This window comes from Cygnus atratus, chromosome 9, assembly GCF_013377495.2.
Source record: "Cygnus atratus isolate AKBS03 ecotype Queensland, Australia chromosome 9, CAtr_DNAZoo_HiC_assembly, whole genome shotgun sequence".
Classification (NCBI taxonomy): Eukaryota; Metazoa; Chordata; class Aves; order Anseriformes; family Anatidae; genus Cygnus; species Cygnus atratus.
Genome location: NC_066370.1, coordinates 22,260,401 through 22,404,579, shown reverse-complemented (window position 1 = coordinate 22,404,579; position 144,179 = coordinate 22,260,401). Strand labels below are relative to the sequence as shown.

The window sequence follows — 144,179 nt, the reverse complement described above, 5'->3', positions numbered from 1 at the left end:
TAAGAAACCACGCGCGCACAACAAAGAGATGGAGTAAGGTTTGCCGCGCATCGGGTACGCAGTATAGTCAGTGAAAAGAAAATTCGTATTCTGAGCGTGTTCTTATTGCATTCTTCAAAGTAACCCAAGCAGTTTGTGTGTGTCAAGTGGTTACGTTTCAATGCAATTGGTTATCTTCCATTTCAGGTGCATAAACACCTCTTTGAGCCAAGTTTGCAGGAAACACAATTCAACACGTAGTTGAGCCGCAGACGTAATTTTTCACCAAATAATGCTTGAAATTATATTGACTGTATGAAGCTATTCTTCCTCATACAAATGGGCGCACAGAATGAGGTACCGAAAGTAATAAAAAGAATAGCTTTGCCCCAAGAAAACACATGCTCTGTAGCTTCTTGTTCAGTCTTTGCATCAGGGCGTGTGACGGCCACGTCAGTGCTTGCCCTTCAGTGCCAGCTGCCTGGTGCTGAGCCGCAGGTGACACCAAAGGAACTGCACCCAGGGTTAGCCTGAGAGCGGCCGAGATTATAGAGCTGTGAGACTATAAGATACAAGTCAGATTCCTAACCCTAAAAACCCTTACAACCCTAACCCTAAAAACCCTAAAGCCCTAACCCTAAAAATTTTGTGTATTTGTATGTTAAATAAAAACAACCACAGACGAAGAACAACAAAATCCTTCCCCACATACCCACCCGAGGACTACCAGCTCCATTTCCAACAAAGCCTGGATGTGTTCTGAGGAGAAACACATGTGAAAGGGTAGACAGACCAAAAAGTTGAACAAAATCTTTGTCACCCTCAGGACCTTCTGCTCATGCCAATGCCTTGTGGCATGGCACAGGAGGGCTTTAGGTGGGTTGCAGAATTGCTGCTGTTCCCCCTGCAGTGCAGCTGTCTGCAGGGCTGCCTCTCCCCCACTTACAATCCTAAAAAAGTTCTCTGTGTGTACTTTCATGCCAGCTCAGTAGTCTAAGAGCAGCAGTTAGGAGACTTCAGTGCCTGTGCAGCTGCATCAGATGTAAAATTCGAGCCCTGGGGAGCAAACAGATCAACCCGAACGGTGATGCTGGTGTAAATGCCTTGTGTAATGCCGTGCCCTTGTGTGTCCCATTGCTGTGTGGTGCTGGGAAGATGCTCAGCTTGGGCTCGTCCTCCTGGCTGCCTCTGGGTAGATTCACTCATTGTTCACATCACCAGAGGCCATGTCCCTGTTGAGGCCACTGCTGAGACCGTGACGGTACGGCTGTGCCCGAGCGTGTCCCGTAGTTCAAAGGCAGCTTCTGCTCTAAACCCCTCACGTCCATAGAAAATCTGCCTCGTTTTTAATGGGAATTACAGGAGCTGACGAGTTCGCAGTTCTCAGAAACACTGCTGGTAGAAATGGTGATTTTCAGGATATTCTGGGTCCTGTTAAAGATGTGTCTGTGTCTGTGTATGCGAGGGTGAGGGAGCCTCGGTGGCAGCAGCAGCGCACCGCGGTAACGGGCGGTGGGAGAGGTCAGGGCTCCTGGTGCTCGCCTATGGAAGCGCCTCACAAATAAAAACAAATCTTTATTGGAGTCCTCCTGCACAGCGGTAGAAAAAAAGGGTATTTGTACCTAATCTGGGCATTTCTTTGACCTTACTGGTGTCAGGCTGAAAGCAGTGCCGGGTGCCTCACCGGCGGTGTCCCCACGCCAGGGCTCCGTCGTTAGGAGGGGAGATCAATCTGAGCCACCACCTGAAGGGAAAGATTTATGTGTCACTGCTGGCTTAAATTGTCAAGCAGGTAATATTTCTTTTTTCTAAAAAAGTAATTACTAGTGAAGTAAAGGATGGGTTTAGGCATCCAGAGGTTTAAAATGACATGAAGTATTTGGTGCTACTATTATAAGAGGTGATTTATCCCAGCGGATCCAGAAGGCTGGTGCAATGAAAATATTTCTGGATACTGTTACTGCTTACCATGCATAAAATCCCTCAAAGAGAAATATCTGAACCATCCTGAAGAGTAATGCTGGAAAGTACCCCAGTACAGGTGGTTTCTTGCAGCGTACGTGTTCTTCATTTCATTCTCATTCTTTTTTTTTTTTTCTTGAAGACTCCAGTAAACCACAATTAATATTTACTGTTGAAAAAATACAGGTTCGCTCAGTTTTTAGAACCGTAAGCTGCAAACCTGTAATTGAAGCGTGTGCAAGATTATTTGGTTGATTACCCATTTTCACAATGATAGGTTTCTTGTTGTGTGTGAAAACTAAATGATAATGTTTAAGTCACGACTGCACCTTGCCAGCCTCTGAACGGCGATATACAGAGCTTTCCGTAAGGTAATATCAGAGTCTCGTAGCATAAAGCAATAATTGATGTGACTGATCTGCGAGTGAACTCTGCAAGGTGTAAGATGAATAGCAATGAAACTGCAAAAGCTCCAGTAATGAGGCAGGCTGTATTTTAGTCTGTTTTACTAGAGGTGTGCTGCTACAGATTGCGCTGCTTTATGGTAGGCTACATAGTAAAGGGCGTCTGAGCATAAACTCAAAATTTTAGTTTTAGGTTGTTTCAAGTAGAATTCCAAACTGTTAAGTATTTTGACGCAGAGGTTTTATCATAAGTAGAAATTCTCTTGTATATACATTGTGCGAAGAGAGGGATATATATATATATCACATATGTATAATTATTTTTCTCAAAAAAACTTGCTTCTAAACCAAACCCTGGTGTTATTTGTCAGACATCTTCACTTGAAGAGTGCCCGTCCTTGGCGGTAAGTGCTGAAACACTTCCTAGGTCGTGCCACAGGAGGTGTCTTCCACTGGTTCCTCTCTGGCAGCATTTGGCACTAAGCGGGCAGTTCCTCCTTTGGTCTGGTAATTGGGGCACCACGGAGAACCACTGCAGAAACCCACCAAGTCACACAGGCCGAGTGAAACGGGACTTGCTCCTCTGGCTTTGTCAATCCTTACCAGAGAAATTGTATGTGAAGACATGATGTGAAAGCAGAAAAATGAGAACGATTGGTAAATCGGTAGCGGTTAAACAGATTGCAGAAGGCCACCTCCGCATGCACGCCGTGTTTCCCCCAAATGATGGTTTGGGCAGAGCTTTGTCAACACAAATAAAATCCTTATTTAATCCTTAATTCCATTTGCTTCTCCAGTTTTATCCCTGGCAGCACACTCACTGGGCCTGAATTTCTTTACTTGCCAAAATTTTGGCTGGTTTCTGTGGCTGAAGATCCCTGACAGCACTGCCACCGGCTCCGTGGGGGTGAGAAATCAGCACGCGGCAATCACGGGCAGGGGGAAGGAGCGATGGATGGGCTGTAACGGGTGGGATCTGAGGGGCGGCTGGAGTTAAAAGGGTCGTGAAGTTTATGCATTATTGACAGAATATCCATAATGACTCCTTAGGAGCTATTACACAGTGATATGTGAAGGCCTTAGTTGGGGATGATTTAATTTATGAATCATTGCTGTGATGGATTGCCTGTTATGTCAGACTGGCTGCTGCTCTGACTCTGTGTTCTTAACTCATTATGAAAGATTTTATGCAAAGTAATTGCTGTACAACAGCCACTCTTCAGAATGAAATAATGTACATGCTTTTTCCCCCCTCCTAACAGCGCAGGCTTTTGTTCACATTATGAGCAATGTTCACTTTGTGAAGTATCATCTGGAAAAGCTTTGCTAGGAGGCAGCGCTGCTGAAGAACAGAGCTTCTGAAATGGCAAATATTTCGGAGGTCTAATCTTTTGGGTTTCAGGTTTCCTTCCGTTTAATGAAGTCTCACGTTAATTCACACATAGGCCGTGTATTGAGATTCTTCATTCACAAATCCTCCAGAGGAATTTAGGGGTTGGTTCTAAAATGTCTGAAGTGGAATTGAAAAGTAATGTCTTTTTATTATTTTGATAGTCTTCCTGTACAGTCTTCAATGAGGCTCGTAATCTTTCCCTGCCTTTCTCTCCTTTCTGCAAAATAAAGGTAGCAATGCTTCCTCTTCAGAGAAAATGAAAAAGTTCTTTTTTTTTTAAGCAATGCAAAACGATGGGACTGGGGCATGGAGAAGTTTGTCCTTGTGCAGTGCAGGGGCTGGCAGGAATCTTTGTCAGCCCCCAGTAAGGAGCTGTGTTAATACGGTACACACTTAATTTGTTCTGCTCCTCAGGCGCTGAGTTGCTAGTCCTTGTTAAGAGAGAACATAAACACAGGAATCCACGGCACAGCTTCAATAGTTATTTTAAAAAATCTTAATTCCTTCATTCTGCTTTCTTAATTCAAAGCAGGGCTGAAATTGTAATATATTCTTCTGGGAAACATAAAAATGGATTCCTCTGGGTTAAAAAATTCAAGTGTGGGTTTAAAAATAACTCAAGTGATCCTTTTTCTTTCCACTAATATGTCCTATTTTTAAAGCCGAGAGATGAAATCTTCCACTTTCTTTTTTTTTTTTTTTTTAATAAGTGGATGAATAACTTAAAAGTGCAATCCCAGAAATATTGTAAGAGGCTACAAGCTCCTCTGCCTGGGACAAGATTGATGATGTTAGCCTGACTGGCAAGTGTGCAGTTTACATGCTAATAGAAACTAGGCTGTCTTGCAGGGAGCAAATACATTGCAGAGTAAGTGTGGAATGTTTATTAGTCCCAGTAAAGTGCAGCGGAGACAGTACAAATGATGTAAGAGGAATGTTGTGCAGGAAATATAAGTCATTAGATCAGGCATATGTGTTTCTTGGCCCAAACCCCTTTGTTTTATAATCAATCCGTCAGGAATTAGTGCAGACAGACGTCGCGTTCATCGCCGCCCCCCGCGCTGGATTCAGCAGAGGTGCAGCAGCTCCACCAACGCCTCCCCATGGCTCCAGAAATCAAGGATGGGTAAGACCTCGTAGGAAAACTTGAAGGCGACCCATACTTGGTTTCAGGGGCTGTGTGGCCGTCGTCGATGTTGGTTATCGCTGCGTGTGCGCCCGCACGTGCTTTGTTTTCTTATCCAAAATGATTCGTGCATGGCCAAAAAACAATTTTGCTTTTACCCTGCTTGCAATGAAGTTTATGACAACGACAATGAAAAATGGAGTGAATCACAGTAAGATACCCTGCTGCATTCAGAAATATCAAGCTCACTTCTTGCTGGTGATGGGGAAAGCAGGGAGGGTTTAAGCTCTCACCCTCCTTGTTATTGCACAAGTCATAAATCTGAGGGAGATTTTATGGCTTAGCAATTAAAAACAAAATGAAATTTATCCCTGCTGTAGACAGTAAATACTATTATACAAAGCACCTTGGCTTTATTGACTGGAGCTTCTTTGTAAACTGGGATATCTTTTTTCTTTCATGATTTGGTATAACCCATTACTTATAGAAGCGCTGTGTTTTGATTTTAACGTTACTGTAGGTTTTGAGATGGAAGGGAATCACATTTTTGTGCTGTCCCTACTTTTTCTTGAAGAGTAGAAAATTCAAATTAGGTTTCCTTTTAGGAACTCTGGCTTTATGCAAGTCCACTCGAATACAACAAGAAACACGATAATGATTGTAACTTCTTCTATCTTCCAGTAGCAGAACCTCTTCGTTGTTTACGCTCACTGAACAAATCTTATGAGTTTTCGTTCAGCACAGCCAGGGATTTACACAAATTCCTATTTACCATATTAGAATGGAAATCCCCCCCCAAATGATGTTCATATTAACTGCAAGTAAACCCAGGGTAGAGCTGGCAGGAGGTGATTGAGCCTGAGCTGCCTGCCTGGTGTTACAGAGATGTTTCAGCTGGAGAGTGAGCAGAGATTTCCCTGGGTTCCACAGGAAAACAGCAAAAATCTGTGGCTGTTTCTCCTGGCAGTGAATCTGATCGTGTTTGCCTATGCAGGTGTAGCTCTCCATTACTCTAATATATCTTAGATTTGGTGCTCTTCGAAACACCTGGCAAATGTGGTGGGCTGAGCAATCAGCACTGTGCTGCAGAAGGTGCATTTGGAGGCTTGTCTTGGCTTTGGTTTGCCTCAGGTACAGGCAGAAGTATGTGGACAAGGCAGTACGGGCAAGTACAGCAGCTTTTGTATGACCAGTTGTTGACAATGATCTTAAAACAAACCACCTGCTCTGAGTATCCCCCAAAGTCAATAGCAGTGTCTTTTTAAACTAAAATGCCTAGAAATAAGAAAAACCCTAAAATGGTGCTTTGATATAAATAGAAAATTCATGTATTGAAGGGCTCTGGCAAAAGAGTGTTAGTTTTCTTTTTCTTTTTCTTTTCAAGAATAAAATTCACACCCCTGTATGCCATTTATCTTTATCCTTCCTAATTTGCATACTGGCAATCAAAATAACCTACTCCCCCATTCTTTGAATAGGCTTTTCAAGCCTGTTTCTTTTTTTAATTGCTCTATTTCCTGCTGGCGTATAAGATAGGGTCTTTTTTTTTTTTCTTCTTCTTCATATTTCTGCTATAATAATTTTCAGATACATGTTCTTCTAGGAATATAAGGTTTTCAGTAGTATATTTTTAAAGCTGATTTACTGTTTTCCTTTTATTAGCTTAAGGGTTAGAAGCTTTGGGCAGATTTTAAAGTCTGTGTTTGATCTTTTTTTTCCTATGAAGATGACAGTTCGTGGCAATCAGTGAGCTTTATCTCTCTGGGTTTCCTGCTAAATAAGTATCTCTTAATATGAAAGTGTATTTTTACATTTTAAACAGGGGCCATTTCAGAAGTGGTTTTTAACTTTTTAAAACAATGGTAATGGTAAAAGATAATCCCTTAAAAACATTAAAAACCTGAAGTTCATTCTTTATCTTCTATATTTTCTCCGTGTAGGTTTTTATGATTTAGTGGAGGACTTGTTAGTGTTAGGTCAGAGGCTGGACTAGGTGATCTTGGAGGTCTCTTCCAACCTAGATGATTCTGTGATACTGTTGATAAGGAGGACACCAGCACGATATATGCTGTTTGTAAATCCAAAATTGAGTGCAGCCACGTTCAGCCATGAATGTGGATGCTGGTCATGAAACTGCTTACTGTAATACAGCACGTGACTGCTTGAGTTGGACCGTTAAAAGGAAAATGTTCTTATTCACCGAGAGAATACATATCCTAGTCATTCTTCTTTGTATGTTGACATCTTCATCTGCTATTTAGAGAACAGATCTTCTCTACAGTTTGCGCAGGCTGTGCCCGTTGGGTTTGGATGAGCTGTCATGTCCTACTCTATACAACCCTGCTAACTCCAGCGCTGCCCCGTCTCCTGCCCACCGAAAGCCGAAGGGATGACGGAGGGCTGGACAGTCCTGAGCAGAACATCTGGATGTGCACTGCTTCAGATTTTGCAAGAAAGAACAACTCTCCTCTTACTTTAAAAATAATTTTCTTCTAGTTCTATTACTTGCTTCAGGATAGTAGTGCTCCTGATCCAAGCATCTCATCCTACTCGCCTGACTGTCTTCTCTAGTCTTGGGCTTTTTGTTGTCTGGGGAAGTAGCTGTGGTTGGAACATCACTGCTGCCTATTTACTGAGCCCCTTTTCTTCCTTCTGCTACACTTCTCCTTTCGAGAAATACCCTTTATCTTTTTCTATATGCCCAGTCTTCCCCTTATTCATGTTTTTCTTGTTATTCGTTACCGAGGATAAAAATATCGTATAGCTGTTGATTATTGCTGATTGCAAGAAAATACATCGTAACTTTTGTGTATAAATAAATTACATTTCATTAATAGCTATTGTTACCTGTGAAACCTAAGGAACATGGGGAGGCTGCAGCACGTCTGAAAGTGCTGGAGGTATTGCTGCCTTTTAACAGGTTTCTACTTCAGTGCAGAATTACTTGTAAAAGCCAATCCCAGTGAATCTGTATCCAGTGAAAAGGGGGAGAATTCTCTGTGTTGCCTAAGTGGGAATCATTTAACCATGCAATTAGCGCGTTCATCGGGAAGCACGTGAAGGAAGACACAAGAATCCTCGGGGGCACGCTGGTTGAATACCAATGCATTAATTAAAATCCCTTTAAATATCTCAGTGCTCTGCAGTTGGGGCCACATCTTCCATATCACGGGGCCATCTTTTCTCATAAAGTATACATACAGCACGATATGTTTATCTTGTACAGAAACACTTTCTTTCAGGGGCATGTAAAAGCCTGGAAGGCTCCTGGGTTTATACAAACGTCGGGGGGCTGCGAAGATCCATATTGTCCTCCCGCGGGGAGATGTGCGGCCGCGAGCTCTGTTTGGGTTGTCCGTCTGGTCTCCTTTCTTTGTTGAAACTACGAAATGCACAACGTAAACACACAGCATAAAGAGCTGAAAGCAAATGTATTCTATAAACTTTGTTGCTTCAGGCTTTGTTTTCTGAAAGGCTCTGAAGTGCGAGTTCCCAGCCTCCCTACACTGGTGCTGAATCAGCAGCCGCTCCCCTTTCATCTCGCTGCTGTGATCCGTTCCACCAGGCTCAGGTTGGGCTGTCATCTTATCTGCTTTCTGTCTACTTTTGCTCCTGCTCTTTTCAGTTATTTTCTTCTCCGCTGTTTCCTATCCTATCTCTCAAAATTACTATTTTGGGACCTCTAAGCCCCGTGAACCTAAAGAAAGAACAGACACTAGTGCCTTGGACTCTGCATTTCCTCTGGCCGCTGTTACCAACAGGACCAGAAACCACAATTCAGCTCTCAGGTAGTGAAGTAAATCCAGGAGACAGGTTTTGGGGGGAAAAATCAGCAGCTATCACAAGGCTCATGCCAAACCTCAAGGCAGATTGCAGCGGGGAGGCACGGCTGCCCCGAGCCCACCCAGCGGTACCCGTCCCTGCTGGAGTCACCTGCGTGCCCCAGCTGGGAAGGAGCAGAGCCACAGACAGGTTTTCACCTGCCAATAGCCTCTGCTTGGCTCAGAAGTGTCCCTTTAAGCAAGCCCTTCATGCTTATGTTGCTTTATAAAGTTTGTAAAGTTTTCCCATTCGATTTGCTGTTGCTAGGTGCTGGGTGGTTTTTTTTTTTTTTTTTTTTTTTTTTCCCCTTTTTCCAATGCGCTTGTTATGAAGAAGCCTTCAGCAGGCTAAGAATATTTTATAAGGTTAGAAAATGGTGTTAAATGTTAATTAGCAGTTGCATAATCCCAGGTGGCATCCTCTAACATGCACTCGTCAGTTTTTAATGAGTGTCACTCGTGCACATCAAACTCAAAATTAGCTTTCTTTCCTGAGCACTCTGTTTGATTTTCACACTCACTTCCCCTCCCCTTCTCCTTTGATGTTACTGACACAACATATCATGCTGGCATTTGCTTTGGTTTCATCTCCAATGCACATTGTCATGTAGCTAGTTAATCTGCTACATGTACACATCCTCATATCCGCAGAAGCACATCTTGACTTTTTTTGGTTCTTAGGCATAGCCTCTGGTAACTTGAATGAGGGAAATTGGAGGCAAAGGGTTTTCAGCTTTCAGATGGAGAATTAAGAGAGCTGCTCTCCAAACCTAGCTGGAGGTAACCCTCACTTACAGCACCTTCCATCTGAATTAGAGGTGGAAGAGTATTTAGCATCCATAAATACAAGCTTAGTCCTGTATGGGAATGCCCTCTACAGGTTGTTGGGTTTTGGATTCGGGGGGGAAAGGTATTCCTAAACGAGAAAGTTGCCAAGCCCCGTGGTGTTTGCAGATCTGCACGGACAGGTGGAGCGAGCTGATTATTGTGGCTCGTGCATCGAGTCTCTGGCTGCTCTCAGATGAGACGGCTGGAGCAGCGCTACCCGGACAGCTGGCAGCAGGGAAAGCGCCCACATGTAGGAGGGCTGCAAATAAAGGGGCAATCAGGCTGAGTAAGAACATTTCAACTCCTACGGAGCCTTTCTCTCGCCTTTCTCAGCTTGAGCAGCTCTGCAGCCCCATGTCTGTTAAGCGGCCCCTCGGTAAATCACGCAACAACGGAACAGAAGCTCAGATAACCGAATTTTCATCGTTGAGCGTTTCCATTCATTCCATTTCCATTCATTGTCTTGCTCACTGGAAGCACAACTCCCCCTCCTTAGCCCCTCACTGCCTCTCCTCTACATGCACAGTTTCTCCCTTTGCCTCTGATTTTGATCATATAAGTAATTTTACTTTGGTCTGCATTTTGCTTTGATTTTTATTTGTTAAGGAAAGAATCCTTCTAAGCATCGGGATGATTTTGTTCTGTTAAATGGAGTTGTTAGCTCACTTGGCAGGAGACTCTGTACAGACTTTGCTTTGATTTCCCCTCAGAATACCATGTGTTTGAAAAACATTGGCTTCTTGACACCGTCGTGCCAATGACCTCTCTTTCCAATAGAACAAACTCGGCTTTAAATTATTTTTATTAATCAAGATTTTATCTCTTACCAGAGATTGACAGTTTTCCAAAATCTTTTTGACAGCTACTGTTACATGCAAGAGGTGAACCAGAATTAACGATTAAGAGGTCCGGGCCTGATTCCTGCCGTTATTTACCGAAATGTGACGTGGGGGAAGCTCGCTGATCCTCACACAGTTACACCAGTGTAAATGAGATTACAATCCAGTCATGTAGCCAGGAAAATGAAAATGTCATGGCAATGACTTGTGCCCAGCTCCTGAAATAAACAGATCAAGCAGTAGTAATTACATTTTTCTTTCACCCTCTCTGCACGCAGACAATTTTCACCATCTTTTGATGATCCCTACTGAAAATATACACGATAATAAATACTTCCACACTCATTGCTGGTTTGCAAGAGTAATGAAGTCTCTTAATAAGAAGAAAGTAGCAGGATGATACACAAGTTGTTGAAATGCCAAAAGGCCGCTATATTTTCTGAAAGTTTCCTGCTTTAAATGTCTGGGTTTTATTCAACTTGGAACAAAGGAAAAAAATACAAAGACTTTTTTTTTTTCCCTTTATCTCAGCAACGTGCAGATGCCCTGATCGTGGTCAGAAGATCAGTGCAGCCCCTGGCCAAGGAGGGAGTAGGGATAACATCCCACCGTGTAACAACTGTCAGCTCCCTCTGTTCTTCTTCAGTGCAAATTCGGTGTTCTTATTGCATGGGAGAACTTAAAAGACAGCTCCAATATTAATTAAACCCTTTTCGATGCTTTGTAAGAAAAAGCAATCCATTCTATTAGGAATCAAGCCCTTGCTGCTCCTGAACTTGCATCTCCTCTAGAGCCATCTGGAAACTCAAATGCGGTAGATGACTCCGAGAGAGAAACTATTATTTTTTCCAGTCTGGACCAGAAGTTGAATGTTAAAAATTTAATGAGCTAGCTTGCTATTGTGGGATTTGGCACCCCATTGGAGTTTCTTAAAAGCTTTGAATAATAAGCAGTATCTATTAGGCGTGAATTTAGGCTCATTTTGGTACTCCGTCAGTCTTCAGGCTTTTGTATTTTGTGTCTCCAGGTATTTGGACTGCTGTCCACTAACACTTTGAAGAGATAGGCGCCGTTAAAGAGGCTGTATATTTCACACCATTTTTGTTGGGGTAGGTTATTAGACAAAATATCAGCTTCCTCTAGAAGATCTCCAATCATTTCATGTGCGTTTGTGGCCGAGCACGTAGTGCCAGGCGTTTGCCTCCTAAAAGCAGGCTTATTCCTCTGTGTCTGCTCAGCCATCTGCAGCCGCCTTACAATGCCGCCTGAACTCTGACTCAACCTGGGAGAAGAGAGCAGGAAGGTGTTTGCAGTGCATTGCTTCTTGTTCTGCTTCCTGACATATAATTATATATTTTCAAGTACTCATACTATAATATGTGAAACCTATTCATTTGGAGGGCACGATTATTTTTTTTCCTTGCTTTTGAATGATGGTTTACTTACTGTAGGATATTCTGCCTTCTGAGAGACAGAAAAATGGCTGGTTCTGCCAATATTTGGGGTTATAAATCATTGCTTGAACTTTATGATAGCATTAATCCCAGTGTATAGATTGTTACTACAGTTAAGGACCGTCTTATCAGCTCTAACAGCCCGTGGTATTGCTTCAAGCCATTAAGCAACAAATTGGCTGTAACAAATAATTTCCTTGCACTCCCCCCTTTGTAATGAGAGGTGTATTTAACGTGATGCTCTCTTCTGTTCAGTTGTCACCACCAGACAACGCCACCAGCTCTCCAGTCTGTGTGACTGCCCTGTTATTCCCTCTCTTGGGAATTTTCTTGGACAAGATGAGATCAATTGCAAAGTATTTTGAAGTGGTTTTGGAGCAGTAAAGTTCAGGAACCCTGTGAAATCTGTGCTTGGGTGTTTTTCTTAGTCCAAGGCAATTTCTAGGCCAGACAAATACAGACTACAATCTGGTTTGGTCATCTATTTGCATGTCAATATGAAGTTTTATACGTTCATAAACTAGTTTACAGAAAGTCCTGGCAGAAGAGGAATGTCAGAAGATGGAATTGCTGATGAAATGTTTATAATTATTGAATGGAATTATTAAATAAAATTGAAGATGTGAGAACATCAGAATACGACCCTATTTTGAAAGGAAACTCTGGTGATGTGTTGTGTCATCTCACTTGCATTGTGTTCAAGCCTGATTTATTCAAACTCTAAGTTGTGCAATGGAGAGAAGCAGCCCGTTGTTCTGAATGGCTTTATTGCTTACTGCTGGTTTCACCAGAGAGAGGAATAAGGGTTTTTGCAGGCTCTTTCATTGTAGTTTAAAGGAAAAAGAAACCAAGGTAGATAGAAGATCTCAGGACACAGCAAGATGGACAGGACTTGCTTCGTGGCAGCAGCAATACTGCCACGTGTGTCCTACCAACAGGCACAGTCCCTGCTGCACACAAACAACATCCCTGTCCCTGTGCCTCTGCATGGGCACAGGTGGAACACACTTGTCTGGAGCTGGTGGGCCTCATTCACCCCTCTTTTGTTTCACTTTGTTACTCCATCAGAATTAATTTTGTTTCTCTGGAAATCAGCTGAGAGCTGGCCCAAACGCATCCCTGAAAACAGCCGAGCAGCTGGGAGCAATGAGCAATTGCACCGTGGGTCAGCCTCCCACCTGGAGCTGGGAGCTCACCGGCGTGTCCTGCTGTGAGATAAGCTAGGAGATAGGTTTAGTAGCTCTGCCTTCTTCCTTGACCACGTTATTTGAAGTACACTTTGAAATAAATGTTGGACTGCAGCCACTCTGAGTGATCTGCTGCAGGCAGGTATAGGCTTTTCACAGATACTGACTTGGGCAGGGCAATTTAAAAACCTCTTCTCCTGCTCTTAGCCTTGAACAGCCCAAAAAGCCAAGAGGCAGAGCTTTAGAGAAAGGTGTACGTCAGCACTGGTACGTTGATGGAGCCACAGTGACACCGCCAAGGAATTTGCCTCAAGTGAGAGGTGGGTGGCATTTTGTTATCCCTGTTAGTGAGGGAATTGTTGGTTGAAATTCCAGTGAGCTTGGAAACTTGCACATTTGTTGAAAGCTTTTGGTGATGCAGGGAACAAGGATGTCATTTGGCTCTGCAAAACTTGAAATGGGAAGGTGAGAAGTAGGGGGGCTGATTTTCCTTTTAGTGTAGTGTATATCGCAAATAAGTGCTGAAATCATTGAGCTGCACAAGTGTAAAAATTGGAGAAAGCCAAAAGCAAACCTGTCCCATTACCATTTAACTTGTAAACTCGATATATCTGATAAAGAAATAATTTAGAAATAATAAACATGCTATTTTTACAGTCACATTTCAGAGCAAAACCACACTTGAAAGGCTATAATTGTGACCTACATTTTGAATTATTTGATAAGGCTGACCCCCCATGATGATCTCGAATTAAAATCTTATAAATTACCACTTTCTGGCAAATAGGCTTGCTGTTATCATTTCACTCTGACATTTATTTTTTGCTGTGGGTCACTGCTTTATTACTGTAAGAGCTTTTGGCCAAGTGCTGTTCCCAAAGCATAGGAAAGACGTTAAAGGTTAATTTCTTGCAAACTGTGAGAAAATGTTACTTCTCATTCATTTAGACTTGCATTACTGAATTTGCATTCTTTTTATAGTATGTGTATTAGTATGTAGCTAAAATCCCTCACAGCAAATCAACCAATAAATTGCACTGAATTACAGTGTGGTAATGAATTGCTTGTCATTTGCTTTCCAACAACAATAACTTTTTTCTTTTTAATGCTCTTGGCCAGACAATTAACATATCCTCTTGTGGCGTAACTCTGAAGTCTTTGGAGTTCTGCCTGCAGAGCATTTGGCCCAAAAGTTGCACATGCCATAGAAGTTTTTTGTCATGTCTTTATCTGCATGTGTCTGGGGCTGTAGCCCTCTATAAAAAATTACGACGATGAGAGCAAATGTTTGGATCTACTGTGTGCCGAGCCTTCGAGTGGACAGGCAATTCCCCAGGAAATGCACAGCTATACCTCAAAGGCAAAATAGTTTTTGGCTGGCCAACACAAGGCTGGCTAGGCTAATCCCCACCAGGGAGAGCCCCGTGAAGTGTTTATTCACCACATAAACAAAATTCTTGGGGGATTTGACAAGGGAACTGCATGTGGTGGATTTATTGGGATTTACCCGACCAGCCCTCCAGGTGGTGATGAGGCCAGAAGGCGGCGGGGGTGATGTGAATGGGTAATCGCCCAGTGAAAATGTACTCCGTGGGAATGTTAAGGTAATAATGCCTACCTTCCCAGTGGAAAATTCTGCAGAGGGAACTGTTAATTATCTCCATACTCATCTGGGATCCAGAAGGAGGTGAACAAAAATGTCGTATCCACATGTTGAGTGTGCAAGTACTTCTGCCCTGGGGAATCGAGGTTGTCCTTAAAGGAAAGGAATAAAAATAAAAAAGTGGGGTACAGCATGGGACTGATATCAGTAAAGGCACTCCCACACCTAGAGCCCTTTGGTATTACTCTGAGGAGTTTGGCTATGTAGAGGAGGAGGGAGAGAAGCATCGACACAGCTCTACGCCAGACAGAAATGATTAAAAAATGAATCATGGCTTACATTGTGTGAGTTATCACTGGTGGTTCCCTGAAGAAATAGGTTAATAAAGTTGTGGCCTAATTAAATCACAGACCTTGTTTGTCTTCTTGCCCATTTGAGGCTGACATCTTCCAGACTTCCCCATGACGCCGGCCCAGAGGCTCGCGTGCCTCGTGCGTGGCGGTGGGAGCAGGTGAGATGCTTTGCACATGCGGTCACCAAAGCATTCCCCTTTTCCACGGGGTGGGGACTTGTACCAATTAGTTTATTGTTTACTAGCTGGGGTTGCAGATAGTTTATGCTCAGTGTCAGGAAACATCTGTGTGGTCTCTCCCGAGGCTTCTGGCACTACTCTACTACTCTACCGTCTAGCCTTTGTGCTCGCCAGTTATTTTGGCCATCTCGCAGTCTCCCTCTGCTGCCAAGTTTGGAGGCTCCTGAAAATAGGTAATTAAACGTGTAACCTGGGTGTGTGAAAAACCTCTGCATCATAAGGGCTCTGCTTCGCTTCAAACTGCATGAGTCATTTGTACAGCAAGAGGAAGATTAGCCGTGCTGTCAAGGATTATGCAAGGTTTGTTTCGATGCCAGCTACCAGCTATTTGTGCTCGGGGGGCTCCTGGGGGAGGCAGGCAGGTGACACTCGCTGCCCTGGCACTGGTGAATCGCTGCCACCAGCCCGGGCCTGGCACTGGCTGAGGCTGGAGCTGGCTCCCATGATGTGCTGGAACAGTTGGGTGGCAGAAAGCAAGGAGTTCATCGCTCCTGGCATGCGATGAGGTTCTTTTGCAAGAGGAGATTGGTAAAATACTCTCTATCGTGGTAGGTTGTGAGGAGTCAGTGTACAACAGGGAATATGTATGTAGTGCCTCAGATGCACATCCTACTATTTTACGGCTTTGTAAGGGTTAAGATATGAATTGGAACATTTCATGTGTCCCAATTCACTATACATTCACCATAAAGTGAGTCTGACCTTTTGAGGTTTTATTCTCTTCTTTAGTTTGTAAGCATATTCCCTTTATGCTTTTATCCCGATTTAGAATTTATTTTGAATTAGGCTCGTTGATAGTTGTCAGTGAAGGATGTACTTGCTGCTGCCCATGTAAAAAGGGTTTTGAAACTCAAGCGATTCCCCAAGCCATGTTAATTCAGAAACATTACAGATTTTGGAGTTGGCTCGTATTTCATTTCCAGTAAAATCACAACTTTTGTCTTTCTTCAGGGAAAGAATGTATTTGCCAGTGACTGGACAAGAATAAGGATTTCAGTGATCGATTTTATAGTGTTAAGGCTATGGAATACAAGAATTAAAGCAGCTACTGATATGATTATAATAGCTTTAACAATAAACAGATGTGACATGCATTTCTCACTGAGCTGGGTTTCTTGGTTCTTCTTCATATCTAAAGAAGTGCTAATGAGAAGATTTTGGGGGTAAAGTCTATGGCTTTTCACTTTTTGTTTTCTTTGTACGAGTGGGAGGGTTTGGTTTGGATTTGGACTTGTAAACCATTTTTTCCATATAACTCCAATTAGATAAGATGTGTTTCAGTAGGTATACGTTAGGAGCTGCAAGGAGAAGAATGACAACAAATGTGTTGGAGATGGCAATACATCAGGATGTGACATAGTCGGCACTTTATGTTATTTCATCAAGGAAGGAGTTCTCTTAAACTCTAATTATTTGGTTGATGTAAAGAACTTTAAGGATTTTGCCATTAAAAATCTCAGTTTAGATACACATCACCTAGATATCTCTTGACTTTTGGACGAGCTTGACATCATATATTCTTCTCCAATGCATTCCTTGTACAGACCCACAGTCCTCAATTCTGTGGCAGTCTATTTGACAAAGACATCAACTGCTGGCACCTTCTGACTGAAGAAATCTGCCCTTTCATTGTTAGCCTGTTTTTGTAAACCCTCTAAGGATTTAGCAACTAAGGAAATGTATTTGGTGTTGGGTCATCCAAGCCTAGTGCTGCAATACAAGCAATAATAATAATACAAGCAATACAATATGGAAAGGAAGTGTCTTGAGCCTAGAATATTATCACTATATCAGTGCACTTTGAGTTGCTTATAGATGCTACACCCGTACGCTAGATTTGGAATTTGCTGTGTTTAAGTGTTAATAGCAAATAATCCTTTTTTAAAAACTCGGTGGTAATTAAATCTCTGTTATTTAGCTATGTTATAAAACTTTATCTTCAAACTATTACTGGAAATAAAACCAACTCTAATTTGGTTTGCTAAATTGAGACACAGTTGGCTTATGTCTTGAAGGGACTTGGTTTCCTTATTGGCCTGGAGCCTTGAGCCCAAACTTGCCGTAACAGAAATGCTGTTTGGATTTCTTTTTAAAAACAAATTATAAACAGAAATAAAACGTTCAGTTGCTTTATTCAGTAAAAATAATTTATAAGGGATACAGATTGCAAACTAGTGATTTGAAATTTTTTCAGCACTATTCTCCAAATTTGTGTTGCAAAGCAGCTGTACCTTCCCCTCCCTTATACTGTCCGCTGCATCACAGCTCCTAACTGGAGTTAGGTCTCTTATCAGTCCTGCAGCAAGGATTACAGCTGTATCTCCAATATCCTGTAAGGAGAGGATGGCACACAAATATGAGGGAAGTGGCAGGACTTCCATTTATTATTAAGTGTCTGACGAGGAGAAATAAAATCATTTCAGAAATGAAATGCGAGCCTTTCCAAATCTTATGCCAGGAGAGAAGGTGAGTGTTTCTCCGCAGTGTAGAAGTAGGACTGGTAACAACTGTCGGGTGAGTGGGTTAAGGAGAATAACGAGGGTCTCCCTTCTTGTGTTGTTCTTCCCTCCTGCTCTCCAGCTTCTTTCAGCCCCTTGCTCTGGATGACTCTTACATTCTTCATTCATAGACGACCGTATGAATTTGTCCTTTAGGTAAACGCATCCCTATTTTTAAAGGGTGCTGAAATCGCTGCCAGATACAAGTAAATGATCAAAGTGTGCTATCAGCTTCAGCTGTAATTTTTGGCTTATTGATTTTTGTCTGTGGTTGGCTACAGTACGCTTAAAAGGAGACAAGGCAGGCAGTGGAAAACCGGGGAATATCCTGCAGTGGCATGGGCTGGCCGGGTGACACAACAGTTCCGCTGTACAGTCTGGTCTTGTACAAGTTGAAATTAAGAGAGATTTCATTTAATGTAAGTAGCAAGGACACAATGTGCAACTTCAAAATAAAGAAGAAATACATTATTAGCTATAGATAGTCACCATTAAGGATTCTCAGATGCTGTTTGACAGATTATTGTTCTTCTACATTTATATACACAGTAGTACTTTTTGCAAATCACCTGTACAGACATGCTATTTCTCTTTGAGTAATAATGATTTACCAGCTTTTCTTTTATCTTTTGGGTGTCCAGGGCAGTAGCATTACCACAATAAAACTAAATTGTGTTTCTTATATCCTATTTCATTCTCTTTAGCAGTATTTGACAGGGGGAAAAAAAAATATAAAAAAATTAGATTTTCAAACTACGAAATAACCATACTTATGAATATATATATATGAAAGGTTTGAGGCACACTTTAATATCTTCAGTCACATGTACTTTAAGCAAGGATAAGCAAATATTAGCTAATGTAATATTTATATAAGGGACATTTTGGTATTTACTTTATACCAAGGACTTGTGACCATTTTATGGAGATTTCTAGACCTTGAGATTTAATAATCTTTTTGATTTGTCACTCTGATGGGATGGAAGTGCTCATGAATTTACTCGAAATAGAATTTCCTAATCATCGTTAGGAAAATTAGAAATATATGGCAGATTAACAAACCAGCCATTCATCTGTTGGGTTAAACGTACTAACATGATCTTAACAAGCCATGTCGTCTTTTAACACATGCAAAGGACCAAATTATCTGCTGAAAGACTGACATTATGTAAATGTAACATTTGCTGGACCTCTAAACCCTGTGATTAAATTACTGTCTAAATTATTCTGCAGTATGAATGTCGCCTACAAAAAGAAAAGCTGCAGAAGAATGACTGTGACATCTTCTGGGTTTGCAGTATTTCCAGAGCGAGTGTTTGAAATGAGCAGTTTGTATATATAACTCAAAATCTTAATGAAATAAGAAGAAAGCAAGCGGAGGATGTGATGTGAGAAAAACTTTACATAGAGGCAGATTTATCCCAGGGCTTCAGCAAAACTTCCTTAGCGGAAGAAGCATGGCTCAATTAAGAGGGGAATTTCAGCCACAAATCAAAACTTCTCATGGGAGAGATGTGTTCCCACCTTCCCTCCGTGAATATGCTGGGTAGTCAGTGGCAGGTAATCAGCTTTCACTTAGGACTTTGCGAGAGACACAGCTGTAAAACAGCAAAAATAAAACCAGGAGAGTGTGCTGAAACGCAGGCATTGTGAGTAATCACGTCCCTGAAAGGCTGCAAATAAATTGTGTTCCCTGCAAATAGATGTCTCCTCATATACAATAACTGATCAGTTAACGTGTGCCGTGTCATTAACTCGTGTAAATTATCTTAGTCATATCTCACTCATTAAAAAAATTAAAATCTAGCAGAATAAATGTGCTTCGGCAAAAGAGGAATTGAGTGTTTTATTAATTGGCTGCTCGTGAGCTCCAACAGCAGCTGCAGACAGAGGCAGCACTTCACAAAGGGCAAGTAACTGAGCCTCGTGGTACACCTGTGAGGTGAAACATGTGGCTTTTGTGATGGTGTAGCACGTGAGCCCACTGCGATGGAGGGTTAGTGTTCCTGTTCCCCTGAAAATCGTAAAAACCGGGCTTGTCGCTTCTTTGGTGGCTCCTTGAAGCTGCAGGTGGAAAGCAGCAGAACTGGGATGCTCCAAGGAAGGACATGGTGCCCACCTCCCTGGGAAGTTAGAGGTTTGTCTAAAGCTCAGCTTTATTTCTTTGGAGCTTTTACTCCTTTGTGCAGATGTTTTCCTGTCCCTTCTCTGTGCCTCTGTCCATGAGCAGGGTATGGGCAGGCTGCAGGAGGACAGAGCAGTTCCGGGGCTGTCGGGTTGGATGTCTCCTGCCCACTCCTGCTCCGTTTCTCATTCACCCATTGGTAAAAACGCAATGAGAGGTAAAAAGAGAAAAATGCATTCATTTAACTAAGGCAAGATGTTACGTTACTGGCTTTAGAGCAGTTAATTTGAGCTAAAGAAAACTGACAAATGACGATGTAAAAAGGGCGGTGGCAGGGGGAAAGGCAGGTAGAAAAGCAAACCAACGTCAAGCAAACATTCCTTTTATGTGCTTTTGGGCCTTCCAAATGAACCAAAAAATCCAAATCAGACTTTATCCACAATAATTCCTTATAGCTTGTAACATGCCTTGTTCTGTCCTGCTGGCTACATTTTTCTTTTTTTCCAGAAAATCAGTACTGTGCATTTTATTTCACGCGGTAACGCTAACCCCTTTCTACAGAGACTTTTGGAGTGTACATTCAGAAATCTTTATTAGAAAAGCATGACTGGTGTTGGTTCTCAACAGATGGACTTGTAGGGTCCTTTCTGCATGAATCTTGGATTTTTGATCAGTTTTTCTTCAAGGTTTGTTGTAACCCTATGGGTCCAGCTCTCCGGCATCCCCAGTGCTGTTTTGTAATCGCAGAGCCCGGTTCCAGTCCCTTGGAATCCTTCCCCGTTCTCTCATCAGCTCCATGCGACCTCTCCATTCTTTTTATAAATTCTTGTGGTTTTAAGTTGAAATGACCAGAAAACTAAGTGTGAACTTTTTACCTGCAACGCATGTGTTATCTTTTCTCAGACTGCCAGACAGCAGAGTTTTGCTGAGAGCAGTATTCGTTTGCGTGCTTCGTGTGCCAAAGCCTCGTGTAAGAGGAGAGTCACTTGTGTGTACGTTATTCAAATTCTGAAGAACTCCAGATGTAATTTCCAGATTAGCTGCATGTTTCAACAAGCCAAGTTATTGTGGCACTGTTTTCAGATGAAATAAACCTCTCCCAGTCCTACAGACTGCTCATGAAAGCTTGCCTCTTCTCCCCATCCCTCCGTGTGATTTCATTCAGCCAGACAGAGGATGCAGAGGATATCATTCAGGTCATCCTGCAGTGTACCTGTCCCAGCATATTGCTGTCTGCCACTTAAATTTAATACGATAGGGTTTTTGTTTTTTTTTGCTAAAGAAAGCTTTGTGTGTGTGTGTATGATTTTGCTTGTTTGTTTTTTGGTTAAAAGCCTGCGGGTGACCTATTGGTTTTTCTTCATTCAAATTCTTCATGTTATATGGGAAGAAAAGCAGAAAAGTACTGGGGGAAAAACAAAAACAAACAAAAAACAAACAACAAAAAACCCAACTGTTCATAACTGGGAGACGACTAAGCAGAGAGATGTCCTTGTTTGTGTTATTTCCTCCTTTGAAATGGAAATCTGGCTTTCTGTGCCGTAACACCAAAGGTGTCTCCAAGATTCGCTTCACCTTTGGTTGAAAAGAAAATACTTCTGGTTTGCTGCTCCCCACTCCCTGATCCTGTTTGGTCAGTGTCCCGTAAACGCATCTGAAGATGGTGCCCCAAGCACTTCTGTTTGTGGTTAAAAATTTGAGTGGAAAAAAGACAAGGAGGAGAATCATTGGTATGGTCCTGTTTTTCCAATTTATTCACATTCTGGAGGGCTAGAGATGCATGGGAAAGTAGATGAGTTTAAATGTTATGAGAGTGAGGGCCGACCCTTTATTTATTTCTCTCTGAAATGTATATTGCTCTTAGTTACGCTGTAATCCATAGCAATTGAGGAGTTTGGTCATTTCTGGCACAAGTTTAAGTAGTTTTTCAATATCTTGCTTCTGAGCTTAAATTACCACAGGTTTACAGTTGTGTAACTATAAACTGAACTTAATCATTAATTTTTCAGCATTAAAAAGAAAAAGTAGGCTAAACTTCAGCTATAGATGAAGTATTTAAAATAATTTCCCAAAGCTCTTCATAAATATGACATTGATTCATTGATATACAGGCCATTAGCAGTTAGTCTCCTCTGTTCATCTATCATTTCAATTATCTCTAGACTTCCCTAGGGTCTTTGACAAATGGGAGACAATTTGCATTTGGTACATTAATGACCTTGGTTGAATTTATAATTCTCTCTCCCCCCCTATAATTATACTTTAGCAATTGAGGGGAAAAACCCACAAAAATATAGTCAGACAGCTTGTAATTTAATCAGCAGTGTATGGGCACTGAGAAAAGGAAGAAAAGGAAGAGCTGGAGAAAAGGAAGGGTTGTCAGTCTCTCACCGCACTGCCTCAACCCTATTGATTTCTTCCTGGAGGTGCTGTCTCTTGGTCCCTGCTCTGACAAAGCACAAGAGGGATTTCAGAAAATGACCGCTTAAAACCTGGATGGACAAAAACAAAGAAACAAAAAAGCTATAACAGAAAAGTAAAATTCACTACTTAAATGCCCTGTAATTGCAAATCACCTTGATGGACTCACTGCAGCAGTTGCCACCTCAGAAAGCTTCCTGGCCAACTTTCAGAATTTTGGGGCGGTGTGTTGCTTTTTAAGCAATGGGGGGGACACGTATGGAGTGAATCCATCACACACAATGAAAACGCGATCACTGCTGTCCCAGGTATGTTTCCGGTTGTTAAAAATTTGCTGTTGCCATCAGTAACAGCAGCGTGGTTAACTGCAGATACAAGTCTTTGCCTTTTCCTTTGAACGTGAAATCTCTGCAGCCTCTCAGACAACATTAGGTGGTAACTGTTGGCAACAGCTACAATGTTAGGAGCGACGTATGTTTCCAGCTAGATTTTCAGAACCATCCATAACATTATCCTACATGTACTTTTCTCATATATCACACTTCCCTTTTGTGAGTCAGAATGAATTTGGCTGTCTCTTCCATGCAAAAAAGTAATTAGGCTGCTTTGAATGTGAGGAATTTATTTTTTGATTGGAACCGAAGGGTGAAGTTCCAAATGTGAAATTCCAGATTCACTGATGCTCCTGCTTAGGAGGGAGGCATGCATACAGCAAGAAAGGTCTTGGGTTTGAAGAGTGCCAACCCAGTCTGAGGCGAGCGCAGGGCAGGCTGATCTGCCTTGGTTTCTTCTGACGTACGTTGTACAACTGTTATTCCACATGCTGAAGAGCTGTCGGTGTTTGGTTTGAAGAGGCTTGGTTAAATTAGAAGCTCTGAGTGGTCTCTAAGAGTGAACGAAAGATCAAGGTAAACATATTTATTGATTTATTTCCTCACCCTTCTGAGAACAGGACTAGGACTCCAAATAGTACGCGCCTGTGGAATCTACTATGCTCTGCACACAGATGCTCTGTGAATGTCTTTATTTCCACACAGCCTGTATGGCTGTGCTTTGATTTTTTGCCCCTAATAGTTTTTGCCCTTTGATGTCTGTTTTTAATTTATTGAACATCTATAATATATCTTAAGAATATTAAATTTATTTCTAATAAATATTCTGCTTAGGAGTATTACCTTTAATACTGTGACCTTAGTGCTGCTCACAAAATATGGTTGGTTATCTTGAAACCAACAACTTTGACTGTGTGTTGTTATTTAAGATTTTACAACAGTACACCCTTTTTAATGGTCAGGAACATAAAAACATATCTGCTATTTGCAGAGAGAAGGGTGGGGGAAAGGATGTTATAAAGTACAAAATGATCCCATGAAAAGTCCAAATGCTGTAGTAATTTTGAAGTTTTAAATGATTTGCACCATCTCACTGATGCTTTGCCGAAAGCATATGTAAATTTCTTTTGTTATAGCCCCTGAAAAAATTGGGTTTGGCTCCCCATCAGAACCAGAAGCCTGACATCTATGTAGATTTAAAAGACAAATTTAGTTAGTGTTGGAAACCAGCGTGTGAAGTTTGGATTACGTGAAACTGGTCCTTTCTGACTCTGGTATGAATCCATTTTAGCAATGGATTAGCAGTTTCAGCCCTCTAATTTCTGTTTGTGGTCACCTTTGACATCTGACAGTTTAAAAACCTTGAGATCACATACTTCTATAACCAGAACTCCCAGGCTGTAAACCCAAGACTGCTACCTCTGCTAACAGCGACTGCTACACATGGCAAACATATGTGCTTGCAAAAGTAGGAGAGGTCCCAGGTTCAAATACTGGTGTCAATCTGAGGCAACTTCCAGCCAAATTGTTCTTTCTGCAGTGTCTGACTATGGCATCACGCAGAGCAGGATTTCTTTGTTTGAGAGGAGATCTCTCTGCTGTTCTACGAGGAAAGGCCCCAAGAAATCAGAGCTGTTCTGTCCTCGTCACTGTTAATTTATCTGGAAAAAGAAATCTTATTTTTCCAGTCCTTTGCTTTGAGTTTGTCATTGGTAACAACTGCACACAAGTTAATGGTTCGGACACCTCTTTTTTCAAGCTTGCTATAACTCCATATCCAACTTAAGTGTCCTGCTTGAATTTGTTACCAGGGATTCCCTTCTAAACAAAGGACGCTTACCTCTCTGCTGTTTTTGGATCTTTCTGAAATACTTAGCATGAAATGAAGCAGCTGCATTTGTGAATGCCCAGCGCTGGCCGTCCATCGAGGTGCTGCACAGCACTGCTCTTGGTGTGGGGCAGATGGAGGAAAGCCTGCCCCGGAGTAACACTAAGCACCAGTTAACAAGCACCCACTGGTGTCAAAAGAGTTAGAAGAATTCAGAAGATAAATTAGGCAATGAAGTCTCTGGGAATAATGACTTCCCTAGGGTTTCTTTACAAATTAAACTGATGAAGATTTAATCATTTGTTGTTTTTCATTTTTTCCATGGATTCTGTTGCCCTTGACATGTCAGATCAGTTACTAGAAGACACTGAGTGAGTGCAGCTAAGGGGCAATGGCATATGTCTGTGTACACCAAACAAAGAGTTCTCATTTACGTTCATTGTTAAAGGATTGACCTGGTTATGCAATCATGTTTCAGCCACACGGAGAATGATTATAGAGAAGTTATTTTCTGTAGTAAGAAAAAGTGAGATTACTTGACAACTGTAGCTAGCACAGGATTTTTGACAGAGTAGTGAGTAATTCTGCCCACATAGCTGTTAGGAAGGTCTTCTAGTGAAGAAAAAACAAAAGAAGAGAGATTATTCAGGAGGAAATAGGAAGAAAGAAATATTTAACTCATTTAAGGCAGCAGCGGAGGCGTGCCGTTCATTGCTGCTTGATCTAATCCCAGGCTGTATTGAACGATGAGTAGAGTCTGTCCCACCAGTGATTGACATTGACTGGCAAGGACAACTATTAAGAAAAAATAAGAAAATGGGAGTTTCCATTTAAAACTCCATAATTCATTCCAATTCTAAACCAGAAGCCAGGCACGTGGCATCCTTTCCCTGCAAAAAAAATCCTTTGCATTCACTTCAGTATGTAATAGTTTGGGGGGAAAAAAAAGAAAACTTTTCATTATTTATGTGGAAAATGAACTAATTTGCGCACTTGCTTAGTCCTGCAGGTAATGATGTTACGAGAGAGTAGTTTAGAAGGAACTGGCTTCTTACAATAGGGATGCCCTGGAATTTAGGGTCATTAAATTGATATCTTGCTCAGGCTGCACTGCGGCAGTCGCCAGCCTGTTTGGCTGGGGAGTCGCAGCGGCTTCAGTCCTGTTGAAATTCAGCAGCACTGCTGCTTTGGGCCTGATGGTCTGGTTGGCAGAGTTTTATCATTCGTTAAAAGAGACAAATACTGTTTAAGGACAAGCATTTGGATGCCACTTTTTCCTGTCCCGTGTCCCCTTCCCTGCACACACAGGTGCACACACACAGAGCAGGGTACCCAATGCCCTCAGGCTGTCGGGCCTGCAAGGGGCCTCAGCCAGGGCCTGGCTCCATGTTGGGCTCGGCACCTCCTGGGGCCTGCCCTGAGATGCACTCGAGTGCTGCAGGGGCTCCCCCCCCCCCCCCCACAAAACGCTGCAGGCTCCTGGGTCTGAGGCATTTATTTTACAGGGTTGGAGGAGAGGAGCCACACGCTTGCTTAGATCGATCGGTTCTCTTGCTGAGTACAGAAAAGAAAAAAAGAGATAAAGCTGGAATAAACGCTTTATGCTTATAATAGTATTCTTCTTTGTTGTCTTTCCTGTCGCTTCCTGGATCAGATAAAATTGTGATTTGAGGTTCCTTTACAGAAATGTTTGGAATTCGATTTCCCAATAAGCTGCTCCGTTAGGGCCCAGCTCTGCTCCTGCACCCTGCCGGCTGCCCGGCTCCTCCTCCGGCCTTGCAAACTGGGCTGCTGCTCTGCATAGATGTCAAAGCCACGGGGTGGCAGGCCTTTTAACCATCCCACGCGGGCCACCACTGAATTGGTAGGCTCTGACCCATCATTACAGGTTTTACCTGGGAACAAGCGTATTTATTTCTTTCTGAAATTGTTCTTTCACCTTTTAGCCCAGCGAGCCTGAAAAACATCAACAGTGTACAGTGCTATCTTTATCTCTGCTTTTGTTATTTATGTGTTGGACTGTTGCAAGGCTCTTCATGGGAGGTGACATTTTAAATCTCTTGAAAATACAGGTTGAGCAGAATGCATCAGCCACCTTCTTCTCTTTCCCGTTGTGCTCCTTTGATGCCGGTGCTCTATGTCCCTGAGCTCATGGTTGGTCCTGAGGACATTGGCATTAGCTAACCCGTGGGTACCTCCAGGTTATTTGCACGCATATACTGGTTATCACTCTCCAGCTATCGCAGCCCAAGAACCCAAATAATTTTGCATAGCCTTGATTTTTTTTTAATGCAGAAGTAACTCATTTTTATGGAGATTTATACCACTTAAGATTAATAAATGTAAATGCTAAGCTTTTAGCAATGACCTACCATACCTGCTTTTTCTATACGCTTTTACAGTTGCACTCTGATGACCCAATTTATAGGCGATCATGGGAAGTGGGGGGAAAGGCAGTAGTTCTGCACATAAATTTTCTTGAGATACAGAAGCAAAAGAGGGAAGCTGAATATTTGTTGGGAACAATACTGGCATAATCCCACCCTGGGTTTGTGACCAAATGGCTGGCCCTTTCTGGTTTTCTTCGCCAGGATACCAGAAGGCAGCAAGCTGCAAGCCTGTTTCAGGTTCAAGGTGCACTTTGTGAACTCCCCGTTAGGCTCCAGCACTTGGCTTGGCTGGAGCCAAATGCTTAACTCGTGCTTGCAATTCATGCTAGAAACCGAGTTGATAAGACTCCTGGAGTCTCCCTGGTAATCACTGGATATGATTTTTAAAGGGTGTTTACCTGCCTGCAAGATAGGAAAAAGCTTTATATTGTGAAATCAAACCTCCAAAGTTCTGTCTTTTATCCTGTTTGCGTGTGCATACCCACCACTTGTTGGCAAGGGAAGTCAGATGTACAGCAAAGAGAAGGCATTTTTAGGGTAGCTGCATTTTCAGACAAAGGCAAAGGCTTTTGAGGATGTCACTGTGGAGTCCTGAGTTCTTTCTAAAAAGACTCCGTTTTGTCATTTTGTGGCATGAAAAGTCTAAGCAGAAAGAAATCCGCCACGGCAGAGCTCTGTTGTGAGGAAAGCTACATTACAGCAAATGATGCTTTCTTTTATGTTTTGCTCACAACCATCGTAGCAGGCAAAGGCAAACACTTGTCTAATTTGATAAAATATCTTTAATTGCAGCAACGGTACTTGAGGTTTGGGCTGGGTGCGTTAGCTCTGTTTGTAATCATAGTTCTAGCCGTGCTCCACAATCATCTCCAATCATGGCCAATTAGCAACCGTTAGTCTGTTGTTGCTTAATTCAGATGTTCTGGGATGCTCAGTTGCATTATTCATACCTTGTCTGTGAAATGTGTTTTAAAAATGAGTACTATTACAGGATTTCATTGTACTGTGGGAAGGTTTTTTTCCTTTCATTTTAGTTATTCCAGTTGGTATTAAAAGAAAACTGGAACATGATTTAGGTCTTGCAGTTAACTTTTAGGAAGTAGTTGTTCCTGCTATAGATGATTGTAAAGTGGGATAAAAAAAAAAAAAAAGAATAAAAAAAAATCAAAGCAAGTATTTTTTCACCCTGCACTTTGGTTTTGTAAGTTATTGCTGCAAAACGTCCTTGAAGCTCAGGGAAAGAAAAAAAAGAAAAGAGAGACCAGCTGCGTATGTGGTTATGCGTATGTGGGTAAGCAGTAAGATTTTGAAAGGACAGTTAAATGCCAAGTTTCAGGATTTAGTCCAGACTTTATATACCAAAGAGTAGGAGGAGAGCACTTGGTGGACCAGGCCACCTCTGTACCCACAGCGTGGCACTGAGCATTTCCTCTTATTGCACAGGAGCAACAACAGCTCTAGAGTAACACAGCGGTTCTTACCAGCCTCTTGCTTTTTAAGAGCTTGTTCTTTAACTTGTTATTTAAACTCTGAGCCTGTTTTTTCTCCCTGCTGAGTTTTACTCTGACTTTAAAGGAGTTATTCTTGATGTGTGCAAGTGCAAATGACTGATGCATCTGGTTTTTGTTTTTAATCTTCGGCCTATGATTTTAATAAGGAAAAATTAGTACTGGTGAAGTATGTTTAACAAGAGGTTTTGTTTGATTTTGGTTTTGCGTCTAGGGTTCATAAAATCAAATTTTTTAATGCTCCAGGGACAAAAGCAAGCAAACCATTGCAGAGATCTACACCACTGGGGTAGGTGGGCTGTGCACCCGGTCGTTAAATTAGACGGATCAAGAGGAATGCATGCAGTGGTAACTTCTTTCTAGAAAAGGAACAAAAAGTAATAAGAAGAGGAGGTGATAACTTTTGGAAGCAGGGTACAGCAGCTGCCAGTGGAGACAATGGCAATGATGGGTGTTCTCCGGGAGCTCACTCGAGAAAAGTCTGTGCCAAACTCTCAGAAGTTTGCTCCACTAATCAGACGCTTGTTAATAACAGCTCAAATTTACGATACTTCATAACAGCACAAGAAGAAATATTCATCCTGTTATTGACTTTGTGGAGGAAGAAAACCTAATAAAGCATTAAGAGTGCTTAATCAATACACATGTAGGACTGTGCTTGACTATCAGAATGAGTAGCTTTGTTTTCTATTCAGGCAGATAATTTAGGGTTCACACTGAAAATGATGGATGTAATTTATGTTTTCAAGACAATTACTGTTCAAAGAAGACTGTTATATAGCTCTTGCACAAAATGAAGAAAAAGGCAAATGCAGTAGCTGGGGCGTAAGCATTGTGCTCGCCAGCCTGTCCAGTCTGGCTATTTACATGTAACGTTGCTGTGATATATGTGCGTATGTACTCGTGCGAGCTGTGTGGTGTCATAGAAGTGATTGGCCTTTAAAGTTCAAATCAACTTTCTCAGGCTCCAGGATTTATTCAGACATATGGTTTTGGTTGCAGACCATCTGGGCCGTAATTTAAAAAAAAAAAAAAAAAAAGTATCTAAAACCTTAAGGAGCTACCTATTTGTTGGATCTTTGGTACTTTTAAAACTTGAATCAAACTGTTTAGATCTATAAATGAGAAGTTTTCAAGTGCGTGTTATAATTTGCAGATGCTCACCTATTATATTCCCTCATGGAAGCAAATAGTAATACGCACGCACGTATATTTCTTTGTTCATGTACCAGGCACTCAGCTGTGTTAAGGTACACACATAGGTGCAATTAGGTTGCATATTATATATTTAGGATTTGATGATAAGCATTATGAGCGTTTTGTGCTGAAAAACATTTAAGTTTGATGCTGCAAGCATTCACGGTATGTTGTCTGAGTTAGGAATTTACACATCTGAACTGCCATTAAAATCAATAGATGCTGCCAGTGCCTGTTCCAGCAGGTAACCAAGCTTCTTTCTTAGATAAAGTTGCTTGATATTTAGATTCCTGAAATCTTCCCATCTTCACCCCAGTCTTCAGGAGAAAATCACAACTGGGATGAAGCGCTATTAGTGAACTGCTGTATTCCTCTTAAATAAACATGTTCTGGTTACTCTGACCCCTAATTGAAGCACAGCGTGCTAGCCAAACACTTTTAAACTAATCAAAATAACCTCCCCTTTCCGTAGTGGTGGGCTTTGTTCGTGTGGTATTGCAATAACAATGTGAATGATTTTGCAGATTTTATTCCACTCCATTGATTTATTACAAGCCCATTGAGCTATGACATGCACTGAAGTCAGCTGCTTATGGTTCAGAGCACAGGTTAGCCCCCGCGAGTGGTCACTGAAATGGCAAGTTTGCATGTGGTTGCATTAAATAAAGTTGCTGCTCATCTGCAACTGATAAATATAGCAACCTTGGGGGGGAAAAAATACTAAATAATGGGCTGCGGCTATGAGATTCTCTTTGTTGTCTTAAAAATTAATCTTTATAGTAATACAAATTCCTTAAACTTGTTATGCTGGTAGAATCCTTTACCTAAAAATACTGTTGCCTGTAGGCAATGGGGTTACCTGGTGTGTCCCATAGATCTAAATTGTTGCCAAAAATAGAAGGTGATTCAGTCCATTGTTGCAGTTCAATTTTTTCCAGTGCTGCATTTATATAAATTTTGCATTTATTTGTAGGAAATTTAAAATCATGTAGACTTTCCTAATATCCTTGTGAAAGATTGTTTTTTCTGTCTTGCTCTGCTATCTGATACTTTCAGACAGGAGCATTCAACAAGAATGGAGAAGGCTACTGGGATCAGTCCTTCTCCATCCAGCATATAGCTCCTAGGCATATTTAATTGCGCAAAGGTGATCCATTTCATGAAAAACAGACGTGCTGTCCTACTGTGAAGATATCAAATATTTGAGGAGGTTTTTGGACAAATGAATACATTTTTACAATACCTTGTGCTGTGAGCAAGGGATGTAGGCAGATGCCTACCATCTACATTTAATTCTAGTGAATTAAAATGCTGTGATTTTTTTCCACACACATCACAGACATCATATACAAAGTTAATATTAAATTAATCTAGATTTTTTTTTTCATTTTTTTTCTCTAAGACTTCATATGGCAGCATTGAAAACTCACATAAAGTATGTCCCGTGGATAATGTTTTTGTGTTGCAACATTGGCACTATAAATAAATGTGAAATATTGCAGTAGAAAGCATCACATTTATTTTTCTGAAGCGCCTGCAGCATGTCATTACAGATGGATTGATAGTCTTGATAACATTGAACTTTTGTCAGCCCTAACCTGGCAGACTTGTTACATGTCAGAAATTTTCTGTCATTTTTCTTGCTATCCAAAAGGCAAATATATTTGCAACCTTGAATGACATTGAATATGGAAAGCAGAGAGAAATTTATCATTTGACAGAATTGTTTTTGTTGTAGTTGTTTTGTTTTGTTTCTTTACAGTGGCAAATCTGTAATCAGACATTAAAATTCTGCCTACTCTGTGTTTTAGGAATATAGAATGGTTTGTAAGAGCTGTATGAACCATGTTTTAACAATGTAAATATAAAACAAATTTGTTATTATTTCACATTCAGATAACTTATTTTTGTGCTTGTTTGAGGCAACTTCTGACCTTTATTATTCAATTGTTAAAAACAAGTTGGCACGATACAAGCAGTGGAGAAGCTCTTGTACAGGAGGTTATACATTGCAGATGCAGGTGCTTAGAGAGCAAATTTTCTTAACACTAAGTTTTGAACTACTATGGTTTGTACCTAATGAGGGTTGTGCCTTCAAATATGTGTGCTGTGTCATAGGGAAAAGGCTATGTCAAAAGCTTATTTTGGTGTCTTACAATACCTATAATTTAGTTTCTGAGTTCTGATGATAAGATTTAAATGACATATTTGTTTTAAAGAGAAGTATGGATGAAAAGTCAGAATTTCCGCATATAATAGAAAGAGCAGTACATTTCTGGTGTAAGAAACAGCCAAAAAAAAAAAAAAAAGCATAGAATAAAAGCAAGTGTTAAGGCAGAGATGAGGAAATCCTGGACACAGCATGAGAGAGAGAGATGGAAGATGACAAGTTTTAGTAGCACCAGTTCTTTTACTGGGGGAAAACATGTGGGTGGGTCACAGCTTTTTATGCTGAACAAGAAGATTCCTGATTGCTAATATAAATATGTTGCAATCAAAAGGAAAAATGTTCTGTACATTAGTATGCAATAGCACCATAGACTTCCGCATGTATTATACCCTTGTGAAATCAAGTGGATAATGATTAGCTTCTCAGCTTGAAAGGTTTTCTTTCAGTGTTTTGGTTGAAAATACAGACATTGGTGCTAATAAATTAGGTTGTATATTATAGACCACAGAACTTAGTCAATATTTTATACTAGGAGGTCATGTAGTATTGCAGATGCTAAATGTGGTCTAGAAAAATAAAGTAGTTCCTCACATCATTTTGTTTAAAAAAATAGAGCAAGAGATTTTATTAGTTTTCAATTCTGCTAGTATAAATAGAAGTTGAAGCTGTGGAGCAGGGTTATTATGCGGCTCATTACTGTTTATTACCACAAGGCATATCAAGATGTGTGCTAGTTAGAGGGAGTAAATCATTTGGAACATGTCTGCTTTGTCGATCTTCTGTACGATGCTCAGCGCTACCGTGCCTTCTTCCTGTGCTTTGGGGAACAGGACTAAAATCTGTTGCTTGTCATATGTTCTCTCAGTCTCTTGCTGAGAAGCGAACAGACGAATGTCTTATTTCGGTACGGTTTGCTTTTGCATTTCAGGGTGTGTAAGTGTTTTTCCTCAGAAAAGTTTCTATCTAAATTGTGTTTCCATGAAATCAAGAGAAAAGCCTTGCTGACTTTGTGTGAGTTAAGATTTGCTTTGTTGTGTAGCTCTGATATAACTGATTTTTTTCTTTTTTTTTTTTTTTTAATTTAACTTGCCAGTGCTTGTCAGTGTCACTGGGGACAAAGAAAGTTTTATTGTGTCAGTCACTGCATTGAATGTAGAGCTGCAGAGAAATTAGATGTTTTCAGTGAGTTTGTGCCTCTTCAGATATGCGTTAGTAAATGTTGACATTTCATGATGTGCTTTTCTTTAGCTTGTTAATAATCTGAAACCTCCCCCAAAATTTCTTTGAACTCTGTTTTTTAGACAGGATTGTAAATGAACTAGTGAAATTAAACTCAAGCTCATAAAAGAACTAACGAACCTTGGTAAATCTTAGTCTTTAGCAGCTAAAGATTGAAGTTGAAAGGCTCTCGTCTCTCTTGTATATATGTGAAATTCTTTCTTTTTTGAATTTTTTTTACAGCACTTTGTATTTCTCTTGGACAGAGTCTAATTAGAATTTTTTTAAAAAGCCGTAGTTTCCCAGTGATGATGCAGAGTGCCCCTAATATGAAGTAATTGCTTCAATTTGTATAGTCATGATGATGCTTATCTTCTGTTGCTTAATCTTCCTCCTCGCAGCTCTCTTGCTCTCTAACCTGAATGCAATATGTGATCCCTACCAACACTGAAGTCCTCGTGGACATGGCATCTCTCACCTGTGTCTTCATGCCAGGTTTTGAGAACCTGGTGTGTCCCCTTAGCCCTGGCTTGCCCCTTACCAGTGCACTGAGTAGGTCTGCTCTGCCAACAAACCAGTTCAAGGTGTTTGTCACCAAACCAAGAAAAAATGCCCACAACCCATTGCTCTTGTCCAGATTCATTGCTGTCCCTCCCTACCTCTGCAGTGGACGAATTGCGTGTCTACGAGACAACACTCACACTTCAGAGAGAGTGATGTAAGCCAGAAAGTAATGCACAAGTATGCTTTCCAGAATACATGAAATCAATACAGCAAATACCTGCTGGTTTTGCTATATTTACTATCCCACTTGACAAATTTTCTACTTTGGAAATACTTTCATACCATCTGTTGTCTGCGATGCAGCTCAACAGAGCATTACTGGCCCGAAGATTTCTATCACATTTCTTCAGAAATTCTTGTGCAGGATATACGAGTACACAGGTTAAAAAGAAAATGTCTTCAGTATTGATTTTTCTCTGCCATTGACTAGTCATTTACTTGATTATTTATGTAGTTCTTTAATGTTCTTCATTTATAATGTGTAAAGATCTTTTTTTTTTCCCATTCAAAATCATGCAAGTAAGCACCAGCTTGAGAAGGTGAATAGGCAAGGAGTTCAGATATTAAGTGCACACATATCCTGAGGAAAGAAGGACCTTAACTATTTTCCAGTGCTACCGTTTTCTAGAGGTTTTTCATCTCTGCCATGAATGCTGGCAGCAACCTAGCACACAAGTGAAGCGGTGGAAATGGCAGTATAAAGATTGTTGTTGCTCTTCTTGTGAAGTATTGGAACCATAGGCTGGGTTGGGTTGGAAGGGACTTCAAAGCCCACCCAGTTCCAACATCCTTGGGCACTGACAGGGATGGGGCAGCCTCAGCTTCTTGGGGCAGCCTGGGCCAGGGCCTCACCGCCCTCTGAGTGAAGAATTTCTTTTTTATATCCATTGTAAATCTCCCCTCTTTTAGTTTAAAGCCATTACCCCTTGTCCTATCCCTACATGCCCTGACAGAATCCCTCCCCAACTTTCCTGCAGCCCCTTCAGGCATGGGCAGGCCACTGCGAGTTCTCCCCAGAGCCTGTCGTTCTCCAAGCCAAACACCCACAGCTCCCTCAGCCTGCAGCTGAAGCTGGGTGGACTTCGCAGCTTCCCTTGCACATAAGTGGAGGAGGAAAAATCCCCCCATTGCATCTATCGGCTGCGTGGTGGGGCACAGTGATGTAGCTGGGAGTCATTTCTGCAGTGGTGGCCTAAAGGGGCCTTAGTTGTATTTCTCAGTAACTTTTTAATTCTGTAACATCAGGATCATACACAGATGTTCTTAAATAAACATGTAATCTAGTCAGTGCCCACTTTTTACTGACTGCCTAATACTTTCCACCCACAGATATAAACGAGTGCACCACAGAGAACGGTGGCTGCCAGGACCAGTGCTGTAATACCATCGGCAGCTACCACTGCAAATGTCCAGCTGGCCAGAAACTGCAGGAAGATGGAAAATCGTGTGGAGGTAATGTTTTGTTCTGTGTCTTACTGCTATTAAGGAATCAGAGAAGACATTGTAAAGGAAAAAGAAGTGTTAGCTTTTAGCTGGAGCCAGCTGAAGAGTGTATATTCAGAGTTGTCAAGAAAGCCGATCTTCTCATGTCTGGATTATGCAGATGTAACTCTAAGAACACTTCAAAGGGTTGTTGTTTTTTTTCCTTTTGAAAAATTGTTATCGTTTAACCTGGATTGGTTGTGCCATGTTCTGATTATAGAATTTCCATCATCAGTTTAAAAACCTGAAGAAAGTGTATATGTTTGATAACATTTCATGTCTCTAAAACAAAATGGTTCTTATCAGAAAATACACATACATTTTTGCATTTCAATCACAATTCCACAGCTAGAGATTAACGGAATAAAAAAGGATTTGAAATCACATGCTACATAAACCCATTTGTCTTCTTCCTAAGGGAAATATAAGTCCAGTTAGTGCATTATGGGGTAAAATTTGTTCTTATGCAAAAAATGTTATGCAAAAGCTTGACTTTGTGTAAAATTAAAACATCATGTAAATTTATGTTAGAACATTTGGGAAATCTAACCATAGTTCATTAAAGTTGCATTGGTAAACCCAGAGTGGATGTAAGCAAACCCATAGGATCTGCTGATCTACAGTTGCTCCATTTTTAGATGTAAATGTAACTGAGATTAGGAGTAAAGTAGCCAAGAGCAGAGGCCAGAGCAGATCCTTCTCCTTCACGAACTCTCCACTAATGCAGGTGATGAATGTTTGCTGCTGTATGATCTTCTGGGCACTGGCTGTGTGCCGGGATTGCATCCTCAATTGTATTTCATTGCTACAGGAAGTGTAGAGTAGAAATTTTCTGATTCTCTCAAGATGAAAGGTGTTAGGTATGTTTCCACAAACTGTGTTATCATCTCTTCACAAGAAGCCATCTCCTCTGGCTTTTCCTGTTGCACAAACTGTTATCATCTTTTCACAGGAAGCCATCTCCTCTGGCTTTTCCTTTTGCACAGTGTCACACAAATTCCTTTGTTCCAGGATTTCATTTATCATTGTCCTTCAATGTCTCTCTCAAGATTTATTACAAAGCAATGTATTTCTTAGCTGTGATCATATTCTTTACCTAACTTTGTAATTTATTTGGCTGCACTCCTTTTTCTCCACTAGAAGGTTGTAGAATTATTTTTCAAGGTAAGCTATCATTTGATATTGAGCTTGACAATGTAAATAAGCTTGTGGATACTTATTTTATTTTGATTGAAGTTTTTCATTATGGTCCTCAGTGCTTTCATTTTGGCCTTTTGAGAGCTGGAGCATGAAATACTAGGCATAATTCACAGATTCCTGCTACTTCACCTCAGTCTTCTCTTACCTCTTTTGGTGGCTAATTGGTGATATGCCAGTGAGCCAGTGCATCGGTCTGTTTGTGAAAGCTTGCTGTTTTCACATCTGTTTAAAAGTTTAAAAAAATATACATTTTTAAAAGCAGGGGTCCTACGTATTGTAATCCTAAATTGTTTAGCATGCGGGGGTACTGTTTCTGTTAAAATTGTTTTGTGTCAGTCAAATTAGTGATCCTTCTATACAATTCTGCTACTCTTAAAATAGGGTTCAAAATCTGTTATTTTGACATTCTTTGAAAAATAGAGCTTAAGATATTTGATTCTTGTACTACGCAGGAGTTAGAGAAGAACATATTGTTAGCCATTTTGAAGCCACTGTTTGAAATCTTCGGACAAAAATGGAAATGTGCAACAAACTGAAACTGCTCAAGTCATAGATCAAGGTGAATGGAGTGCTGACACTAATTACACCTTAACTTTTGTGGTGCCGATAGTGACAAGCAAGTGGCTACAGACTTGCAAGGAAGCACCTTCAGCCAACTTGTAGCCATCAGATTTTGCAATATAAGTGACTCAGTGGTTGACTTTGACAGGAGGGAAATGTGAGCTCCCAAAGAAAGCTGCGTGTGCTGCTCGAAGGTGCTGATCTTTCAGGACGTTGCACTGACTTGGTGCTTTATTGATGCGATGGTTCTGCGTTGCTCAAAGGGCTCGTCTTGAAGATGAGGGCAAAATAGTTTCTCATCACTCAGGTTAGCCAGCATTTTTGGAGGAATAAGGCTTATAGTCGTTCTGGGTAGTTACATTCTTTCTTTCTTTATAGCTTCGTTGTGCTTTATGTTAGCTCTTAGTCTAAACTCTAGCATTAAATAGCCGTGCACTATTGTTCTGCTCCCATTATCTGTCTCACGGTTGGTTTTATTTCACTTGTGACTGAAATGATCAATTGCTGTACAGTGTGTTTTTTTGTTAGCCAAGGTACAAATACGGCATATTGTTATAAAAGCACCGTGGAAGTAGTGCAGATTTTACTCAGTAGGTCATTATTAGTGTGAAGATTGATCTTGTTTTTCAGAAACAAAATAGAGCATCCTTTTGACAAAAAGGAAATATGTTGCCAGGAAATAACTTTTAAAAAAAATACTGTTGTTAGCCATTTGTAGCTCTTTAATGTTGAGGATGTGAAAATGAAAATTCATGATTCCAACAACATAACGAAGTGTACTGATGATTAGTCAATAATAGCTTTTATGGGGAGCCATTTTAGGAGACCCAAGAGCATAAGCTGACAATGGAGAGCGAGTAGGAGTTGAGCATCTCTACCTTCTGTGTCATCAAAGGCACCTGCAAGACATAAGGCTACATGAATATGAACAAGACAACAGCATAAAATAGGCTGGATCATCTTAAAAAGGATCTTTTCTAACTGGTTGTGGTCTTTTATGGCAGGATATATCATTCAGGGTTATGTGGTATGTAACATCTTATTTCAGGGACGGTTACTTGCATCAAGAGGCAAGCTGTAGGAAGATGAAGGCACGTGCATCTATAGATGACGCCAGCCAGAGTGGTGAACTGATTAGCCTTTCAAGTCTAATTATCTGTGTGCTGTACTGCAGCTGAAATCTCCAGTGTTCATAGACAGAACTTCAGTTCTCTTATCTGACAGAGAAATAAATTTTGGCAGATAGTCACATAGGCATTACAGATTTTGACATAAAGCTCATGCTTACCTCTCACTCTTCATGTGTCCTGTTAAAATTAATGATGAAAAAGGATTTGGATTTAAATCACTGCACAAATAGTACAATAAATTAATGTTTGACATTTATTAGTGTACGGCTGTCAGCCTCATTCTGTGCCCTGTGCATCCATACTGGTGTTCAGCATTTCTAGGGGCATCCTGGTTGATGTCAGTGGGGGAATTTGCTCAGAAAGCTTTAACTTGGTCTGAGTAAGGGAGAAGTGTGTGTGTGTGTGTATGCAAATCAACTTCATCTGTGTGCGATAGCTCCTCAATTGTTAGGCAGAGGTTACCCTGACTTCTTATGCGATATTCTGTGATATGTGTAGGTTTTCTCATTTTATAACTTATACTAATATGAAACAATTCTACTCAAACATCACAAAAAGCAAAATGCTATTTTCCAAACGTAAATACTATTTTAAAACTCAGCTTTCAGCACAAGTCCAGATCTGTAAAGCATGCTGAGGCTAGAGCTACAAAAGCATGTTTTCACACATGAATAAGCTACAGAAGTCAAATGAAAAAGGTTGTGACCTTATGTTAACCTGCTTTGGTAAAATGTCATTTCTTATTTATATTATTGTGTTCTCATCTGTCAAGGCAACTGAACGAAGCTGGAGACAAATGAAGTCGTATGGTTAGCTGTTGATGGAACAAAGCTTTTATTTTACTGATTAGAGCAATATTGCAATCAGTGCAGCCCAGTCCCTGGGCATCCCTGGGGGTTCAGTCCAGCCTTAGAGCCTGGGCAGATCCCTGACCTTTGCTGGAGAGGCTCATGGAGCGGCTGCCTTCAGAGGTGGTGTGTGACTTTGCAAGGCCACTGCTGTTTACCCAAGTAATAAAATAGTCATTGGTGTCAGTGATTTATCCTGATTTCTTGTCTGATGGGAACTCTCTAAGCACTGCTTCCACAGAAGAGTTAATAGCTTGACTAAAAGGAATACTGAAGGATTTGTCAAAGAAAGTGTTTATTAAGATGACCTCAGCATTTATTTAGTCTGTAAGGCTTGAGGTTTCGGTCATAACTTATTCTTGTCAAACGCTGTGTTTTTGCCAAAGAGAATAAACACAGTAATTCTGCATTTGGACTGGTTTCCTTGCCCATCAAATCAATGCATCAAGCTTCTGCTGCATCCTGTGAAAAAAATGAAGGACATAACACTGTGCACCTCTAGGGAGATGCCAGGAAGCAAGCTTTCCTTCCTTTCCTTCCTTTCCTTCCTTTCCTTCCTTTCCTTCCTTTCCTTCCTTTCCTTCCTTTCCTTCCTTTCCTTCCTTTCCTTCCTTTCCTTCCTTTCCTTCCTTTCCTTCCTTTCCTTCCTTTCCTTCCTTTCCTTCCTTTCCTTCCTTTCCTTCCTTTCCTTCCTTTCCTTCCTTTCCTTCCTTTCCTTCCTTTCCTTCCTTTCCTTCCTTTCCTTCCTTTCCTTCCTTTCCTTCCTTTCCTTCCTTTCCTTCCTTTCCTTCCTTCCTTTCCTTCCTTTCCTTCCTTCTTTCCTTCCTTTCCTTCCTTCTTTCCTTCCTTTCCTTCCTTCTTTCCTTCCTTTCCTTCCTTCTTTCCTTCCTTTCCTTCCTTTCCTTCCTTCCTTTCCTTCCTTTCCTTCCTTTCCTTCCTTTCCTTCCTTCCTTTCCTTCCTTTCCTTCCTTCCTTTCCTTCCTTTCCTTCCTTTGCTTCCAGATAAATTAGTCAATTGGACTGATTCAGAATACTTTTTTAGTATTAAAATTTAGAAATTTCATTGATTCATAAGACTATGACATGCCATTTAAATATTTTCAGGAATGATTCAATCAAAGGAGAATACGGAAAATAAATGTTATTTTACAAGAAGAAATGTAGACCAGTCCTGATTACACGTGCAGCAAGTACCACTCAGCTTGAACTTATAAGAGTAATCTAGTGAAGGCACTCCTCATTGAGGTAAAGCCACCCGACAATCTTTATCTTTCTCTGTTATAAAACTTTGTCCTGAGATATGGAAATAAGGCTAAATTGTAGTAATTGTATCACAGTTACCTAATTATCTGTAACTGAAATACCATGCCCATGTTACGTCCACCTCAGAGAAGAATTAGGGACACAGACAGCTCCATCTTGTAACCTTAACAGACCCTGGGTTAACAATCTCAATAATGAAGAAATTTTAATTTATTAGATTTTTACAGTAATTTGAAAAGAAAGATAAAAAGAATATGCAAAAGAAAAGGAGTTGAGAAAGAGTACAAAACCTAATTTCTGTTATTTCCAGCCCCGTGTTGAAATGCTTAATGGTACCTTGGGACTCCGACATGAGTTCTTAGGGCCGAGTCAGAAAACTCAAAGCATAGAAGTTTCAAAGTGTGAACCGGCTTTGAGGCACTCTGTCAGAAGCCAAGGAATAAATATTCTCTTCTCCATCGGTTTGTGCACCCAGAATGCTGGTAGCTGTCTGATCATCTGAAGTAAATTCAAGAAGTAGCAATAGCTATTTTTACATTTGAATATTGTTTATTTATGTTTGCTCCTAATTGTCAAATCAGTATCTTTAGTCACAAATATAAAGCATAATTACGGCTTTTGATTTCAGATCCCAGCTGATAAAAATCGAGGTTTCCCTTATTTCTCTTAAGAAGGGAAAGATTTTAATTAAGATTAAGGATCAACTGTGCTTTTTAAACACTGTGTAGCATTATGCAGTGAGACTTTTGTGTTTTTCAGGATATTTTAACTTAGATAGGACTTTGTATAGGACTGCAAAGAAGATCTGGACAGAAACTACCATAAGACATTCATATTTGCAAACTTTATTGGGAATTTAATTGAATTTTTACTCTTGCCTTTTTTTTTTTTTTTTTTTAAGTATTTGTCTTCTCTGGTTCTTCAGGATGAATGAATGCTGGAGGTCATTTGTCTGTCCTTTCTTACGCAGCCCTGTGCTGCATTAAGAGCCAGCTGGGATCAATAGATGCTGGTAGCTGTTGCACTCTCCTAGGCAAATAGCATCATCTTTCTGCATTTGTCTCTTTGTGACAGTGCTACAGCAAAAAATGTACTCCAAATAAGTAGTAAAAATTACTACAGATTCATAGCAAAAGTAGCATTAATTGTAGGTTATTGGACTTTTAAAATGAATTACCTGAATCCTGATTAATGGCAAGCCCACGGCAGGCAGGAACCTGAGCTGAATTTTGGATTGCTAATTGAGGGCTCACAGCGGCTGCCGGCACACAATGAACGCTGCATGTTGGTTTGGTCGCTCCCCTCTCATTTTGTGCGCCCTTCCAAACCTAATCCACTCAATTACACACCAGGGACACGCGAGCACTTTCCATCTTATTAAAATGTATCATATACTGAACTCAGCAAAATCGCAGTCCTTTCAGCTCTGCCCTGGTTCTCTTCAACCAGGAAAGAATGGGGGATAAACACACTGCTCGGGCAGGTGGGGCACGTAACAGCAGAGATTTCCAACCTGGTTTTGGAGCAGTAATGCAGTCGCGTTAGCCCAGAAGAGCATCTGATGCTCTGATAACTGTAATGATTTATTTTTGCATTTTAATTGCACCAGTTCAAATTTTTCCTGATTCATGCTTGGCTATTGTAGAAGTCTCCCTTCTCTTCTCTTATTCACGGAACAGAGAGGCCTGTGAGGGAAATCACATAACTTCTCACATACGGCATCCCTCGGGGCAGAGGAACTAACAGTTACGACAGCTTCCTCCAAAATGAATACAGCCATCGAAGAGTGAGCTCATTTCTCCTGAATACAGGAGCTTATCGGTTGGCACCGAGGATTAGCACAGTCATGTTTCAGCCACTTTTTAAGCAGCAGAAGTTGGGATTCAGTCACTTTTAGGCGAACCAGTTGGGCACAAACAGAGTCAAGAGCAAGGATCCTAACCAGAGGCTCCAAACAACAGCAGGAGTGAAGGAACAGCGTTCCTGCATGTACAGCTTTGAGGTCTGGGGCAGATGGGAACCCTCTCTATTTCAAGAAAACAGCGGTGACTATTTTTTGATCTCACTCTCTTTTCCTTGGAGGTTTTCTTGTTTTCCAGATTTTCCTCACTGAACGTTTAATTTAATTGTAGGATGTTAATAAGCCTTTTGCATAACTAGAGTTTAATTTTCAAATTATGTAAGGATTTCACCGAGCTCGGTGTAGTTGCACGTACCTACACATACTCATGCGCGTATCGCATATCGATACGCAATATGTTTCCTGCAGCACATCTGCTGCTGCGTTCCAAGGCGGCACAATTTTCAAAAAGCGTGGGATTATTCATAAACCGCGGCAAGCTGGCGCCCCGTTCTGCACGTCAGTTATCAGATGAATTATTGATCACTGATCTGACACGGGCTGAAAGGGAAAAATTGTTTCTAGAAGTCCCAGGCCTCCCAGGTAACGACGAAGGCAGAGTCCCAGCTCAACAGCCTCTGCTGTCTAGGTCCATCTGGCACTTGAAAGCCCCCCGGCACAGTTGCTCGAAGCCGATTCGGGGCTGTGGCCCCAGGGCTTCCAGCTCCCAGCCTTCCTCCGGCTCCAAGAAGCCTCACGTGGGCTCTACCAGCTGAAAGGAAATACCAAGGGGAACCGCAACTTGCTCTTATCTTTGGGAGGGAGCGGGTGCGTGAAGAGCGGGGTGAACGACAGCCGTCCCCTTCGTGCTTCCCCTGCCTGCAACGCCGATTTTTGCAGTTGTGAATTTGTGCAGGGAGCTGGGGGTGATCAAACGCACCGGTGCGAAAACTTCTTTGTGCAAACTGACTGATGCATAAAGCTTTATTGACCAGCTTTCGGCAACGGAAATATTTAGGGTTTGGAAATACTGTGGTGTTTACCACGCCAGTCAGGAATTTAATGTGGTTTAATTAATACAGGTAAGGAGCTTTGAATATTTAGATGAAAAGCAGTATATATCTATATGAAAGGACTATTACTGTCCAGACAAGATATAATACTTCGAAATAATATGACAAAAATGATAGACTGCAGTACAAATATGTTTTGAGACATTTCTAGGGCTCTGATTAGTTTATATTAGCTAGTTTCTAACATTTATGACTACCTCTGAAAGGCAGGTTACGGAGAATGTTAACATTCCACTGGGCTGATTGACAATAATTAGTTTATTTTAAAGGAAAGGAAAGAAGCACGGTATTGTTGCAGCTGACTAATGTGAATTAAAAGCTAGGTAATCTTTTCTGCAATTACAGAGATACAATGATTGCCGTTGTCAGAGAAGAAAATACACTCATAATTTCAAGAATCATTGTGTAGGAAGAGCTTTGCAAGCCTGAAATTGAAGCTCTGGTCATGGTCTCCAAAATTACAGTTAGTAATTTTATGCTGAACCAAGGCTTTTGAATACTTAAATTATAGCTTGTTTGTAGCAAGGTATTTACCAGCAAATATAAGCATCTTATAAACAGCACATGAGTCATCTTGGTGTTCATTTTGAGCACATCGAAAATGTAAATTGCTACGGAATTACTCTTGTGTAGAGAGGCAAGGCTTAGAAACCTTCAATTCATTCTTCAAATGGAAATTATAAAAGGAAAAATGTGCGGATTTGCCTTTCAGGGGAGAGCATTGTGCAGGGTAACTATTGCGTTTTCTATAGCTTTGCCTATAGGCTATGTAAACAATGACGGAAGGCAGGTCGGAGGTAGGAAGAGGTACAGCTCCCGAATGCTGTTTATCTTCCTCTTTAGAAGCATTTAATGCCGTCTTTAATGGGGACAACTAATAGAAATCCCGTTTTTTATTGAAATGCCCATGGATTTTATGAGCCGACTGATATATTCAGGAAAAAAAAACAAAACTTTAAAGCAATTTGTGATAAAACCTAAAACAAACACGAATCCGTCAGCCTCTCTGTTCAAAGCACTGGCCCGAAGGAAGCGATCTAGACGTGATTGCCTGCAAGGTAGCAACTGCTGGGGAGGCTACAGTTCCTTATTAAAAGATGAGTAGTTTGATCACCATCATATTGGATTACTCAAACTTCAATTACACGAGTACCTGAGGGTTTTAACTGGGTTTAACTGATTTATTAGAAGACCAACTTGAAATATACCTGCTGTTAGCGCGCACCGGATCTTTGGAAGACCCACCTGAATACCTTGTTGACAGACAACATCCCAAAAGGGATTCAATGCCAGTGAAGGAGATCAAAACCAGCTAATAAAAAATGGAGCAATCCAGTGATTAATTTAATGTCATTTTAATCTCAGGAAAAAAAAATTAAATCTTTCGTGCCTGATGACATCATTCATTGGGATCCAGCTATGGAAGCCTGGCATGGGCAAGTTTGGGATGTGTTAATGCCTTTTCTCATTGGTGAATCTCTGCAGAGTCACAATCAATATATATTATGTGGAAGCAGAGCAAAAAAAAATCTATGTAACATACTGTCTTTTGCTTGCTGGCAATTTATGTTGCAGAAGATTGGCCTGGAGTTACGATAGCTCCAGTGGGGAATCGACGCTTGTGGAGCATCTTGAGGAGGCATCATACAAACTAATGACTATGGAGCAATTTTAGTGAGCTGAATTTTCAGTAATGGAGTGGAAGGTACTGTGGTCTCATCTAGGCAGTGAGTTATGGTCACCTCGGTGGTCTGTTATTTCCCTCCCCATTTTCCCCATCCCACACTCCAAAGTAGCTCAGATTTATAACGCAAGACCAGCCCTGTCTTCCGAGAGCAGTGGCAGCATTACAAGTGTTTCATGTGTTTAAAAAAAAAAAAAAACAGATCTACCAGCAATTGCTCCACCCAAACCAGTTATTACCACGATTGTCTGATGTTCCAGTCAGTTAGCAAGAAGAGGCTGTCCATGTGATGGCATAAAGCTTTTCAGCAGCCCAAGTAGGACATTTGTCACAAATAGCATTCATGTTTCAGGCAAGCAGAGTGTATGTACTGCAAGCAGGAAACATCAAATTATGCTATTTGCATGATTATCTTTTTTTTTCCTTTTTTTCTTTTTTTTTTTTTGCATATTTTACCTCCTGTGTGTGTAGAAGAGACATTCCTCTGTGCCCTGCTGTATTAAAGACACTCACTGAGCTCGGCAAGTGGGCATTAATATTGCTGCTAACAACAACAAAAAATATTCTCATCGTATCAGTCATTTCTCTCTCTTTTTATTCCATAAGTGTTTTTTCAAACTGTCACATCCTGCTGAGAGAAGATGCTGATGGCCCAACATATAAACCTCCACACCACATCTCAGATTTGAATCTGCACAAGGAGTTGGGCTGTATCACGCTGTTGCTTATTAAGTGCATCTCCTCGCAGATATCCTTTCCTCCTTTGCCACCCTCCTGCCTCCCAGCATGGCCTAACTGAATTGTGCTGAGGAATTGTCTTTAAAAATTGATAGAGTCCCATAACAAATTTTCCTTCTGCTCTTATGCCCCACATCAGAAAATCCTGCAGTACGCTGCGGTGTACCTGCTGATGCTGGTGATCTCAAAGCCTCTTTCCTAAGCAGAAATTACATAAATGTTTAATTATTGTCTTTCAGCCCGCACTGATGCGCTGCACAGGCAAAATGTCCTCTTCCAAATTCCCTGCTTACAGCCGGTGCATGCACTGCTTTTCTACAGGAAACACTGAGTAAAATTAACGAGGCTGTTTTCTTCAGCATATAAATATTGTTTAAGATCATAAGTTATGAGTTTGTCCGGATTGTGGTTTTTCAGATTGAACTCCTTTGTTTCTTCTTGTGGTCATTCACTTTTCCTGGCAGCAGTTTTTCACTGCGAGCCCGTGTCCTTCCATGTGGGTTTCGTATTGATGTGGATTGGAGTCATCAAGTGCGTACAGTTGCCAAAATATCTATTAGCATAACCCAGTGTGGAGGCTGGTAACCCTATCAGTCTTCCTTCTTGGCTGTACTTCTTTGTGATGTTTGTGCTGCTCTGAAATGCAGAACCGGATCGTTCCTTTTTCGTTTAAAAAAAATGAGAGTGAAGAAAAACGTACAGATCTGTACCGTGAAAAGATGTTGAAAACTATTTCTTTGCTGCTATGTGCAAGCATCACAGTGTTGTCTGAGGTCTGTCTATGAAAATTATCCCATTCTTTACTTTAATTCTATACCCTGACTTTCTTTCAAATTATCTGGCCCCAATAATTGCTTAAAATTCACATATATATGTCTCTGTGTGTATATTTAATGAAGAATGCCTTGAAACTCTAATTAGGGCTGCTTGACTCCAAAGCAGTTTACATATCACAGGCTTACACAGCTATCAAACAGATGCTTCTCCTTTTTTTCATTCAACTGACATTTTCATTTTCTCTGCATATTTTGAGGACTGAGCAGTGATGTGTTTTGACTCCTGAGGCTACAGACGATATCAAAATGAGGATTAGAAATGAAGCTTTACCTGTCAATTAAATTGTTAAGCTTGTCCTCCACAGCATCTACACTTTCAAACGGCCTGTTTATTGAATTTGAAATAGTTTTCATTCTTGACCTTGTTTAAACTGAATGGACAGTTCTAATTATAATCTTCAAAGTTTTCAGCTGCAACATATGGTTCGCATATAGAGTTGTGGATGAAGGGCTCTTGACTGTTTATTGAGCTAAACCACTGTTAAATATCTCAGGAAAGATTGGCATGTCAGGCGTTGAAACCAAGCAGAATGCAGCCGTACAGGTATCGGCCGTTTTCGTCTTTTCACATCACTTTTCCCAGGAGGTCTGCTCTCGAGGGACACCTGAGAAATGGTCTGTGGTGGCGGGACCCAGGCACTGGTGAGGAACAAGTCACCACTTTCAGAGGTTGCATTGTGCCAGTATTTACATAAGTGATACAAAACCATATCAAAACAAACAAACAATAAAAACAAATAAACAAAAAACAAGCAAACGAAAAAAAAAACATCCCACCTGTCCGCAGAATGAATTCAGATTACCAGGATCTTTCACAAATCAAATGTCATTCTTTCAGATCAACTATGGCTCCCACTGATGGGGTTGCATGACACCTCACAGCAATTTATTCCTGTATTTATTGTCCAATAAGGCCAGTGACAGATCAGGAGATTGAATCCAGGTCTTTAAGACTTGTCCGGGTGGATTGCCCTGTTCAGTGCTTCCAGCTCTGATCTCTTCTCCCCAGAAGCATCTTCCCGCCTCCCCAGCTGCGCCCTAGGAAAGCCAAACCTTAGAGAAGCCTCTTTCCTCTTCCCTCCTTGAAAACAGTCATCAGGAAATGCATCTCCCTTCCAACCTGGACATAAATATTTATTACCTAACATAGGCAGAGACCCATACATGACTGCTGTTAAGCGTTTCCCGGTGTCCTTTGGTGTGCTCGGTATAAAGACATAAACTAGGGCTGTGAGAGAGGAAAGCCGACCTAGTCACAGCTTGAAGTCACTGAAGCTACCTGGAAAAATATCTGAAATATAGGGCAAGGTACCAACTGCAGGGCAGCAAATTCTCCCCTACAGTGTGACCAAATCACCAGGGAGGTCTGAAGGAAGGTGACGGACTGAAAGTCAGACAAACCTTTATAAAGAGCATTTTTTTAAAAAATGCCATTGATTTTTCAGGGGAAGGCAAATAATTAGATAACTTGGAAAGCCTGTTTCTGTGCATGGCTAATTGGATAACCCTGCCAAAATAGCGCAGGTTAAAGCTGCTTTGTGCTTAATCCCAAGCAAAGAAGAAACATTGTGCAGAACTCGCCGCACTAACAAGGGCCCTCTTTCAACGTGCAATTGGTTCTCAGGGACTAAATTGGGTAAGGAATCTCTTAACCATGCCTTTTAACCAATCTCTTATCAGACTTGACATGCTTCTTTCAGTACGATTTGCTCAAGCTATTCCATTAATTAATTTTGTTGTAGCAAGCTTGCCTCAGACACCTGTGACTTACTGAAATTTAAGTAAGCTGCAGCAGTGATTTGAGCTAACCTGACTGACTTTGAACTGAAGCAGACAATGGATGCTCATATAATCCATTGGAGGGGCCAGAAAAGGGCAGAAACAAATAGGTGAGGAGCAAAAATAAAAGCCCAGGAGCAGGAACAGTTTAAAATGACCCAGCAAGCTCTGCAGGAGCACATTTATCTATGCTGAAAGCTATTTCACCAAGGTGTTTTAACATCAGGTTCTAGTGGACCACTCAAAAGAGCTTGTAACATATTTATGGTATTTTTTGTGAAGTATAAAAAAGAGCCCTAGAGTTCATGGAAGACGTGGCGATTTAAAATCTTGCAGCTATAAAAAATTGCCCTCTTCCCTCTTCACAGCTCAGTCTGGTTCAGTGAAACAGAAGCACGTTTTCAGTTAAAATTAGCAGAAATTCTGCTTTTTATTCTTGAATTTTAAGCTTTGGTTTTGACCAGACTTAAAACTCGTTGTGTTTTGTTTCTAGAGTCAATGCTAATGTCAAACAACTTTCATAGTGGCAAAATTGGACAAGTATTTTTCTAGCAACGGGAGCTTCAAAACTCCTGGAATCAAACTTTCAAACCTTGAAAACAACTTTAATGTTAGTCAAACAGGAGAGGTCATTTAAAAAACTTCTGCTTGAAGAGCGAATCATGTCACGCGTAATAGTAAGTACATTTGTGAATGGATTCACACTGGTTGTCAAATTACAGGCATTTTCAAACTCAAGACTTGGGGAGACTGTGTGATTTAAAGGAAGCTGGGAGCTGAGTCTGTCATAAATGTATCTGCTTATAGCAATGGTGGTTCTTACGTTACGTTTCACTCTTACAGAAATTTCTGATTTTTGCGATCAGCTTATACATGACTGGGTACTGAGCCTGTTTCCCACCTCTCCCTTAAGTATACAAATTAGTCAGCTTTGAAACACATGAAATTGATGTGTAAAATCCACCATGTAAATTGGTGGGGAACGACCATATGATATTTTCACTCTGTAACTTGCATGAGGTTAAACATCCTTTGGAATCGATACACCAGACTAACCACAAATAACAGAAGGGAAAGCGCTGTCATCCATCTTTGCTGGTTTTAAATATCATTTTAGATACCAAACAATAAGGGAGTTTTCATGTCGGATGAACTAAACGAGCTGCAGTTCAGCAAACTGAAGGGATTGGGTGAGTGATTCAGCACAAATGAGTGGAAAGCTGGATTTTTGTTAACCTAATCCAGAAAAATACTGAGATGAACAGTTTATCCACTTGTGATAATTTTACATATAGCCCCTTAATGTTTCTCCTTGTGGCTGTTTACATAAGATCCAGTCTTCCCTTCCCTGTTTCTCCACCCTCCCTGTTACTGACTGCTTAATCCTAGCACGTGTGGACCCACAGAGCTCCCTGGGCACAGAAGAGACCAAACCCTGACTTTACTAAATTGTAAGATGCTGCTGCAAAGAGTAGACCGTGCTTCCTCCCTCTGGTCACTATTTTTTATAAATAATTACTATAATTATTTTTAATTATAACCTAAATTTATAAATTTAAAACCATCCATGTAAACCATCCGTTAAATAAATGGAAGTAGGGTTTTGTGTTTTCCTCTCTCCGTTGGTTGCATCCTTCCTGCAGTAAGCTGGGCGGATTGTGGTGAATGGAGAATGTCGATGTGCATGTGTCATCCGTTCCAATTTCATGTAGGATTTCTTAGGCATCTGGTAACAAGGGTGTCGTTGTGCTTCTGTGAAATCCTGTCGGGCCAGGTCCCCAGGGGGTACCATGGAGGTTGGGGTCCCCAAGTGTGAGCGTGTGCCCAGCTGATTTTAACTGGGTGAAAGTAAGCCCTGACTACTCGTGTACACGGGGTCCCTGGCCTTGGTGAGGCCAAATTACGCATTTTCAAGAAAGGGGCTGTTGCTCCTGGCTTCAGTGACCATGCTGCTCTGCACCTCCCAGCTTGATGTGACTCTTGGCACCCCGGCAAGTCTCTAGTGCCTATGGGGTGGGTGATGCTCACAGCTTAATTTCATTTGGTCGCTGCCTCTCTTCGTGTTGCTCTTTACAGCTGGGTTGAGCCTGGTAGGGAGCAGCTTTCCTTTGGCAATTTACAGCCATTCGGGTCTTTCTTTAGCGCTCGCTCCTGTGGCAGCAAGCCTAAGAAGGGAGCTAACGGTGCTAATGCAAAATGAAAAGTTTATTCTGCCCCATAAGATGTCCCCTTGAGGAGTCACCTTCCCTCCTGACGTGCACGAGCCCTTCACGTCTGCTCTGGGGCTGTCGGCATGTCTGACGTGGGCTCACTTTTGAGCTCCAGTTACAAAAAATGACCTTATGAGGAATGCCCTGCCCTAAAAAGTAAACTGAATTAGGAAGAAAAGCAGGCCTTTCTTTCAGTATTGCTGCAGGCTCTTTGAGATCTGAAGTGGCAGCTGTCCTGCACCAGAGCTCAAGTATTTGCATATAGCTACAGAAGAGAAAGAGGGTCAGGGATGTATCACTGCAGACCTGTGGGAGAGAGGATGATGTATTCATTGTGGGAGTAGAGACTGCAAAGACTGCAGTCACTTGAAAGAGAAAAAAAAAAAAAAGGAAAAAAAAATTGGATTTAAAAGCAAAAAGGATTTTGGATCGTATGAAGTGCTTGTCCAGTGGTTGGCATATACTTCCCTCTGGAGGCTCGTGACCGTGCAGATATTTGTTACGTGTGGGTTTAAGGAGGTACCTGGTACAAGTGTGAGTGCCTTGGACCCACCAGCTCCCCCTGTTCAGGGATGTGGGAGCTGTGGCTGCCCCTGCTCCCGACCTACGCGTGCTGCTGAGGCTCCTGCAAATGCTCAGCCCTGCTGCTGTCAGAACGGGTTTTCTCCTTCTTCTGGGGCTTTCTTTAGCTTTGCCTGTTTATGTTTCTTAGTGGCTTAAGAAGCTAAGCTGCTGTTAGTGGGGAATTGATCTGGCAACAGCCTGCTTTTTTTTCCTTTATAAAAGCATAATTGCAGGTCCACTCATTATCTGTGTCTAGCGCTGCTCTCTGTTTATTTTTAAGGAACTGATTGATCATAGCTGTTCCTAAGCATTTTAAGTAACAGTATGAAAAAAATCCTACAAGCTGTGTACAAGAGCCACCGATGTGATGACCTTGAATTCCTAACAAGCAATCTCACAGCTCTGTATTTAAACAGGTATTTGGCAGGGAAATCAACCTGTTGCCAAAGCAGCCCATCAAATCGGCTGGGGGCAAACTTCACGATCAGCAAAACCCCCACTCAGCGGTACAGAGGACTTAAAATCCATAACACTATCAGTACAGCCTGCCCTGGAAGGGGCACGGTGCTGGCAGCAGCCCTGGGCTTTGCATGCTGCAGCCTCCTCCACGTTTGGGGTGCACAAACGGGCAGCACGCCATCATTCAGGGGCCTGAAGAGCTAAAAGAAGCTGCAGGCAGTGGCGGCTAAGGCAGTTTGCATCCTGGCAACAAGTAGGATTGACTTTTGCCTTGGCCATAAGACTGTTCCTGATGACCAGTGGGTAAATCGGGACATAATCCTCGGGCAGGCGGTGGTGGACTGGCAGCAGCAGGCAGCAGAGCATGTGCTGCGTGTGTACAACATGGAGAGCAGGCACTGGTGAATCTCACCAAAAGGCATCTCTCTCTGCTAAAATTCACAGGTGATCTGGAGGATATTCACATCCTGACTCTGCTTTGTTCACCCGGCAGCGTAATCCCCTTCTCAAGATAGCTTTGGGGAGCACAAATTTCTTGTTTTACTTCTCGCCTCTATGGATGGCTCTGCCTCTGTTTTGGGGACAGAACTGCTTTTGGCACAGGGTGACTGGCAATAAGAAAGCCCCAAATGGCTCGAAATTCCAGTTATTCAGATAAGCATCCTGAATGTAACTGTAGAAAGCTGAGCACATAGCTATTTTAGTTTGATCTGCGGCAGGAATTAATCCAAATTTAATTATAGTATGTAGTTAAACAGATGCAATCTCCTGTAATCCCATGGGGACTGACTTTACAATTTTACATTTCTAAAGTTATTTCCACATAGAAAAAGAAACGGCCACTTGTATACCTCTGACAGTGTAAGCTGTTGCTTTCCTGGTGTGTTTGTCCTTGACAGGTGTAGCTATTTTACTGTAAGAGTGCAAATAGGTTACACTTGTAAAACTCTCAAGTGCAGCTCAAGCACTTAGGTCAGTGTCTGCTTCTCGGCCTTCTCCCTAGACAAAATAATTAAGGCATTTTTCTTCTGTAACCGGGGGCAGTGTTGTTTCCTGTCCCAGAGATGTAGGAGGCACTGAAGGCGACTGCACGTTGCATTTTTCTTGATTATATCTTCAGTACGCGAAAGCATCTTTCGACGTTTAGTCCTGACAATATTGATCTCGCAGAGGAAGCCTCGGGCTGAAGGCCTCGCCTGCCATCGGCCTCGCCGCTCGGGCCTCCCGGGAGGACGGCAGTGGCGCTGCGTGGTGTGCTCCTCCATCTCGCCTGGTGATTTCCCCCCTCAGCTGCAGGGAGTTGTGGGGTGGGGTAAGGCTGTGTGTACAAGTCTGTTATAGGGCCTTTTGTTCTTCGTTTAATTGTACTGCCTTCCAAGTGCCTTGCTGGGCCTGGAAGGGTGTTTTATGAGGCGAGCAAAGTATGTTTGTTGTCCATCAGGTATTTGGATGATATTGGAGAGGATACTGTTGTTCACCTTTGCTTTTGTCCTCCTGGTGATGGGTACCTAAAGCTGGGCCCACCAGGGCCGGTGCTGAAGTACGGAGCCCTCTGGGGCCCCAGGCAGGCGGGGGGCACCTCTCAGAAGGGTGGGCTGCCACACAGGCAAAGCCAATGAGGGGGACATGGAGCGGTCTGGTGACGTGGGGACGTGAGTGGTTTGGGACACAGCAGGACAAGGGACACGCAGGCTGATGGAGGCTGCAGCCAGTGCTGAGCTCCCAAGGGCTCTCCTGGAAATCCAGGCACTAAAATGCCCGAACAGACCTAGCTCTGACAAATAGCACTTACTCTAATTGCTCATTTTTTATTATCTTGGCTATTTTTTTTCCTTTGTAAGTGCTAATATCCTAAACTAAAGCTGTATTTGGTACATAGAGAAATTCTGTGGCTGATTGTAGCTTATAAAATTAATATATTAAAGCTTAAAATAATTAAGTTTATGGAAGTATAAATACTAGAATGTGTTGTACTATATAGCTCAGCTGCTTCCTTGGTATACTTTTCTGAGCCTTTTTGCTTATTTTATTTCTTTGCTACTCAAGACAAATAGTTTCCTGGTTTTGATTTCATCCTGGGATTTTTCAGCAGAGTGTTTCTTAACAGTATAGTATTCAACAAGATGAATAACATTTTCTGTTTACTGTTTACATTAAAAAAATGAAACTTCTGTTTTAAAAAAAGTATTCCAGATGTCTCCAGGCAGTAGGAAATGTACATAGTATACAGTCTAATGAAGGAACAGATATAGCAGAAGGATTAAAAAGTGGCACACGTTAGCAAATGGTCTGAATTTAAACACTAGTCAACACTAGGACTTCACTTTAGGTGAGTGAAATTCACATGTGAAATATTAAAATTTAACTTTATAAATACATTTCCTGAGGACCAGGATGTCGTGTGTTTCCAAGTCATCTTTAAAACTTCCTTTTCCATTTAATTTTGATTAGATTTTCTAAAATGGAATAAACATAAAAGCATAAAAATGTAAACCATAAAAGCTAAATGCAAAGCAGATATATCAACAGCAAAAATATGAAAGCCAGACCCCATGCTCCTCGAGTGCAACACCAGGGGGGAAAAAACCTTCTTTGTGCTCTTGTTTCCGTGCTCCTCTCCGCTCCGCATTCCTGGCTCTGCAGCCGGCCCCTTCCCTGCAGCAGCAGTTATGGGCTGGCCTCTCCATGGAGCCACTCTTTTCTTTCTTTCTGTCCCAGTCTCCTCATGCACACCTGCTTGGGCATTTTTGGGTGGTTAAATCCTTTAGGGGATGGTTTCAGAATGTGATCCAAAGGGCAGTTCAGTCCTTGTCAGTCTTTAAATATATATATACATATATATATAGGTAGTAATGGAGGGTCCCTTCCAGATGCCTATTGCAGAAGGGTTTAGTAACAGGAGGATGTGTTCAGTGGTCAGCATAATTTCATGCCAGCATCGCCCCTGGGTGAGATGGAGGGTTGTGGACCTGCCATCCCTGAGGGCTGCAAAGGAAAGGACAGACAGATCCAAGACGAGTATCTACCAGGTGAAATTTTGTCAGGGAGTGAACTAACTGGCCCTTACTTTCAATGATTTCTGTGTCAATTTTTAAGGTAGTGGTATCAACATGCCAATCAAATGCTATTTACAGTATTCTGGAGTTGCAGAAAAGATGCAGAAACTGCTTATGTGGTACTTTTGAAAATGCAGTTTTGTGGGTTCTAAACCTTCAAGTGTTTTCTTAAACTTTTTTAGGTCTTTTTTGTCCATCCTTGTCTTCGTTTTCAGGAGAAATGTTACAGCACAGTCTCAAGCCGGTTTAATGGTGGTTTCTCTCCTCATTTGACTGAATGTAATCCCCTAAACTGTGAAATACAGAGCGATGCCTGCTGATGCTGAGCATGTACGGTCAGGAAATCACTTCCCTGTCAGGGAGGTCACCCGAGAAGAAGATACAGAAGGTTCAGGAAAACTCGGAGAAGCCTGCGGGACCAGAGCCACAGAAAATGTGGCACAAAGTCATCCTTTTTTTCATATGTAGTGCCAAAGCTCCCATTGATTGAGAGCGTCAGCTCTGCTCTTGCATGTCTTTTTCCCATGTCAGTTGTATGTCCTTGTACCCCCAAGCAGCCCTGCTAATGAGATTAAAGGCCTGATGCAAAAGGAAATCTTCATACAGCAAATTTTTGTGAAAGCCAAATGTTTGACCAGTGGTACCTGCAAGCTTGGATGTGTTAGCTTACCGTCATTCTCTCCTTGTATTTTTCTCTTACCCCCAGGGGAAAGCGTCACAGACCACTCTAATTAGCAAAGGCTTCAGAAGTAGAGACTACAGAGACAGTGCCCGTGGGAACTTTGAAAAACACCATAAAATTTCAATTTTCTTTGCTCTGTATAGAGTGCAGCAGCAAAATAAATAAACAAAAAAATACAGTTGGAGCGTCGTGGTTGCATTGTGTATGAGCTACATACACTCCAGGAGAACCGGGGTATGGCTTTGCTGAGGCTGTCTTGTAATTTCTGTCATTTGTCTGCTCTTTGTAGATATGGACGAGTGTGCAGTGGTGAACGGAGGCTGCCAGCAGGGCTGCATTAACACCCATGGCTCCTTCTACTGCCAGTGCCAGGTGGGATACAGACTGCACACCGATGGGCGCACGTGCTTACGTAAGTAAATGTTACAAGCACATCACTGGGAAAAAAATGTTTTTGCATAAACGCAGAGGTTTGTAGACTTTCCTGGTCTCAATTTTGCTTAATTCATGAAGGATATCACTATCCTGTCTGGTTCAAGTGGTTTTCAAGAAAACAGACATTTCCAAAATTGTTCTCTTTTTTGAGAGCAAAGCAGTGACGGCATCCAATGTTTCTGTGATGCAATTGTGTGAAAATATTTTTTGCTCTGAAGCAGGCTTTAAAAAATGTAAGGTCTCCCCGTCAAATGAGAACATTTTTCCAATTCTGAGCATTTTTTAAGCCTGGTTTTAGGTAATATGAGAAGAATGGTCAAGTATGGTCGGGCCACATCTGCAGAATAAATTCACTCCCAGTTTTGTCATTGTCTCAGTTCTTGCATGAATTCCCTTGGCTGTACTTAAAATCAGCCAAATATGTCATCAGTCATTTCTTATATTATCTCAGCAGTAAATTTACTGATGCAACTAGGACACAAGATGTACTAGCACTCAGGCTGTGGGAATAATGTTTTTTTTGTTGTTGTTTTTTTTTTAATTTAAGGAATTTACCATTTTAGGTTTGTTGGGTTCACCACATACAAAGACTTTCAGCATTTTGGAAATTAACTGCAATTAAAAATACGGCGAAGTCTGAATCTTTTCTTGGCTATGTCAGTTGGAGAGGGAATGAGTAAGGAAACACAAGTGTGAAATAAATAAATTAATTTAAAGCAAAATGGTTTATATTTACATAGAAACACTAGTGTTTTCCTATGAATTACAAGAAGAAAAGAAAAAAAAAAGAGAAATCCATCTCTCTCTGATGAGGTATGACCAGGGAAGACACAGAATTCTAAGATGTGATGTTTGAATTACATTACTCACTCTGAATAGTCTCATTTTCAGCAGTGGTGGAGAGGGAATTTCATACTAAAAATGAGTAACATGGCTTAAGGGAAAAAAGATTGAGAGAAGTGAATGATAAACACAAAAAGTAGGTATTGTGGGGATTCTGTGGGCAGTGTGTAGTATTCCCGTGGCACAAATAATCAGAAGCTTAGTTCTGAGTTTTCCTAGCTGTGAACATTATCAGAAAGTGAGTTTTCATTTCAGGAATTTAAGCATTCAAAAGGAGTTATTAAAAATACTTAATATAATGTTCAGGTTTATTCAGAGTATCTCCAAAATTATCAAGGAGGAACAGAAATAAATCCTAAGATGAGAGACAGAAGGAAGTCAGAGAGAGCTGCTATCATGATAATGGATACGCACAATACTGAGCAGGGAATATTGAGTTCCATTTAGCTATTTAGACAAGACACCAAAATAAATGGATATAATAAACTCTCATGCATTGGAGCACAAGACAGAGGCTAATTGATGAGGACAGGGAGAAGCATTTTTTATAAAACTGTTCTCCAGGAGCGCCCAGCGTTGGAATTTGGGCACTAGCTGCTTGCACTGACCAGATACTGGTGGGAATGGAGAGTTTGCCTGGTCTACTGCACCAGTTTATATGTGCATTTTTGAGCACTCATCCGATCAAGAAGTAAAAGGAATAGTGCAAGTCTCCTTTGGCCTAGTGCAGCTGAGCAGAACGTCTAGCGTTTCAAATAAAGCTTACATTAGCAATAATATTTGTTCCATGAATACCTTAGAGGATGTAACAATCTCTCAAACATACTAAGAATAAAAAGGGTCCACATTCTGGAAATGAGCTGTTATGAAAGTTTATCATCTCAGCTACAGAAATAAAAAACACGCATCCCTTTATACAGGCTTTTGAGATGAATGCAGCCCAGATTTCTGTTATGTTCATTCTTTCCACGTCTTCTTTTCTTTTTTGGCAATCCTATGTTTCTGGGAGCAAAAGTGCCAAAATGACTTGAGGGAAGCAGATTTTGCAGCCTAGATGGCTTGGAAGTCTCCCATACATAAGGAAGTGGATCTATCTTCTTATAAGATATTCAGCCCACATCTGAAGACTCAAATAGGTCTCCACAAGCTTAAGATAAGGTCTTCGATAAGCTACTTTACCATGCGATTGCATGGAAGATTACTGAAGTTTTGTTACAAACCCTTTACAGCAAGTCCTGTCCTGCTACCGCATCATCACAGCGTGTTTGGGATCCCGACTGTCCCTGGCAGTCCATCCCTGCATCACCAGCATGATCCTCATAGCACTCTCCTGCTTGTACTCCAAGGCAAATGATTTCTAACATGGGTTATCTTCTTTGGTGATGAACAGCATGTGAAAGTAAAATGTTTTATTCCTGAATCCTTTGATGATCTCTGTTACTTTGTGTTGTGCCACAATCCTATCTTCTTCAGTGTTCCTTTTCTTCTTTAGCTTTTTGTCCCTCAGATTTTGCTCAATACTGAATTCATTTTTAGATATGTGTGCCAGCCTGAACATTCACTACAAATCAGGTAATTAAAATAACCAAGGGTAACACTGCCCAGTCCTTCTACTTTGTTTTCAATGCCTTGATTATGTTAATGTAGTGAATTTAACTTCGTTAAAGTTTAACCAACTGATGTCTGAAAAGCAGAAAATCAGACAGAAAACATTTATTGTAGTACCAGGCTGTGTTTTTGGACTGATGTAAATTCATTGTCTTCACTGGAATTTATTCTTGTTTGAACTCCAAGAAGTGAAAGCAGAACAGAGATTTTAGAGCCCAATTCATCTCTGGTGCCAGCTGTTATCTTTGATGTCTGGCTTATGTAGAAGAGCTGTTGAGAAACAGCTCTTTGTGGAGACTTCCACACATTATGGATCTTAATAGAGGAAGCAACAAAGAAGGTATCTCTACAAATCACTACTCTTTGCTTTGTCACACAAGTAAAAGTACAGTATATCTGGTTACAGTTCTTGTCATTCGTGAGGTTGGATTTAAGGTGATGGAGGATAAAGGCTTGAGGAGAGTGCTTGCTCTAGCCCCATGGTTACTGTCTAACTAGGGTTTCATACTCTTTTGTAAAAACATTGAGCATTATTATAGGTAATAATAGGTTGAGATATGTATGTTGAAGGCCAAAGCTTAGCTTCTTTCAGCCACACAGAAGCGTAAGAGACACTCAGGTGTGAGAGGACAGCAAGGCTGCTGCGGAGCTGAGCAATGACCTGAACAGAGAGCGGGGCTCGTGCTGGGGCTTCCTTTGCCACTGTACAGCTCGGTAACTTCCCAGATAGCAGCTGAAGTAACCACACAACCTGGTGGCTTCACGGGCTGGAGACAACTCTTCGCTGAGAATTTTCCATTTTCTCCTGGAGTCAGAAAAGTCTCTTTTCTCTATCAACGTCAGCATCTGTATTGCACAGGTGTGGAGATGGAGCCCATCCGCAGGTCCTTGTCTTCCCTGCGTGTGGCCTCCCACCACCGTCCCCACATGCCGTGACACTGTCCCCTTGTCTCCATGCCATGAGGCACCGCAGGTGGTAGAGCTTCTCTGCTGCCACTTCCAAACTGGCTTATGTCCAGAAGAGGAGGGAGGAAAATGGCACCTTTAAAATTCGAGGCGTCTCTTCTGTCGCTTAGAGCCGACTTAAGGCATTTTTCACGTCCTGAAATTTTTCCATCTTATTTGAATATTCTTACTGAAAAATGGGTCTTTGGAAACAAATGTAGAGCAAGCGGGAAGCTCCAAGTGTGTCGGTGCCTCCCTCATGGAAACTGAAGCTGCTTTCAGAGGTGGGCAGCCTCGTCCCCGGTGCAGACCAGACAGCAAGGCCAGGTGCAGCATGCAGGGAGGTGTCCTGGCCGTTGCTGCCTGGGCATCGAGAGTCAATAGCAATGGAAAAAATTCCTTCTCTTTTTAGCACATAGTCAGTGCAGCAACTAGTTGTCTGCTGATGGTAGTACAGGCTGAAATGCCTCCTGCAGCAGCTTTTGTGGCTAACACTTCATTAATGTCTATGACAGATAACTGAATTAATATTAATATTGCTAAAATAAACGTCAAAGCTTTTTGCTGACATCAGTGAGTCCAGAGTCTGCCTTCCATGGAGGATCAAATAGTCTTTCCAGCTCCTCGTGGCAAACATTGTACATCCCTCCTGTTAAAATATATATAGATGCAGTCATGTACACACTCACGTACATACGTGCAGCACAATAACAGGTTCAGATGATCGATCTTATTTTTATATTCAGCGTGCGAATAGGTGTGGGTGTGTGTTAACATATTTTGGCAGGAAGAGAAACGTTTCTCCAGAGGCTGGGGATATATGCTGAACACAAAAGAATATTAATTTGCCTGAGTAAAAGAAGAAGCATCTTTAGAGAGGAGTTAAAATTGTCTTATGCCCTGTTGTTTACTCTGTATGTCCATGCTGCAGTCCTGCAGAGCCTGTGACTCCTGTCTTTTACTGCTTCCTATGCATGAGGCTGAGAAAATCAGCTTGAAAGACAATTCCCCTTTTTTAATCAATAATAGTGGGGACAGACAAAAAACAATGGGCAAGTGCCAGTGGGGCTGCTCTGTTTTTCCCTCCTTACCTCGGCAGATCCTCAAGTGTTTTGCTGCTGTCAGATCAAAGGGTGGCTGTACTTCAGTCAGCATCGCAGCTCTCAGATCTTCCCTTCCTCTTGCTGCAGTCGTTGGCTTTCGCCAATGCGGGACGCTGTCAAACCAGCACTGTGACTGCCAGGGAGAACGGCGCAGGGGACGGGAACAGGTGCATCGATGAAAGCAGTTCCGTAAGGCTGTAAAAATTACAGGACTGTGTGTTTTTTGCAGTTGTTCGTATATTTGAAACGGGAAATACGTTTTGGGGTTGTTGACGTGTGTTCCCACAATGCTTCCTTGCCTCTGACCATCAGCCCCTGTGTTGACGGGAGGCTGCGGGCAGGAGCAGTGGCTGGGTGACGGTCACGACCAGCGCCAGCAGTCCTGCACCACCTGCCTGCACATGCTGCAGGCCACGTCAAAGCCCCCAGGACAGTGCTGGGGGCCTCTGCCCATTCCTATTTCCCCCCGCTTGCAGCTTTAGGAATTGCTTATTACCAACGGGGTTAAACCAACACGTAGCTGAGGTGTGAAGTTCGCCTCAGCTGACAGTCACAAAGGTGTTTTTGGCCTCGCAGACCCCTGGCTGCTGATTGCACACTGGCCATGATGAGATAGATAGGTGAGGAACTTGGTCGTGTTGTAATCCTCATTACTCACCAAGTTGTGTGCAGAGTTGGCCTCCATATTTTATTCTACATGAAGTCTGTTCTTTAACTGATTTTGGCTTATGTTGCTCCTAATTGCAATCTGATTCATTCATCCTCCCCTTCAGGTTATGCAGTACTCACAAGCAGAACAGAAATGCTACCTTTGGGTTTGGTTGTTGTTTTTTTTTCCATATATTTTAAGAAATTCATCAGTTTTTAAATCAAACCTCCCCTCGCCAACACAAGCGCACACACATTGCACCCTTGAATATGCCAGCGAAAGATAGGGCCAAATCTGTGGATTTATTGCGCTAAAATTCCTGTCACAAAACCGTTTCCATATGGCTCCTCTTCTGCTCGGGGGTTTTTACGCGCTGCGTATGAAGTGTGAGTAAATCCTGCTGTTCAGCTTGCTTCCAGCTCCCGCTGTGTGCAACCTGCGCTTGGCCTCCAGGCCTGGCCTCCCCGCGCGGCCGCCAGCAGCCCCGGCCCGCTCCCTTCCTCATGGCCTCCCACCTGCCGGCCGCGTTGTGTCCCCGGGGATTAGCAGAAAGAGACAGAAAGGGACAGCACTGTTGGGGACAGGGCTCTGGGGGCCTGCTCTGTTCTCCAGGCCGACTCCAAGCCTCTTGCTGCTCCTCTGCTGGCGCTGGAGGTGCCGCAGAGGCACGCGGCTGTGGCGGTTGGCTCCCTCATGCTGTGGGGCTGATGAGGGTCAGGCACCCAATGAAGGCAGCAGTTCGTCACCAGTAATTGCTGAACAACGGAGCCCTATTTGGAGCCTGTTTGTATGCTGGTTACCTGCTTTTAGGATGGTGTAAATCGAAATATAATAGCACAACCTCCCCAGGAGAGGAGCTGTGGTCAGAGGAAGGAATCTGTCTTGCAAGAGGAGTTTGCCTGGCAAAATGAAGTCTGAGTGGGATGCTTTCATCCCATAAATACCTTAGCAAGTAAACACCTAGGAGAGAAAAGTGCTAGTTAAGCTGATGGACAAGATTTTTACAGGAACAAATGAGCCTAAAGTGGCCATGAATACATTTGGGTTGGCAATTAGAGATGTTCTAAATAGAAGAGGTGGGAGGAGGTGAGCCTGGCTGGTTTTAGTTTCCAACCAGAAGGGATGGCTGCTGTAGCGCTAGTTTGGACAGAGAAACTGCAGGATCACGAGGGCGTTTACTACAGCAGCCATGGCTGTGCTGCAGTGTGAGCCACCCCATGGGCTGCTCAGGGGCTGACTCCACACCCAGGCGCCCCGTGAGGCAGTGCGGAAAGACCCGGGCCTGGCAGGGTGCAGCCTGCCCTGCACAGCCACTGCAAGGCACGGAGATGCACGGCAGCAAAGTGGAGAGACGGGCTCTAGGTGAGGGGTGTATAGATGGGAGCTGCAGTGGCTTTCGTGCTTATATAAGGGACATGGGCTTTACAGGATGTCTGCTAAAAAGAATTCTCCATTGGGTTACCTAGGAGTGGTAGGAACAAACATCTTTCACAACCCATTCTGAATTTTCCATGTATAAATAAACAGCTTCCACCAACAACTCTCCCTCTGCCAGGGAAGGAATTTTTAATCCTGACCACTTTATATTTTCTCCGGTGTAAAGTCACGGTTGCTATGAGCAAGCAAATGAGTTTGATGAGACCCAGTTCTCTTTCATTTGCTGCTCTAGAGAGCATAAGAGGTAGGACTGGAAAACTAGACTGCGTCCTTTGCAACCTTGCAGTGACTTTCTGGGAGGGTCCGCAGCACACGCAGCACGTACAGTTTATCAAATGCATTACTGCCATCCCAGAACAATGCATCAGCGTGGCTTTTTCAGACAAGATTCCTGGATGTCCTGAGACAGCTAGGAAACTGAATGGTTATAAAGTTTTCTTTTTTTTTTTTTTTTTTTTGGTCTTGATTTTTTGGCCACAGTGTTTAACAGCTTGGGATAGAGTTTCATAGGGTGGAGTCAGTTACCCAATAATGTTAGCAAGTCAAACAATAAGAGCCAAATGTGTCGGAGAAAGAAGAGTTGTTTTTAGCTTTTCCTAAAACCTGCCTGTGACGCAAGGAACAGATATGTCAGAGTAAAACAAAAGCAAGTAAAACAAATCAATCTGTGGTTGCTTTATGTCCTGAAAATCTCTTTCCTTTACAAACTTTTATCTTGTCTAAGGGCTTCCAAGGCTGCTATTTTTATTCAAATTACTACATTTTACTACTGAGTACCCTATAATTTGTTGTTTGCTTGTTGTCATGTCACAGATTATTACAAGTTTTACTCTATGCTGCAATCATTCTCAAATTAAAGCTTTGGATGCTCTGAAAACCTTTATAATATGTAGGTTTAACAGATGCTGTTTGATAGGGATTTCATTTAATTTATCCAAATAAAAAAAGAATCAGCAAATAACTCAATATTTGATATCAGCCAGGGAACGAGTTCTTGCTTGAAGCTAAATCCTTTGTAGACAGCAAACTGTTTAACTGCAGAGCTGAGCTGTCAGCCTTGAAAGTGTCACATAGGATGAAGTGCTGCTGTCCCTCGGAAACCTATTTGCAACCTATCGTGTTGAAAGTCCAACAGAAAATTTCAGTTCTAAATCCTTAACAGTGATATTATTTTATATTATCATGCCAGACACTCAGCCTGCAGACTTGAATGGTTATGTTCTTGAGATGCCAGGAGGTGAAATGAGGGGATTTGAGGCGTTTTGGGGCCATGTCCTCTGTTGCCAACAGTGGCACAAATTTCCACTGGCTACACAGAATAGGAAAGCAAAAATTGGAGGATATGAAAAATAAAATTCCAATATATTTAAATGTCTCTATATAAAATAGTTTGGTTTTGTTTTTTTCTTAGCCCCTTCTTCTGCATAACTCTATATATTTGTTTATGGGGTTAGCCAAGGGAAGAGCCAAGCTGCAAGGTCTAGAGGAAAACACCTTCAACTGATGTTGACTTTCCTCCCAGTGCTCCTGTGGAAATTATCTTGCACAGACCTTGAGATAGCCAACGAAGGAGATGTCAGGCTGGAGGCAAGCGAGGAATACTGGTCAAATGTTTCAAAGCAGACAGTAATTAGTGAAAAGCTAAAAGTGAATTACAATTTTAATTGTAAGGAAATACCTTTGACTTTTAAAAAGCTTTATTTGAAACTAAGCCTAACTCTAGGGGACACATTTTCAAAGGTATCCTCCAAATTTGCCTCTCTAATGTTCTTCACCAGTGTCTTTGTGTAACTAGTACTCCACGTTGAAACCTCAACGTTGTGCAGAATATCAGATTTTGGTATGAAAACTCTGTCTCTTAACCCAAATCATCCTGTCTATGGGTCAGTTTGTATGTGTGCAAAGCCTTTGGGCAGGTACATGCTTCCAGCAGGTATGCATTCCAGGAATAAGCACGTAAACCACATTGAAGGTGTTGAGGTGGAGACTTCTGCAGGCGCTTTATAAATGTGTTTCTAAGTTCTTGCCACTTAGAATTGCTTATCCTTGAAATGGTGTGTTGTTGTTGAAAAAAGTAAAAAATCTTGATGTACAACATTAATGCCATATGTTTTTAGACTGAAAGAAATCTTTTGAGGGCTCTTCAGCATGTATTTTCTCTAGAGACTTCTAAATACACATTATTCTGTGGCAAACTCCACCACTGTATGTGTTTATTGGTTCACACGTACTGGAGTGCTAATTGCTATTGTTTAGAGCAACTCTTGAAATCTGCTCAGTTATGGCAAAATAAGGATGAAATGTACTTTTCCTGTCCTGCTTCCGAGGAATAATACAACCACAATTGCCCACTGTTTAAAGTGCTGCTGCTCTATGGAAAATGCTGTCCAACAACAGAGAAAATAGCACACAGGAAAACAATGGATTTAACTCCACACCGACTTCTGTCAAATATTCTTTTCAGTCTAATCTTTTACGGCTACCGTAATCTTAGTTGTTAGCTGTAACGATGGCAGGTAAGACCATTTTCAGGCACAAGTATGACCTTTAAGTTGACAGTGTGCTCTAATTGGTTTCAGTGATAGACCCCTGCACAAGTGGGAATGGAGGATGCTCACAAATCTGTCAAAATGAGAGAGGAATTGCCAAATGCGAGTGTCATCCAGGGCATTATCTTTCTGCAGACAAGAAGTCCTGCTTAGGTAAGAAAATGCGGACTGTTTCTTGGGAAGAAGGGTATTATTCCGTGCTCTGGCTTTACTGAGCTTTGAATGGAAAGAAATATGTTGGACAAATATATGTATGTGTTTTGAAACAACATTTCTCCTTGTGATATTTACGTCAGCCAATTGTCTTGGGGGACCATTTTAGTAATGGCAATTACCCTGTGATCTCTTCAATCATAGTTTCTAGGAACTGGATTTGTGGGTGCTGTAGTGTTATTGCTGTAGTGTCCCTTTAAAATAATGCCCCAGATACAGTTCCTGGAAAACTGGTTCAAGTAACACTGAACCAGGTCACTGAAAACCTATTTAGAATTCAAAAGGGCTTTTTAGCAGAACTGCTTCCATATTCATAGAGAAACTACTGTGAAGAAAGAAATCACAAAGTCTAAGATTTCCAAAGAAAGGAGCTTAAAAAGTTGAATTCCAAAGTCCTGTACTTAGGCTGGGATTTTCAAAAGGATCTAAAGCATTTCTGACCTGAAATGAGTGGGAATTAGAGACCAAAATACCTGTTTTTCTCTTTTAACATGGTGCTTCGAAGCAAGGGTAGTTTATCAGCTTAATGGAGTGCAAAGTATCTCTAGACTTGACTGTGTACAGATTTTTAACAGCCTTGTCAGGATCAGGGTGCGACACTAATTTCAAACTCCCCTTTTTGGAAACTTGGCCAAAATTTTACCAATACTTAAATTGCTGTGTTGTCTGTACAGAATGCTGGCTGCTTTGCAAAATACTTCCTGCCTTGGATGTTTTACTCAGTTTTCTGTAAACCCTTCTGTGAGTAGCACTGCGCACCTTGGCAGTTGGGATTACTCATATGAGGAAGGTTACCAAAAAAGTAAAGTATTTCCAAGTAGCGTCGACCCTACACCGATGATTGGTAGGTGGAAGCAGCAGTGTGTTTAATCCTAGAGTCAGCATGTTCCTTGTTTTGTCTTGGATGCATGTTGACAGTTCTGTTTATTTATGTATAAACTCAAGCACTAGATAACTTGCAACGTTATATATCGGAACAAATTTTCTTCCTGACCTCATGGCAACAGTCTTGAAATGTTAGGCGTCATTTTTTACTGTGAATATACTATGAAACAAAAGCTTTTTCTCCTAGAGATTATTCAAAGCATTTCTTTGCCAAATTCAAGCTGGTATTTGACAATCTGAAAACCAAGCTAGAAGGAGATAGAGGGCAGGAAAGTGTCAGGGGAGCTGATACTTTAGCTATTAGCTGTATTTACAAGTTATGAAGAAATATGTGCAGGATGGTGGCTGTGGTATGGTTTTCCAACTTTTTTTTTTCTATTTGAAAAGCAGAAAAAGCGAAAAGAACGTTAGAGGCATTTGCCAACATTTTCTATGTGTAAAGTGGCAATTAATTACAGAATGAGGAGAAATAGCCCATTTTATTCTAAACAGCAGCTACACACATTGCAGCTTCAGAGCAGCTGCCATTCAGCCTGAAATTTTCATGAGTCAGTGTGCGGTGTTTGCACTGCCTGGGGCCTCTTTTTGCAAGTAGGCTGATTGCATTCATAAAGCTACTCGTGTTCAAGTGCAGGGGGCCGTGAACATGGGACTGATTACAGCACATATGGAGAGAAAAAACGGTTGGAAAGCGGTTTGCTGTGGGAAAGGGCGAGGAGCTGCACACCTGACAGCTCCGTCCTGGGCGCGAGACGCTCTGACCCGGGATCGTCGCAGTGAATAATTTGCGTTTTGCAAGGCAACGTCAGGACAGGGTGGGAGCAGGAGGTCGGGTAGGTGGGTGCCACACGTCTTTGCACGGAGGTTGGTGTTTGCAGCTGCACTACACAGCAGCAGTAATTAGTATAAGGCGTATCTTTTTTCCTTAAAAATATTTTCATGCTCTTCCACTGAGATTTTAGGAAGATGGATGCCTTTAATAGCATTTAACTCCAAAATGCAGATGACTGAGTGTAAAGCTGAGGAAGGGACTGTTTGACAGAGGACTGTGTGAAGAACAGTCTGCCCATGTACGGCTCCTCACCTTTTCTACTTTCTCACACGTGGTATGAAACTCCTCTGATGACAGGAATTGCCTCCCTGCTGGACTTATGCAGAAGAAACTTCAGGATTCAGGGATGTGACAGAGAGGATCTGTCTTCATCAGACCTACCGAGACCCAGCCACCATTTAATCCAGATCATTTGACATCCAGGAAGTAAACAGATAATTCCTGCTCCGTTAATTTAAATGGAGTGGCTATGAGTGATAATTTAAGGGTAGTAGGAGTTAGGACATTTTTCCATGTTCTTCATGTGGCTCCTATTACCTTTGCTCTTGTTATAGGAAAAATCAACAAGCTACTTTGACAAATGCTGTAAATATGATGTTTGATGTTGTAAATATTCATGTGGAGAGGCTTAGACAAACAGATTAATTTGGAGAACAATGCTGTGGGTTCAGTCTTCCTGGATTCATCATTTGTAGACTAACATCAAGAAACTGTTTTCACTGGACATTTGGAAATACAGCCATGTGGGTGTAGGGAGATATTTTTAATTTTAATACCCAAATGTTTGTCTCTGCCCTTCTCTCTGCTTCCTAGACATTGACGAGTGTGCAGAAGGGAGAGCCAGGTGTGCTCATCGTTGTGTGAACACTCTGGGATCCTTCACCTGTGCCTGTAATCCCGGTTTCGAGCTGGGGGCTGATGGAAAGCAGTGCTACCGTAAGTGACAGGTTTCCAGCTATGCATTTCGGGCTATCTTATCTGCAAACTGCCGTGCTTCATTTTTAATTCAGTTGGATTAGCAAATAAAATGTATGCAAAAACTGCAGCTTAATATTATTTTCTTCATCTTCTGCTATTGCCATTTTGCAAGTTGATACGTTCCTAAGCCTCTGTTCACAGACCTTAATTACTGCATTTCAAAGAACAAATATCCCTGTTGGTTTATCTTCAGAGCCTGGTGAATTCTGTTCCAGCGCTACCAAAATATTGGTGTTCTGTGAAATATATTCATTCCTGCCCTCCTTCTCCCAATTTTCTTACATATTGGATCTGATGCAGAAGAAAACAAAGATGACATTCTGCTCTTGTCTTCATCTGTCTAGGTTTACTTATGTTTCTCCAGAGACTGTTGACAGTATTAAGTAGATGCTTAAAAATGGGGGAAGAAAAAACAAGATTTGGGATGAGAAAATATAATATTTGCACAACTAAAATTTCCCAAACTAAAGCATCAGGGAGCCCTGTTGTGTTCCCCCCCACGCAGTGGGGTTTCTCAAGCAGCGGTGCTTTTCTTGAGAAGGGGACTGGCTGCCTGCGCTGCTCGCTGAGAGGTTATCCCTGGGCTGTCCTTGAGGGTAAATTTAGATTAATAAAGGAGGTGTTGTGGAAGAGCTGGTGTTATTATGGACCTAACATAAGCTCACTGGAATGCAGACAGAAGTATGACCTGTTCTAGCAGAGGTGGGCAGCGATCGTTCAATCTAATAATACCCTGCATGAACTTTCAGCAGAATTTCCTTCAGAAAACATACGGCATGCCAGAGGGGGAATGCGCTCTTCAAGCATTTGCATGTAAGAAGTATTTAGCAAGGATAAAAATCAGTTTGAAAACATCCACGTACATTAAAAACAAAAAACAATTATTTCAGAGAGGTCCCGGAGAATTATTTCATAGGTAATGGGGATCTGTGAGTAGTGCAATGGCAAAGGGAATGCCATTAGTACACAGATATGAAATGATCTATTATGGGCATAAAAAAACAGTGGTTTAGACCACTTAAGTTTCATTGTGATTTTCTGATCTTTTTTTTTCTCGATGCTCAGCACATCCCCATGGATGGCGATTCTCTGTGCCTTATGTGCAATATTATGGAGCAAGCAATCAAAATAAAAACATTCTGTGTGTATTTATGATCAGGATTATCACAGTGTTTAAGCGATTCACAATCTTTGTTTATTCTGTCATTTCCCCAGTGGCACTGGGGAAATCCTTGTTTTACAAATGAAGAACTAAGACAAAGTAAATGACGAATATAGTGCATTAAGTCAGATTCTGGGCTTCTTAACTCCCAGTTTAGCACGCTGGACGGTAGGCTAGATTTCTTCTCCCTGTTGCAAATTACCCCAGCATGGATGAGATGTAGCCTTCCATATATGTTCTCTGAATTTACACCCTCTTCTAAGTAGACTGGAAGGCACAAAAAGGGGAGGACCAGAGCTACCAACAGAGATGTATCTGTGAGCTGCAGAAGGGGGGAAATGCCATCCATCTGTACCAGATCTGTTTGCTGCTCCATTCTGGGATGTTTCTGGAAGTACAGTGGCTCCTTTTGGGGTGGAGTTTCTCAGCTCTCCTGCACAGCACGGAAAATTCCTCTCTAAATAGCCCTCTAATAAACAATACAGCTAATTCAAGAGAAACTTTACAACTGAGCTTATAGCTTATTTTCTTCCTAAAGAAATCATTGAATGGAGCACCTGGATGGGAAGGAGATGGACAGATGTTCCCTTTCCTATCCGGGGGTTTCCACTGGACCTTGCCAAAATGTCTGAGGTCTGTGCAGCCCAGCCAAGTGCCGGCAGGTGGGGAGATCTCTCAGGGCAAAGGGGGCTGGTGACAGCATCGTACCGGCACCGTCTGACTTGTCTGGGGGACAAAGTCTTAACAGAAGTGCTGCTTTGCTGCAGCTAAAAGCTGCTTTTTGGAAAGCACGGGCAGACTCGGTTGAGCCGAACCGCCTGGGCTCCTCAAATATTTCCGTCTCTCCTTTGGGGCGAGGGCAGAGCTCACTGCTGCGTTCAGACGCAGCATCAATCTCAGGACACCTGTGAACGCTCCCATAGCCGGCAGACTGCTAAACTGGCAAGCCACCTTCACACTGCCGAAGTCAGGAGCATCCGCTGTTGGGACACAGGGAGACAAATACTCAGAGTTCAGTGGCTCAAAGCCACGCTGTTCCCAGGTGTAGGTGCGAGCTGAGTTTATATTTCCTGCTACAGCAGCTGGTTTATGGATGCGTTTTTATGCAAGGCTTATTCTCCAGTGACTCTCCTCTTGCGCTTGCTTTTTACCATCCTTTCGATTTGTTTCTCTGCAAGGCATCGAAATGGAAATCGTGGATAGCTGCCAGAACGACAACGGCGGCTGCTCTCACCGCTGCGAGCACACGACGGCGGGGCCGCGCTGCTCCTGCAACGACGGCTACATCCTTGCCTTGGACGGCAAAACGTGCACAGGTAATTTACCCCCCTGCAAGGGGGGTGCACAGCAGAGCTGTCGCTCGAGGACATCCCTTCCCCTCCCTTCCCTTCCCTCCTCCTGCAGAATTTAGTTAGTGCTGTCCTCTGGCACTTCCTCGGCCACTGCTCCAGCTTGCCTTGCTCTGTGCTTGCTCAGGTCATTCATTTAGGGGAGGGAGCTCTGCTTCCCGAGTGGAAGAGGACACCGGTGCAATTGCAGGTGGTGTGGCCATGTCTCACTGTGTACAGCTGAGGCTGAGGGGTTGTTTTCTGTCCCTTCCTCTGCCTGGCTGGCTCTGGCTGGGAGCATCAGGACCGCTTTTCAGGACTGTTCCCTGTGCAAACCCCGCTTTGTGTTATGGAAGTTGCTCTGTTTCCATCACGTGCTCACTGGTGAGGTTACACACGTGGTTGTGGGCAGTCTCACTGAGGAAGTGGAAGCGATAGAGTTACAGTTGTTTTTATTTCAAGAAGAGCTTAAAAATTCCTTCATGTTCCACACGATTTTACAAGGTGATTTTTTTTGTTTATGGCTTCTGCTGTGCAAACTGTATCTCATACTGGTTTAGGCTCACTGTCGCTATGCCATTAAAGCTGTAAAGAACAGCCAAGAAGAGAGGAGAAAACAAACCAGGAGCAGGCATTACAGAACAGCACAGACAAGACAGGAGGAGAGGTAGCGAGCAGGAGCTCTGGTGGATGCGGGGGCACTACGGACAAGAAGTCTTGCAACGAGAAAAGCCCAGTGCGGGGAGGAGGAACGAGCAGGGCAGGAGGGAAACACAGCTCTGGAAGGGTGGCTGATGCTGCAGCTGTAAAAATGAGAGAAATGAAGGAAGGGAGGCAGATGTGGATCCTGAGCTGACAAGAGCCTGGCGGGGCGGGGTGGGTCATTCAGTCCCATTTCTGCACACGAGAGGAGGCAGAGCAGCACGGCGACCTGCTAATAGAGATGTCAGAGGGAGAACCGCCTCGCTGGCTACAGCCAGGGGAGGGAGAGCAGAGGTGAAGGGCTTGGCAGGGCTGAGGAAGCGAAAAGCTGCTCTTCACAGCAAAAATCTTCCTTTTGTTGGATGCACATTTCGCATTCCTGCACAGACAATGGGCTGTTAATAAACCCCAGAGCAAGGTATCGTCTGACAAACTGCAGAGAAACTCAGCTTGTGACATTTCTGGAAAACACTCCGTGTCCAAATAACCTGCATTAATCATTTTCATGCTGACCTCCTCACCTCGATTGATTAATTACATTTTCCTTCTCCTCTTTCTCCTGTCCGTGTTTCCTAATAATGTTGGTACTCTCTCCAAGGTTAATTGAGACACTGACCTTTCCCATCTGTGGTTGCTCACCTAGGTAGTGCTCAGAAATGTTTTGCAAGCTCAGCATTGACAAGCTGGCCTTGCATGGCCACTGAATAGCGCGGCAGGCTGGAGGGGCTGAGCTCAGCCAGGAGCCTGCAGTCAGAAGATTGCAGCTGGCTGCTCCTACCTCGCCACCAGCACAGCCGTGCCGATGGTACCGATTTCGGGATGGACACTGGGCATGGCACAGCAACAGGCTGCCAGCTATCAGAAGCTACGATTGCACCTTGCAGTCCGCCCCTCCAGCGAATGCACTGTTAGATTAGAGGTTTTTTTCACTGCTGACGTGGAATAAGGTTGGAGGTATGAAGGTGCAGGTAGTTAAACGTGGATTGCTGTTCAGTAGCGTCTATCCACGTGCTGCGTGTGTGGGAGCGCCTTTGTGTGCTTGGCGTGTGCAGCCCGGGCCGTGCCTGGGGGCTGAACGAGCTGCCCTGTCCTTGCAGAGGTGGACGAGTGCGAGACCGGTGCGTCCTGCTGCTCCCAGTTCTGCATCAACTACGCGGGCGGCTACGAGTGCTCCTGCAAGGCCGGCTTCCAGCCCAGCGCCGACGGCTGCGGCTGCGACGGTGAGTGCTTTCATACCGGTCTGGCCAAGCACAACAGCGGGAAGAAGTGCTCTCACAGCTCATTCCAGGGCTTTGCAGCCATTTCTCTGATAAGGGGATGGGCAGCCGTATGCCAGCTCGTCCGATAAGGTTTGCAAATGACGTTTACGCTTTGTAATACATCAATAAGCCAGCATGGATCAGCGGGGCTGCTGGAGATGATTCAGGAACTCTTCCTCCCCTCCATGCACACCTATACTGATGCGTTTTAGAGACTACTACAAAATGAGAGCCCTCAAAATATCCAAAGCATCAACTGAACTTAACAGCTTAAAGCAGCTGTTTTCACTTGAGACAAAAGCATAGGTGAAATGATCTGTTCCGTGTTGCTCTGACATGTTTTAATATCTCCAATACTAGTGAGAAACAGAGAACCCCAAAGTACTAAGAAAATTGGGTTTTCTTATGTCCAGAGTAATTCCTCAGATGCAGCCAGGCACAGAGAGCACTCTCTGAACAGAGGCACTTGTCCCTAACCAGCACTTCTCTTTTTCTAGATGTGGATGAATGTCATCTGGAGAACGGCAACTGCGACCATTTCTGTGTTAATTCTCTGGGGTCATACGAATGTGTGTGCAAGGAGGGATACAGGCTGGGCCTTGACAGGCGGTCCTGCATCGGTGAGCTATTTTTACATCTTGGAGGCCATTAAGTATTTCTCAGATGTGAATTCGGAGCTGGGATTTTCACAGATCCTGGGGTTTTGGGAGTCCAACTTGAGCCATGTCGGACGTGGCCAAGGCAGAGCTCCGTGTAACGCGTGGGTCCCAAGTTCACCCTCAAGCAATTGGCTCTGCTGAGGATTCAGAGGCGAATGCTTAAATCCCCTGGACATGTTTGAAAACAAAAACCTTGTTTTTCAGAAATAAATACTATTTTGATGTTTTTCTTGCACTATTTAATGAAGTTTAACATCCTGTGGAAAAAAAAGTTAGCCAGATTCTGCTCTGATGAACCAAAACAAGTTTTCCATTGCAGTCAGTGGCGTGATTCTGGCTTTCTGCCAGTGTGACCAGAGCAGAGTTTAGCCGAGCAACTTATTTTATAACCTACTTTAGCCCCTGCTAAACTTGGGGCAGCGTTTAATATTTTAACCAACTCTAAAAAGCCAGCCAACTGATTTCCTGTCATTTTAAGACTCAAATTTTAGCTCTTGAAAAGGGAGAGCCAGCCTTGCTCTATATTTGTCATCTCCCAAATGAGCTGGAGTAATGACTTTCATTAACTATCAATAATCTCAAACTTCAAGTGAGGAAAATTAAACTCTCCATTTAAAAATTGGCATAATAATAGAGATGGCCTTGTCTGAGGTCCAGAGTTTGTTTCCAGGAGAAAGGCATTTTTTCTTTCTCATTTTCTGTTATTTTGGATAACAGAAACTGTTTATAAATACAAATCAGAAAACGCACTAGCTGGAAAGTCTGCCAGCATGAAAACAAGCAAAGATAAATGTGGGGCTGCTTGGGGGGGAGGACTGGGGCCGTGGTCCTAATGAGGTGCCTGTGTCAGCGCTAGGTGGGGACGAGGCTGTGGCGGGGTTTGCCGGGGCTCCGGGGCTGCAGTTCAGAGGTGCCCCCCAGCTCCTTCGCTACGAGCTCGGGGTCCCGCAGGAGGATGAGGAGCGTCGAGGAGAGCTGACGCTGGTGCACAGAGTCGGTGAGTGAGCGAGCCGCGCTTCTAGCGATCCCAGCAAACTGGGGAGATGGAAAGAATTTGGGTGAGCGTGGAGCAGGGCCGGCCAGGAGGAGAAGTGCGGGGGCAGGAGTTATTTCTGCTCCCTCTCCATCTGCCTTGGCAGAAGGGAGGATGCTTGGCCCTGCAGCCACAAGAGGTGTTTTGGGGGACGGGGAGGCTCCCTGCTCCGGTGGGAGGAATGAGATCTCTTACTTTTGTTACGTACGTCCTATGATTTTTGTATGAGCTCTAATTGCTCATCCGAGGACTGTGCCTTCCAGGCAAAAAAAACGAGGAACTGGTCTCAGCTTTAATCAACATTTAACTTATTTTTATGAACACGACTGTTTAGACCTCCCAGATCATACAGCATCCAGCCGGACCCAGCGACACTGATAACCAATTGGGAAACTGATAAATGAGATAACCAAGGGCAAAATTATCAGGCACCGAAACCTCAATCAAATATTTATTGACTAGTTTATGCATGTTTTATTTATGTTTAGCCACATAAAAGTGGGGATTATTAGTCATAGCCGAGCACTTGCATTTTTTCTAAAGCTGAGGATTTGCAGCATGTGACGGTTTGTAGGAAAAGGTGATGGAGGAATGAAACTTCTCATGGTTCAGTAAGTTCTTTTACCTATCAAATATTAATTTATTCCTTATGCTTTCAGACATATTTTTGTACTGGAATCTATATTATTTTTTAAAAGTTCTTTAAACGATAAACCGATGCAAGTAATTAGTGATTTTCTATAGACAGAATGACTTTGTAATGTAGAAGCATAAAGTTTTTAACAGTAATTTTGTATTCTTCTCCTGAAGTATGCATTTTCAACCTGTTCCAAGTGGGAGCACTGGGATTCTCAACGTCTCTGAAAGCCTGGGCATTTGTTCAGCTTTAGAAGAAGGAACAGTTGGGTGCTGAGACCTGGAGGAAATCTGGCCTCACACTGAAAATTGCTGGTGAAAAGCAACCAGCCTGCTGACTTTCTGTTAGCTGAAGTAATCTGCCAGCTTGCTCTCAGGTGTTTTTCAAAATCCCTTTCCAAAAAGCCTCCAGCCACATCTGTAAAGCTTACTAGGCAATAGACTGACCGGGTGGATAAGATCTTCATTTCACTGAGGTATTTTAGCAACGAGGAAGGAACACTCATTTTTCTCTGCCTTTGTTGAGAGATTCCACAAAGGGAGAAGCTGAGGGTTCACCTGTGTGTGCTTGCGTTTGTGTGCAAGGGAGACAAGGAGGACAGGGAGGCAAGGGAGGAATACATTTTCATATTAGTTTATCCACATGAACTAACCCTTTTCATATCCATGAAGAAAAAAGGAATTGATAAATGTGTATTATTCTTTGTTTTCCTTGAATAGCTCAAACTATGCTGTTAGAAATATCGCTTGACTATGCTTAAACAGCACAGCATACACCTACTGCAATAAAAGAACGAAAAAATGAGCCTCACAAGAAGAAAAGGAGGTTCTCTTCCAATAAATATATGTAACTATATACAATTTTATTAAGCTTTATTACAATTTCACTTTTTTGAAGGCAAACTGATTTTAAAAAGTAGTTTTAAGTGCTCTTTGATGGGGAATCACAGCATTTAAAGGAGTAAATTCCAGCTGAAGTCCCAGGTTTCCTTTTGTCCAGACTTTAAAATTTAAAGTGGGCAATTTGGGAATGTCCATTTGGGACCACCTTCTGGAATGACTCAGTGATATTTACAATGCTACCAACATGAACACTAACAACCTGAAGAGGATTTTTTTTCAGATCATCAGTATTGTGCATGTTCCTTTTTGCGCTTGTGCATCTGGAAGGATAGGTAAGATCCCATGGAAGTATTTTGTCGGGGTGCTCACCGAGTCTTCTGTATTTTTTCCTTTCAGTTTGCCTTGATAACACTTTTGGCAACGACTGTAGCTTGAGCTGTGAGGACTGTATGAATGGAGGCAGATGTAACAGCGAGAGCAGTGCCTGTGTTTGCTCACCTGGGTGGACCGGCATCATCTGCAACGAAAGTGAGTGCGGTGTATTTGGGAGGTAGGGACTTTGTCCTAGTGCTGTGACACTGCAGATAGGTAGGAAATAGAAGTAACTGCTGTACTTTTAATCCAAAAAGCTCTTTGAGGAGCACAGCTGTTTCACTGCTAGCTCAGAATTGTATTATAGCATGGCATAAATTGAAAGGATGCTGCAACAAATGACACAGACGTTCAAACAGTGAGGTCTCTGCATCCAGCGCAGTGCCTTTTTCTAAGTGCTTGTGTTGGTGCCTATTTCTGTTCACTTTGCTGGTGCAAAGTGCCCAGGTGCTGCAGTGTGCCTGCCATGCTTCGCTCCACAGCTTGCCCAGCTCAGTTTCAGAAGTCTGTCCTGGCAGGTGGTGTGACAGTCTGGGAGGATGTAATGCTAAACTTGTGTTTTTCATAGAATTCCAAGACATTTCCCTTTTTTTTTTGTTCTCCTATCGTATTGGTAAGCTTGGTCCTGTTTTTAGTAATTATTATTAACATAGATTTCTGGAGACTGATAATATTTAGTATTGGAAATTATATTTTTCCCTCCTTATTCTTGTCTCCTGATAGAAGATCTTTCTGGTTCAGAAGTCTGTGTCAAAACCAACTGGAAAGATAGGCTGGGGACCGCTTGACATACCAGGCACAATTCTTTATCTGCAGTTTGCCAAAAGTTGTCTATTGCTTGTCTGAGATTCCCCAGAGCAGTTCTCCCCACATGTCTGAGATGGGGCTCTCCGATTGCTGCAGGATGGTGCAGTGGCCCTTGGTACTTGGAAGGTCTGCACTGTCACGGATGAGGCAAAGACATGACAAAGAATTATTACTTAGCATCGATAGACAACAATCCTCAGGTTAATCACCATCTAGTTTGTTTAGCAGGCATAATCACAAAGACAAAAATGAAGGAAAAACAGCAAATGATTGAAACCAGCAGTCTGCCCATAGTTATTTTTGGAGACCAATCCAGGTTTGGTTTCTAAATAGTAGGGACAGCTGAGGGGATAGGAAGGGAGAGGATTAAAAGGATAATTTCTACTCTACCTAAGACAATTCAGGCTGTCATGTTAGGATGTTTTTACTTATATTCATGGCACTCTAGTGGTTCAGAATAGATTACAAAAATTTCGAGACAGGATTGAAATTCACTTCAGAAATAATAACATTTTACTCTATATTCACACTAGATATCTATGCATGTAATGTCGTGGAATTTGTCTTTGGCATTTAAAACGCAGAGTAATGGAAGTGTGTTATTAAGCCAAAGCTGCAGTCCGATCAAGTAGGCATTGACAATGAAGGATATATATAATCTATAGGAAGTAGCCCGATGTGTTGGCTTGCATTCTTTTCTCTTGCTTTCTTAAAATCCAGCATAGTTCAGGGGTTTAGGGTAAGCTAAGCAGTTGAGAAAACTGGAACTAAATTTCTACAATAATGCACCATAGAAACCAAATGGAAATTGATGTGAAATGTCAAGTTTTTTAATGTACATTGATAAAATGTCAGTTAAGTCTGATGACTCCAGCAATTGTATTTACTCAGCTAGCTCAAGCTTTCAAGCTGCAAACAGTGGAGGAATGCTGTATTTCACAAATATTTTATTTTATTTATTTATTTATTTTTGCGCTGGAGTAATCAGAGCTTTAGGAAGGAGTCCTGTGCTGTTGTGGATCCTCTTCTGTACATGGTCAGCTGTGGGATTTTGGAGACTGTGTTAGAAAAATACATTTTTATAATAGTATTTGGGAGGGGAAAAACAGATGTTTAAAATATTTATTTCCAAATGTTCAAAACTGTGCTCTGATTTTCACACTTTGTACTTCCTAGGCAATGATTTTTGAGCCCCATGCATTGTGTGAAGCATATTCAGGGGCGAATGTGGGTGCGTCAAAAATTCCTCCACTTAGCTAAGCTTGGTTACTTCAGGTGTCATTTTAAAATTAGCTAGGAAATATTAGGTGAATGTTTATTACCTTATATAGAAAGACTATGACATTGTTTGGAGCCCGCTTGGCTACAGGGAGTATTTCACTGCCCAGCTTTGATGACTGGAGCCTCATTTTGCTTCATGTAGAGAACAGGGGTGGGTGATCATTCATTTTCTCTGCTCTCCCTGCAGCTTGCTCCCGTGGGACGTATGGTGACGGCTGTGCTGGTGTTTGTAAGTGCCAGAATGGAGGCTCCTGCGACCCCGTCACGGGGCAGTGTCACTGCCCGCCGGGAATCCAGGGGACATTTTGTGAAGACGGTACGATTTCTGTCGTCTTGCTGGGTGTAGCGTCAGCCTGAAACCTCACCACCTTCCCACATTCTTATTGGGCTGTAGTTATGCGTGGTAAATCTTAGGGGCCCAAATGAGAATAGCCTCCATTGTGCGAGATATAATACAGCCCTGCAGAGTGCCGTGAGTGATTTTTGTTTAAATAAGAGTTAAGAGGACGGATGAGCAAAAGCGAGGGCTTTGCGAAGATGGGCTGCGCAGAGGCTCAGCCTCAGGCTAGTGACAAAGCATTTCTGTAGCGCCTGCTAAAAGAGAGCTGATTTGGTGTCCATTTTAATACTTAACAACTGACGCATTGCTGTGTTTGTGCTCTTCAAAGGATGTCCCAAAGGACTCTTCGGGAAGAACTGCAACAAGCAGTGCAACTGTGCCAACAGCGGCTATTGCCACAGGCTGTACGGAGCCTGCCTGTGCGACCCCGGGCTGTACGGGCGCTTCTGCCACCTCAGTAAGTCCCAGTAATTTTTCTGACCTGTTTATTTAACACGCGCATATCGTAACAGGCTTAGAAAGATTCCATAGGATGTACAAAATGAGCGAGGCTTCAGGACCTGCCTTGATCACCTGGCTTTAACTGAAGAGTTCATGCTGTGGTCTGGCACAGGCTGAAAGCTCTGTGATGAGCTGGGAACAGTGGGATGGCGGAGAGGACTTCCCATGCACTCTGGGAAGCCCCAGAAACTCAATTTATCTTCTCCTCTAACAATTAATCCTTGCCGTAAGGGTTGAGTTTTGTGAATGCATAAGGGTGAGGACTATAGCTGGGTTGGGTTGGTCAAGTTAAAGTTTGGGTTGTTGGTGAGGTTCAAGTCTGATAATTTCACTGCCCCTTCTACGGCAAATCAAAAAAGATAAGCACAAAAATTAGGTTTTTCCTTAAACTTGTGTCTAAAAGAGTCTTCCTCCCTGCATGAATTTCCTAACTGAGACATCTAGGTTTTGTCCCTGAAGTGGGAATATTTCTGAATGTTAGTGCTGACAGTACACAAGCGCACTCATGAACACTACCAAAAGTTTAATGGGAATAAAACAGATCAAACTTAAAAATGTTACAAAATAGGTAATCGAGATTCTTTGCACTTACAGTTTTTGTCTGGGAAATCTATACAAGATGGAAAAATGCTTCCTTGATTTTTTTTTTTTTCAGGAATCGTTTTGTCTTGGACTGTATCCAAATATTTTTCCTTCAGAAACTTAACCAAGTTTGTTTCAAAGCATTTCTGGTTCTTGCATTCACCACATCTTGCTTGAACGGAGTGAATCACTTCAGGAACGATGTAAACTCTGTTTTACACGCCCACATCAATAGGCACTGTCAAAGAAATGTAGATGTATTTGCCCAAAGTAAAATGAACATTTCGGTTTTTGCAGCAGTTGCATTCTGCAAAAGTGTATGATTTCAAATAACTCAGGCATAATTACAGACTTAATGATTCCTTTTAATCTGGCTGCAGCCTGTCCCAGGTGGGCCTTCGGAGCTGGCTGCTCGGAGGAGTGTCAGTGCGTGAAGGAGCACACGCTGGAATGCAGCGCCAGGAACGGGACTTGCGCCTGCAAGCCTGGCTACCACGGCAAAAAGTGTCAGAAAGGTAAAACAGCAAGCCACATTCTCCTTGTGTGCTTATTCCTTTGGCCTATCAGTATTTCTCCTCCCGTGTGCTTTGTTGTGCTGCTGCTACTAATACATTCATATTCCACTAATTAATTTGTCTCTGATTTTCCATATTGCAAACTCTCCGAGTGCCTGATATCACAGAGCTTGCAGGGATATCAGTGGGAATACAGCATAAGAATGCTGCGTTTTTAGCCTGGTCAAATGACAACAGAAATCTAGAAAACAAATTCTGTTACAGCCCTAAATAATGAAGATTGTGGGAGTTTTCACTTCTCTTTCCTTTTTTTTTTTTCATGCAGACAGTAAATAAGTGGCAAAAACTGTTTTATTCCAGCAGGCTCATTTGGAAGGGGTTTCAGTAATGCTGCTTTTCCTTCGGATTTTCAGATCTTTGATTTCAACTTATTCTTTGTAGTTTTTGGGGTAGTTCAAAGAGAATTGTGTTCTGCATTCTTGTTTGCGTGTCTCTATAGACAGTAATGGAGTAACGCAATAAAGATTTCCCCTTCAGATTCCTCTCCGGGCACGCAGGAACGTGTCAGATTTATGACACTGGTTCTGGGGGGGTTGGTGGAGAATAGTAGTGATGATATTTAATATCTTTAGTGTTCTTGGTGGTCTGCTAAATTCTGAGGGAGAGCATCTCTCACCCAGCGCTGGCTTTGCACAAAGGCAGAGAGCAGGAGAAGGTATAAATAGATAAGAAGAGTAATTCTGTAACGGCTCAGTAATTGAATCTGGCCTTAAGTACTCTGCCACTCTGGTTCTGGGCTGTATTTAAGCAGTAACCTCTCTGAAATGGCCATGCATGTGTTTAATTATTATTTACATTTCATTATCAACACCTCTGTAATACGTAATAGATTTTTCTGTAAATTTCTGCTAAATTTTTTTCTGACTTCTGTTCGGTTTCCTCAGCTCTTGCTTTTTCTTATACGTGTTCTGCATTTGCTTGCATTTTCCAGAGTGCTCGCCTGGCTTTTATGGAGCTGGTTGCAAACTGAGGTGCAACTGTTCTACCGACGCTTTGTGCAATCGTGAGACGGGAGCCTGCAAGCATCCCTGCCCACCTGGTTTTCATGGAGAAAAATGCCATTTATGTAGGTACTCACTGCATGTTTCCCCGGGAGGTACGCACTGGATGGGAAATTTTACCCGTGAACCTTATGTTCAGAGGCAGAAGTTGCAGATTAAAGGGTACATTTGCTGCTGGCATGAGACACTGATGCTAACATAGATCACTTTGTGCCAGCATTGCTCGGTTTCAAAGTGCTGTTGTTGGTGACTCCTAATATCTTCTAAATGCTCTGTTGTATTGATCAGCTTTTGGGGTTTCCTTTGCATAGCTTGTCCGCCCGGGAGCTTCGGGGTGAACTGTGGGCAGAGCTGCAGCTGCGGAGGAGCGCCGTGCGACCCGCAGACCGGGCAGTGTATTTGTCCAGCTGGGAAAACTGGTGCTACCTGTGAGGAAGGTGTGTTCGGTGTTGGGCTAGGACAGTGAGTGTTCTGCTTTGGCAGACAGGGGAAGAAGCTGCATTATTGTTTTTCCCACCAAAACTGCTGCAATGCAATATGCTTTATTTGAAGAACAGGTCTTTAAAGGATAAGTCTTGGTGCAGAATGTATGATATCCACCATGTAGGATTGCTTGTAAAGAGGGAGCACGATGCAGTTATCCTGTCCTATCTGTCTGCTCCAACTAATAACAGTGATTTGTATGCTGGGCGGGGCTTATGCAAGTTGGGCGGAGATGTCAGGCATTGCAGCAGCTCTGGGTCCAAGAGCAGAGCTTGGGACCATGCTGCTGCATGCACATAGCGTGCCGTAGAAGCTCTTGAAGGGCGTTGGCCAAAGACAGATCACAGAATCACAGAATGGTTTAGGTTGGAAGCTGTCAGCTGGTCCAGATGTGGAACCAGCAAGTGAAGGATCTGGAATAGATGAAGGGAATGAATAGGAGTACGTTGTTGTGGGAAATTAAGAAAAGGGGTGAAGAAGGTCTCAGGAACACTGAACTACCAGGGGGCCAGGGGATGCCCCTCTGCCACTTACAGAGCTTTGGCCATGGCACTGCTCCGGGCAGCAGGAACCTGGCACGAGAGGTGGAACTGGGTGTGGGCCTGGGCTGCACCTCACCTCCAGCCCCTCTGCATCCACCACGGGCAGGAAACAGGGTACTACTAGCACAGCTGGGTGGGATGCTAGGGACGCAGCTCTTCAAATTATGACTGTCCTGTCCCCCACTCCACCCAGCAAAAATACAAAGGCAGCCCTCTTCCCCCAAATCTCTGTCCTGTTTTTCTTTTGCTGAGTGCAGTAATTTGTTTTTCAGATACAGATATCCAAGTGCTCACAATGTTACTGTATCAGAAACAAAACCAAAAAACAGACACACAGCAACGGAAGCTGGAATAGAACCTCTGTGTCTGTCTTTAGATGTATTCTTGTGTGCTGCAGCATAGGATCGTGTTGTCTCTTTCAGAAGATTTCCTGTGAAAGTGCTGTCAGTCTACAGAGATAATATAATGCTCCATTATCCATCATTGTTTTACTATTACTTTTAGTTTATTTGAAATCAGCAGGAATCTATAATTGCCTTGAAACAGCAAATGGCAGCGTGGGTATCCCGTGTGCTTGTTTTTCTAGACTGCCCTGACGGCCGGTGGGGCTCAGGCTGCCAGTCCTCGTGCGAGCCCTGTGCCCAGGGGGGCCGGTGCAACGGGGAGACCGGAGCCTGCGAGTGTCCCCCGGGGTACAGTGGGGCGGGCTGCTCTGAACGTAAGTGCTCGTGTCGGCCTCTCTGTGAGACGAGTCAGTATGACGAGTCAGTTTATGGCTTGAATTTTACCTTCGTGCTGTTTCGTGAGGTGTTTGTCACGTTAGGCAGGCTGATCCAAGGCAAAATACCCTGCAGCTTGAGAAGTTCCCCACGTTGGGTTTGACTGTTTTTGCCAGGCAGAAGGAGATGACAGATAAATGCAAATGACAAGCTAAACTGCATCTCAAGATGATGTTATCATTAGACCCAATTTAAAGCAGCATTTACATAGAAAAGCGATATTTCATAGCCATAATACTTGCACCGTAATTCCGGTTGATTGGCAAGAGGTGCTGACCAGCTGGCCCCTGTGGCTTCACTCACGGATTACATTGACAGCACTGCTGCTCGATTGAGCTAACTCTGGATTAAATAATGAGGACAAAGGAGTAATATCAGTGCTGGCTGTGCAGATCCACCAGAGACCCTGAGAGTCGCTCAAGCCACTGGTCTGTGCTGCTGTGGCATGGCTCCTTCCCCAGTCCATGGGTATTAAAGGCTGCTTGAGGATGGCCGTCGTGCTGGCAGTACAGCCAGGCTCTCAGGACAGCGTGCTCCGTGCAGACCTCAGTGCTGGCATATTTTCTCCTGGTTCATCACAAAATCACCCAACACTTTTCAGGAAGGTTCCTCTGACTGGTACTGATGGGCAGAAGTAGCCAAAAGCCGCTCAGGCTGTTCCAGTTCCCAGGATTGAGCCCTAGCCACCTAGCATACAAATTGCAGATGTTGCTTTCATTTTACCATTTTGATTTCTGAATTGAGCTAACACATGTTTTAGGGACAAGCTGTTGCTGACTTCTTTGAAAAGATCAGTCTGTGCCTGAGTTATTATCTAGGTGAAATTGCAGTGTACTCGTCTGCTTTCAGCCTGCCCCGATGGCTTCTATGGACAAAATTGCCTGCTGTCCTGCAGCTGTAGCAGCAATGCTCTGTGTCACCATGTCACGGGGGAGTGCACGTGTCCCCCTGGCTGGACTGGCCACGACTGCAAACACCGTAAGTCAGACACGTGTTTGCTCTCCATGGCACACGCTATCTCCCAGTAACTTATCTGCAACTGTAAGAACCAGCTCTGTTTGTTCTTAGCCTAGTACAGTTTTTTTTAAATGTAGTTTTGCTAATCTTATTGCTTCTGAAATTGTGTGGTGTTGGGTTTGCACAGCCTGGGTGGTTATAATCCTTAATTATCTAGGTTCAAAGTGTTGAAATAGATGGCTGATGAAGCGCAAAGTATTGATATAAGCTCTTATTTCAACACTGTGGATCCCTTTGCCCAATACCATCGTTTTGACTGGCAGTTTTGTTTTTCATTTTCAGAACATACTAGTTTCAAGATTAATTCTCAATTTTTCATTTTGTTTAGGGGATATTTATTCAACAAGTGAGTGACATGTACAATCTCGTGTCGTAAGGTCACTCCCTAAATTGTGAATGTAAATGCTGGGAGAAATTCTGTTCTCTGGAAGAGAAGAGCATCCCTCTGTTGTCTTTAGCATTGCTGTCCATATTGATGGCAGTGTAAGAGCCCAGATTTGCCCTTTCTGCCTAGAACCATATAAATGTTAACTCATCCTATTTAATTCTTTCCTTTTCCTCCTGTTACATCTATTCAGCTTGATTTGTTACAGTTTCTCTTGCAGAAAGCCAATAGTTCTTTCTAAACTTGGCCTTGAACACATAAAATCATAGAAATTAATTTTGAGTGTTGACAGAAGTAGGTTTTGGAGCTGGCTTCTCAGGCTTGGTACTGAAGAAAATTCTGGAGGATCTGAAGGTTCCACCAATATTTGTATTTAAAGAGTCAAACCAGTCAGAAATGTGTGGAGCCATTTAGACAAATTTCCATAAATCCTTAGGCTCCCTAAAGAATTATGTGACCATGGTGAAGAAAGGCTTTTATTTCTGTATGGGAAAAGCTATGACAAAGGTTGTTTTGCAGATACTTCTCAGAAGGGCAGCTCTTCAGCTCTTGCAGACCGGGCAGGAAGCAGATGTACAGCTCCAGAAACTTTTTTTTTTTTTCCCCCCCCCATAATTGACACATTCATCCTTATCCTTACAAGAAAGGAAGGAGATGCTGTGCTTTTGGTATGCTGTCATAACCATATTACATGAATTATAGAATGAAACAGTTAGGTTGCTTTCCCAAAGACTGTGAGATTTCTTTGTGTCCATACTTCATCTCCCAGTATTTTGGAAAGAAATCTTACTCATGCTTCCTGTTTTAGCAATTCTTTTCTTAAAACAAGGAGTGGTTTTCTTTTCCAGCAGCCACTGTCAGTCAATACAGTGCTGGGAGGGAACAAATATTCCAGGGTGATTTGCAACCTTTGGAAAATTTGCAATGATTTTATGTAGAAATGCTGAAGACAATAAAAGCAATCCCACAAAGCTGAACTTTCTTTTTCCCCTTTCCCTGTAAATTTTCAAGTATATAGTTTCTCTTGTTTTTGTTTGTTTTTTGTTTAATTTCAGAAGCATTCAGGCACTTATATAAGCATAGAGAGACAAAATACATATTTTCAGGAGAGGGAAAACAGGCTTATTTTTCCCTTTTAGGACTTTGCCTGTCTCTGCCATTCTCCCCTCCAACAAACAGTTTGTACTAAAATAAAAATATTCCATTGCACAACAGTGAGTAAGCCTTATCTGACTTGCCAAAAATCAAATGCAAGTGTCCTAACACCAGACACTTAAACCTTTCTTGCACACCTGAAAGAGGATTGATTTTCAGAGACAGTACACATCTGAAGCTCCCATTTTCTTCTGTCATTTCAAGGCCAGAAAGCCAGCTATTAGATTATTTGAAGTCTGAATCCCTGTCTAACACAGGACATCCAATCTCATCTAGATACACTTCTGCTGAGTCCATTTCCCTGTACTTGACAAAAGCATCTTGTGCAGAAAAGCATCCAGCCTTCAGGAGGCAAAGAAGCTGCCTTGTCCATTTGTAATTTCTGCAAATGGCTAATTGCTAATAAGAAGTGATTTTTTATTCAATTTGGATGCTTGTTGTAGCCACCAGCTAATTCTGATTATTTGAATTTTTGCTAAGTCAGCCACTAGTTGATATTTTATTTCTATGAAAGCTTCTGTTTGTGACTGTGATTGATACGGACTGACTGTGAATGAATAGTTTTTATACAGATGTTGTAATACTGCCTATGGACCCCTACTTTCAGCTGGGATAAATGAGCAAAATTGTATTTATTTCTACCGATTTGTGCCACTTGCTGCAGCTGAGAGTCCAGTCCAGAGTGCTTGTGTATTAAGGGGCTATTCTGCATCTTTTCTATTCTATTATTTAGATGTAAAATAATTCATCAGCCAACCTCAAAGTTAATTCTCAACGTAAATGCTGTTTTGCATTTCAGCCTGCAATAGTGGCCGCTGGGGACCGCGCTGTGAAAACACCTGTGTCTGCAATAACAGTGATGGTAGCTGCGATCCCGTCACTGGATCTTGTTTCTGTGAACCAGGATTCACTGGGAAGCACTGCGAACAGAGTGAGTTGCAACTTTGTCAACACAAGGAATTTGCAAAACCAAGGAGCGGAAATTATTTTTCCTTATAATTGCCTTCAGGAGGGCCAGCGGCTACTTGGCCTCCACGCCACTGAGTACTCGCGTTGAAGGGATCTCAGGTTTCGTTGGGGTTAGATGCTTTCACTAATTTGGATTCCAGAAAAGTTATTTTCAGGCCTAAATGGCTATTTTTAATGTTAAGACCTTGCGTGAGTGGTAGGATTGATGTATGCTTGGCTTGTAGCATAAAATTTTCCATATCAGTTCTGTTTATTCGGTTTTACATATGCATGTCTTCATAAATGCTCTTTAAGACCAGACATATAGAAATGCTTAACATGTACATAACAGAAGCAAAATCAGGAAGGTTTGGGGTCCTCTGTTTATTAACAGCAAAAATGCGCAACGGTCTTACCAGTGACCCATGCTCTCTACTAATCTGTCTCTAGCAGAGGTCAATAGCAGAAGCCTTAAGAGGATAAAAACAGATATATGGAGAATTTCTGATATTTTCCCAGGTTTCAGCAATTTGTCACTTGGGAACTTCTTGAAACAGAAGCAATATCTCTATATTTAATACAACGTATTTATTTCCAATTAATGTGCCTATTTCCTTTTTTATTCCATGCAAACATTTGGTATCCGGTTCATCTCGTGGCAGTAAGTTGCATAGTTACACTATCTTATTATAGTTGTTGCTATTGAATAAAATAAAGATTTTATCTATTAGTTTAAGAATCTTACAGTACCACAGATCCAGCTACCAGAGTCTCAGTAGTGCAGGCAGAATTAACTGCTGGTGTCACACAGAAATGTCAAAACAATTAATCTGGAACGGTGACCTAAGACAAAAACCCTGGAAAGTTGCTCTTACGGCTCTTGTTGCTGTTGGCACAGAGGGAATGGAAGGTCAGTTATGGGAAGACCAGCTCCTAGAGAAAGAGCTGCCAGCTCCACTTATCTTTCTCTCTTGACCTCTCTCAAAATGGCATCTCTGCAGATAGGAAGTAGCCAAACAGCTGGGCTTCGTCTTCTCTGACACAGGCAAGGCAATTAGTGAAGCCACCACTTCAGAGAAAATTTTGGCAACCCCTTATGTTCCCTCTCTAGGTTTGCTGTTTTCTTCAGTCTGCATTTTACCCCACTTTAATTATTTATTTATATACATATATATATATATAAAATACATAGATCTATGTGTGTGTGTGTGTGTGCAAGATTATGAAAGCCATAACTCTTCCCTAAGCACTTTATGCTGCCTTGGAGGCGAGGTCTGTGTTATCATCCGAGAGCTCCCCTGCTCCCGAGGCGTACCAGGGCCCTTGCCAGCTCTTTCTCGTGGCAGCTTTGCAGTCAGCTCAGGTTCTCCGGAGCTGGGGATGTTTCTGGGCACGCCTGCCTGAGCAGAGGGCAGATTCTCTGTGATGTGGACTGTGAAATCATTTGTGAGATGTACTGACCCATTGCCATCACCTTGAAAGTCTCGGCTCCAGGCCAAATGCCGCAGGCTTGAAGGAAGCTCACCGAGAGCCCCCACCTATTGCTGCACACTGGAATACAATTCAACACTGGGACTTAATTTCACCTGTTAAGTGCACTTATATTGAAGCAAGTTCACCATTAAACAATGTCCCATTTTCAGACACAGATGAGAGAAAGCAAAGAAATAGGGCACCTCGACATCCTTCTGTTCCCCATCCCAACATATAGCCTCTGTGAGAGACCCAGGGGATGGCTCCAGTTAGTAGAGAGTCACTAACCTGCAGGAATGACCAAATTTGCACTGGCTTCTCTCCCTGTCCTCCTACAGCACCAAAGAGGCAGCACCAAACACACCACTGTATTCCAGACAGAGAGGTGTCTTCGAGGATCCTCACTGTTGTATGTTCTCTGTGATTCTTTCCAGATTGCCTGAAAATCACTTTGTTGGTATAATTGCTGAAATCCTACACTTTTTTAAGAGATCTGGCAATAATCTGCATAGCTTATCTGGAGGGAAGTTCACAGGACCTTCAAACTTGAATAGAGGCCATGTAATATTGTGTTTAGCCTAAGCATATCTCTACATTTCAGCTTGTCCAAAATATCTAATGTCAATTAGGCAACTGGCCCTCTTCTTAATTGATTTTCCTATAATCCTGGAAGAACTTATTCTCAAACGCAGTTTTATTTCTTCAGACAGTGAGCACCATGCAAACCTTTTAAAACTCCTAACATTAACTGCAGTGGAATTGTAATTGTTAATCTGTCCCCCAGATGTAATGCGTTAGGTTGAGTTTTTCAAAGCAGAGCCTGAAAGTGAATTACGCAGCATTCAGCTTGGAGCTTTTTGAAGGAGGCCAACACATTGCATGTTTTCTCCAGCTTTCTGGGGAATAAGGATTTGCAGGAAAACAGAGGACAGGGCCTCAAAAGAAGGCACTGAAGCTGGGAGCTTTCCCCTTCCTGGCTGTGGACGTCCCAGAGGACACGTGCCAGCCAGCAGTGCTAGACCGGTGTGTAAAGTGTCATCAAGCAGCAACTGTGGAGTTGCAGGCTTTGCAGCTATCACACGATATTACTTTCCTGTGAAGAATTTAGTCTTTCAACACACTGACATTTTTCTAAAATAGGCTTTAACAAAAGCAGCCCAGATTACCTGGACCCCAAGGAGAACACTTAATGATATCAGTTTTAGGGCATTACCTCTACGCCTCGGTTCTCCTTTTGCAAATAGTCAGAATTCCCATGTATCTAAAAATTCCCCGCTGATCCGTGGTCTGCTCCAGAATTAACCCGTCATCTGGTTTTGATTCCCCACTGCAGGATGCCCTGAGGGAAGCTTTGGCCTGAACTGCGAGCACAGCTGCCAGTGCCAGAACGGAGCCGTCTGCGACCACGTGAGCGGAGCCTGCACTTGTGGTGCTGGCTGGATGGGGACCTTCTGCGGAAAAGGTACTGCTGCCCGCTCTGCTCCCCTTCCTTGTTATGCACATGGCTTGTTTCAGTTCACCACAGAGCTGGTTTTACAGTTTGCAGCAACTGATCTAAATAAACCATTGGACTTAATGGGAGCACAATACTATTTTAACACTGAGCGTAAAGATGTTTGTCATGCCTTAGATTTGCTTACTCCTAGTGCATCTCTAAAATGTGGGAGAGAAAAACATGGAGCTGTGCATCTTCCCAAATGAACTCTTTAAGGACACACATCCTTTTAACTTTAATGAATCCACCAGATCCTCTTCTATCACTTGATAATTTTCTAGAGTTGGAAATGATGGACTGGATTTCTTAGATACATTATTGTGAGTCAGTCTGTGGCATCATCTAAGGAGCCTGCTGCCGTGCTTTATCATTGTGCAGATCTTAAAAAATCGGGCTTTGGATACAAAAGAACCAGCATGAAGTCAGACATTCTGAAAATTATTCGTCTAAATGACTGAAGATTTTATATATGATGATCATTAAACCAAAGCCACAATTATTTTGTTTAGAAAGCAGCCTTATCAGGCAATTTATGGAGGCAGCACTAGACTCCAAGAGAGGGAAATGGCACCACTCGCAGGCACCGACTGCCCTCTGATGGGCAGGAAGGTGCTGCACAGCCTTCCCGGTGATGTAGTGGAGGACCCAACTGGCTGCAGTTAAATACAGCTTGGTGTTTCCCTCTCTTTCTTACCATGAATTATTGTACAAAACAAATATTCTGTCCAAAACTCTGCTGCCATGTGTGCTTCATGCTTTCTGGTATCTATGCCGTGTGCCTTTTTAAAATCGATTACTTAATCTCTGTTTTAATAAGTTGTTTTTTTCTTTTTATTTTTTTATGCACAAGGGAGTGTGCCCCAAGGCCACTGGCACCTCAGCACAGTTCTTACACATGCCCAGATGCATGTCCTGTGACTCCTTTACGATTTTGTAATAGTTTTGACATTGGGAGCTGACAAGTCAAACTGACTGACTTGACTTCATTCAATTGGAAATTAAGTCATTCTGTATGGGGGGTGTTTTCTAGCACTTGATATACCAAAGGCATTGGTGGTCTCTGCTGGACTCTAACAAACGTGTGACTATATTGGAAAAGCAATACAGTTATCTGTGTTGTGGTGTAAATCTGTGCATTTCAGCAGGAATCAAAATGAGGACAAAGAGGCTAAATATTCTGCTCCAAAGTAGGTGTGAGAAGTAGTGGGAAACCAGGGTGATATCTATTGGGGGGGGGGAAAAAAAAAAAAAGGTTTCAGTTTTCAAATCAGTCAAGTTGAATGTTTTTTTCTTTTTAAATTGCTGGAAGAAGATTGTGGAGGGGAAAGTAAAAATTTGTGCCTATCATTCATGACCCTCGAGTTGTCAAAAGACCCTATTTTCTGCGTGTTTTCTCTCAAAAAGATGGGGTGTTTGCTCTGAGCTGACCTGTTTTACCTTTTCAAATAGAAAGTTTCATCCAGAAAGGTTTGTTTGTTTCCAAAAAAAAAAAAAAAAAAAGAAGATGCAGGAAAACGTGTGGGTGGCTTGCCCTTGGTAGAACTTTCTGGTACCTTTTCCCTGAGGAGCTGTAACACTTCTGTTTTCAGTGACTCGGAGACTGGCAGAGTTTCCTTCTGGCAGGGCTGTGCTTTTTGCTGTACTCTTGACAATCCACCCACTTCGGCCAAGCTCTGCGCCTTTCAGGCGTCTCATGTGAGAACGTAGAGCTGGAGAGCTGGAGCTGCTGAGTTGTCTTCGAGTGCCAACATACCACTGGTGCTTCATCCCGGGGCTAGGAAGGGCTTTTCCATCATCACAGAAACACTAAAACTGAAAATTTTGCAGCTTTCCAAGTTTAAAGTCCTAGGAGAAGGTAAATACCTTACAGACGTTAATAATGAAATGAGCCCCCATTTCTTTATTTACCACAAATATCCATAATCTCTAATTATTATTTTTCAGTATTGTTGGTGTAATCTTAGCCCTCACAAGTCTCAGCATTGGGCTTTCATAGTATGTCTCTTTATGGTGAAGTTAACCAGGCTTACCCAGCTTCCTCTGCCTCTGCCCACTGGCAGTTGTAGAAGCTCATGGGGAATTTATGGCACTGTGGGCAAGCAAGCTTGTGTTTGTAGCCTCGAGCAGTCGTGTTACCAGCTGGCATGCTGAGGTATCTTATTCCCCGCCAAGGCAGCCAGCCCAAGTGAAAAAGCATCGTCACACCTGAAAGTGCTGTGGCGTTTGGGACAGGGGCAACATTTCAGTCATATTTCAGTTTAACTGGGAGAAGGCAAACCTTCCCATTCACTAGAACTGAATATTTAGGAGGTATGACACAAGACAAGGCCTTGTATGTGATTCACTCTTCTCTGAAAAGAGCATAAATAGTGGGGACAGCATGGTGACTCAGAAGATATTTGCAATAATGCGTGCAAATTGGCATTTCCTTATGTTTCATCCCTACATGTACTGCCTGCCAGTAACACAGATGACCATACAACCAAAGCTACATCATCATCCACCAGCATGGGACAGTTTCTAAGCCAACCAGTGTTAGGAAATAGTGTTGCTCCAGGGGCTGTTGTGTGAGACCTTGCTGAGAATTCTTCAGCAATTGACTGAAATTCTGTGCCCTCAGCAGCAGGATGCTGCAAAGAGGCCACACGCTCTTCAAAGTGCTTCTGTCTGTCTGTCAGCATCTCATTTCTGCTTTGCTCAGAGCCAGCCTCAGTCAGCTGTTCTTCATCTGGTCCGGCAGCATTCAGTCACACCGCTGCCTCTCCAGGAGTGGCATGATACGTATAATATTGGGTAAGAATAAAGCTATAAAGCCACTTTCTGAAAGAAAATGAGGCCTTTCTGAAGGTGGTACGTGCCTGCTCTATCTTTCAGCACTGCCCAGTCCTTTAGAAAAATGAATCTTTTGAATTTTGCAACACTTTAAAAAGAGCTGCAAAAGGAGCAGAACTGTTTTAGTTGCAAAGTAGCTAATTTGTATGTCGTTAGCTAATATGCCTTTTCACTGAAAACAAAATAATCTACTAAGAAATGCTTGCAGGTCATATGAACTACATAGGGAAGAGTTCTTTTGCATTTTCTTGAAACCAGCGAGTGATACAACCAGAACATGGAAGAAATAGTGTATGGCTCTTCACAAGGTCTGGCATTACCAATGGAAAATTAATCATTTTCTGTTGTTCTTTGAGAGTGATATTACTAGCAATACCACCAGATATCCTCCTGAGCTGATAATGTTATGCACCTGGACTGTGCTATGATAGCAGAAGATGGCTGAGTCCTTCCTCTATCCTGTTAAAGCGTAGATAATGTGAGTAGTATTTTCTCCAGAAAAGGTGCCTACTGTGAGCACCCACTGCTGCAGGACTTTTGTTTTAATGTGCTTAAAGATAAACAAAAAAGTCAAAACAAACTAATGGGAAAAAAAAGAAAAGAAAAACACAACAAAAAACACAACCAAGACCCAAAACAATTCTTTCTCGTAATAAATTGCTAAATATATCAATGTTGGCTTCAAATAAATATCAGTATTGGACCTGCAGGAAGCCTGGGCTTCCATGGGCTCTTGATGTCAGGCAGTCCAACAGTTCACCCCAACAAAATCTAAAAGAATCGAAGTGTGACCGTGTTAGCCATCGGTATGAGAGCAAGCACCGTGTCCCACCGAGCGAGCTGGGTCACCCTGCCCTGCACCAGATCCTGCTGGGGAAGGCAGCTGTTACAGCTGATGTCATTCTGTGAAGTGCTGAGCATCTGCAGCTCCTGCTTTGAAGGTTATGATTGTCTTCATTGTGCTGTAGTTTTGTTTAGCATCACTCCCTGCTCCTCTCTGGTATGTGTTGTACGACCCAAGGCACGTGCCCAATTACAGCATCAGGCCAACAGAAGAATTATCCAGTTCACTGCTCCATCTGACAGAGCATCCCAGAATGCCACACAATTATCCCACAAAATTGGAGGATTCTTGGACTTGTCCTACAGTGTGTTTAGGAACTGATGCATTAATAACAGTATGTCTAGCCCCCGTGAAGTGCAGCACTCAACGTTCGCATTTGGAATCAGCACTGCTGCAGGACAGACTCCGATTCTCTCTTGGGACTTCTGCAGTTAATCGTTGTCATAAGATAGCCCAGTAAGATTTCTGGTTTTGTAAGATAAAAGGGGGAAAAAAGGCTGTGCATGTCTAAGAATAACTGACAATACTCTGTAGTCCCTGTGTTAAACAAAGGGAAACTTTGCCAGCCTTTGAAGCTACCTGAGGTTAAGTAGTAGAAGTCCTTTCTTGTATGCTGTGGATCCGCACTGCTGAACCATAATAAATAAGGACATAAAGATTGAAACCACATGCCGATGTTTCTTCCTTACAACTTGATAACAGCTCTCACCAGTTCGGACTGCGCAGAGGCCGCCTGATGCTTTAAGGCTTTCCATCAGTGTCAGGTACTTCTCCATTTTTCTGAGACTGCACATGCTTGGAAAGTGGCGTAAGCCTGAAGTTGTTCCTACGCCAAAGAAGAAGCTGTTGTCTGGACAGGATGAAGGGAAGTTCAGCCTTTTGATTTTGAGTAAATGAGACAATCAGATGTAATCATGAGCTGAGCAGCAGCTCTGGAGAGTAAAGAAGCCAAAGCAGATGTTGCAGAGCATTACACTACCATCCTCTCTGTTTGAAGGTCCAGGTTTGCCTGTCTAAAGATACTGATTCTTCCCCTCCTTGCAGCCAAAACAGGCAGCAATGCTTTCTGTTAGAGGGCTGAATTTATGTTGGTGGACCTAGCAGTAAGAATAGTCTAGAATAAAGAGCCTGTACGTGAAAAAGAGACAGGGCAAGAAAAGGAACAGAAGAGTCCAATAAAGGGAGATGCATATGGATAATCGGTTTTTCTGACCTGCCAGAGAGTTGCAAAGTTATCGTGGGGAGCCCCTGGAGAGTGTATGTTCTGATAACCATCATTTAAGGCTCCGCTGGGAAACCGGTCATTCTGTATTCATGGTATAAGGGTGAGAATTGGGTTTTAAATATAAGATTTTATTGACCAGGGAAGACAAAGAGCTAAGTTTTGTGGAATAACTGCTCATTTAATGAGCACCATCGCTCCTGAGATTGAATGATTCAGGATTTGTGTGGAATGAATGACATACACTTGTGTGCCTACAGCTTTATTTTCACTCAGGATATGATAATTATATATGTAATATATGTATATGTATATATGTATGAGAACTTTGCTAAAAATGGTTATTTTGCATTTTCAGCTTGTCCAGAAGGATTTTTTGGGCTTGACTGCCACCACGTGTGCAACTGCAAGAACGCTGCAGGCTGTGACCACGTCCTGGGAACGTGTCGCTGCCTCCCCGGCTGGCTGGGAGAGACCTGCGAGCAGCGTACGTACCGCACCCGCCGCGGCCCCCGTCAGCGTGGCACGGGTCTCTTCTGGGAATGGAGGGTGACCCGCCAGGGTATGATGGTAGCTGGGTCACTTTCCTTTCCAACAAGGCCAAAAAAGGAAACAATCTTTGGTAGCAGTGTAAATAATCAAGGTTTTTTTTTCTTTTTGGCTGATGTTGGGACTTTTCAAATATTTTAAGCATCGGTTTTTAAATAGCACTGCTATATCTGACCGTATGATGAATCTCAGCTTTACATTTTTGTGAAGCATCAGGACGTGAAGTGTCATGTCTGCGTGTCTGGTGTATCTCATCTGACTATCAATTATAAAGTGACAGATTACAAATGCACAGCGTGGAAAAATCAGAGCAGGGACTGTTTTGTTATATGACCATGAGAAAATAGTTTTATAACTAATTCTTAGAAAAGTTATTTGCTTTGAAAAAAAAAGAAGTCAGCTTCCTGGATTTTCACAAGCATGGATTATCCCACAGACTTGGGGATAGTAAGAGGACTGGTCCGTACAGCAGTGTACACGGAGCCAACTTTTGCTGTTAGTGAGCACTTATTTATGAGATTTCTTTAATCCATAGGTTGCAGATTTCTGCAGGAGAAAATTAATTTAACTTAGAAATGATGCTTGTATTGAAACAATCCAGTTCTCCAGCCAGGTACTGTGATATACCCGGCCCTGCCAGAGGGCTGCACTTGCTCTTGGCATCTTTCCCTCATTTGCCCTCCACCACCCAGCCTGTCTTCTGAAAGGGCTTCTCCCATAAAGTCCCCTGCTCTTTTGATAGAGACATCTGTCTCCTTGGCCCCTCCCGGCTCTTTGGGATGCATTAGGGATGGGAAGCTCTGTTCTGAAATATTTCATTAAATTCAATTAAGAAATGCAGCTCTTTCTCAATGGCCTTGTGCCCCTCTCTCACATGAGGAAGAAACTATTTATCCTCTCGCACCGCAGCTATTAGAGCCTTGTGCCAGGCTGATTTATTCCTCGTGCTGGTTAAGATGCCAAAGCCTCTGAGGCCACCTCTGCCCGTAAGTAAAAGAGCAAGGTCAGCCAGCAGCGCAGAAGGGCAAACTGCTCTTCCCTTGGCTAGATGATGCATCTTCATTTTGACTTTGACTGGCTGGTAATGCCTTGGACTACAGCAGGTGTTAACAAATAGATGGCAGGGGCCCCTTTTCGGGTCATCTGGTCACACACGGCTCTGTTTCTACTGGGGTGTTGTTGGGGGACTTGAGGGCAGGGGAGAAGTTTGCAGGGAGCCTGATTTTTACAGCCACAGGTGTAATAAAGATAGGCCTGGGCCCTAGTGCTGTGCCTCCAGGAGCTGCCGACCTCAGCTCCAGAGCTGCTCCAGGGATCGCGGCCACAGGCTGGGGACACTTGTCCCCAACTCCTCGTCCCTGCCCGGCATTTAATATTCACCCTACCCTTTCCTGGGGCTCGCCAGCTTCAGCAGCTGGAAGATCAGCATTTGTTTTCCAGTAATCAGATTGCAGGCAACGTGCTGGAGGATATTGAGGAATAATTTTGACATCATGGGATTTGAATTGATCCTAAGTTGGCCATGCAGTGCATTTTATACGCTGCTATCTAATTACGGGAGATACAGACAGTAATGCCTTTTGTTAAAGCTGCCTAACACTTTCCATTACAAGACCGTGCTTTACAGTTGCTAGTAAATGAGTTATAATAATTTTCTATCTAATTATGGGAGATATGGACAGTAATGCCTTTTGTTAAAGCTGCCTAACGCTTTCCATTACAAAACTGTGTTTTACAGTTGCTTGTAAATGAGTTATAATCATTTGGGATGAAATCTGCCAAGACAGCTCTTCCCCAGCTTATGTTTTTTTGGCAATTTTATTTTATTTTATTATTTTTAAAAATTTTAAGCATCCACCTAAGATATTTCAGGTTTCCAAGAAGGAAGTTTAGGTGTACTGCTGGTGCTTAAGAATTAAGCTGTTTTGTTGAGTGTCATGACACTGCAAAGACATAAAACTGATGACTTGATATTTGGCATGAAGATATAAGGCACTAAAAATGCCTCTTTCTGAAGCAGCTGGGGCTCCCCAGCACCTCCACAGAAGCTGTTCCTTGTGATAAAAAGAGACCACGTTGTTTTTTAAGATAAATGAGTACAGAAAGATTGGCTCTTCCAGAGTCTCTGCTCAGGGGCACTGATAACCAGAGTTTTGACATTTCATAGTGTGTGAGCACTTGACTTTGCAAATTTCCTGTTCTTTAAAAGCAGCAGCTTCATTTTGGGAAGCATAATCTGTGGAAACTGCATGAAATCCAATCGTCTGGGCACCCTATTGAGTCGTAGCGCACATCTTTACCCTGTGCTCCCCTGCACTTTTGATAGATGTTGACTTCCAGTCTGAATGTTTTGGCCTCCAGTTTCATGTGTTCCTCACGCTGCATGTAAAAGCAGATTTTAAAGACATCAAGTGAATAATTCCTCCTTTTACAGAGGAAAGGCGCTGAGAGAAAAAATTTGAAGCAGGAAGAAGTGTAATAATTTAATCCTTGCTTTTGCTCCTTTCCTTTGCATTCATCATAAAGAGAGGAGAGAAAGCCCCAGGGATATTTGTACACTCAGTTGAGGAACTTTGTACAACAACTGCAATATTCTACTTATCTTATTCTTTAGAAAAGTAGTTTGATAATTAGGTTTGTCCTACAGAGAAGCTAAAAAAGTTTGTGTGCACCCAGTAGAGTAATTAAAGTTTTCCTCTCCAGAAATTTCTGCTTTCTTACTAGGATTTTCACTAGAAAACTCTTTTGTCTTCTTGGTAAGTAGAGCAAGAGCTTTGCACACATATTCCAAAAAACCTCCCACAAACCACTAGTAACCAGTCAGAGGACCTGGTTATGAGCTGGTTTTTCCTTTGGCATGGTTATGATACAGTTCTGGTCTGTATTGTGGAAATATTTAGTTCTGCTCCCAAAACTGAGCCAGAGCTCTGTAAGATGGGCTGAACCCATCAACTTGAACTTGGCAATCAGGCTTCATCTGCAGAACAAACTTAAACTGTGATGGGACTGTGCTCCTGCACTTTCTTGTGGTTTTAATGTGGATGGGGTCCAGGTGATGAAAAAAAAATTAACATTGTTGAGAAGTCCTTGGAGAAATAGTGTCTGTGAGAACCATGTCAGGAAGCTGGAAGTCTTCAGATGGGAAGAAAAGGGCTGTGAATGGGTCAGATACTGTCAACCAGACTCACCCCTGAGGTCGCGATGATTTCACTCCTCCTTTCTGCCCCCTGGGATGTGTCCTCTTGCAGCACTACATGGAGTTCTGCAAGCTGACACGCTCAAAGGCATAGAGGTTCTGTGGAAAGTGATAGTTTGGGTCAGATCCTGGAAGATGTCACATTCAGCGCGTGAAGGACGCTTTTCTGGATCGGGGATCAGAGTTGTTCTCGCCTCTCCAGTGCATGCCAGCAGTGCTGCAGGGATGAGAGGCTCTGACAGCTTCGTGCAAGTGAATGAGAGCCTCTGTAATGCAGACACAGAACCGTGCAATGAGGCTATCCAACTTCAGCGACTCATTTTGTATTCTGCGGGTGATATTCCAAGAAAACAGAGTAGCAAGGTTGTCAGTTTTCCCCCATTTAAAGCTATCCAAATCTCCAGTGCAACGGAGACCAGAAAAATTTTATCATTGCCATTCTTCATGGGCGGCAGCACCAGCAGCACTGAAATGGAGCTGCAGCAAGTGTATATTTGTGAGATGGTTGTGTTAAGTTTTCACCTGGGAGCCAGCTGCTTAGCTGAATGTGTTGAAAATATCACTCCTCTCTGACCAAAGAATGAGGCTCCGGGTGAGCTGATGCATCCATCTGTGAAAAATGAACAATGAAAACAATGAAGTTGTCAGTTCTCTTACCAGGATGCAAATAAATATCGGGGCTGTCAAGCTGGCGGTTCTGCTGGACCATTAGTTCAGCACAAAGACATTCCGCAGGGCAGGGGGATGACAGCTGATCCATCACCGGAGAGATCCTACCCTTTGATAAAAGTCTCCTCAGAACGTGCTATGATACATATTTTTAAGCCATGTTATTTAGTGTCAGGCATGGTTAATGTATGGACTTAGGCACCCTTAAGATGTGAAAAGAGTACCATCAGCAGCCAATTTCCAGCTGATCTCCCCAGCACTGGGGTCTGTCTCAGGGTTGCTCCGTGTGATGCCTCCTTTGGTGTGCTCTGATTGCTTCTGGGGCTTCTCTCGTTGCAGCCTGCCAGCGGGACAGGTACGGGCAAGGCTGCACTCACACCTGCGACTGTCACAACGGAGCGCTCTGTGATCATGTCACCGGGACGTGTGCTTGTACCCCCGGCTGGAAAGGAGCCACCTGCCAAGAAGGTACAGGGGTTTCACTCTCCTATTGAAGGAATATAGAAGGGAACAATGAAACTTCTTCTCGGGGCTTCACTGCTGGTTGAATCGCTATGCTGTCACTGGCTTTGCACCCGCACAGCAGTGCAGTTCGGTCCATTAGAACAACCTGTGAACCACATCACAGGCACACGTGTTGGGCTGGGCATGGGAGCTCGGTGTACATGCGGCAGAGGGGGCTGAAGCAGAGCCTGGAAGGAGAGCTGATCTCCAGCTGATCTGTCAGAGAGCTGATCCTGAAGGCTGGCTGGCTGGGGGAGAAAAGGTCCATAAAACCTCCCCCTATGCCATTGAAACACAATTCTGTTTCTTTTCTATGCTCTGCTTTATTGCCCCATGTGTTTGACTGATTCACGTCATTACCGTGCGTTGTTCCAGACACAGGCTAAATCCAGAACATGCGAAAGGCATTGGGAGCTCCAGCCTTGGCACCTACCCCAGTGCGTGTGACTCAAACACAAGCCCAGCTCCAAGCAGTCTTAAGGAAGGAGGCTGGCAAAGGACGGCCGCACTGAGGCTTGTGTTGCACATCCCCTTCTGCTGTAGCCAAACTAATAGGAAAAGTTGTCCCTCCCTGTTGCAGCAGGGTCCTGTCTGTGTGCCTCCCCCCTTGGGGTGCCTTGTGCTGTAAGCAACGCCACAGAGCAGGGATGGCCAGAGCGTGGCACACATATGGCTGCAGGTGCACGTGGGGAGCTGGGATGTGGGACAACCACCAGCTCAGTGCAATGAGAGGAGGACGTTGGGTACAGGGGATGAAAGCTAGCTGGGGTGGGGGGTCCACCTTTAAAACCTAATATGAAGAAGACGTTTCAGGAAGGGATACAAAGCTGGGAAAGCACCAAAGTGTTCATGATCACGTGTGAAATACGCTTTAAAATTTCCTGGTTTGCCTAAAGGCCTCAAGCAGAAAACTAAAGCGCAAGTAAAAAAGCTATTGCCAAGTATGGAGACGTTGCCAAACATACCCTTTTTCTTTAATGATGCATTTGGACATTTCTGTACTTTTTCTTTTCCCTTTGGAATTAAGGAGGTAGAATAAGTGAGTGAGGATGGCTGAGCCACCCTCCTGTGACTGTGCTTTGGCAGAGGGAGAACTTGCTCCTGTTAGCATCTTAAAAAGGTGCCACTCTGCCAGAGATCTCTATTTTTTGTGCCAAAAAAAATAGGTTCTACCCATAGATTCCAATTGTGATGGGAATCAGCGAACTTGCTTAACTTAAAATTAGGTAAACTGTAAAATGTTATCAGCCCGCTGTGGATAGCGAGGTCAATTGCTCATTAGAAAAGTAATTGTGATTTTAAGAGCACAGTACAAATTGATGCTGAAAGCTGCAAATCAATATCTCCATTTCTTGGTGTTGAGGAAGCCGCTGGGAACCAAGATTTGTTTTTCATAGGTGTGAACAGAAAATCTCAAGGTTGTTTGGCAGATCATAGTTAACTCACTTCATCAGCTGCCCTTTCATGCATTTTGTTCTGAGATCAGTTTTACTGATGTAATTCCTTGCAAGTCGTGGCCCCTGTTTGTACTATGTTGTACCTCCTCCAGCACCGACACAACCACCACGGCTATGGAGGGTGTAAGCTGGGGGAAGTTTGCATTCAGCCTGTGTGTGCCTGCACTTCTTAATTCAAGGCTGTTGCTGTTTAACTCCTCTTTGCAGCCTGTCCTCCTGGGCGGTACGGTGCCAACTGCCTGCAGAGCTGCCTCTGCCGCAGCCAGGCTACGTGCGACCGCATGACGGGCGAGTGCCGGTGTCCCGAGGGCTGGATGGGAGCAGCCTGTGAGCTCGGTGAGTCTCCTCGTGTTTGTAGCACTCCTGCACCTCGTGCCACTGTCCCGGCCTTTGTCACTCTGCTGTCTCGTTCGAGTGCGAGGACGGGAGATACGGAGAGGGCTGTGGGCAGAACTGCAGCTGCCACCACGGGGCTTGTGAGCGGCTCTCGGGGAAATGCATCTGCCACGCCGGCTGGAGAGGGGAGCGCTGTGATGCTGGTGAGGGCAGTTCCTTCTTTATAGGCTTTTTTTTTTTGGCATACACTTCTGCAGTCAGCTGTTTCTGCCGGAGTACGGAGTCTGTTTCTATTTTGTATTTTCCACTAGTCTGTAGGCTGGTAAGAAATGGTGTAGGTATGATAGCTCACCATGTGTCCATGAGCCCTGGAGGCAAGTCTCTGCTCAACCCAAACACATGCCATGCTCCAAATCATTTTATGTCCTTCTAGTCCTGTTCCCTGCCTGCTAAGAAAACAGAGGTATTTCTTGGCCTTACGGCTCCAAGGAAGAACACATGGAAGGAATTGCCTTGCAAGCAGAGTTTGCCAGATCAGCCGCACGCTGCTGCATCTGTGTGTCATTGAGGGCAGCTCAGCAAATCAGGCTGTAATGGTTCAAGTTACACCTACCTCACATGTCCAGTTTATGGTCCAAATTGCCCAAATTTGACATAGCTGTCTAACATGTTTAAATCTATGTAAATCCCTTAAATAGCAACCTCCTAAGCACTAGGTGTCAGATGAATGAAGTGTGCCTTCAGTGCCTCCACTGGCTTGCTGTGACTTTTGCAAGCCACAAGCACTTTTGTGACTCATCACGAGGTGCTGAGGACTCCTGAAGCCTTGGCCACCAAGGAGACCTGTAAAGCCCTTCCATTTCTTCAGGCCTCACTTTCTCTTTGATCACTTTGTAGAGACTCGTGAGGTGGAAAGCAGCACATGGACACTGTTCTCACTGTCCAGACGGCTGTCCGTCAGGCTGTGCACATAACTGTAAAAGTAAATGGCGTCGCCATCTCTAAAGACACCATCTGGATTTGTACTCTAGACTAGGAGCAAGTCTTTACAAGCTTTCATGTGTGGACTCATTAATAGCCAATGATAAATGCTTTTAATATTTTTAACATATTTTACTTCAATTACATATTCTGGGCATGCAGTCCCCTAAATACACACCGCCAAGTGCAAGAAGAACAATACTGGCGCGTTCACCAGTGAGCAGTGCTTTCCGTGCAGCAGCACAAGCTGTTGCTCTCTGTCTGCTTCTCCTCGCAGTCTGTCCCCCTGGATATTTTGGCGAGCGGTGCGAGGAGCAATGTGACTGCGTACACAGCGTGTCCTGCCACCACCAGACGGGAGCGTGTCGCTGCAAAAAGGGGTGGCGAGGGAGGCACTGTGACAAACGTGAGTGTCTGCGGGGCGTTCAGGGAGCAAAGCTAGGGGTGGTGTTGTGTTCCTCCCCGATCCCAGTGGGTGGCCGGATCCTTTCACTCTGGGTCAGTTCTGAAGTGTTCACAGGGGATGGGTGCAGTGTGTTGGTCCGAGGGGGTAGCTCTGTGCTGTCCTGCCTGGGTGCTAACGGTGTCACCCTTGCAGCTTGCTTGCCCGGCCACTACGGCACGGGCTGTGCCCAGCGGTGCCGGTGCCTTGCTGGCACCCCCTGCCACCACCTGACGGGCAAGTGCGGTTGTCCTCCGGGATTCACCGGCTTCAGCTGCGAGAGAAGTAAGTTATAAGGCCTCAAATAGCAAAAAAAAAAAATACAGGAGATCAATTAATTTCTTAAGTAAAAAGCTGATGATATCATTAGTGCCTGAGGTAGAAGGAGAAAACAACCTCGCAGCAGTGAAGATGGACACAGGTTGGGGTGCTGCGTACAGCTGCCCCCTGCACTGCGTGTTGCTCAGCCAAATGACTTGGTTGGTTCTCACCTCTGTGCTCAGCGCAGTTTGGGCAGGTGAGGTTTGTCTTCTTGACACTTGCAGCCCTCAGGCTGGCAGAGAGCAACTGTGGACTGAACTGGATAAAAACAGGGTCAGGAGGTGCCGCTGGTAAAGCAGCAACTCTGCTTTCTGTTGGCCTGGTCCACATGAGAGACCTTCTGTTCCTGCCCATCAGAGCTCATGGAAATGTCATTATCTAGTTTTTCCTCAATGTTGAATTTGGCTGTCTGGAGCTGTCTCTGAAAGTAGACTTTTTCTGTGACCCTGGCTGCATAGCCTTGACTTGGTTCTTCCTCATGACATTTTGCCTGAGCACTCTTTCAGCCAAAAGAAAAGTAACACCCAAAAAGAGTTGACATTGGGGTCCCCCATCCTTCACTAAAGGATTAAATTCTTCTCCACAACCAATGCAACTTAACAGACATGGCAGTGAGTAACCACCAGGCCTGGCCCTGGAGATGCCCTGAGCTGGGACTGAAAGACAGCAACAGTGCTCGGCTGCTGCAGGGGCCACTCAGGGCAAAATCGGGATTTGGGGTAGTTGAATATTGCTTGTCCTCCCAGTAAGAGTTGCTGGACGACCTACAGCTACCGGCAGTGCTCCTGCCACCTTCTGCTGCCTCTCCCATCCCATCCCTCATGTCCCCTGTGCAAGGCGGCCTGCACATAGTCCAAGGCCTCCTCCTCAGGGATGGCCCAGCTCGCCCTGTGCTCAGAGCCGCCAGCCACGGCTGCCGCCGCTACACCTCGTGCTTCCTCTGAGGCCGGTCCGAGCTACAGCAATCATGCAGTGAGCGGCCATGTAGGAATTAGACAGGGAAAGTTCACAAAACGCAGACGATGTGCCTGTCAACAGGCAAAATGAAACCTGTAAAAATGTTTGTGCCAAAGCAGCTTTGCAAGTTTAAACTCCCTGCAAAAGGTAGAATGTCTTTATCCATATGCCTGGTCCCTGGTGAGTTATACTGTTATTTTAGTCAATTTTACCTGACATTTCCCTATGATTTTCTCTAGTGACAAGAAAATTGTATCTGGCCCTTGACAGTTGGGCACAAATTGACTGAACGAAACAAAATCAAGCACTGAAGTAACCCCCAAGTAAATGCAATAAATCCGAAGTCCCGGAGGATGGCATAGTTCTGTAGGCAGGGGTTTTATTTAATAAATTTGAGCTTGCTCTTTGTTTGAGTGCTATATTTACCAAGACAAATTTAATTTGTTGGTTTACATTTCCTCTTCCCCGAGCCTGTCCACCGAGCACGTATGGCAAGAACTGTAACCAAAGCTGTCAGTGCTCCGCCGAGGAGGACTGTCACCCGGTCACCGGCGACTGTGCGTGCCGCCCCGGGTACCACGGGGCCCGCTGCGACCGCCGTGAGTATCACCCTGGGATGCCCATCTTCTCGGTGTGGACCGAGACATGCAGAGGCATTGAATTCATCTTTGTCACTACCTTCAGCACCGACTGAGATAAAGTAAGCGTAGCTTGTGCTAATTTACACTAATAAAAATGTTTGCCTTATTGCAAGGGATTTTTTTTCCTGGGGACCAGCATCATTTGCTACCTAAATTCTTTCCAATTCCATGCTGAGCTGAAGAATATCGACGTAATTCTCTGCGTTTACACTTCTCATCTTCAGCTACGCATGGATATTGGGTTGCTCTGTGATTTCAAAATACCCAGGCCAAAATCCTTGCCGAAATCTCTGAGTGCTGAAGTAAGGACAAATGGTTATTATAAAACAACAAGCTGCAGTTGGCAATAAATCTAAGTGATTCATAAAGTCAGTTAAGTTGTAGGGCCTTCTGAGGAACAATCAAATTAAACAAATTGTTACTCTGGATTGAAAAATGGTGACTAGCATGGAGGACAAAATGCCAGTTGGCTGAATGCTCCATCATAAAAAATATTCCCAGATCCACGTGCCTCATGCCGGTATTTTAGGACATCTGTAAAGTTGTTTCTGGTGGAATGTGGCAACTGATAGGAAACATATACCAAAGTATCCAAAAAAGGAGACAGTTAATTACCTTTTTATTTACAACTTTAATTTTGTTTTTATTCTGTGGCTTGTAATAGTCTTATTAAAAAAAAAAAAAAAAGGAAAGAAAGGGAAAAAAATGTCTTCTTTCAAGCTCAGTCTTTCTCTCTCTGGCAAATGCTGATTTTCCTTTCCTAGGAATTCAGTGTGGCTGTGTTTGGTTTGCTTGCTTTTTTGGGTGACAGTTTGGATACAGAGGCCAACTGCAATACGCCTGGCTCTGGTAAGGGTTAAACCTGTGCTTTATGCATTGAGCACAAGCAGGTAGGAGGCTCGTTTTAGAGACAGACATTTGTATTACCATCATGTCATCACAAGTTATTCTTTAAAATATAAATGTAAATGTAAGGATTGATTCTATCCTTTGTACATCAGTTCTCACTGTAAGTGAGATTGAAATCCAGCCTTCAAAGTCTAGACTAGAGCCATCTGGATCCATTATACATTAGATTATAATAAATATTATAGTAGAGCAGTAGTGGAGATCAGCTATTTAACAGTGTCATTTTAAAAGACTTAATCATGGTTAGCCTATTACCTTTTATGTAGTAATCTTTCAGTAGTCATTACCTGTGCATGTGGTACTAAATCTCTACAGATTATAATAAATGTCCTTGCGCTTGCTTAGATCCTTAGGATTTCACTTCAAAATTTAAAATTTAAAACGTTAATAATTATACTCAAGTTTTGATATTAAAAAAAAAAATCTTACAAAATGAAATCTGTGTTTTGTTACATTTAAAGAGCATTTTGTCATGGATTTCTATGTAGCTAGGATTAATCTATATCATATGAGATGTGATCCTTCGCAGCACTGTGTTCTTCTAGATTCCATAAATAAACAGTATCTTGCACAGCAAATTCTCAGATAATAAATAGAGTTTTGTTAAACTTTTACAGGAGAGAGAACGAAACGGTAGAGATTCATAGAGGGGAAAAAATTGTCTTGCATCTATGGTTTATTTTTCATATTCTCTCTTATGTTGCTATGGGCAAGCAATAGAGATACAAAAATGGAAGGAAAACAGTTCAGGTGTGAGTTATTTTTAGATTTAGGTCAGTGGATTGAGAGATCATGGACCTGATTCTGAAGTGACACTGCCTGATAACCAGGGATTAGCTAGCATGACTTTGGTGGAAATACTGCTTGTTCCTGCCATCCTCACTACAGAAAGAGCTGGGGCTGCTCCAAGATGAAGAAGCTTTCAATATAATATTAAAAACAGCACAGGGAGCCGCTCCCAAAGACGTGAAGTGGGCTTCAGTCCAGTCAACATGTGGTTGGATGCTGCTGGAAACGGTTTCTGGCAACTATTGCTGTATTTATAGTACTGTGAAAAAAGGTTCAAGAAAATATCTATAAAAGGTGTAGTTGGCTGGGAAGTCAAATTTCCAGGAGCCAAGAGCAACGAGGCTTTCATGTTCTCAAATTTTGGAGTGAAGAGCTGAAACAGTCTCTTGGCAGGATCCTGAGGAAGCAGACAAACTAGCAATAAGGTTCCCATAAGTTGTCCATAACTCAGTGGATAGGCAGATCTACTGGAGTGAAGTTAGGCATAAAATCCAGTAAGAGGTGTTGTCACGGACAGAAAAACCATCCTACGTCCCTGTGACATTTATTGAGCTGGGCGAGCTCTGAAAGACACCACCAACTTCACCTTCAAGCTGTAGGTAACAGGATGCTTCCAAAAAGTGTTTTTGACAGTGCAATTAATAATATTGGCAAGGAAAGCCCTAGTGTATGTGGTTGGTATGAAAAGATTTAGGAACTCTTGGTCATGGCAAACCCACCCAAACCAGAAGGAAAAAATCAGGAAATGAGTTTGAAATCTGGCCGCTTCTCCTGCTGTTCTCAGAATAACATGTCAGATGCACAGGAAACTGTTAAATTAGAAAGTGTCTTTATTAGATAACTGGTGGTTAGAGGCTAACCCTCTTTATAAATGCTGAGCCTACTTAAATGGCAGGACGCTGCGTGAATTGCCCGGGCTTTCTGCATAGAAGCTCTGCTGCAAAGCAGTAGCAGCTGAGATGGCCTTGTTAGTAATCCTGGGGACACTGCAGCCAGTGTGTTTGCCCTGCTTGTGCTGCTTCCCATTGAAAAAAGCTAAGGGTAATGCTGCGAGGGTAAATAAATTGGTACGAGGGGAATTGCTGCATCCCCTTGCAGTACTGGAACAGCTCTTGCTAGTCTTGAGCTGAGGAACAGCTCTGAAAGCTTTGCCATGGACAAGCCGCATGTATGGGAGTGTGGGAAACTGAATTAAAGAGAGGAAAGCCAAAAGATGACTGAAAGGAAAGGGAGGAGGAAAAGAGAAAGTCACTCAGAGTCCAATTTAATCATTAAATCGGGGTGTGTCCTTAGGTTCATTTCTTAGTGGAAATCTAATAGGTGCTGCAGGGCTCGCACCTTGATGCCAGGGTTTGCACATGAAACAGATTTTCTGTACCGACAGATGGAAGCAGTGATGACGAACTATTCATTGAGAAGAAGCCATGGTTGAGAAGGGCTGAGGAGAGTATTCACATGTTGGAAAAGTGTGTATCTGTTTAGTCCTGATGATCTGCTATCCTGATTTGAGCAGAAGCCAATTTTCAATTTTATTTTAAAAGGCATCCCTTTAAAGCTTTACCGTAAGCTTTCCCTCTCTACTGAGTGGTTCAAAAAATCCATGGATTTCTCCAGGCACTCACACTGTGCTTTCATGCCTTCAGAAAAAAGAGAAAATATATGAAGCTCCTTATACACAGATTGCAAGAGATCTGTTGCCTGGAGACGTGCAAATATATATTCAGCCAGATTGCCAAAGTAGCCATAGGCTTTCCTTTGGTGAGGATTAACAGAAGGAAGGAAGGAGCAAAGAAATGTCATTCAGAGGTAGCAGCATGAATGCAAATGTAGAATGATGATCACATTGCTCTGACAGCACTGGCTTTTCTCCCTTCCAGTACACTGGGAAATTCGGGGAGCAACTTGCCTCTCCACAGCTGGGTGGTGGCATGCTGGAGTCAGCCCTGGAAGCTGGAGGCACATGCCTAGCAGCTCTGCCCAGCTCTTTCCCTCAATTCCAGCCTCTGTGTCTTTAAAGAGTATCCTGAAAACATGAGCTAAGCGTGGCAGATGCATTAATGTCCTGATCTTGTATTCGATGTTCTTTCAACATGAGCTGTCCAGAAGGAAAGCAGAAATATTCACCATCACCCAGAAAACCTCTGCATGGACACCTCATTGCCATGCTACACTTGCTTGGCAATCCAGCCAGGTCTAATGTCTGTTTGGGTTTTTTGCAAAACATAGCTTTATTTTTCTCAGAGAATTTTCTGGCTTTGCATTTAAAGCCTCTCTTTGCTGTATCCATCTTCTGAGAAGGTGTCTCCTGAGATTTTGTGTTATTGTCATGTGCACGTTTTCGTAGACCTCCACTAGATTTGCCAGAGCAATGCAAACGCCAGTTTGGAGCGCAAAAATAGATTATAGAGGAATCAAAATTTCTGCTACTTAAACATTTTTTACAGGATGAGACTTGCCCGCTGCCTAGAACTGGTCAGCTAAAACGACAGCTAAATGAGGCAGAGACTGCTCGTGGCTTCTCAACAGGCTGTTGTTGCCCAGAGGAGGAGGAGGGAGGAGGGCCCCATCGCTCCATCTCTGCCATGGAAAGGAAAGGGGGAGCACGTTGATTTGGAACAGAAACCAGGGAGAAAAATCTCTGAAGAGCCGGGCTTTCTTTTCTTGCTACCTTCGCGTATGAGAAATGGGAAGAGCAGAGCCAGGAGCAGCAGGCTCGGTAGCAGCAGTCGGGCAGGCTCCCCAGAGCTTTGACTTGGAGTCGGAGAGGAGAGCACTGCCCAAGGCAACCATCTGCTTGTCAATGCCTACTCCTGGCCCTCCAGAAGCAAATAGAGTTAGAAAATGAAAATCTAATTTTGGATGAAAGTAACAAAGTGCTTGTGACATGAAATGTAATGGTCCCAGTAGCAACATAGCCTAATTAACTTTTTTTATTATTATTTTTTTTAAACAGGGTGTCCAAAAGGTTCTTATGGTTCATACTGCCAAAAAGCCTGTAAATGCATGAATGGAGGCCACTGCGACCCCGTGTCGGGAACTTGTGATTGCGCGCCTGGTTTCATTGGAGCCGACTGTAGTAAAAGTAAGCCAACATTCATGTTCTGCTTCGTTCAAAAAATAGCAGAGAGAATAATCCACAGAAGAATTTGTCAGTATAAAACCAGACCGATCCCGGTTACCTCCTCCTTGAACTGTAAATCAGGATTCCAGCTTTGTAAAAATTCTCTTGCAAAATATTTTCCCTCTCTTCTGCGTGAGTAGAAACAAGGACACTCATCCCAGGATTACAACCTGCTTGCCCAAATTTATTTCTAGAGCCAACTCAGCATGAATTGCTCAAGTTCCTTCTTCCTGTCCAAAATTTCTAGGTTGAGAAATTATCTCAATATTTTGCTTCACGCTATGGTGCCATTATTTTCAATAAATGGGAAAAAGATCAAGTTTTGTCATGGCAAAACTGGTAAAGGCTCCATGGCAACTCTACTCTTACTTCTCTATTTAAGTGCTAAATTTTGTGACTGAATTTCTGTGGTATTTCCAAAGCTATGATCTCCTTATATGGGTAAACACAGCACCATTGGGATTTCCACTTGCGATACCTGTACTGACCATACAGGTTTAGTGCTAATCAAAGTTTATCTGATGTTTTATCATATTCAGTCACTTTCTGAAGTTTTCCTCAGCTTATTCACAGAAAGACAATGCTCGGTCATCTCTAGCTTTGCTCTTCAACATAGGAGAGCATCAATATTAAGGAAGGAAAGAAGTCTTTAGCTGGAAGCATGAGCAGCTGATATTTCAGTTTTGCACTCACCTTTCTGGTGGAAAACCTATTAAATATTTCATGTGAAAGCCTGAATTTTATTTATAACCTCAAAAAAAAAAGTTTCAGAGGAAGAAGCAGTTATGTCTTTGGGTGGGTTTTTTTTTGTTTTTGTTTTTGTAGTTTTGAAGTACATTAGCTGGGATGAAAAGGAAGCCGACTCTACTTGTAGGATCCTGCCTCCATTGGAAATGAAATCTGGCATTGGATACCCAGGGTGTTTAACAAAAGACTGTGTTTCCTTCAGCTTGCCCTGAAAATCGATTCGGGAAGGACTGCACCCAGTTCTGTGAGTGTGGTAAAGGTCAGTGTGACCCACGGACTGGCAAGTGTACCTGTCCTCCTGGCCAAACGGGACCCAGCTGTCAGCAAGGTAACAAAGCGGGACTTGAGGTCATCTCGTCAGTTGGGCACGTAGTTGTAACAACCAGCAAATAAAACTCAGCGCCAAACATTGTTTATGGATGTGTTTCCCAACGTATTTGGAGCCAGCATTTGCTTGATAACATTGCAGCTTGCTGTACTTTGCAGGATCTCAGCCCCTGTCTCTCTCTACTCGATCACCCTACCTTTATTGTGCCCCTGTCTCCTGCCCACATCTCACTGCTTTGCTTCACCACCAGCAGCACCATTGCTCTGGTTTCTCTACAAAACTAGTCACTGCTTTCAGAGACTGCAGTTCAAACAGCAGTTTGAAACATAAAGATGGGGAAAAGAGTAGTGTATGCCACACAAAGTGAGCAGTGTGGGCACTGTGGATGGATGGGTCTAAATTTTGAAGCACATTACTTGAACTGGAAAAGTGAAAGGAGAGGATTTGTTGAAGAGCAGGCATTGGAGGATGGGACAAAGGGAGGAGAGCAAGAGAAGCAAATATGGAGTGGAGTTAAGTGAGGAGATAATGAGAGACAAGGAGTGTTTGGATGAAATTGCTAATAAGGATGGAGTGTAGAAATGCATGTGTCCCACGGCCCTTGGGTACATCAGGCAATTGGGATACTCAGTGGGGAGCATATGTCTGTATTAATTCCCTGTCACATTCATCTTTTTTGGGGGATGCTAATTTATTTTTTTCCAAACTTTGTTAATTCTCTGTAGTGTGTCCCCAGGGACAATATGGCCCCAACTGCCGCCTGACATGTGCCTGTCAGAACGGCGGTATCTGTGACCACGTGGATGGCAGCTGCACTTGTGGACTCGGATGGACAGGAAGAGCGTGTGAGAAAGGTAATTTTCTGCTTTGATGGTAGTGAACGTGTACCTTCCAGCAGGGGTTTGCAGTGGCTATGGATCCTCAAAAGGGGACTGGTTTTGCTTAAGCCAGGACTCTCTCCCAGCTGGATTCATCTCTGTAGCTTCTCTCCTGCTGTATTGCCTTAAGTTAGAGCTTTAGATATATTTTTTTAGAGGCAGTTTCCTCATGAGTCCTCATAATTTAATTCTCATAAATTCCTTTGCATGGACTCTTATTTCTTCTGTCCAACTTTTGTTTTCTTTTTTTCATGCGAACATTGTTTTGTATCTTCTTTCACACACTCTCCCAAGATCAGCAGAAGACAGCATCTCTGTCCTCTCATTACAGTCTCTCTTGATATTCTTTTCCCTTTGACATTGGACTGCAGTTAAACTTCCCATGTATTGATTTCTCTGATGTTCTGGCAACTTCAGTCCAAAGCAATTGAAATGGTCATGCTATCACATCCTTACTTCTCTGCGTCAGCTCCCCCTTACACAAGGCAAACCACACTTAACAGAATAAGCTCAGTTTTCACTCTAGAAAACCTCCTGCCAGCCCAGCGCAGAGTCTTTTCATGTGTCTTTCCTTTCATTCCATCTCCCAAAAGAGTGCATTTCTGTGTTCCCATTTCTCTTTCTGGATAAGAGATATCTGTAGAGTTACAGACTTAGGTGGGCAGGAAACCGTGAGTTTACTGCTATGATGTCAATTGAACGGTCAGCTTCACATTTAATATGATATCATCATTATATTATAGCTACCACAGGGCAACGTCCTCAGCAGTCTCCAGGACCCTCATTTATGGCCTTCCTGCCCCTGACATCTGTAGAATAACCACCTCCAACTCCATACATATCTCTACCAAGAACTGGTTGTTATAGAGGCATCCAGAAAGGACAGATTTTAAGCAGAATTCTTCTATGCAATTGTTTCCCTTTGTACCTGACAAGACTCGTAAACCTGTTTCTTATATACATGTATATAAGAATATATATATATGTATGCATATATGGAGTCATCATATCAATTCCACGGTGGACAAGCACTAAAATACACACACAAAATACTGCAGTTAACCAATAACCGGCTAACGTGATGTTGCATAGGCTGTGTTCATCTCTATGTGTGTTCCTTGAAGTCTCTATCACCACCCATGGGCTGCAATCAGGTTGCAAAGCCCTGGTGGGGTCATGCAGATGCCATATGGAATAACAGATCACGTGTGCATTTTCTAGGTGTGCTTAAACAAAAAGTCTCTGGTGTCAAGCACCGGGGCAGACACGTACACATCACATAAAGGATGGTGTGTGGTATCGTTAGAAAGATCTTCAGTGTTTATCTTTTGACACAGATACTAAGCTATTGGAAAACTCAATCTTAATTTCCACAGCAGCATGGTTTTGAGTCTGTTTTGACTAGAAATCAAAGCTAATCAGGCGTCTTTTTTCTGTTGATTACATATGATGTTCTTGAAAGATCTTGTCTGACATTTGCAGAGTTACGAATCTGATTATGTGGATGGCCACGCTCAGTTAAGTCGGTCTGCACAGATTCCAATTATCACAGCCATGGAAGTTAACTTCTGTAGAAATTATGCATAGATTAATTATATTGACACAGTCACCTTTGCGTGACTTGACTTTCAGCAATTTGAGATGTGTTTAGTTCTGTAAAAGTAGATATCTAATTATACATGGAAAGTCTGTCGCTATGTGTGAAAAAATCACCTCCCATTTTTATTAGAAGTCAAATAGTGTGAACTCCAATGATAACACAGAGGAGGAAAAGCTCTGTGTTTTCTTTCACACTTTGTAAGTGTCTAAAGAAAGTATTGCTGTAGATGTAGGGGAAAAAAAGAAAAGATACCATTTATTCTGTGGCTTCAAAACACTTTAGGGAGTGTGAAGGTTCAACATCGACTGTATGGAGAGATAAATTTAAAGAGGTAGACTATAAGAAGTACAGGAAAAGTGAGCTCTTCGAACATCTATAAAGCAATTCTCATCAAAGTAAGCAAGCATGTAATAATAGTGCAGAAATGCTGTGCCTTCAGTGAGCACACCTGCATGAAGAGAATGAAATTCATAACAATTGTTCACCTGAGCTCTGCAAATTATTATGTGGGCATTACGTCTCAGCTGGAAAAGCTGTCAGGTAGGAGCTTTTCTGGGTGAGGTCGGTGATTCTTTCTTGTTTTTTTTTGTCCGCATGTGGTCAGCAGAATGTCTCCCTGGGAAGTACGGCTCTGGCTGTGGCTTGGACTGCATGTGTCAGCACAACGGCACTTGTGACAGGTTCACGGGGTGCTGCCGGTGCCCCGAAGGGTATTACGGACGCTCCTGCGAGCACAGTAAGAACCCCGCAGCAGCCCGGGTCGCCTGGTTTCCAGCAGTAACACAGTGTGGGGTGTCAGAGCGGTTCGGCGGTGGTTCAGTTAAAGTTCTGGGGGTGTTCCAGATCACCCGTCTGCTTCCAGGCATAGTAACTTGCATACCTCTGACGTCGGGGTGTTGCTGGTGAGTTTAAGAGCAGATGGGATTATTAGCAGTAATGGTAAATACCACTTTTGTTGGCTCCCAGGGAAGGTAGCTGCAAATACAGAGGATTTTAAAGGGATGTATGTTTTTCTTAATAAACTTTCCTCACTTGACACTTTCATTTCTCAGGGTGCCCCCTTGGATTTTACGGGCTAAGCTGTCTTCATGCATGCGCCTGTAAAAATGGAGCGAGCTGCGATGTCGTGACGGGGCAGTGCATTTGTCCTTCAGGTTATCAGGGTGTCCACTGTGACAAAGGTATTTATACCCATCTGATGTAAAAAAAATAAATAAATCACATCATTATTTAATAGTTCGTTTGTTGAGAGCAATATCTTCTGTATTTTGAGCTTTGTGAATATCCTGGAACATTGAACGTGTGATCATTTACCTGTTACATAGCTGGGTGTTCCCATTTCCTTATAAATTAACTAACCTGGTTTTGATTAATGGAGTGAAAGTCCTGGTCTCCATGCTGTCTTGCAGCAATGAGTTCCACATGTTGCTTATTAAGTTTCTTGTGCTGATTTTAAATTTGCTTCTAAAATTCCAAGTAAGATTATTAAATTGGTACATGTCAAGCCAGTTGAGTGTTATGGAATGGTCTACTAAAGAGTTCTAATTAAAAAGGAAAATAAGTGCCAGTAACATTCTGGGACAGATTTACAGATACTTTTGATATGTTGGATTAGATGAAACCAGCAGAGAGTTCAAATAAATATTATGCCTGTTCCACTGTATTCAGTCCTTCATTAAACTTGGCATTTGCACGAAGTTCAGCTGAGAGTTTATGAGCTTTTCTCCGAGACATCCTTCAAAAGCTCTTCTGGCCTGATGTATTTGTTGCAATGCCCATGTGCAGTGCACCTAAAATCATGCTATTCCCACCAGGCTGTGACAGCGGGTGGTTTGGAGAGAGCTGCCAGCATCAGTGTGACTGCGGAGGAGCTCCCTGTGACCCAGCCACTGGGAAGTGCCTCTGCCCACCTGGGAAGACTGGAGACAAGTGTGACATCGGTAAGAGGAATATTTTCTAGGGGCTGGACTATGCACAGTTAAACCTATGTGACCCGTCGGCTGGTCTGAGCATAACTGTGAAAGGACATTTGCCAGTACAAAGTATTCAAGAACACATTGTTTGCAGCAAATTACTCTCGTGCACGTTATCACCGTTTTTAGCACCAGGCTGTACTCTTGATTTAATCAATGTTTAAATTGATACACCGATAGGGAAGCCATGTATGGGTCAGCAGTAAAATGTCACTTGCCTTGAGTTTCAGAGAACAGGCGCTGCTGAATACACCGAGAAGCCCACAAGTTCTGCAGATGTAGGGGGGAGGACTCAGGAGGGCTGCAACTGGGCACGAAGGGATCCGATCGTGCGGGTGTTTTGTCACAGGGACATTTGTGGGGGTTTTCAGACCAGTGCAAACGTGTCCAGCTCCAGGTGAGGGTAGTGGAGCTCAGTAGCCGTTGCTGGCTCTAGGATTCAGCAGTAGTCCGGGAACATTTAATCCAAATAGAATTGCCTCATATGCATCACAGACACTTGGGTTGTGTGTTTGGTAAATGGCTGGCCCACAAAAGCAGGATTATTTTGCAACAAGGGTATAAAAATAGGTGAGAAAATTCTCCTGTAAAGAAAACCAAGCAAACTGATGAAACTGTTGCAGGGCTGAGAGGCAGTAAGGACAGGCAAGGTTCTTGAGCCAGATTCTGATCTCAGTTATGCTGGTGGAAATTTTGGGTAATAGGTAAAAAGAATCACACTGGTTTAAACAAGTGTAAGAATAGATGTGTGATCCTAATGTTGTGGCAAACAAGATACAGGGAGTGAACACCCACGTGCTAATTAATGTTGGAGGATCACGCAAGGAACCACAATCCTCCCAAGCCCCAGAATCACGGGGGGGGGAATATTATTCCTCCTTTCATTCTAGGAGAGGGCAGGAAACAGCTTTAAATACCCTGTTATTAATGCAAGCGAGGGGTCAAGTAATCGCCAGGAGCTTAGGGGCTAGTGCAATCCAAAAAACTAAAAGGGAGAATCATTTGCTTGCCGGACCGCACTGCCGTGTGGTCAGAAATTGAAGCAACCCAGTCTCCAGGCACTGGTGCGACTGGGACTTATCTACCCTGCAGCGAGTAGGGCTCTGTGCACCCAGAGGCCTTGCCAGTGAAGTTTTAGCAGAAACGGAACGCAAGGGGGAAGCTCAGCACCAAAAATCTGAGCCGAGTTCTTGCTTCTTGCAAACTCTAGGAGTCATTTTTATTTTTCTTAAATCAACTGGGGTAGCCCCCATCCATGAGAAGCTGTTATGGGGTAGGTTTTATTTGCATTTTTATTTTCAATTAGGCTCAGTTCATCTGTGATATAACTGTGAGCAGCTGTGTCTGTGCAGCAGCCATAAAGATAAAAGGCCTGATTTTAATTTGAACTCTGGTAAAGCACCCATTAAACAGGCAAAATGTTAATTAAAAAGAAAAAAAAGAGAGAGAATATAACAGACTTTTATGGGCGCTCCTTTTCTGTAGTAAATTAACATTGCAGACTTTCAAACAGATGTCTTAAATACACATTGTTATTAACATGAAAATGTGGTATTACATAAATTAAAATCAGGTCCAGAGGTGTTCGAGGAGACCTTTTCTCATAACATTTCCTAATTGAAAAGGCCAAGCTCTGAGCGCATGGGGAGAGTTCTGCCACGTGTTGGGGCTGCAGCTGATGCAGGGCTCGGGAGCACTTTTATTTACCTCATGGTGCCTGCGTGAGAAAGCAAGCGCCTGGATTATTTACAGTGGTTTTCGGCGAGGTGAGGGAGAGAGGGCCATTGTTTACAATGCATTTAGCACCCTGCCCTGTGACCTGCTGCTAACTTTCCCTTCCTGCCTGTGCTCTGAATGCATAAAAAATTGCAATGAGCATTTGTCAGCCTAGGCATGAAATGTTCTTGTCCATCCTTTGCAGTGGAGGTAGATAAGAGACCTTTTGTGAGCTGAAATTGCCAGGAGGCAGCAGAGTTGTGTGATCAGAGCATGATATATGAATATGCATAAAATGGATTAATTTCCAGTCCCACTTTCTGTGAGTGGAAGCTCTTTGCTGCTGCTCACTGGCAGCCAAGCCAGTAGAGAGCCACAGGAGATAGTGTGGCTCCAGGACGCTGACAGGAACTTTCCTGAGCAAATCCCAAGATCTCTTCTGTTGGGCTGCCAACCCCTGGTTGGACACTGGGGATGATTCCCATTCCGGGAACTTCTTTAGGACAGCTGGGTTACAGTTTGGGTGGACCACGCGGTAGATGAAACTTGAGGACTGCAAGGCTTTCCAAAATGTCATGTTTTAATATTAGCAGATGTAGGTGTCTAAGCAGCTTCCTGATCCCAGATCTGTATCTCCCGAGAGAAATATAGCAAAAGCATGTTATTATTTAAGACAGTTTCTTATACAGCATAATAATAACTGATTTTTTTTTTTTTTTTAACTTTTATATTGATAAGTATATAACTTTGGGCAAAACAAGGTTAATTCTTCTAACCCAGATTTTTATGCCAGATGGTATGAAGAGATTAAAAAACAATATTATTTTCAGTTCAGCAGTTGAGTCTAACAAAGCTTCCCCTTGTCTATAGAGCTTGATGGAGGTCCACATTCTCACCAGAGCATGTGTGAAGTTTATACTCTGTCCCAGGGACTTTTATGATTTTTTTTTTTTAATAAATATCCCTAATTTTCTTACTGTGTTCACATTTTGCCCTGACTGCTGACATTGGTCTCAGTTCCTTCCATTTCTGTCCACACATTTTCAAGGAGGCTCTTCTGTAGCACAGCCATCAAACAGGGAGAAGCATTCACCCTCTTCCAAACACTTCTGTCCTTCCAGGATGCAGGTCGGACCAGTACGGCCCCAACTGCTCTCTGCGATGCCAGTGTGCCAGCAAATCCCAGTGCAATCCCTACAACGGGAAGTGCGTGTGCCCAGCCACATGGATGGGGCCAACCTGCAAAGAAGGTAACACAACCTGGTGGTGCACGGGCTTTCTTAGTCAAAGAAATCATGCATTGACCATAGTCAGTGGACCTCGTGGACAGGAGTAGCACCCCATCATGCCAACGTGCTGCTCAGCAGCAGCCACCACTGTTTCTGTGTCAGGCTGTGTGATGCAGTAGCCCTTCTGCATTTCCCCCTCTGGTGAAAAACTCAGAGCCCATGACAGAAGCAGCTTTGCTTGGAAGGGTTGTGTCGGTGTGTGCTGCCCTCCCAAAGGCCCAGGAGCCTGATGTCCCAAATGCCAGAGGATACTGCAAACACTGGGATTCGTTCCGGGTGGTTGTGAGGCCTTGGTCAAACTGGTTTCCCCTCAGAGAAGGCTGTGATGTGGAGAGGTTGTGCTGCTTGCTCAAGGGTTCCTGTGTCTGCCTCCAGCACAGCTGTGCTGGAGAGCTGTATGCTCTTCTGTGCCTGGAGGTATGAAATTGTGCCCTGAAAGAGCTGATATCCCACAGCCTTGTAAGATGAATGAAGAGATTTATTTGCTGTGCATGCCATCAGACTCACATACTGTTCATAGAGATGGCAGGTTTTGAAGAGCATGATGAGATCTGTTAAGTGGCTGGATAAGTAGATAAAACATTGAAAAATACACTTGGATTGATCTGTGAGGGCCCAAGAAGCTCAGCACACTGTCACAAAAGATTTTTGTCTGTCTGTGGTTTTTATTTTTTTTATTTTGGGGTTTTGTTGTTGTTGTTGTCATATTGTTTTTAATTTAGGTAATTTCTCTTCTTCATGATGTACAGTACCGTGTGCTGTTTCCTTTCACATGTAGTCTAAACACGTCTGGCTTTTGGTGTTACCAAGCAAGTCTGCCATTAGTTTAGGAAATATTTTGGGAACCTTCCATTTAGGAGTTGCTTTTACTGTTTTGGTGGTTCCATCTGCCTCTATGAGTAGGCCAGTTAACTCAGTCCTCTACCTTTCTTTGAAGAGTACCATTTATTAAATTGTTTAAGTGTAAATTGTATAATCTATATAATATTTCAGTATTATGTTATATAGACCTAAGACTGTGTTTCTACTTAATTCTCTAGGTGGCCCTCCAAAGCCTCCTTTTTATGAAGAACAAACTCAAGAAAGGGGGAGTATTTTTCCAAGAGCTCTACAACAGTAACATTTGGACTAATAAATGAACTGTTTTATATGCACAGACGGTATTTGAATTTGGATATGAAAACAGCTATTCAATTCAGCTTGAATTGTGCTGAAGTATTCACACTTCTTATGGAAGACTACAGAGGCCATTTAGTAGCTGGATCCTTTTAAAAAGTTGAATCTGTTTCATGTATTTATTCCTAGCCTCTTACCCCTCCATTAATCTGCCTGGGACACTCGTTCTGATATATACGATAATTCATTGTTTGAAAGCTTGGACATGTTTTTAGTAAAACCAGCTCCAAAGAGTATCAGGATAAGCAGCATGTAACACATCAACTGACGGTGAGCCATACAATGTATAAGTGACTTTCTAAACCCACTTGACAACCGGCATGAAGTTAAATGAGTGTTTAACATATTAAGAAGCCAATATGGATTCACTGCAAAATCACGTTGCACAGAAACTAGTGAAATTCACCACATTCCTCTTTGAAAAATATCTTATGCTCTAGAAAAACATCCGGTCTAATTTTAAAATTGCAACTGATGAAGAATCCACCACAGTCCTTGATAAGATGTTAATTAATTTAAGAATATGTACCATTTCAAGTGTGGATTGGTTGGAAGTATCCGTCTGTATCTTGCTTGCATCTGAGTCTCTTTTCTAAAGAGCAGGATGACATCTGTCAGGCTCTTCTGGCTTTCTGCATTCTCCCATCTTGCCAGCTGAGTTTCTCAGTGGTTTGCCGAGTCAAACTGTGCAGCAGTTCTTGTAAAACTCTAACGTCTAATGCAGAAAGTTTTATCCTGGATGAAGAAAATGGATAGTTAGCAAGGATATATATGTGTAATGATAATCTGTGTGCTCTGTGTGTAAAGGATTATAATGTGCTCTTACTGCACAATAACTTCATTGCCAGTTTTAAAAAGTCCTTCGTGATGCCATTCAACAGCTGCTGTTGGTCACTTAGAACAAGGACATTTTGGTGCTATTTTGTATGTTTACACAGGTTGTTCTTTAATACAGGACTAAGTCATTATAAAGAAATAACGTTCTTTGTTATAATATTCTGAATTAACCAGGCTACAAGATTTCAGAGTACCTCTTTTCACCTCTCTTCAGGTTCGGAGTTACAAAACCTATGTAGTAACCTCTTGAGTCTGACCAGATCAAAAGTGCACTTAGTAAAAGACACCAGCACCATGGGCTCTGGGGACAAGGTAGTACGAGCTGTTCCAGGACTTGTGTTCACACACCACAACAAATTGCAATGCTGCAGGAAAATATTTTTGTCTTAAAAGAGAGAAAGTGACAATAATTGATGCTAACTTGTGATTTTTAAAAATGTTTGTTGTTGCAGTTGGTTAATGAGTATGTGAAGTAACAGTTACCCCGTGGTTCACCCCAGGTCTTAACCCAATCTGCAGCCATTAGCTGTCTGCTATGGAGCAAGTACCACTTGCTCACCTGGGACTGCACTTCAAACTGTGATCTACTGAAAGCAATACAGGTTTGGGAAGTGTTTTTCAAGCTTCATGGAAGTCTTATTGTTGCTATTCATCACTTCACAGGTATTGGAAGCCATCGTAAACTCAGTAAAGATATTTGTGACTGTGACCAAATTAATTAACCAACTGCTTTCAGCCAGAAAATCTCAGGGGTTGATTCTGATCCCTTGTCATTTCTTTGTTATAGCTGAATAAATCACTAGAACCTTTGCTTGACTTGAAGTAAACATGACAAAATTGTTGTCCCCAAACTAGTCAGAAGCGAGTGGTTCTCAGCAGGCCTCTTCTGTCAGCTGTGACATTTTAAATGTTCTTTTGGAGATGTGCTGGCCTAGATCTGATCTCAGAATGGTGTGAAGTTGGGGCAGTTTAACTGAATTAGAACTGTTAAGGTAAATCTTGTGCAAGATGACTAGTTATCATCATAGTAACTGCTGGAGAAAAAGAACCATCCAAGTCAAGCAACTGATGTCTTTTGATCCTATGTATTTACTACAAACTACAACAGTAATGCAAGCATTGCATTCAAAATTTTTCATATTATCATAGAATAGATAGCTTGGAAGAGACCTCTGGAGGTACAGGCTTCTCCTTAAAGCATGGTCAACTTCAAAGTTGACAAAGTTGCTGAGAGAGCATCCAGTTATGTTAAATATCTCCGAAGATGGACAGCCCACAACCTCTTTGGGGCCCTGCCCAGTGCATGCTCACAGTTTTTTTTTCCTAGTTTCTGACCAGAATTTCCCATGTTTCAATTTCTGTCCACTGCCTCTCATCCTTTCAATGTGCATGTCTGAGAAGAGTTTGGCTTCACCTTGTCTGCAGCCCCCATGGGGCAGCTGAAGACAGCAATGGCACCTCCCACGGTCTTCTCTGCTGACGACTGAGGACGCCCTGCTCCCTCAGAGCCTCCTGCGTGCTGTGCCCCAGCCCCGGCGGTTACCTCCGCGACCCTTCACCAGCCCCAGTCCAGCCTGCTGGACATTTTGGTTCTCAGAAAGATGCCCGATGTCTGGTATGGTTACTCAGCAGCTAATGCACAAAACCCAAGAACTTACATATTGCTGTTTGACAGCAGTTTATAAAATGTACTGTTTTCTTCTTATCTTTGTATACTTGTGTGTGATTAGAGCAGCTAATCAAAGGGGGAACTTTTCCCAAGCCATATTCTTTACACCTGTGTATTCTTGTTTACATTTTCCACAGTATCTTGATATTAGAATTGTAAATATGTACTATAAGGGAAGTAAAAGATTTTGTATTAAGTATTTTTAAAGAATGTCACAATGTTAGGTACATGATGAAACACGTATTTTAAGTGACTGATACTGAGCCTGTGCCAATGAATTGGGGGCCCAAGTAGATCTGCCTGGGAAATAGTTTCAGCAAACTTATTTTTTTTAGATTGGAAAATGCCAATTCATACAAAACTATTCATATGCAATAGTCTTTTTAAATTAATTCCTCCTTCAAAATACTTCTTAGCTTCTTTATGTTATTGCCGTGGGGACAGAAGTTCACTTCAGTGCCGTTAAACAGATCATTCTGATCTGGGGCTCAATATGACTTTTTGTTCCAAAACATAGAATAAAGCACAATCATATAAAGATGAAGATAAAAATTAAGTATTTAAAAAATATTAAAAGAAGACTTTTCAATGTCTTTTCTTGGTTTGCTACTTTTGTAGGTTTTCACTTTTTTCACAAAGCGGGGAAAATGTTTATAGGATGTCATTTTCTAAAAGAGCTAAAACTTTTCATCATTAGCTATTGTCAATTTACTTGCTTGTGATATCACTAATGTGTTTTGATGCTACTCCTTACTTCACATTAACAAATTTACCTAATTCTGTGCCTGAAAAATAGTCTTTATTAGACTGCATGGACTTTTTGTAATGGAAAAGCTACTAAATTATAATAGATTGGCGTTGTGGCAAGTGAGTGGGAAGTGAGCTTAATTACTACTAAAATAATATAACTGCTTATTTGGTTCATCAGTGAAAGACTGTCAGGATGAACATCCTGAACATAGCACTGCTGTTTGTTGAAAATGAAAGTGAAAACTCCAGTGAAAATGGTTTGTGATTTACATTTATGTCCATTTTCCACTTGGTAATGACTTTCTTGGCTATCTGATTCCCAGAGGACTGAAGTTAATTATGCTTTCTTGAAACGAGTGCTCTGTGTATTCCACTGTAACACGCTTGCATACACAGATAACTCTTTTTAGAAAGACATTTAAATTATTTTGAACATGCAATTTCTGTGCGAAATGCCACTCTCTTTCCTTGTTGTGTATTCCAGATAACTTCACTTTGAGAAGAGTGGAAATGAGCTGAGTGTAACTCAGTGGATCCAGCAGAATTTTATTCAATGTGAATTCATGAAACCAGAACAACATGTTTTAAGTTAGACTTCAGTATTTATAACACTATTCTCATAGGAAAACAATCAGAATTTTAAAAATTCCCCGCTTCTCCTGCCAAAAATTATTATTCTACTTTTATCCTTTTTATGTTGAAGAACCATAACTGTTAAAGTTTGCCCAGATTTCTTGCCAACCATATTATTTTGATTGGCTGCAGATTTCTGTTTGTGTAAGTAATAACCATCACAGTGTCAGAAGTTGCCAACGGGACAAACATGGAAATTATACCTTTCTATCCTTTCCAGAGTAGCCAAAGACAGAGTTTGGAGCCATCGTGGGTTCACACTGCTGATCTAACAATGACAAATAACGTTTCTGTAAGAGTTTAGTGTTTTATCAGAGCAAAGAAAAGTTTGTGAAGAGCTCCTAAAAAGAGCTGGTATACCCAGATACCTCCATCTTCCCATCCCTCTGTTAATTTTTATTTTTATTTTTTGTAGTTAGGCCAGAAACTTCCTCAGACCCCAGTTCCTGAAGGACTTTTCCTGCACATGGACCTGCGGCTGACTGCACCAGCTCCATGCATGAGCTGCAACTGTGCTCAGTAATTATTTTGTGGGGCCAAAGCTTTAAATTCGAATGCTGTAAAGCAATTTCCAGCAGTAAGCAAGGAAACTCAGACTTGTAGTGTACGCATTGTTTATTATTTTTTGTTGTTGTTGCTTTTAATAAGCAGTTGCATAGCAATGTTATGTCTGTGAATGTGACCCCTTTCAAAGAATATGTGGGGTGTATCTCAAAACTGTACTGTACTTTCTGTTGTACACATATCACAGTGAAAGGATGCTTTTTTTATATATATAAAGTTGTCATTAAAAGTTGTTCTTGTTTTCTCTTTATTGATAGCCTTAATGCAGTAGGCTTATATTGTGGATGACAATTTACTCTGTTAAACTAATTTACATTCAGAGCGAACACACTGAAATCACACCTGCTCTTAGTAGTTTGTACGGAATAAATAATGGCCTTTATATAAATGGGTTTGTATAAAGATCCCTGACCAGAGCAACTTGTCCAGTGACTGAGCCTGATAAATAGAGGTTTTTGGCACTCAGACTCCAGAGCATTAGAAATATTCAAAACAGAGCATAAATCTTGTTGGAAGAGGCTGGTTATGAAGTGTAACATTTCTGGAAGACTTGGGCATTAAGCATTTTGAAGGTATTTGAAACTGCACACCTGCAGGCTTCCATCAGACTTCTTGGACACTTCCCAGAGCCTAATACTTGCCGAACAAATAGCCTTGTTCACCTTAAGGGTATTGTCTTCTCACATTGGCAGGAGCTAAAGGAACACATGGGCCTGTTTAATGCCAAATAATGCAGTAAGTGTGTGCTGGTTAATTGGAAGTAGCATGCTAAATTGAATTCAAAATGTGTAACAAAGGGGGGACAGTATATCAAGCTGTCAGAGAAAAAAAGTGGACAGATACAGCTAGCTAGATTCTGGGAGAAAAACTTTACAGGCTGGGACTTATTTTAAAATTTTAGAGCAAATGCTTCTTAAATTGAGCTCTGTAGTACTGCAGGATTTTGTCATATGTGATTTACTTCATTTTTCATACAGTTTTCAATAAGGATTAGAATAATTATGTTCATTTGATTTGTCATCGTTTTGACATATGTTGTAAAGATAGTCCTACAATTCTTGTAACTTGTTCAATAATTTCTTTATTAGAAGCAACATTTAGACGATATAGAAAGAAATTGTTGAAGTTATTGTACTAAACTTTCAATCCCAATGACTGCAGTTAACAGCTGATCAAAAAGTAGACGTGGTGGGTTAATGTGCTCGGTGTATGGTTTTAGTAGATCTATGGCACAGGAATGAGTGATCTCCTGATGGTGATGCTGGAAGCATCGCTCTGTGGTGTCATCCCTTCGGCATCTTCAGACACAGCTAAACCAATCTGTAGCCCAACTGTTTATCTCTTATTTTAGTCAGCAAAAAAAGTTCAGGGTGATAATGCAGCGCTCTGTATACACAGTAAAAAAAGATAAAAAGTCCGAAACCCATGAATGATTTAAAAATTACTTAGAAGTTCAGACACTGCTTTGTTGATTCCTTCAAGCATGGTAGGCTTTTTTTTTTAAAAAAAAAGAAAAGAAAAGAAAAGAAAAGAAAACACACTCAACTGTGTTGTTTTATATATGAATAAAGATGTCAGCAACTAGTCATCTAACTGTCCATGCCATTTGGCAGTATCTAGCTTCCTTTTCAGTAACAGCCCAATAAATCTTTATCTTCTCGTAAGCTGATGACAGCAAAACATCTTGAGAAGCTGCATGTGGTGTAGATATTATAGTTAATTCTTATAATGCTTCATGCCACCATCTACTGGGTGTTTCTCCAGTCCAGATGTAACATCTTGGCTTCAGGCATGTGCTCATGTCTCCCTCTAGTGATTCCAAGGACCTAATGAAAATTAAACTAATTAATTACTTTTAGGACTCTGATTTCTTGGTGTAAGAGATCCAAAAGTTAGGCCGGCTGCTGCCCAGAGGCCAAATTGTGATTGATTCATTAATGTTGCAGGCTAAATCCTACCAGCAGCAGTCCTAGACTGAGGTCCAAGTGAGTGAAGGCTGCCCAGATGTGGCAGTGTCGTGGTCCTGCCCCGAGTCTACCGTGCTCATCCACAGCACCTGAGCTCCGTCTGCTCACGTTCCCTGAGTGCTGGCACATGCCTTTTACCGACAGTAACACCAATTTACAGATTTCCAATTTGCAGTTTCTGTACTTTGCAATACGTTTTCTTTCTATCTCCAACTCCTCCGTAGTTTGTCCGGTTCCATGAGGGAAACCTGTTGTGAAACCTCGAGCTTTGTCTCCTTTCCGTACCCTGCTTTGAAGACCCGGGAGCACCAGAGTTAACCGAGTGCACGTTTCCTGGCCAAGGGGAGCCCTGTTTGGGGTGGAAATGCTCCACTGTTCACACTGATTCTGTCCTGCTGTTCCAGGTCTAATTAAGAAGAAACTGGCCTGTCGTTTCTTTGTTATTTTGTAAGTCTTACAGTGCTATAAATTACTTACAAAGTGACTTGATGAAAATTCTCTGGTTTTTGCAGCTGGGGTTTTTTCATCCAGAAATCCAGTTCTGAATGATTTATATGTCCTGTAAGATATGCAGTAAGATTCCTTTCTGTATGTCATCAACACAGAGTAAGATCAGTGTGAGCAGAGGCTGTAGGGGTAATTCCTGCCTGTCAGTTTGCTTTTTTTACTTTGCTATTTGACATTTAAGTTGTGGTAGCCTTTGTGGATCTTGGCCTTGCTCTACTAGGCACACGAGAAAGCTGCTCTTAATTATTACTTTAACCTTAAGGGTATATATGAAGTACAGAATAGCAGGCATAAAAGCATCACGTTAAATATGGGGCATATTCCTGCATAATGAGGGCTGGGAGGGCTGCAGGAGCAGCCTCAAAATGAACACTGGGGCTTGAACCTTTTGCTGCGCCTTTCTCCATTTCTCCATCCTCTCTCCTCCTCTGAAAGCACGAAGTTTGACCAGACACCTTGAAGAACTATTAGGACCGTTCACGGTCACATTTAACATGTTACATTTTTACAAGAACTAGTGAATTTGATCAGAAAATAGTTATTTTTGGCTGCCAATCTAGCAAAACCACTTAAAATACAAACTCAAGAATGTGTTGAAAGGAGACAGTTTGCCAGCACTGCTATTGTTGTAACAAAGTCTCCCCTCCGATCCAGTGGGATTCTTTTCTCCACCATATATTATTCAGAAAGTCAAGGTGGAAGTCAAATGCCTGGAAAATCTTTCTGTCTTTGAAAAGGGTGTTGGCAGGGGTCGTTTTGGTTTGGTTTCTTGTTGCAAAACCTTTCTGCTGTGGAGTCATACCTGGCTTTTTTCATCCTTTGGACATCAACTTCTTCCCTTTGCACGACAGTTTGATAGCCCAGTGTCACTGGTTTGATAATGTGCCACCTGCGAGGGATGATGGAGATGTGAGCTGGGAGCAGTGCACTGGACAGTGCTCCCAGCCCTTTAAATTCCATTTTTCACTAAAAAAAATAAGTATACGGTCATGATGAAATTGTAGTCAATTTTCTCTTATTTCTGATTTCTAGCTCAAAAAAAACCAACTTTTTTTTAATTATTATTTTTTTTAATTTTCACTTTCCAGAGTAAATCCTAAAGCTTCTGCTGAGGAGGGAGGTGCCCCGCAGGTTGCTTTTGATACCCAGGGCTGATCCCCTAGGAAAATCCAAAGGTTCTCTAAGGGTTTGGGAATAATGATGCCACCCAAACATCGCAGCAGTAAAAATCCATTTTTATGCATCTCTCAGTGAGTGCTTGTGCAAGCAGAAAACAGTCACTGAACACTTCAAGCACTGGAAAAGGGGCCAATCCACAGTGCGTTATCTTGAATACATAACTGGTGGTAGTGCCCTGTGTTAAAGCCACCACGTGATAAGCGTGTGCCAAGTCATGTGAGATACGAAGAACGTAATGGCTGATAAATGAATGTTTTATTTTGAGCAGGCACGAAGGAGGATGTTGAATACTGGGTTTCTTCCTGACTCTGTTGCCAGGAATACAAAGCACCACACAGGAGACTTTGAAGGTCCCCCTGGGAAAAATGCCATTACCAACTCAACTGTAGTGTGTTGTCCAAGTTGCCCTGAAGGAATCTCTGCCAGAAACACCTGTTAACAATAAGGACTTGTTAATGTTTCACAATTATTTTCCCAAGTATGTTATTGCTACGCCAGTCCCCAACACCAGAGATGTTGGCAAATATTAAATACACATGATACCTGTGAAAATCTCTGGTCTGTCTGCATCTGCGAAGAGCAAGATAAAGCCATATCTGCAAGTCTGTGGACTCAGTGGAGCTAAGCTTGCACTCAGCAGGGAGGGATTAATGGAGCATGTAGGGCACACATTTGACATCCTTTGGGAGCTTGTTTTAAGGAAGAGCAGTTGGCTTGTGAGTGAAAAATAATTTACTCCAGTTCCCCCTTAACATAGTATTGTGTTATCCATTGTTGATATATTTGTTTGTTCACCCTTCTGATTCTCTCTTTTTAACTACCTTTTTTCAGTCCCAAAGCTGACCCACTTCATTAGAGATGAAAAAATCTCCAACTTGCTTTTCTTGCCATTCCCCTGACATCATGTAGCATCTCCCCTCTGCTCTATATGCAGTGAGAAAGAATAAAGAGCTCCAGATCTATCAGGCATGATTACAATTTTTTTTTTTAAGGACAGCACAAATATCCTTTGTTAAAGTTAAGCAGCAAACCATTTGCAGTACATCCTAACTTTTCAGTACAGAGACTGCAAAAGAGAATGGAGGAAAGCTACATCAGTGGTCAGTCAGGGGCAGACTTCTTGTATTTGCCCCATTTCCCTGAAGGACCAGATGCAAAATCATGATTTGATGTGAATTGCCTTCTTCGAGGGGTCTTTACAGAGCTCTTCATATGCTTGGTAGTGGACACTGCCCTCATCAAGATGCTTTAACTTTTGGTTAGCCCTGAAGAGGTCAGGCAGTTGGACTTGATGATCTTCATATGTTCCTTCTGACTGAACTATTCTATTCTATTCTATTCTATTCTATTCTATTCTATTCTATTCTATTCTATTCTTCTATTCTATTCTATTCTATCCTATTCTATTCTATTAAATTCTATTCTATTCATGTTGAATTTTGAAAAACTGTACTAAGAGCCTGTCTTCATTCTTGAGTATTTAGGTATACTACAGATATCATCCTCAGGCTTGACACCCATTTTCAGTGGTTTCTTAAATTTAGATGCTTAAATCTCATCTGTTTCATATAGTTCATCTGCTAGGTATTTAACAGCATAAATTTCTAATTAGTGACAGGTTTCTAAATGACATGGGTCCCAAGGAATGGTTCTCATTGGTGGCGCATCTCTTCTAGATTCTCGCTTGTTGAGTTTCACATCCATTGCTTACAAAAACTATTCACGACTGCAATGACAGAGACTGATTCATTTTGCTCGGGTTTTCCAGAGGAATAGGTGAATTCAAACCCGCAGAGATACAAGAGGAAGCTGGAGCTTGGTTCTCCTACACCCTGGGTAAGTGTTCTTGTCACCGAGTGAGTTGATGAAAGGAAACCAGTACCTATGGCTATCTTCCCACCAGCTTATACATTTAGCTTTAACATTTGTTTATTTGTAACTGGAATGATCATATTGGTAATTTGCATGACTTTTCAGCCTCCAAAAATGTCTGAGTGGCTCAGTAGGTGGCACCCTTTCTATTCCTTTATTTTCCACCAAATGTCAAAAATAAGTTGGAGCTGAAGCCTACAAATACGTGAAAGAAGTTCAGTAAAAATGTAAATGCATATTTGTCTCCTTAATTGAATATAGTATATTGTGAAATCATTACTGTCAGGGCACACTTTGGTTTATACGAACACTTAAGTAAAGAAAATATATAAACCCAGATTGACTTGAACAATTTGAATGTGATAGCAGACATCTGTGTTCAATAACGTTACTTTGGTAAGCGGTGTTTAATATTTCATGTCAAAGTGAGGGGAGTAATAGAACAGGGTATTTTCTGAATTCTTAGATTGCTGAAGTTTATGGTACGGCGTAATATATAATCTGTCCTTTGTCAGGCTCACCAGAAAGAGCCCTACTGCACCTGAAGATGTAAAGTGCTCTAATATATATGTTTCTAGAGCTCTCCCTGCTTGAGGAATTAATCTTGGAAGGTGCTGAGTGCCCTGAAGTGCCAGTGAAGTCCATGGGATTTGAAGTTTCTCACAGCTTGGTGGACAGGGATCCTTACAGGGGATAATTACCCTCCTCCGGTCCCCGGCCAGGAAAGCCCTTAAGCACTGCTTAACTTTTAGTATGTGAGGAGTCCTCTCCAAACCGGTGTTATTAATGCTGCTGAGATAGTGTCCAGAGGCCCCGCTCCTGCCTCCGTCCTATTAACCGTGGGGTAAGAGAGAACGAGGGCTGCTCCCTGACCTCAGGAACTGCAAATCTGGGTGTAAAAAGGTGAAAGAGGGACAAAGCTCCTCGCCCAGTGGCTGATCTGCCACGAAGGGCTGAGCACAAAGTGCCCCAAAATGGACCAACGCCTTATCTCCTGGGCTTTGGGTGGTGAAGGAGGAGGCAAAGGACAACCCTTTACTCTAAGAGAGGGATATGCACAAGTACATTGCCGGCTTGAGGGCTCTGTTTGCCTTCAGAAAGTTCAAAGTAAGAGAAACTTTTCTATCTTCCAAATCTATTATTAATGAACAATTACATTGATGTTTTTGGATGGGCTTGCACAGAGTAATTCGTCTACAAACAAATCTTTCTTTTGTATTTTCTCCCCAACCCCAATCTTTTGTATTTCATTTTTAGGTGAAATTCTGTAGTGGAACTGGCCAAAAGAAACATGCTTTCCCAAGCCTCATGCTGAATGTCTGTCTGGATATTTTCATTTTAACTGCAGCTTGGGAAAAAAATATGTAAATATGGTGCTAGTATCATTTTTAAGTTGAAACTGTTCTTCCCCCATGTTCAAATAGCATTACAAATATTTGCTTAAAAGATGCATATTTATTCACCTAGCCTCTGAGAGAATACTGTGTGCATAGGTAGCAATAGAAATGTATTAAGAAGTGAGACAGATTTCCCTGGTAACTGGCTTTTTTCTTGACCTCCTCTTAAGCATCTTAGCGTGGCTCTGCTGCTGCCTCTCTGAGGAAGTAAGTTTGCACTGGGGAGGAAGAATTTTTAAAGTTGCAGAGTGTTACAAACAGTGAGCAAATAAGTGGTGTTTTTGCTTTATAATGCTAGAAGAAAAAAAAGTCTTAAAGAAAAAAAGCCATAGTATGCAAAACAGTAACACAATTAATGTTGTTTCTAACATGCCACATAATATTCCTTACAAGGCAAATGATCTATGTAATCATTATTCTATAAGATTACGTTTTCCTAACTGATTTCTAAAAAATATTTTTTCGTGTGACTGTTTGCTGCTCCCAGGTTTGATATTCGGATGTTGTTCAGGTGCCCAACATCTGATTGTGCAGCTTACCAGGCACCTGGTGTTTTTGTCCCGTGATTACCAGCACAAGAATTTTTAAATGCAAAAACTATTTTCAGTAACTCTTTTGCATGTGACAGTGGAAATGCTTTTCCATGAAGTTGGGTCACTTGCATGTTTGTGGGAAGGAAAGGCAAAACAGGAGGGATTATAGCAGAAAGAAATTAATCGGACTGTTTGTATGACTAGTGGCAGGACTTCCCTGCTTTGCTCACCCAACTATCTCGCCTCCAATTAAACGTGCACTTGGCAGTCCTCAGACTGAAAGACTCAATTCGCCATAGAAGCTGGAGATGGAAAACACCTGCTCAGATCATCTTCTATCCAGTGCAGAGCCATTTCCCTACAGGACATAGGTCATCTGTAAATTCTGCAGCTGACGTACTATATACAACCTCAACTGGCAACATCCTGTCCAGCGCTGCACTTCATAAATCAGGCTTAGGCCCAGTAAATCGGCAAGGAAGAGCAGTTACCAACAGCATATCTCCCTTCCCAATGGCTTTCTTATGTTTCAAGGAATCAGTGGCATGTCAGAAATGATGCTCTTGCTCAAACACTAAATAGCATCTTGATAGCACTGTATCTTGCCAAGCGAGAACATAAGCAAACACTCAGGTCTTCACTGGGGACTTGAGCAATCGCCCTCCATGGCCAACATTCCTCCCAGCTGTTCAGGCGTCCATCGTAGGGTCGTAGCTGTTGTTATCAATAGCTGATATTATTACTGCTGTAGGACTGTGTCATTTTATCATTCCTGGGTGGGAGGATGAGTTAAACGATGAATCTGTGCATATTTGTCTCAATGGCAGCCTCTGCTTCTCCATGTTTCTGGGGAAACCTGGCCCCGGTTTAGCTGAACTGGCTTTAAAATTTGGCCCTGCTGTGGGTGCTGAGCACTCAGGAAAGGAAAAAAAGCTGGCCCTGAGCTCCACTTGAAAGTCTGGTCCCAGATGTATGGATGTTTGTTTGTTTTTACATTTAAGAGATCTAGAAAACTGCACCAAGATGCAAAATAGCACGAAAAAATAGGCTTTGCAAATGCTAATCTTCGCCGATTGGCATTAAGTGGATATGTATTCTTTTCATAAAGTTTTGGGTAAGCTTAACTTACAAGATGCCAAAAAGAAAAGATCAAAAAAAGGCATGTATCAGCCAAGATCATTAATTTAGACTATATGTAGAGCCAAAAAAAAAAAAAACAAGTTACACAGTTTCACCACACGTACCCATTTCTTAACCCATTCTGGCTTGATCCAAACTCAACAGAAGTCGATGACGCCGGTGGACAGAGGTAGACTTTATACCAGGTTGTGGCAACCGATGTCCTACTCCTGGTTATGGTCCTTTGGCCCGTTGAACTCAAAGCAGGTAATATTGGGCAAGGTGGAGTTTTTTCTGCCTCGTCTGGTGAAGCAGAGGGTAGTTGGAGCAGAAGTCCCCTGGGTACTAATTAGAAACAGGGCACCCTCCCCTCTGATATATGTGGGTTGGAAGCAAGTTCTCATTAAGAGCTGCTGCTTCACTTTGTGAAAAAGGCCAGGGCACTACATTGTTGTGGGTCTTACTGGGCCTTGAGAGTAGGTTTTCGAAAGTGCACTTGAGCTATCTGTAACATATGGTGACACTTTCAAATAGCCGCCATGCTGGAGAGGCTGTGCTGTAATGTAGGCAACTGCCATGCTACACTGACGCTGGGGAAACATCCAAAGTCTGGCTTACAGAGCAAAGATTAAATAATATTGTCCAAAACTTAACAAGGTTATCACAGTGGGTCTGGGAAAACTTCAGCCATGCAGTTCTCTACAGGAAAGACTTTGAGGTATTGTTAATTAAATGACTGCTGTGTTTTTACCTCCCATAAAAAGCCCTGCCACCCATAAAAGCTTTTTAGCTTGACAACGCATCAGGCAGAAATCCTGCCCAGGGTCTGCCTGCTCTGGAGCAAATGCCTTATGTTGCTGTCAGGCAGCTGCAGCTCCGGTGCCAGCTCTGCAACCCAACCTGCGTCTGGTTGGAAGGGTCCCGAAACCCCACCACCACCCCCTGCTCGGCACCGCACGCTTGGGCACAAGTGAGACCACGGCACTAACCTCCTGGCTGATGACTTCAGCTGGGCAGGATGGGGAGGGCATGACAGCATTCAGATTGCCATGAGTGAGAAGCAACACAACATCCGTATTGCCTCGCTTGTTCTTGGCATTGCAACAATGCATAGTTTTCTGTTGTCTCTGGAACCACTCAGGCATATAATGAATGGAGTACCAGTGATTGGAAACGTTCCTTTTAAGCGGATGTTTCCATTACTTTGTTTTCCTCCTTAAGCCTTGTAATGTTTTTTTCAAGTGTCAGCAGAAGGGATGAAGCATCTCTTGATCTTGCAGATTGCATGTCCATGTGGACCATGCCAGGCACTATATGGAATTTTCAGCACAATATTCACTTGTTCTCCAAGCTCTTAATGCTTTTATTATTTCATTTCACTGGTACTGAGAAGGAAAGTCTTCCAGGTCTGCATTTTTAAAACCGATTGCAGACAGTAATTCTGTTCGCAAACATGAAACATAAAGCTCTGATTTTCAGAAAAGCTGAGGTCTCCTTCTTCTCCATGTCTTCAAGCAAAGTTATGGGAGTTTGATATCTGAAGAACTGAAAAATGTTGGCCACCCTTTAAAATATCAGTTGAATCTTTAGAGTTCGTTAGGAAGCTTTAATTAAAATACAATTTTAGAAAATCTTCAGTTGTCAACAGCAAAGCTCTGTGAGGGATCGGATTAGCACAGAGCATACCTTCCACTCGCTAGGTCTCTTCAGCCCATGATTTACCCAAATCAGAAGGATGCTGCTGCTTTACATAGCACCGTGGTCAGCGTAGCTCAAATAAGCAAGAACTGGGATTACAACCCTAAACTGAACGCATCTGAGCAGAGATTTGGTCTTCAATTTCCCACACCCAAAGACCTAAATTCCAGGCTAATAGCAAGATAGAAACAGTTGTCAAGCATCTATCTTGTTCAGTTGGAGGGTGGAGGGAGAGAGAGAGAGACAAGAGGGAGGGAAAAGGAAGAGAGAGAAAGAAACTTGAAGATCTTGGCTTCATCCCAGTGTGGAAACCTTTTCCCATTTCGATTTAGCTGAAAAAAGAGCCAAGACTAGCAGCCAATGACTTAGTAACGTAGGGACCCTACTCAGCAAACGGCTGAATCCCATACTTAAGTGTACCTAAGTATGTGATTTATGTTCAAACTTGCATGTTTTGCTGAATTAGGATAGATTTAGTTGGAAAGTTGAAGATTCTGTAAAATAAGTCTGTAATTCTGATGCTTTGGCTTTACTCAGTCAGACTACTTACTGGTCAATAAAAACTCAGGGAAGTACTGACAGAGGAGACCATTTTCCCATCCTGCAATGATAACTGGTAGAAGTTTGGGCTCAGTATCTACTTATTTGTTTTTTCTTATGCCTGTGAGATGTGACACAGATTGGATCACAGCACTTCAGTCCCTGAACATCTCACACCAAACAACCCAGCCGTGCTCAGAAGGTCGCTCTGAAAAAGCCCCAGGTGTCACAGCTACTGTCAGCTGCAAACACAAGTGTTTAGCAGGAGGGAATTCTTGTCACCTTATGTTGAACCTGTTCCACCTCAGCAGAAACCTGTTGACCAAAGTGAACTAGGAAGCCCAGAAAAGGGACCATGGGAGTTGGATGTTGGTAGCATGAAGAGGGATGTAGAAGAGCATTATCCTGAATCTGACTAGATTTGCATCAACACAGTAGAGAAGTCCTGCTCTCCTGTGCTTCCAGACATGCTAGATGCATTTTCATGAGCTCACAGAAATGTGAGGTTGGCTGGGACTTGGGGAGGTCACATAGTCAGTCTGCTGTGTGGATGCCAAGACCATCCCTGACATGTGTATGCCTTCACTGTTATTGAAAACCTCTTCTCAAGGGATTCACTAACTTCATTCCTTTCATTAAGTGCTTCCTGACCTTTGCAGTTAGGAAGCTTTGCCTAACATCCAAACCACAGCACCTCTGCTGCAAACATGAGCGATTTCTTTCCCCATGGGATACGAAGTTGATCAATGTTCTTCTCATAACCACATTTTGTGTGTTCGGAGACAGCTATCATGTCCATCTCATAAAAACAAGCATCTTTTCTCTTCAATTCTCTTCCAGCTTACGAAGCTTGATAGTTCGGTCCTGTAGCTGTCAAAGCCCTCCCCAGTGCCCCCAGTCCAACATCGGGAGGAGATGGAGGACCTGCAAGTCCCAGTGGCCTCACAGGGTGACCCGTTACCTGGTGGCGCCTGCACCGATATAACAGCATCATTCTTCATAAAAGAAATATTTTGGCATTTGGGCATGACTCTGCCCCACAGGATCGTAATATTTTAAACTGTGAGACATCTTTTAACAGTTTGTGCAGGGTGTGAGGGCACTTACAAGATAGGTCTGTACTAGTCACTACCATGGGCCACCTTCTGAATATTATAAACCTTAATTTACTTTTTTTATAATCTGAATGGACTTTTTAAGTATATCTAAGGGAATTGGAGTGAGGAGAAACATTGTTTAATTCAGCTATTGCATCCTTAAAACCAGATTGGAAACATGGAAACCATATGTGAGCTTTTAGCTAATAAAATAAAATGCCAAAATGTGGTGGCTAAAGCTATTGCACCCAAAATATAATTGCACATATGCTCATTTACTCATAATCAAAACATTAAAAAAATAATATGTTGATACTCAGACTAGGTGTAACCGTTGGACTAAGTTATTTAAGAAAATTATTTTACATGGAAAGAATGTGCGTGGGGTTTTCTAATGGCAATATGAAAAGCAAAATGTATAAATACAGCCACACACAGCACCAATTGATAATGTTTCACCTGAACACAAAAAAGGCCTTGAAGTCCTTTACAGGCCAAATTTATATTCATTTTACTATAAAATAATCTTACTTTTAAATGTCTCTAGACTATACATTAATAGTAAATATGGTTTTTGTGCTGAGCGTCAGTTTTCTTAGCAGTAGATTCATTTTTTTTTTCATTATTATGAGTCTTAAGGAGATATTTAGCACTGCCAAAGGTGCCAGAACTGAAATCATCTCTTTACTTACACACTTCATCCCTCATGTCCTGTATGTCTCTAAAACATTACTTTTAGCTGTTTTCTCTCTTCAATCCAAGTATTGCCGTCCCAGAACTGATTGGAAGCTTCACAGAGAGGTTGAAAATGAGGTGCTTAAAAATAAGACAGTTTGCTCTAGAAAGAGCAAAATTTAGGATACTTAGGGCACTGACCGCAGCTCTGCTGGATGCAGGAGGTGGGGAGTTTGCTCCCAAAGGTAACTGGGTGCCCCTGAATGTGGGCAGCACAAATGAGAAAATAAATTGCAAGGAGACTGTATGAAAAGAAGGCCCCGGGATGGCTATGGGAAGTCGGTCTGTTCAACACTGCAACAACAAGCTCCTTTTTTTGCGTGCCCAGACCTGAATTCCTATGAGATAGGAAACGCGGGGAATGGCGAGGGTGAATTATGGGCTCTGTAAAGCTGTTTGCTAGCTGGTAGCTATACCTACGGCAGCCCTCGTGCCACGAGGGGGTGATAACTTTTAATCACCGCTCAACCTTGGGCAGATCCCGGCTCCTCGTTCAGAGGTTAAGGCCTGGGCAGTCCTTTTTTGCCTCTTTTTTCCTGTGATACTGATTGCATGAATTCAAGGAATCATGGCTGGGTGGTGGGCGGCTGAGGGGGATTTTGCAGAGCACGGTCCTTCAGAAGATGTTTGCTGAAAGTCCACAGCCTGGTGCAAAGGCTGCCATGCAGGGACTGAGCAAAGAACATTTATCGCATCAATCCTAACACTGAGGTATTGTGCAAGGCTGCACCTCTGATGGGGCCATAATAAATCCACCTTTCCTGTGGATTAGCTGTCAAGAGTAGGGAGTGAGTGGGGTAGCATTGCTCTCCCTGACCGATAGGCTACACTAAAACTTGTCTGAGCGTAAAGCCCAACCTAATGTGCAACAAAATGCCATTGCCCAGCTGGAAATAACGGGAGCAGCTCTTTCATTTTGGAGGTATTGACCTTGCTGGCACTGCCCCAGTGTGTCACTGGTGACAGCCTCGCCTCGCATCAGGCAGCTGCTGCGTCTGCTCCAAAGCATCACTCTCGAAGCCAATGTGAAGTTCCTTGAAATTAGCCAAAATGACTGAAAAATGTGTGAAATGTAACAATAATTAGATTTTGCAAACTGTCGTGAGTACTTTTATTTTGTTTTTATTTTTTTTTCAGGAACATGAGGGAATGACCTGAAAATTATAATGTGTCTTCTAGAAGGATAAGAGAAAAATTAATTTATGGGGAAGCAATTGGATGGGAACGTGGGTTAAGTGCCTGGCTCTGCCACTGGCTTCTTTCACAACCATGGCCAACATCCATATTTCTTTCTCTCTCCAACCTTCGCGTCTCTCCTGCCCCCGTACACCATCTGTAAAACAGCTCCCATCTGCAAAGTATTTCCATTGTTTGTCTTGAGAGCTTGATGGCTTTTGACTATGTGCAGCACATTGCACAATGGCCTCTGGATGCTATTTTATAAACAGCAAATATAAATAGAAGACTTTTAGGGAAACTAATAAAAAACTTTAGGAATAATCTGTTTAAAGTGAATTTGAAAGTGAAAATCTGATGTGCAGATGCAGTGCTGGGATATCTTTAAGGCAGGCTAGCCAAGAAAATGGGCCTTGTTTATTTTCCTATGTGATAAGTTAAATAGGAAAAATGTTTTTATATTTTTTTTTCCAAAAATTAAAAAATCAGATGGAGCAGCCAAAGGAATGAGTGAAGTCAGATCAAAGATGATAAATTGAGTCTGATGAGATGAAGAGTTTACCTATTTCAAATGCCCAACTTAAAAAGTCCAATTTTATAGAAAATTCTTTCTTTAAAAAAAAAGCGAGGAAAGAAAAAAAAAAGTAAGAGAGAAATGAAAAGAAAAACATGCCATAGTCAATAAGTTGTGAAAAACTGTGGAGACTGGCACTTTCAAATGCTTGGCAGGTTATTAAGCCAATTTTTATTTAGTCCACTATAACTGTTGGAGGGTCTGTGATTCCCAACTGTTTCACATCAGAGAATGAAAACAACTATAGCCCAGCCAAGACCACATTGGTGACTGCCAGCCCCTTTATGTGCCAAACATGAAAGCAACAAGTCCAGATGCTTTGATCCCAGCATTTTTGGATTTAGCCCAGAATGTTTTTAACTCATGTTAGGACAACATACATTATAACTGGAAATCAATCAATAGCACTGTGACCTTCAAACGCAGTAAATGTTTGGAGTTAGTTTCTGAGCATGTAATCTAAATTGGGGATTGGAAGTTGGAACAGATCCTAACCTAACAGAAAAAAATGTATAGTTTTAAAATCTGGAGTTGCAAGGAAGCAACAAATGAAGGTTTAATTATCTAGAGAAAGAGTATTAGGTGTTGGAGATGCATCTGATGTGGAGGGCTACGAAAGCCCAAGGAGCAAAGCAACCCCCCATCCATCCCAGCATAAAGCGGAAACGATAAATGGGACAATATGGTGGAAAGACATCAGGAGCAGCCCTATCCCATTCTGGGCTGGAGATCCTGAGCCCATTTCAGAGGTGAAACAGTCCTGAGTTGGTACCATATCAAATGCCTGGTGTGAACCCATTGGCATCTGCCTTCAGCAAAGCCATGGTTGGCCTCCAGTCCCTGCTGTCAGTGGGCAGGGTGGTACTTGAGGGGAGGAGATGCCCACGGAGAGCAGGCAGGGAAAACACATCCACACGTCCTTGGGAAACTCTACACCCGGTGTCTGCACCTTGGCCATGTCACATGAGGTCCTGAGTCACTGTGCGGTGCTGTGGTACTGCTTTGGAAAATGTTGTAGCACAAAAACAAAACAAACAAACAAAAAAACCACAAACAAGCAAAAAAAAACCAAAACACCTACTTTATTGCAAATATAGGTGTATCATAGATTAAACTGTAGGTAGGCCTATAGACTGACACTGTGATCCCTTTCACCTTTACACTGCTGCAGAGTCAGTAACACCTGACTTGCACTGACTGAAATCACATCACGTCCTCACCTCTAAAGAGGTGAAGTGGCTCCAGAAGTAATTAAAATAATTTCATCTCTCTCTCTCTCTCTTTTTTTTTTTTTTTTTTAGTATGATTTAACTGTATTGCCACTAAATACTAGTCTAGACACAGTCTTGTTAAAAGCTTTAAAAATCTCAGAGTAGTTTTGCCTATTAGTGATCATGAATGGCTGTTGGCATATTGTGGGATGAACTACACAAAAGCTCTTACAGTAACACTGCTAAGGTTACAAAACCAGAAAGAACAGAAAAGAAGAAAGGAAGGCAGGCAGGGTGGAAGTGTGGAAGGAAGGAAGGGTGGAAGGAAGGAAAGATGGAAGGGTGGAAGAAAGGAAGAGAGAGAAAACAAAAAAAGCTCTTCTCTAGCTAGAAAAGCAAGTCCTTTTTAGCAAACAAGAGGCCCACGTGGACGAGATGGGAGGATACAACACATGAGAGACTCGGTAGGCCACAAATCACCAGCACTTGATTGCCTGTGCACAGCGGCGCAGTCGTGGTGTGCCGCAGCCAGCTGTGTGTACCGGAGGCCAGGAACATTTGCCCTGTGAGGCCGGGCTGGCCTCCCAGCGGGGCACCCCGGGTGCCAGCATTGTTCGGGCCTCTATCGCCCCATCAGATCTCGCCCAGTTCCAGCTCCGTGCACACGAGCCACGGCATGGCCCAGTCAGGGCAGTGTGGGCTGTGGCCGGCGGGTGAAGTGCAGGAGGACAGGGTAGAACGAGAGAACAATGTGCTAATTGGCAAATAGATTGGCAAAGACAATAGGCCAGCCCTGTATGCGACTTGATCGCAATGGGCCTCGATGCCAAGCAGGCCGTGGCTCTGGCTCTACCAGCAGCAGCCTTGGGGCCTGCAGGGGGCTGCGTGCAGGCTGGAAAACAAGGCCTGGTAGTGCTGGTGATATGTACCACAGCTGAACCCCTGCGGGGCAGTATAATGTGATGAGAGGAGGCTCCTGTTACACCTGGGAGAGAGGGGGAATGAGGAAACGGCAGCAGAAGCTGAGGAAACCCTTGCAGGAGAGACAGCAGCCCTCAGCCTAACATGTCACAAACCTGTTACAGGGAACCTGGGCCTCATGTTTATACTGGTGCTTCTCACAACTGTACATATTGCACAAAGCAACTTTTTGTTTGTCTTAGCTCAATAAAGGGTACATAAAGTCCTGTCTGGGCCCAGGAGACTCAGAGTTTGATTATTTTTTTTCTCATGGCAGTAGCTTTCCCCAGGAAAAGGCTCAAATGGGATCTCATCAATGTGTACAAATACCTGAAGGGAGGGTGCAAAAAAGACAGAGCCAGGCTCTTTTCTGTATCCTTGGTGTTGAAGAACTGGCATATGTTACCCAGAGAAGTTGTGAATGCCCCATCCCTGGAAGTGTTCAAGGCCAGGCTGGATGGGGCTTTGGGCAGCCTGATCTAATGGAAGACAACCCTAACCATGGCAGGGGGGTTGGAGTCAGATGATCTTTAAGGTCCCTTCCAACCCAAACCATTCTACGATTCTACTCTCTGATTCTTTTCAACAGTGCCCAGTGACAGGACAAGAGGGAATGGGTCCAAACTGAAACACAAGAGGTTGTGGCTGAACATCAGGAAACACTTCTTTAGTGTGCAGGTAACCAAGCTCAGGTACAGGGTTCCCAGAGAGGTTGTGGAGTCTCCTTCCCTCGAGATCTTCAAAAGCCATCTAGACACAGTCCTAGGCAACATGCTGTGGGTGTCCTGGCATGAGCAGAGGGGTTTGGACCAGAGAACCTCCAAAGGTCCCTTCCAACCTCAACTGTTTTGTGATTCAGGGTTCTGCATAAGGCATCACCACCCAGCAGTCAGCAGCACACCCACAGGCAGTAGATAACTGACAAGAAGAATCACCCTAAAATAGTGTTTTTCTTTGTTTCTTTGTTTGTTTGTTTCTCAGAATAAACACTCAGAGCATGATCACACCAGAACATGACGCTCACCAGCACTGTGCCCTGCCCAGTGCCCCGTGCTTGCAGGCCGAGCACCCACAGCTCCTCTGGCCTTTGTGCTATCAGGCTGGAGTGGCCTCCAACCATCCTCGCCATGGCTCTGCAGGTTGCCTGCAGGCCATCACGCCGCCAGCTTTTGGCCACTACCCCAGCTAACAAGAAGGGTTCTGATATATTGCGAATGTGCAGGTTGCTCTGTCTCGGGTTGCTTGAGCCACGGTCAGAAAGGTGGCTGGCAGATAGCAGGCCGACCTGGAAGCATTTTTTGTGTCTGTCTGAGCTGATGACTTTCCTGTTTCATTTCCTCCTGTGTAATGTTATAGGGGACATATATGAGATATTCAGTGAGGACTGAACTGGGGAAGTCTGCAGGAGTGTTTAGTGGGAGGTCAGGAATTTTTAAGAGGTATTATTACAAGGCAGTGTGGTTTGGGTCATGTTTCTTGTAGACATCTTGTTAGGAAACTTTTTAAATAATAAATTATAATCTCTCTTTATATTGTACAAGCTTATTAAACTCAGTCTTTAATATAAACTTGCATTTTGAAAATAGCATCAGATGAGCTAAGAAACTAAAAAAAAAAAAAAAAAAAAAGAGAGAGAAATAGAACATATGCTGGCCAGAATTGTAAAGACAGTAGCCACAGCACACCAGATTTTAATTAGCAGCTACCTGCCGTGTCAGCTGCCTGAGATGAAATGTTTTGATGTGCGTAAATGTTACTATAAAACAGTTGAAGCTTTCTTAGATCCTGTATCATTTTTTCTGACCATCGTGGTTTTCCAGTATGGACATTTCACAGACCAAGATCTCAGGAAGATCTGAAGTCTTTTCTGTCTGTCTCTGTTTCTACAACAGTAAAATGAGGATAATTATATTTATTTCCTATGAAAGTCTCTTAACTCTCCCAAAAAAACAGCATTTATAGACTGGGTAGAAATAGTAGTTGAAGTAACAATAGTGGAAGGTGTAATCTTACCTTAAGTCCTGCTAACACGTTCATTAGGAGAGTAATAATAGCGATACAGATTCCTTTATTGGAATAGTTCCACTGTGCAATCTTTTGTCAAAAACATCCTCGAGTCTAACTAGCACACAGTTTCAGAAATGTAGAGCAAACAATTTCTGTTCTTTCTCCCAAATGCCTCCTTCAAATGGCTGCATAATACAAACCACCACTGACTTCACCAGGGCACTTCCCAAATTCAGTCCCTGGAGGTGGTGTGGTGATCCAGGAACAGTCTCTATTGGGAAGTCCTTGTGTCAGCAGCTCAGCTCTGCTTTGAATGTGGGGCTGTTTGCTTTAGCATCACTCTTTCCCTTCAGGGTGGGCCAGGACTCCAGGGGATCATGGCAAAAAGCTGGAGTCACCAACATTGCCTTGTGCCCTAGAAAGGTGCATGTTGGAAAGGCCAGTCCTGGAGAGATTTCGGAGCAGGATGGGGGTGCCTACCACCATGCTCTCTTCTCACTCACCCGTTGGACCTGACCTTGTGGCACAAGTAAAGTGGAAAGACATTGGAATGCAGGGCTGATCCAGTCTGTGAGCACTTTCCAGGACTTTCACAGTAATGCCTTAGATGCAGAGGATGCACTGTGTCCTGCCCAGATTTATAGCCTGTGCACTCCAGCCTTGCCCAACACTGGCGGCAACCTCTTAGTGAGGAGATAATTTCCCTGGGATTATTTACATAGACATAAATCGGGGAGCCCCTTTCCAATGTAAATAGTACCAAAGCGATTTGACCCTGGGTACTAATTTCCTTTCTTAATCCATAGACTAATAGAGCTTTCTTGTAAAGTGCGTGTTTTTCTCAAAGGTGCTTTTTATCAAGCGCTTGAAAGAGGTAGGTGGAATGATTGGTTGTGAAATGCCAGCCTCACAGTAAGGGTAAATGTGATTAAGGTAATTAAGTTGTAGGCCCTGTTACATATTAGAGATAGCTATAGATTTTTATTATCTGTTGTGTCAGGTTTAATTGGTGACTAGTAGTGTTTAGTCAGATCTAAAGATACACAAAGCTTTTTAATGGGAAATCTGATCATACCTTGGGGCATTTTCTCTCCACAGCAAAGATTGCTTCTTTTCTCTGTCATATGGTACTTGTGTATTCCTCAGCACCACAGTAGCCCTTGACTAAAAAATAACCTTCAGTAGTTATTAGAAGGTGTTAGAAAGTCTAGGACAAATGGGCAGCATGAGCAGGGCACTACATAGGGTATCTAGAAACTAGGGTTTTATTTTCTGCTTTGCTTCTCTCTTTTTTTTTTTTTTTTCTTTTTTTTTACCTTCTTTTGAACTGCTGGTCGTTTCTGCTTGTTTTGACTACAAATTCTTCAAGGCAAGAAGAATTACACTATGGCTGTACAGAGCTGAGCATATTGGCTCCAGTCTTATTTTGGGCCTGTTGGTCTTCCTATAATGAAAGTAATAACTACACAATATTACCAGAGTTTGGGGATTTTTTCTTTTTATTTAAAAGTGAGGCCCAGATCCAGGCTTAGAACAAGAATTTCTGGCCCAGTCAAAGTTCAGAGAAGGGGAATGGAAATTGGCAGATCAGTTAATTGATCATAAACCAGGCAAAATACACTGACCAACGCTTGTACCCTTGCTTTCGAACCACATCAAAATCTGCTCCTTCCAGTGATGTGCTACATGGGTACCTTGTATTAACCGAGGGGGAGCATCCCTACTGCTGAACCACACAGCTCATCAGCTCCGAATAACATGCTAGATTTATCCTCTGCAAATTCTCATCCACATGTATAGATCCAGTCCAATGTTGTTAAGCTTGTGAAATTTGATGGTCTCACAGCACGAGGTAGTTTAGCTGCTGCTATGTAAGATTCCCATCTATGTTAGGGTTTATTGAAAACGTTATGTCCCATCTGTTTCTAGATGCTCCTTTCATGTTCTTCATCTCTTTAGGCTCTCTTTTCCAAAGGGTTTGCTTGATCCATGTGGAGTTAATAAGCGATTTTGGTGTGTGAGTATATGCATAAGGACCAAGATGTCTTGTTTCATAAAAGTCTGTCATTGATTTATTCCTCCTTCTGCTGTGTTGCTTCCTGTTCATTTCTCCTCTCACTTTCAGAGTGAAGGACGCTGTTTACATTAAGGATGTTTCTTGTGTTTACAGATGGGGCAGCATTTGTAAATGATTCTGAAGAGTTGTTGTTTCGAAGGAGTCTCTCCAGGCTTTCAAGAAGGAGTCTCCCCACAATAGTGGTTTGCGCTCACTGTCTGTTTTAAACTTATTTTACATGTCCTAGAAACGTGATAGGGGGACTGGTCAGTTCCTGTCACCTTTAGTATCACCACTGTCTTCTGAAGGTTGGCAGCCAGGACACACGCGGACATCGGTGTTAGCAGTGTTTGTCTGCCTGTGCAATCTTACTCTCTTCTCATCGTGCATAATTGATTGTGACATGCAATCACAAGGTTTTATTTCAGAAAATCGTCTTTCCACCTCCTCTCTCTCTCCCATTGTGCAACGAGGCAGCAATACTATAACTAGGAATACCGGAGTTTTATAATAACTCTACTATGCCTTTCTGAAAAAAAAATAAAAAAATAAAAAAGGCAAAAACAAAGTGGTCTTGTGTTTTATCAGTGAACGTACTTAGCCTTTTGAATCCTACTCTAAAAACACATTTTTTGTTTGGGACATTTTTCAGTTTAATTAAAATGAAAGTCTGAAAACAGAGTAGATCAGCCAGAGGAATGGCTCATTGTAGAGGTCCATCTGCCACTCATGGTGGATTTTTGCTCCTCTTGATGTCTGAGCCATAGAGGCACACTGGAGATAAATACATTTATCAGCCAGATGTGCATGCACTTGCTGTCACGGAAGAGTGGATACCAATTTGAATCAACCTCCATCCTTTTTTTCCTGGGACGTGGGAGGATATATATTTTCCCTAGCGTCATGACATAGTTTTTGCATAGCCTAAAATAAAAAGCACAT

General features: G+C 42.6%; 1 protein-coding gene across 1 annotated transcript; it reads left to right on the top strand.

The window, feature by feature from the left end:
- The first annotated feature begins 54,059 nt into the window (after positions 1–54,059).
- LOC118253123 (multiple epidermal growth factor-like domains protein 6) lies at positions 54,060–118,100 on the top strand. The gene is made up of 27 exons (XM_050712605.1): positions 54,060–54,135; positions 55,134–55,256; positions 64,444–64,566; positions 67,157–67,279; positions 69,662–69,799; positions 71,611–71,733; positions 72,270–72,392; positions 73,282–73,428; positions 75,340–75,471; positions 77,591–77,719; positions 78,072–78,200; positions 79,207–79,341; positions 80,333–80,467; positions 82,014–82,145; positions 85,563–85,694; positions 88,518–88,646; positions 93,936–94,139; positions 98,331–98,459; positions 100,160–100,288; positions 101,547–101,996; positions 108,282–108,410; positions 110,250–110,378; positions 112,610–112,738; positions 113,055–113,183; positions 113,817–113,942; positions 116,813–116,941; positions 118,021–118,100. Exons 1-27 carry the CDS (start codon positions 54,060–54,062, stop codon positions 118,098–118,100), a joined length of 3,792 nt encoding a protein of 1,263 aa, XP_050568562.1.
- Positions 118,101–144,179: the final 26,079 nt, after the last annotated feature.

What these genes read in the sequence shown, in the direction of transcription:
- LOC118253123 (XM_050712605.1), top strand. Translation starts at nt 54,060, where the DNA reads ATGGAGGGTTGTGGACCTGCCATCCCTGAGGGCTGCAAAGGAAAGGAC. An exon ending in GACGCTGGTGCACAGAGTCG is followed by an intron (nt 73,429 to 75,339) that starts GTGAGTGAGCGA and finishes TTTTCCTTTCAG; the next exon opens with TTTGCCTTGATAACACTTTT. An exon ending in CGGCTTCAGCTGCGAGAGAA is followed by an intron (nt 101,997 to 108,281) that starts GTAAGTTATAAG and finishes TTTTTTAAACAG; the next exon opens with GGTGTCCAAAAGGTTCTTAT.